General features: G+C 46.6%; 1 protein-coding gene across 1 annotated transcript; it reads right to left on the bottom strand.

The window, feature by feature from the left end:
• Positions 1-59,142: 59,142 nt before the first annotated feature.
• On the bottom strand, positions 59,143-133,969 carry LOC142312179 (uncharacterized). Its single transcript, XM_075351078.1, has 11 exons — positions 133,810-133,969; positions 132,100-132,263; positions 131,791-131,970; positions 131,585-131,708; positions 131,404-131,501; positions 105,513-105,659; positions 105,204-105,383; positions 104,995-105,118; positions 104,814-104,911; positions 104,528-104,618; positions 59,143-61,716 (listed from the first exon to the last, which is right to left on the bottom strand). The coding sequence occupies exons 2-11, from the start codon at positions 132,175-132,177 to the stop codon at positions 59,708-59,710; spliced, it is 3,129 nt and encodes a 1,042-aa protein (XP_075207193.1). The 5' UTR covers positions 132,178-132,263; positions 133,810-133,969; the 3' UTR covers positions 59,143-59,707.
• Positions 133,970-144,179: the final 10,210 nt, after the last annotated feature.

Here is a 144,179-nt window from a genome sequence, read left to right as displayed (position 1 = left end):
AGGTATGACCGTCCAGTTGTTCTATGCATCTGAATTTCCTGCTTTGAGTTTAATCTCCTCACCTGCATATACATTTAAAGTCCCTTTGCTATTGGTATGACCGTCCAGTTGTTCTATGCATCTGAATTTCCTGCTTTGAGTTTAATCTCCTCACCTGCATATACATTTAAAGTCCCTTTGCTATTGGTATGACCGTCCAGTTGTTCTATGCATCTGAATTTCCTGCTTTGAGTTTAATCTCCTCACCTGCATATACATTTAAAGTCCCTTTGCTATTGGTATGACCGTCCAGTTGTTCTATGCATCTGAATTTCCTGCTTTGAGTTTAATCTCCTCACCTGCATATACATTTAAAGTCCCTTTGCTATTGGTATGCTAACCTGCTGTTTTCATGTTGTATAATTAGTTAAATCCTGTCTGTATTTTTTTTTTTTTTTTTTTCTCTTCTTTGAGTGCTTCCTACCTGTTTGTAATTCTTTCATGTGCCTCACCCCTGCTGGTCAGCTGATGTTCATCTGGGTCAATGAGACAGGTATATAAGTACTGCACTAGGTCTATGACCGTGGTCTGTGTGCGTGCCTCTGGATAAGTGCCTCATAAGTGTCAGAAATATACCAGAAATGAACCAGACATGACCAGAAGGTAAACTTCAGCTCTTTCTAACCAAGCTTCCCACTGACACAACTTACCTGTTAAATCATATACTTACCACACTACCCCCACCATGTTCACCTATGCCCTCACAGTCTTTGCCCCTCTCCTCCTCACTCTCCTTCACTATCCCCACACCCCAGCACCCTCTAAGCAAATATTCATCTCCCCCTCCCTCCTGCCTTCTCATCTGTCCTCATCTGCTGACCTACTCCTGAACCTCAGGTCGCTCCTAATATCACGCAGACCATGCCGTCCACTCTCCTTCTCCCACCTGCTCTCCCTTTCTCTACTCCTTCTCACTGCTGGTGACATAGCCCCCAATCCTGGCCCCCCGTGGATGGTACACCCCTCTTTATCACCCACCCACCACTCTCCACATAATAGTAACTACCGCAATCTATCCAACATAAAAACTATTCCCCTCTCACCCACTCTGCCGCCCCCTCTCTCAGGAGCGCTCTGGAATGCCCGTTCAGTGTGTAATAAACTGCACATCATTCATGATCTCTTTACCTCCAGCAATCTATCCTTTCTAGGCATCACCGAAACATGGCTGACACCATCCAACTCTGCCTCCCCAGCTGCACTATGCTACGGTGGCCTGCACTTCTCCCACACTCCTCGCCCTGGCAATAGACAAGGTGGAGGAGTGGGCCTCCTTCTTTCTAACAACTACAACTTCACCATAATCCCACCTCTACCCTCCCTCGACCTGCCTTCCTTTGAAGTGCACTCTGTCCGAATCTATTCTCCCTCCAACCTCCAAGTGGCTGTCATATACAGACCCCCGGGCGCAACCACTGCCTTCCTCGACCACTTCTCTGCCTGGCTTCTACACTTTCTCTCTGCTGACATTCCCACCATCATCATGGGTGACTTCAACATCCCCACTGACACTCGCCAACAAGCTGCTTCCAAACTTCTCTCCCTTGCTTCGTCTTTTGGCTTAACTCAGTGGTCCACCTCTGCCACCCACAAAGATGGAAACACACTAGACCTCATCTTCACCCGCCTCTGTCCCCTTTCTGACTTCACAACTTCCCCCCTCCCCCTATCTGACCACCATCTTCTGACCTTTTCAGCCCTGTCCTCCTCACCTACCCCCCCTGTCCAGCACCTAGCACATCCCCGCAGAAACCTTGCACACCTCAACATGCACACCCTCGCCGACTCTATCCTCCCACTGTCCTCCATATCGTCCCTCCACGACACAGACAGCGCCACCACTTTCTACAACACCACCCTCACATCAGCCATTGATTCAGTCGCTCCCCTTGTGCATGGCAGAGTGAGACGAATCAATAGACAGCCCTGGCACAACAGCCTCACTAAAAAACTTAGGCAAAGGTCTAGGGCTGCAGAGCGGCGGTGGAAGAAAACGCACTCCCAGGAAGACTTCACCACATTCAAAAATGCAATTCACACATTTCGTTCAGTCCTCACCTCCGCTAAACACGATTACTTCAGAAACCTCATATCCTCTCTAACACACAACCCCAAACAGTTATTCAACACTTTCAACTCCCTCCTTCGCCCACCACTGCCCCCTCCAACCTCCCTCATTTCTGCAGAAGACTTTGCCACCTATTTCCAAGAAAAAATCGACCTAATAAGGCAAGTCTTCTCTGCTCAGCCACCACAACCCCTTCATGTAGCTGACCACTGCCCCTCCCCCATAAACTTCCTCCCCACCATCACCGAAGGAGAGCTTGCACGTCTGCTCTCAAAAGCGCACCTCACCACCTGCGCACTTGACCCCATGCCATCCCACCTCCTTCCCAACCTCACCACCATCCTTATTCCAGCCTTAACCCATCTCTTCAACCTATCTTTAACGACTGGAACCTTCCCCTCTGCCTTTAAACATGCAACAGTCACACCTATCCTAAAGAAACCTTCCCTCGATCCAACCTCTACTACCAGCTACCGCCCCATATCACTACTCCCACTTGCCTCAAAACTCCTGGAACAGCATGTCCATGCTGAACTTTCCTCCCACCTCTCCTCTAACGCTCTCTTTGACAACCTACAGTCCGGCTTCCGTCCACATCACTCCACCGAAACTGCCCTGACTAAAATCACAAATGACTTGCTTACTGCCAAAGCGAACAAGCACTTCTCTATACTCCTACTCCTAGACCTGTCCTCAGCCTTCGATACCGTTGACCACTCCCTCCTATTACAGACCCTCTCTTCCCTTGGTGTCAGAGACCTCGCCCTCTCTTGGATCTCTTCATACCTCTCAAATCGCACTTTTAGTGTCTCCCACTCCCACACAACCTCTTCATCCCACCATCTCTCTGTTGGCGTCCCTCAAGGCTCTGTCCTAGGACCCCTACTTTTCTCTATCTACACATTTGGCCTGGGACAACTCATAAAGTCCCATGGCTTCCAATACCACCTATATGCCGACGACACCCAGATCTACCTCTCTGGCCCAGATGCCACATCTCTGCTGTCCAAAATCCCGAAATGTCTATCTGCTATATCCTCCTTCTTCTCCTCTCGCTTCCTAAAGCTCAATGTGGCCAAAACTGAACTAATCATCTTTCCTCCGTCTCACCTACACTCTCCACCTAATCTATCTATTACAATAAATAACACCACGCTCTCGCCAGTACCCAAAGTTCGCTGCCTCGGAGTGACCTTTGACTCTGCCTTATCCTTCATACCACACATCCAATCCCTCACCACCTCCTGCCGTCTTCAACTCAAAAATATTTCCAGAATCCGCCCTTTCCTCAATTTGCAATCAACTAAAATGCTAGTGCATGCCCTCATAATCTCCCGCCTCGACTACTGTAACATCCTCCTCTGTGGCCTCCCTGCCAACACGCTTGCCCCTCTCCAGTCCATCCTTAACTCTGCTGCCCGACTGATCCACCTCTCTCCTCAATACCACCCCGCTTCTCCTCTCTGCATGTCCCTCCACTGGCTTCCAATCTTCCACCGTATCCAATTCAAACTTCTAACACTGACCTACAAAGCTGTGCATAATCTTTCCCCTCCGTACATCTCCGAACTACTCTCCCACTACACTCCAACACGTCACCTCCGGTCCTCCCAAGATCTCCTCCTCTCCTCCTCTCTCATTCGCTCCTCACACAACCGACTCCAAGACTTCTCCCGAGCATCCCCAGTCTCCTGGAACTCGCTGCCTCAACACGTCAGACTATCCCCTACCCTTGCAAACTTCAAACGGAACCTGAAAACGCACCTGTTCCGAAATGCCTACAATCTACAATGAACTCGCTGCCGCCCGACCACCGTGCGGAGCTGCCGCCCGACCACCGTGCGGAGCTGCCGCCCGACCACCGTGCGGAGCTGCCGCCCGACCACCGTGCGGAGCTGCCGCCCGACCACCGTGCGGAGCTGCCGCCCGACCACCGTGCGGAGCTGCCGCCCGACCACCGTGCGGAGCTGCCGCCTGACCTACACCCCACCTATTGTCTCCTCCCCATAATCCTATAGAATGTAAGCCCGCAAGGGTAGGGCCCTCTTCCCTCTGTACTAGTCTGTCTACTGTAACTTGTATACGTATTTTGTATGTAACCCCCTTCTCATGTACAGCACCATGGAATTAATGGTGCTCTATAAATAAATAATAATAATAATAATATGTAATTACCACTGGCCAGCTTTATTACATAGTCTAACTGTTGCAGCTGCTGCTAGTATTGTACCACCCTTTGTGGTGCGGCTTTACATCCTTCCCAATATCCCAATATTTGCTATCCTATGTATAATGAAATTTTACTGTTTGCTCTAGCATTTTGTATAAATAAAATTCTATTTTTAATATCATAATTTGTGATTCCTGAATTTTTATAGGTTACAAATGATTATAATCGGAATCTATTCATGAATTTGAGAGGCCTTATATAGGTAATATAGATCTAGACGAGGGCCTAGATCTGATGTTATGAGATTTCCATCTATAGGCTCTATTGGATGAGAAATCTTCAGTGTGTCTTTGAAATTTTTTTATTTTTATATGCTTGATTTCCCGCTCACATCTAAGATGCTCTGCGTCAATTTCTTCATTCAGTGTTTTAATTGCCTCTGAAGAAAGATCCTGTTTAAGGGAAGTATAAATAGTCTCCATCTCTGCCTCAATCTCATTAAGGGAAATGCTATTGGATTCACAGAGCAGTTGCATAAAACCCTTCAACCAGGCACTGGCCAAATCCTCCCACTTTTTACGAAAAGATGTATCACTGACTTCTCCATTACACCGTACAGACTGCAGATAACGGCCCTTCATAGATCTATAGCTCCTGCCGACCGCCGGATCCACCAAACTGGGGAAACTAGTCCAGGAGGTCGGTGCTGTGTCCTGGGGTCACAGATCTGCAGCAGGAATGGGGCTGGGTAAGATGTTATATGTTAGGAGTTAGAAAGGGTCGTACCATATTGTGGGGAGGGGGGCATTACTGTAGGAACATTACAGTATGATGAGTAAGGAAAACAGCTCACTACTATGAGAGCAAGGTAGATGCTAGAATGCTTGGGCTCCTTCTATGTATAACGTTATTTCTGTCACATGATATGGGGCGTGTACAAAATGCAGCCCGATGTTTCCAGATAGAATAATCATTATTTTATTAAGTCCATGTGATCACGGAGTTGTCTATAACCGAAGCGCGGGTTTTATAACCGAAGACCACCAGGAGGTGGGTGCAGGGGGGAAAAAGCCTGCATCATTGTAGTGGACAGGACTAAATATCGCCACGGCCACCAACCAATCCGGCCACACCCACTAACCAAGGCGGTCACACCTGCTAACCTGAAAGGAGCCCATACATTGTGGGCTCAACCATAAGAGCAATTAGTGATTCCTCACTTCCTGGTTTTCAGAGTTTGAAGTTTAGTGATAGGCAGTCCGGCTCTTTTTGGTGATCCTCTTCCCATGGCTCCACTCACCAAAAACAGCCGGCTCTTTTGGATCCTAAATGGATCCCCATTAAATATGTGTTCACCCCAGGTGAACACATATTTAAGATTATATTAACGCCGCCGAAACCCGCATACCCGCTGCAAAACCCTGCCCACTTACAACGGACCAATTAAATTGTTGAGTGAGTGGGTTTTCATTCAGGTGGGCGGGATTTCATCCATTGCACACCGGACTTTTACACCCTGTGAGAGCCATTTAGAGAATTTAGTGGTTCTCACTGGGGTGTCGGCCTCCTGTAAGTTACAGCAGCGAGCTGGCTTTGTTTCGGATCGTTTGCGACCGACACATCACTAGTTGGGTTGAATGTGTCAGAGGAAAAGGGAAAAAAACATTCTGATACTTCGAAAGTGGCAAAATATCCCCCAACATACAGTCTCAGAGCTGAAAGGGTTAATGCCGCATGCACCCCAGTAATGGGGAATCACTACATACCTCCACCTGCAGAGCCACACACTCTTACAGTGTGGATATAGCTGAAAAAAGCACAAAGAAAGAAGCAGCTTACCAAGTGCTAAGCTTGATGTGGGTGCGGTGCACGGAAACTCTGGACTGGCCACCAGGAATAATGATGAAAGAAAGTCTTACCAGCATCCGCATAAAGAATATATTGAAAAATAAAACTTTATTCCAAATCCATAAAAAAAGAGGAAAATTGTTAAAACAGCAGTGTAGACAGAGGTCTCTGCATTTCGAGTGGAAAACCGCTCTTAATCTTGACATACAGTACAGACCAAAAGTTTGGACACACCTTCTCATCTCTAGAACAACTATTAACAGGAGACTTTGTGCAGCAAGCCTTCATGATAAAATAGCTGATAGGAAACCACTGCTAAGGACAGGCAACAAGCAGAAGAGACTTGTTTGGGCTAAAAAACACAAGGAATGGACATTAGACCAGTGGAAATCTGTGCATTGGTCTGATGAGTCCAAATTTGAGATCTTTGGATCCAACCACCCTGTCTTTGTAGAAAAGGTGAACGGATGGACTCTACATGCCTAGTTCCCACCGTGAAGCATGGAGGTGGAGTTGTTATGTTGTGGGGGTACTTTACTGGTGACACTGTTGGGGATTTATTCAAAATTGAAGGCATACAGAACCAGCATGCCTACCACAGCATCTTGCAGCGGCATGCTATTCCATCCGGTTTGCGTTTATTGGACCATCATTTATTTTTCAACAGGACAATGACCCCAAACACACCTCCAGGCTGTGTACGGGCTATCTGACTAAGAAGGAGAGTGATGGGGTGCTACGCCAGATGACCTGGCCTCCACAGTCACCAGACCTGAACCCAATCGAGATGGTTTGGGGTGAGCTGGAGTGGAGCAGAGTGAAGGCAAAAGGGCCAACAAGTGCTAAGCATTTCTTGGAACTCCTTCAAGACTCTTGGAAGACCATTTCCGGTGACTACCTCTTGAAGCTCATCAAGAGAATGCCAACAATGTGCAAATCAGTAATCAAAGCAAAAAGTGGCTACTTTGAAGAACCTAGAATATAAGACATATTTTCAGTTGTTTCACACTTTTTAAGTATTTCATTCCACATTTTTTCATTCATAGTTTTGATGTCTTCAATGTGAATCTACAAATTTTAGAGTCATGAAAATAAAGAAAACTCATTGAATGCGAAGGGGTGTCCAAACTTTTGGATGGTACTGTATGTCTAAATGTTAGAAGACATTTAATAGTAAATGCTTAATTAAGCAAATACACAAAAGGTGAGAACTCCCGCAACTATCATTAACTATGACATCGCCAGGGAACATAGTTGACTAAAATGACACTAGTTAAATTCATTGCCCAATATAAACAAAAAAATAATACCAATTTTCATATAAAACAAAACCTCTTTCAAAAAATGTATATGTATACATAAATATATCTGTGTATGTGCACAATTTGTGTCCACATTATGCAGTGTGTCCACCCATATCCAGTCCACTGCCACTAACTTGAGAACGGCGGCAGCTATAGGCATAGAAGTGGTGTCTAGGTATAGTAAAGTAGCCATGCGCTATGCAATGAAACCACCTATACCTCCCCCCTTTTTAGAGGGCACTGCCGTCTGTCATTCCCTTTCGGATTCAGAAACAGTCGCCTCCGTGAGGTCACTCTGCCCCTCAAGACACCTACTGGTAGGGCAGTCTGGAGAACCCCTGGCAGGAGATGGCAAGTAGTAGATTTAGGACCCCACCTTTACAGGGACCCTCTGGGCCCTGTTCTGGGTCAATTATTCCTCAGGAGTAGGGCCAGAAAACATTTCATTACTTGCATCCTCGGTACTTCATCTGTGGGTGACAGCGGCTATGTTGGCCGTCTGCCCTGGGATTAACAACACCCTCCCATCAGCTTGACTGGCTGGGGGGGCAACACTTTTCTGTTGTCCTGTCAGCTGGGGATACCACTTTCCCACCACCCTGACAATCTGTGTCCTTCAACTTGGCAGGCGGTGGGAAATTCTTCCTCACCGTTCTGATAGGTGATGAGTACCGCTGTCCCATCCCCCTGACAGACAGTGGGTCCAACTTTCACCTCTGGACAGGCTATGGGTACAACTTTCCTATCACCCTGACTGGCTGTGGGAAAACCTTGACATGTTATGGGAACCAATTTCCCATACCTCTGACAACTGGTGGGTTAGCTCTTCCCATCATCTAGACAGGTTATGGGTGCAACTTTTCTATCACCCTGACCAGCTGTGGAAACCTTTCCTCACTACCTTGGCTGGTTATGGGTGCAACTTTCCCATCACCCTGACAAGCTGTAGAAAGCCCTTCCTCATTACTTTGACAAGTGATGGGGACCACTTTACCATCACCCTGACAAACAGTGAGTATAAGTTCCCCATCGTCTGGACCGGCATTGAATTTTTCCACCATTTGGGCCAGCCGTGGGTAACATTAACTGTCAGTCCCTGAGGCATGGCTCCGGAGAACCTTACTGGACCAGGACCTGGTACAGCTGTCTTTGGTCCCAGACCACCCACTCCAAGTCTGAGTGAGGCTGTGCCGCCTGTTCTTAAGAGCTTTCAGGCTGTTGTCAGCTTTTAATGCTGCCTGAAACCCCTGACTGGACATGGTGAGAGTAGACAAACTGCCACATCTTCTGTCAGTTCCCAGGGTCCTGTGTCCTGGCTTCCGTCTGACTCGGTTGCCACTTGGTTGGAAGGGGTAAGCTGTCAGACCTACGTGTGGCTACCTGGGCTTCAGCAGTACTATTGCAGGTGACAGCAGCTCGGTCGCTGTTACCATGGTCTTTGTTGAATTGGTCGGTGGTTGACCTCCACCTTGCTACGCACCCCAATTTGGGATGTATTCCATCTGTATAGATTTTGGCGTTTGGTGACTGTTCACATTGGGTCATCAGGCTTTGTCCACAGGCTATATATATACTTCATGCAGCATTTGCTTGGACCTGTCCCGCCCACAACCGTGACTCAGTCATGGGTACGGGACTGCAATAGACCAGGTGAGTGCTGCTGAGAGCAGTTCTGTTATTCATGTGTGAGGCCGCATGGCACATTTTATAAAAATATTTTAGTGTAGGACTGCTTCAAATGAGATTTGCCGTGACGTGGCGAAGCAGCTCAAGAAATTGCAATTTTTTGCCAAAAATCTCAAAAAAATTTTTTTATAATGCAGTTTGGAATATTTGATGCCTTAGTGCACATTGGTGCTGGCTCTTTGTTGTTTCTTTGTTGAATTGGTCGGTGGTTGACCTCCACCTTGCTACGCACCCCAATTTGGGATGTATTCCATCTGTATAGATTTTGGCGTTTGGTGACTGTTCACATTGGGTCATCAGGCTTTGTCCACAGGCTATATATATACTTCATGCAGCATTTGCTTGGACCTGTCCCGCCCACAACCGTGACTCAGTCATGGGTACGGGACTGCAATAGACCAGGTGAGTGCTGCTGAGAGCAGTTCTGTTATTCATGTGTGAGGCCGCATGGCACATTTTATAAAAATATTTTAGTGTAGGACTGCTTCAAATGAGATTTGCCGTGACGTGGCGAAGCAGCTCAAGAAATTGCAATTTTTTGCCAAAAATCTCAAAAAAAATTTTTTATAATGCAGTTTGGAATATTTGATGCCTTAGTGCACATTGGTGCTGGCTCTTTGTTGTTTCTTTGTTGAATTGGTCGGTGGTTGACCTCCACCTTGCTACGCACCCCAATTTGGGATGTATTCCATCTGTATAGATTTTGGCGTTTGGTGACTGTTCACATTGGGTCATCAGGCTTTGTCCACAGGCTATATATATACTTCATGCAGCATTTGCTTGGACCTGTCCCGCCCACAACCGTGACTCAGTCATGGGTACGGGACTGCAATAGACCAGGTGAGTGCTGCTGAGAGCAGTTCTGTTATTCATGTGTGAGGCCGCATGGCACATTTTATAAAAATATTTTAGTGTAGGACTGCTTCAAATGAGATTTGCCGTGACGTGGCGAAGCAGCTCAAGAAATTGCAATTTTTTGCCAAAAATCTCAAAAAAATTTTTTTATAATGCAGTTTGGAATATTTGATGCCTTAGTGCACATTGGTGCTGGCTCTTTGTTGTTTCTTTGTTGAATTGGTCGGTGGTTGACCTCCACCTTGCTACGCACCCCAATTTGGGATGTATTCCATCTGTATAGATTTTGGCGTTTGGTGACTGTTCACATTGGGTCATCAGGCTTTGTCCACAGGCTATATATATACTTCATGCAGCATTTGCTTGGACCTGTCCCGCCCACAACCGTGACTCAGTCATGGGTACGGGACTGCAATAGACCAGGTGAGTGCTGCTGAGAGCAGTTCTGTTATTCATGTGTGAGGCCGCATGGCACATTTTATAAAAATATTTTAGTGTAGGACTGCTTCAAATTAGATTTGCCGTGACGTGGCGAAGCAGCTCAAGAAATTGCAATTTTTTGCCAAAAATCTCAAAAAATTTTTTTTATAATGCAGTTTGGAATATTTGATGCCTTAGTGCACATTGGTGCTGGCTCTTTGTTGTTTCTTTGTTGAATTGGTCGGTGGTTGACCTCCACCTTGCTACGCACCCCAATTTGGGATGTATTCCATCTGTATAGATTTTGGCGTTTGGTGACTGTTCACATTGGGTCATCAGGCTTTGTCCACAGGCTATATATATACTTCATGCAGCATTTGCTTGGACCTGTCCCGCCCACAACCGTGACTCAGTCATGGTTACGGGACTGCAATAGACCAGGTGAGTGCTGCTGAGAGCAGTTCTGTTATTCATGTGTGAGGCCGCATGGCACATTTTATAAAAATATTTTAGTGTAGGACTGCTTCAAATGAGATTTGCCGTGACGTGGTGAAGCAGCTCAAGAAATTGCAATTTTTTGCCAAAAATCTCAAAAAAATTTTTTTATAATGCAGTTTGGAATATTTGATGCCTTAGTGCACATTGGTGCTGGCTCTTTGTTGTTTCTTTGTTGAATTGGTCGGTGGTTGACCTCCACCTTGCTACGCACCCCAATTTGGGATGTATTCCATCTGTATAGATTTTGGCGTTTGGTGACTGTTCACATTGGGTCATCAGGCTTTGTCCACAGGCTATATATATACTTCATGCAGCATTTGCTTGGACCTGTCCCGCCCACAACCGTGACTCAGTCATGGGTACGGGACTGCAATAGACCAGGTGAGTGCTGCTGAGAGCAGTTCTGTTATTCATGTGTGAGGCCGCATGGCACATTTTATAAAAATATTTTAGTGTAGGACTGCTTCAAATGAGATTTGCCGTGACGTGGCGAAGCAGCTCAAGAAATTGCAATTTTTTGCCAAAAATCTCAAAAAAATTTTTTTATAATGCAGTTTGGAATATTTGATGCCTTAGTGCACATTGGTGCTGGCTCTTTGTTGTTTCTTTGTTGAATTGGTCGGTGGTTGACCTCCACCTTGCTACGCACCCCAATTTGGGATGTATTCCATCTGTATAGATTTTGGCGTTTGGTGACTGTTCACATTGGGTCATCAGGCTTTGTCCACAGGCTATATATATACTTCATGCAGCATTTGCTTGGACCTGTCCCGCCCACAACCGTGACTCAGTCATGGGTACGGGACTGCAATAGACCAGGTGAGTGCTGCTGAGAGCAGTTCTGTTATTCATGTGTGAGGCCGCATGGCACATTTTATAAAAATATTTTAGTGTAGGACTGCTTCAAATGAGATTTGCCGTGACGTGGCGAAGCAGCTCAAGAAATTGCAATTTTTTGCCAAAAATCTCAAAAAAATTTTTTTATAATGCAGTTTGGAATATTTGATGCCTTAGTGCACATTGGTGCTGGCTCTTTGTTGTTTCTTTGTTGAATTGGTCGGTGGTTGACCTCCACCTTGCTACGCACCCCAATTTGGGATGTATTCCATCTGTATAGATTTTGGCGTTTGGTGACTGTTCACATTGGGTCATCAGGCTTTGTCCACAGGCTATATATATACTTCATGCAGCATTTGCTTGGACCTGTCCCGCCCACAACCGTGACTCAGTCATGGGTACGGGACTGCAATAGACCAGGTGAGTGCTGCTGAGAGCAGTTCTGTTATTCATGTGTGAGGCCGCATGGCACATTTTATAAAAATATTTTAGTGTAGGACTGCTTCAAATGAGATTTGCCGTGACGTGGCGAAGCAGCTCAAGAAATTGCAATTTTTTGCCAAAAATCTCAAAAAAATTTTTTTATAATGCAGTTTGGAATATTTGATGCCTTAGTGCACATTGGTGCTGGCTCTTTGTTGTTTCTTTGTTGAATTGGTCGGTGGTTGACCTCCACCTTGCTACGCACCCCAATTTGGGATGTATTCCATCTGTATAGATTTTGGCGTTTGGTGACTGTTCACATTGGGTCATCAGGCTTTGTCCACAGGCTATATATATACTTCATGCAGCATTTGCTTGGACCTGTCCCGCCCACAACCGTGACTCAGTCATGGGTACGGGACTGCAATAGACCAGGTGAGTGCTGCTGAGAGCAGTTCTGTTATTCATGTGTGAGGCCGCATGGCACATTTTATAAAAATATTTTAGTGTAGGACTGCTTCAAATGAGATTTGCCGTGACGTGGCGAAGCAGCTCAAGAAATTGCAATTTTTTGCCAAAAATCTCAAAAAAATTTTTTTATAATGCAGTTTGGAATATTTGATGCCTTAGTGCACATTGGTGCTGGCTCTTTGTTGTTTCTTTGTTGAATTGGTCGGTGGTTGACCTCCACCTTGCTACGCACCCCAATTTGGGATGTATTCCATCTGTATAGATTTTGGCGTTTGGTGACTGTTCACATTGGGTCATCAGGCTTTGTCCACAGGCTATATATATACTTCATGCAGCATTTGCTTGGACCTGTCCCGCCCACAACCGTGACTCAGTCATGGGTACGGGACTGCAATAGACCAGGTGAGTGCTGCTGAGAGCAGTTCTGTTATTCATGTGTGAGGCCGCATGGCACATTTTATAAAAATATTTTAGTGTAGGACTGCTTCAAATGAGATTTGCCGTGACGTGGCGAAGCAGCTCAAGAAATTGCAATTTTTTGCCAAAAATCTCAAAAAAATTTTTTTATAATGCAGTTTGGAATATTTGATGCCTTAGTGCACATTGGTGCTGGCTCTTTGTTGTTACCATGGGTCATGCCTGCGTCACCTCCATTTATGCCGGTTCAGGCAGCCTTACCTAGCTTCCAGACAACCCAGTTGTGGAGGAACCCTGCAAAGAGATCTTACCTGGGAGTTCTTCTGCACCAGGGACAGCCCCAATTTCAAATGCCAGTTCCCTCCTGCAGCAGTGGCAGAACCCTGCTGTGGGGTCTCATCCAGGGACCTCATATTTCCTGTGGAAGCCCCCACCTCTAGAACTGGTTCTCTTTCTGCAGTATCCTGCTCTCTGCTTTATGCCTGCAGAGGGCAAGAGGTTTCATCACACTGGTTGATTACTTGTAAAGGCATGGTCACACCTTTCTTGGACCTCCCCCCTATCACAGCCATAGCTGCATGTGTGTCTGTGGTGTCAGTGTAAGCAAAAGACTTAGGGGTACTTTGCACGTTGCGACATCGCTACTGCGATATCGTTGGGGTCAAATCGAAAGTGACGCACATCCGGCGCCGGTAACAACGTTGCAACGTGTAAAGCTTAGATGTGCCGATAAACGATCGCAAAAGCGTCGAAAATTGGTGATCTGTGTAGTGTCGGACATTTCCATAATGTCACACTAATAAGAGATACGATGTTGTTCCTCATTCCTGCGGCAGCATACATCTCTTTGTGTGAAGCCGCAGGAACGAGGAACATCTCCTTACCTGCCTCCACCGGCTATGTGGAAGGGAGAAGGTGGGCGGGATGTTTACGTCTCGCTCATCTCCGCCCCTCCGCTTCGATTGGCCGCCTGCCGTGTGACGTCGCTGTGATGCCGCACGACCCGCCCCCTTAGGAAGGAGGCGGGTCGCCGGCCAGGGCGACGTCACAGGGCAGGTATGTGCATGTGAAGCTACCGTAGCGATAATGTTCGCTACGGCAGCTATCACAAGATATCGCATGTGCGACAGGGGCGGGTAGTATCGCGCTCGGCATCGCTATCATCGACTAGTGATGTCGCAGCGTGCAAAGTACCCCTTAGAGCTCACTCCCTACACCCCTTACAGCAAGCACAGAAAACCCAGTGACATCAACAGGGCACAGGTCAACACTAGCTGAAGGATCAGCACTTGAGGTTTCAGTGGCCACATACCGGGTTCACTAACTGACCCAAATCTGCAAAACATTTGCAGCAATATTCACAGTTATTCCAACATCCCTCTTCCAGCAATCCAGTCCAAATAAACTTTGGCGATGGGCAGTGCCATTTTAATGCTTTCAATCGAAGAGATGATAAGGATTTTCAGGTACCAAATTTTGGGAGGATATTATCTCAGGCCATACCAGGTCATCTTAGCATTGGTGTTCCTCAGTCCCATGGCCACAGCCTGGCCAATGGTGACAGGTTGGAAATTGTTCAAGGACCTTCCACCACCCCACCCATACACAACACTGTGGATGGTTTCGTGAATGCGGTATCATTGCGCTGTGTACATGTGGCTCTAAGGTGTACGGCTTGATCGCAGAGGTGGCGCCTTGTGGGTTCCACCATGGGCCTGGAGAAGGGAGTCAAGGGGGATATCCCCTGCAGTCTAGGGGCAGGGGAAACAGTTGCAGGGTTCATCTTACCCCCTCTCCAGGTGCTGTTGAACACTTTATTCGCCTGTGCGGCCTGATTATTCATGTAGTCATCCACCAGGGTGGCCGAAGCGGTGGACCCCTTTGGCTTCTGGTCACGGATGAACTGGGGGATGTCCTCGGGGCTGTTCCACAAGCGTTGTGCCGTGATAAACAAATCCAGAATCTCTGGGCCAGTGGTGAGCTGCAGGCCCTTGGTCCAGTGGTCAACAGCTGATGGCCAACTCACTGAATGAATTTAAGAGAGGAATGGATGCATTTCTTGTTAGCAAAAGTATAGAAGGTTATAAATAGCATAATCTTACAGGTAGATAGAAGAGCGACCAAGATTATTAGAGGAATGGGGGGGGCTGCAATACCAAGACAGGTTATTAAACTTGGGGTTAGTTAGTTAGGAAAAACAAAGGCTTAGGGGGATCTAATCACAATGTATAAATATATGAGGGGACAGTACAGAGACCTTTCCAAAGATCTCTTTACACCTAGGCCTGCGACTGGAACACGGGGGCATCCGCTACGTCTTGAGGAAAGAATGTTTAATCATAATCACAGATGAGGATTCTTTACTGTACGAGCAGTGAGACTATGGAGCTCTCTGCCGTATGATGTTGTAATGAGGGATTCACTAGTAAAATTTAAGCAGAGCCTGAACGCATTTCTTGAAAAATATAATATTACCAGCTATGAAACAGCTCTCGCACAGGCTCACCGGAGGTCGGCTCAGTTGTCCTTTGGTCCCCGCTTCAGGCTGTAGAATTTCTTGTGGTAGGACTCTAGAGTGAGGTTGTACTGTTGGATCAGAGAATGTTTTATGGCGTCATAGCCCTGATCCGCCTCAGAAGGCAAGTCCTCAAGGATATGAGGGCCTTACTCCTTAAACAGGGGGTCAGGTACTTGGCCCACTAATCCTTGGCCAGGTGGTGCTGCAAGCAAGTTCATTCAAAGGTCAGCAAAAATGAGTCTAAGGCGGGCTTTGCACGTTGTGACATCGCAAGCCGATGCTGCGATGTCGCACGCGATAGTCCCCGCCCCCGTCGCAGGTACAATATCTTGTGAAAGCTGGCGTAGCGAAAATTATCGCTACGCCAGCTTCACATGCACTCACCTGCCCTGCGACCGTCGCTCTGGCCGGCGACCTGCCTCCCTATTAAGGGGGCGGGTCATGCGGCGTCACTGCGACGTCACACGGCAGGCGGCCAATCGGATGTAAACATTCTGCCCACCTCCTTCCTTCCACATATTCTACGGAAGCCGCGGTGACGCCGGTAGGAGATGTTCCTCGCTCCTGTGGCTTCACACACAGCGATGTGTGCTGCCGCAGGAGCGAGGAACAACATCGGACCGTCGCATCAGCGTAATTATGGATTACGCCGACGCTGCACGATTACGACGCTTTTGCGCTCGTTAATCGTAATATCGAGCCTTTACACACTACGATGTCGCATGCGATGCCGGAAGTACGTCATTTTAAATTTGACCCCACCGACATCGCACCTGCGATGTCGTAGTGTGCAAAGCCCGCCTAAGTCTCCATCCTTCTTCAGCACTGGGAAATCCTCAATCCGGACCCTTGGAGGCTTGGTCTCTGTGGATTGTCCAGGGTGGATGATAACAGGGTCTGGAGCTGAGCTAGCTGCAGCTGGTGGTGTCGCTCTGCCTGCCATTCTGTTCGTCGTTCTGCGGCCTCACGCTCTGCCTGCCATTCTGCCTGTCATTCTGCGGCCTCACGCTCTGCCTGCCACACTCGCCCGCTCTTCCATGATGATCTTGTATGTGTCCTGGTCTCCAGCATACAGAGAGGGCAGAGTAGCTTGAAGGAGGGCATCTGAGCCTGCTTGGTTGGGAGGATGGGCAGATGGTAAGCTGCCCACTGCAAAGCCAGGGGGTAAGCAGCCCGCTGCAGAACCAGGTGGTGCGCTGGCCACTACAGTGCTGATGACTGGCGTCTGGCTCCTTGATGACCCTTGACTAGGTTTCTCCTCACCATGCACAACATCGCTAGGTGGTGCGCTGTCCACTGCAGAGCTCCTCCTCACCGCGCACAACACCGTCCACCACCTTTTCTGCTCCGACCATAGCATTGGCCAGTTTTTTAGCTTTGCTTATTGTGTTTTCTGCCATTCTTGAAGTCTTTGGTCACGAACACAGAGCTGCAATCTGATGCACCCACACACCTTACAGTATCTGACACTGACAGTGTTGAGCTAGTCTTAACACCCCAGCAACCACAGCTGCTACTGGCAGTCTTCAGTGTCTGGGTGTATGGGTCTCACACTATAATATCAATCCCAGCGCGCTGTGACCAATATGTCACGAACCAGGCTAAGTAGTCAGTCAAGATCCCTCCACTCGGTCGTGGGCCTGTTAATCTGTGAAGAAACAGCACCACGCAGCTACACCTTAATGTCTCTAATATGTCGGAACCACATAATACGACCACGTCACTTTTTTTTTTTTTTCAAAAACTTTTTATTAATTTTCCAATTTTTTATAAACATAACAAGATATTCATGGTTACACAAGGAAAAACATTTGTCTGACAATATGTGACAAAATAGGGTGCGATGCCCCAACTTGATATTTTAAACTGTTTATCTGATTGATATGGTCTCTATTAAACCAAGGCAAAAGTACTAAGAAATAACAGACGCGATACAAGTCAATTAGAATCATTAAACCCCTGTGCCAACCCCGAATGCTTCCAAATTTTCTGGCACGTCTTGTTGCTACCTTAGCGTCTCGTCTCCCCTTCCCTCTGGAACCCACACCTACGTGATTTTCAATTTACCCAGGTTGTCCTGGATATCATTCAGAAGGTACCATTCCGATTGTACAAAAAGTGTCATCAGATTATCTATTTCTTCCTGAGTAAATTGACTTTCAATGAAGTTTCTCCATTTCCCAAAGAACTTGGGTGTCAACCTGTCTTTGTCCCTTTCCGCTTCCAGTTTCTCCAGCCTCAATAGATTATGTAATTCACCGATGACCTCTTTTATGGATGGTCCCTCCCTTTGTATCCAATGCTTTAAGATGGACCGTTTGGCTATCATGGCTATGTCATGTATTATTGTATATTTCTTCTTTCCCGGCATGTCCGATCCCCCTCTTACTCCTCCCTCAAAGGAATGAAAAATCCACACCATTAGCTCTAGATTTCCAGAAATTCCCCATGTTGCCTGGACAAATAATCTAACTTGATTCCAGAACCTGTGAATTTCCTTACACTCCCATAGTCCTTGTAGCATATCTGTTTTTTCTCTTTGACATTTAGGACACCGCATATCTCTTCCCGGAATGTTGAAGCCCATAATAGCCCTGTGTAAAATTCTAAATTGGGTGTCTCTCCATCTCTCATTGGTAACATGTTTCTGCATCTGTACCCATCCCTTCAATATATCCCCTACAACTTCCTGCCCTTTCAATTGTTTCTTCCACGCTGTTAGAGTACGGCTATCCTCCCCAGATATAAGCATTCCCCGAAATGTTCGGTAAATTTGGGAAACATTTACACTTGCTACATCACTTTCCATAAGCTCATCAATCAAATTCTTATTCAATTCCTTTCCAAGCTCCCCAAATCTACAAATACTCCATGCTTCAATTGTTCATATTGGATGATATGTGAGCTATTAAGGTCATACTTGTCAAGCACTTCCCGCCCTGTCAGCCACCTTCTCTCCTCCACATTCATGACATCCTTCATTCTCTCGACGTCCTTCTCTTTCCATCTTCCCGTCCCATGGGAAAGTTCGGAGATTCCCAGGGATTTAAATACTTAGATACTTTCCATGACAGCCCCAATTTCTTTCTTACCAGTTTCCACGTTAGCATAGTATCTCGGAATAAGATTGAGTTCCTTATGTGCCCATCCACCCTGGACAATGGGGAGTGTAAAATGGACGCCAAATCCCACGGTGATGCATACTTGGCTTCCATGCCATAGTCTGAGTGCCTGCTCGTTCCTCTCATCCAATCAAACACATGTCTCATTATACACACCAGGTTATAACCCCGAACATCTGGGAAACTGAGACCTCCTTCCTCCGTTGACTTCATCAGTGATCGTAACTTTATTCTAGGTTTCCTTTCCCTCCATATAAAATCCGCATACGCTGAGTTGAGCCTATTTACGTCCCTCAGTTTTAGCAATATCAGGATCGTCTATGGGTACAACAGCCTAGGAAAGCTCATCATTTTTATCAGGTGGCACCTTGCCAGTAGTGGTAGAGGCAGACCCTTCCATCCCTTTAGTTGTGCTATAATTTTCCTAATTAGCGGGCCATAATTCATCTCGTAAATTGATTCCACCGTTCTTCCTATATGAATTCCCAGGTATTTAAGTGATGTCTGTGCTATAGGAATGCCACATAGACAACCATCTCTTGCATTCCCCCCTTTTAGGAACAGGATCTCACACTTTTTTTTATTCAATTTGAATCCTGAGACTAATTCAAATTTTTCAATTAGGGCTAGAGTCTGTGGCAAATCCGCGTTAGGGTCCCCCATATATAGTATGACATCATCGGCAAAAAGCGCTGTCTTTATTTCAGTTCCCCGTACCTTAATCCCTTTAAAACTATTCGGGCCCTGCAGTATTCTTGACAATGGTTCAATGGCCAAGTTGAATAGAAGGGGAGATAACGGGCAGCCTTGTCTTGTTCCCTTCATCAAAGGGAACACGTCTGATAGAAAACCTGGAGTGTGTATCCTAGCTCCCGAGTTAGCATAAAGATTCCTAATGTAAAGCCTCATTTTGCCTACAATCCCTGTGGCCTCTAGTACTTTGTCCAACCAGCTCCAATTTACATTGTCAAACGCTTTTTCTGCGTCGAGTGTAACTAGAGCGGGTCTTGCCCCCCTCTCTATCTGTTCCAATCTCACCGCATCCACCACTAGTATTGTCTTCCGGATAGTAGTGACAGCATTTCTCCCTTTAATAAACCCTACTTGGTGCTCTGTAATGATCCTTGGAAGAATCATGGCCAATCTATTAGCCATAATCTTAGACATTATTTTTAAATCCTGGTTTATAAGTGATATGGGTCTATAACTAGAGGGATCATCCAGGTCTTTAGTTCCCTTAGGGAGTAATTTGATATATGCTACGTTTGAATTTTTAGGAATTTCCTCTCCTTCCAAAAATGCATTAAATACAGCAGTTAAATCTGGCGAGATCAGATCTCTCATAGCTTTATAAAATTCGCTGTTAAAACCGTCGGGGCCTGGTGCCTTGTTGGTGTTAAGCTCCCCGATTGTTCTAGTCACCTCCTCAACTGTGATATCTGCGTTTAGGTCACTCAGATCTTCCTCTGTTAAGCTAGGCAAGTGCGCTTGTCTTAACCACTCTGCCTCATCAGTCATGTCATTGTTTCCTGGCCCATATAGTTTTCTATAAAAATGTCCCAGCAATTTGTTAATTTCCTTAGGATCTGTGGTCACCTCCCCCCCCCTTCTTTTTAGTTTTGAAATCACTGTCATTTTCCTGCTACCCCTTGCCAAATTTGCCAACATCCTCCCTGCCTTGTTGCCAAATCTATGTAACTCTGCTTCCCTGTGCGACCAAAATAGTTGTTCCTTTTTTTTGGCCCATTCATCGAATCCCGATTTCGCCTCCAACCATCTGTCTTTTGCCGTGGGAGATCTATTTGCCAAATACTTTGTGTATGCTACCCGCACTGCTTCACTCTGGGCATTATAATTCTCATTGGTTTTCCTTTTGATCGTGGCTGCATATCCAATCAGGCGACCCCTCAAGACCGCTTTTCTGTTTCCCAGTATAGCACTGGGTTCCCTTTGTGTTCCTTTATTTCCTCTGTGAATTCTCCCCACCACTCTTGTAATACCCTGTGGAAATTATCTTGTCTGAGAAGAAACGATGGAAATCTCCATATGATATCTGTACCTCTCTTGAACTTCTCTCTGATACCCAATCTCACCGGACTATGATCAGATATCACCATGTTTTCTATTACACATTCTTGTGCCCCATAGACTAGGCCTTGAGAAATCCAAAATTGATCAATACGCGACCAGCTATCATGAGGATGCGAGAAGTGTGTATATTCTCTTTCATGCGGGTGAGCTAATCTCCAGATGTCATTCAAACCCACGTCTTCAAATGTTACATCCCTATGGTCCGGCCTTCTGTCCGCATCCCCTGTCCTCTCCTTCCCCCTCCTCCTGTCTTCAGCTGAGTCTGGAACTGTGTTAAAATCACCTCCCACTATGATGTTGGTCTCCCCATCTGCTAGTATGTTGGCCTTTATGCCATCATGAAATATGCTCTGTTGGGAGTTTTGACCATAGACATTGTAGATAATTTACCCGCTGGACTAATGATTGTTAAATGTTGCCACCGTCCCTGATCGTCTGCCTCGTGTGTCACTACTTCATGGCTGAGCTGTTTATGTATTAGAATCATTGTCCTCGCTTTCCTACCTTGTGCTTCTGCCCTATATACAGTTCCCCCCCAGTATTTCTTCATGCGGAAAAAGTCCTCCTTCCCCAAATGCGTTTCCTGTAATAATGCAATATCTGTTTTTAGTCTTTTCAGATGTCTTAGTATCATTGCTCGTTTGTTAGGAGATCTCAAGCCTTTAACATTCCATGTAGTTGTTTGTACCATATTTGCCTTTGTATTTTGCTCTTACTACTTCCTCCCCTGTGGGCCCTGAACTCACAGGAGACAAGACATTTATCGCCAGGTATAGAATTTGCCCCCCAGGCTTGACACATCTTTTCCCCACCTTGTAGGTATAACAAATATAACAATAAACAAGTAACTGTAGAACAAGTTTTCCCTTCTGGGAAATTTTTGTCTCTTTTCGCCATGCTGATGACTTCCCCTTTTCCTAGCCAAACTCTTGAGCTCCCTAGTCACCCCCCTTAGAGTGTACGTTCTAGCCCCGGATTCACATGAGTCACATGAACGAGCCTTAAATAATATGTCGAAAATAGTACAGTACGACAAGACCTCTATAAGAACTTCAAGTCCAACTTAGCTCTACTTTCTGGTGGCCGTCCCAACACTCAGAGCAGACAGATCCACTTTATTTGTGCCTGGAAGTCATTCCTGGACAAAGGCGAGTGAAAGTGAGAGTGAAAGTGAATCTGGAAGTAAAACTGAAAGTAAGCGTGAGACTGAATATGCGAGAGAAAAAGAGTGTGAGACAGAGCGAGTGTGGGACTGAAAGTGAGTGTGAGACTGAAAGTGAAACTGAATATGGGAGTGAGTGTGAAACTGAAAGTAAGCGTGAAACTGAAAATGAGACTGAATATGTGTGAGACAAAGTGAGTGTGGGACTGAAAGTAAGTGTGAGACTGAGAGTGAAATTGAATATGGGAGTGAGTGTGAAACTGAAAGTAAGCGTGAAACTGAAAATGAGACTGAATATGTGTGAGACAAAGTGAGTGTGGGACTGAAAGTAAGTGTGAGACTGAAAATGAAACTGAATATGGGAGTGAGTGTGAAACTGAAAGTAAGCGTGAAACTGAAAATGAGACTGTGAGGAGAAAAAAGGTGTGGGACTTAAAGTGAGTGTGAGAATGAAAGTGAAACTGAATATGGGAGTGAGCCTGAAAGTGAAACTGAAAGTAAGCGCAAAATTAAAAATGAGACTGAATATGTGAGAGAAAAAGAGTGTGAGACAAAGTGAGTGGGACTGAAAGTAAGTGTGAGACTGAAAGTGAAACCGAATATGGGAGTGAGTGTGAAACTGAAGGTAAGCGTGAAATTGAAAATGAGACTGAATATGTGTGAGACAAAGTGGGTGTGGGACTGAAAGTAAGTGTAGGACTGAAAATGAAACTGAATATGGGAGTGAGTGTGAAACTGAAAGTAAACGTGAAACTGAAAATGAGACTGAATATGTGAGGAAAAAAGTGTAGGACTGAAAGTGAGTGTGGGACTGAAAGTGAGCGTGAGAATGAATGTGAAACTGAATATGGGAGTGAGAGCGAGAGAGTGTGAGAGAGCGAGAACAGGACCAGCAATATCTAGTTCAGTTCAGTTATCATGAACCATTCCCAACAGTTAGTCTCTGTGTTCCGAGCGAGGATTATTTTGTTGTACTGGGCTCAATCTCCTTTCCTCTCTACTCTCCACCCGCGATTGCTCCTCAAAGCTTCTTGGGTCTTTCCCTGGGCCTCTTAGGGATCCTCCTCTGCTGGTCCCTTCTCCATTATTTCCTCTTTTTTGTCCGTCAGCCCGATTCTTATCCTGTTCTGCCATGAGAGTACGCTCTGCTTCTTTATAGTCTTTGTAATATGCAAACGAGCCATTGAGATTTCTGACTTTCAGTGTGGCAGGGTATAGCAGTTGGCACTTGACTTTTTTGTTATACAGGAATGAACATACTTTGCTGAATTCTTTTCTCTTTCTGGAGACTTCGGCTGAGTAATCTCCAAAAATTAGCAGTCTGTTGCCTTGGTAATGCAATGGTCGCTGTCTGTCTCTAAAGGCCCTCAGTATTTCCTCTTTATGTTTATAATCAAGATATTTGACTATCACTTGCCTAGCTCTCAGCGGGGCTTTCTTGTTTGGATTTGGATCCTCTCCCCTATTCGCTTCTTGTTGTCTCAGTGGTCCCACTCTGTGCTCTCTTTCCACTCTGAATTTAGCCTTAATGCCCAGGGCCTGAGGTAACTCCTGCTCACATATGTTATCCAGCTGTCCCAAAGATACCAATTCTGGCAGCCCCACAATGCGCAAATTATTGCGCCTTGATCGGTTCTCCAAATCTTCCGCTTTATCTCTCAAATAATCGTTAGATTTCACTAGAGCTGCTATTTGCTCTTGCATAGCCAGTATTTTCTCCTCTGAGTCAGATATTCTCTGCTCTGTTTCTGCCTGTCTAGATGCGTGGCCACTAATCTGCTTTTGCATAGCTGCTAGGGATGTTTGTATGGCTGTTTCAATGGCCACTTTAATCTCTTTTGACAGATGTGATGTCACTTCCTCAGCCAGTTTTTTATAATCAACATTGAGCTCTTGTGCATGCTTGTCTTGGCCTGCAGGTGGTGCTGTTTTCTTAGTTCTCTTATTCTGTGCTGAGGGTTTTCCACCCTACGACCTCGTCACTTTTGCCAACATGCCATGTTTCACACCCCCAGAGTGGTACGTAAGGTCTGCTTGATGCAATGGAACACTGACATCTACTGTCCCTGTGACCACAGGGGAGAACGGGGAGGTAGACAGAGCAGGTTGCGCAACCTCTGGCGTGACACACAGCTTTCTCACAAGCTCGACCGGTCACCAGAACCTTTCCACCAAACAGGCTGCAAACAGGATTCAGAAGCACTGATTAAACAGCTGATGATGCTTAAGTAGGCAAGTGGCAGAGAACAGGGCAGAAATGTAGAAGCTGAGGACTCCATATTGATTGAGAGCAAGGTGGATGCAGTAAGACAGGAAACAAGATGGCCATGGAAAAAAACAAATTCAAGTAAAAGTAACAGCAGACATGGCAAAAAGTGAAAACCTCACAATGGAGTACAGCGATCGAGGATGGCTCATGGTATCATACAAACTGTTAGTGACGGTGCAGGAGCCAGTGGAACAGGATTCCACAGGTCCAGTACAGTAGTCTGCCACCAGTTCCTTGTTAGCTATAGACCTGGTCCACTAGCAGGATTATATCAGGACAGAAACCAGTCCAGGTAGCATGTAATGTTAAACCGAGCTCAGGGACATGGGGTTCATGGATCGAGATAAAAGAAACAGCCCAAGATAAATTTTATATTTAATCTCCTTAAAGGCACACTAGATAATACAATATATACAATATGGGATTTACCGATATTATGTCAGAAGTACAGTTACAGATAAGTTATGGTTGTAAATAGATACACAGATGGATCAGTTACCTTGTTCCTTTATGATTAGGCCTGGTGCTGGATTGCACAGGGCAGGCGCTGTGGAGCCACAAGTTTTCTTAGGACTCCTCCCACGTGTGCCACACATGACCTCTCAGAGAAGAACACTCAGAAAATGTCTGCTCTGATTTTTATGAACCTACATACCCCCCAATGTCCCATCCCACCTTGTAACCTAAAACTGGACTGGACATACTGTTTGTTGTGTCTTTAGTTTCCAAAACGTTATGGACAGACAGTTCTGGGGGTATACAGCACTAGGGTTAGGGGACAGAGTTCTGAGGATATACAGCACTGGGGTCAGGGGACAGACAGTTCCGGGCGTATACAGCACTGGGGTCAAGGGACAGACAGTTCTGGGGGTATACAGCACAGGGGTGGAGGGACAGAGAGTTCTGGTGGGTATACAGCACTGGGGTGGGAGGACAGACAGCTCTTATGGTTACACAGCACTGGGGTGGGGACAGACAGTTCTGGGGGTATACAGCACTGGGGAGGGGGGGCATACAGCTCTGCAGGATGTTTATGCTTCAGCTCCTCTCTTAATCTTTGGGTTGAGCCTAGAATGTATGGGCTCCTTCCAGGTTAGTGGGCATGACCAGCTTGATGACAAATTGAGTCATATCTGGAAGAAGCCCATACATTCTAGCATCTACCTTCATCAGTGAGACGTGAGTGCAGTGCACACTGCATGCTAGCTCCGCCCACAGACAAATATAGACCCTGCACGCAGTGGTGAAAGCTGCATGCAGGTGTGGATTTAAAAGCCAGCAAATCAGGAAAGCGCGGCTGTGGCCATGAGCACTGCGGTCTCCGGAACTCGGCCCGACACTGCATCAGACCGGCCCGACGGCGCCCCCCTGACACTGTGCCCATGCCCCGCCAGCTTCCCCCTAGATATGCCTTTGCATTGTCTTACTTCACTGTTATACTGTTATACCTGCAATTTTACAATTCCAGAGGACTCAGGACAAGTATGTGTGTTTGAACTCAAGAAATTACAAAGAAGGAATGGATGATGTAGAGTAATAGTCACTTGAAATATGAACATAATTATTACTGTAACTTAGATAAATTGTGAATTAAAACACTGTAATGAATGGCAGATCACTGAAATTGGGTGTTAGAAAGAAAAGGGAGGAGGAAATGTTGGGTATTTTGGGGTTTTCAGGAGCGGGGTAAGCAATACCTTTGTCTATATTGGATATATAAATATACAATGTGAAATATTAAATGCACATAGAATATTGCTTTTTAGATAACAGATATCTATTAGTAACTGCTTGTATTTTTAATTCTAATGTAACTTTGTCCACTGACAAAGACATGAACATTCTATAATTTTAAGGGTAGGTTAATTTTAACGGTGAAATAGAATATCAAAAATAAAATCCAGAAAATCACATTGTATAAATTATATAAATTTATTTGCATTTTGCAGAGAGAAATAAGTACTGTATTTGATCCCCATTAAGAGTTCTGGCTCCTAGTTAGACCAGTTAGATGCTCCTAATCAACTCGTTACCGGCATTTAAGACAGCTGTCTTAAATTGTCACTTGTATAAAAGACTCCTGTCCATAGACTCAATTAATCAGTCAGACTTTAACCTCTACAACATGGGCAAGACCAAAGAGCTTTCTTAGGCCTCTGTCACACGTCCCTGAAAAACACGCACGTTTTTCACGGATGTGTCAGAGGTGCAGATTGCCCTTGGTGTGGTGTGTGTATGGCCTACGTGTGTTCTCCGTGTGTTATCCGTGATAACACATGGAGAACGGGAACTTTCTACTTACCTGTCCCTGGCGTCGCTGTCCGTGGTGCTGAACTTCGGTCTCCATCCCTGCCGACTCCCCGCTACTGCTGCTTCCGGCCGTAGTGAGGTGAATATTAAATGAGCAGAATAAGCGGCGGTCGGCAGCAAGTGACAGCAGCGGGAGAGATAGGAGGGCTGTAGAAGGTGAGTAAAGGTTTTTTTTTTTCTCACAGACACATGTCTTTTCTCACATCCGTGTGGTCCGTGTGTGTTCCGTGTGACACCCGTGATGTCGGAGAAACACGGACATGTCGGTGTATGTGTGGCGCCCTGGACAAGCCAGGATGTCACAGGTACTGCAACAACACACCCCACACCCCGGTTAGGAACACCAAAGTCAGACACAAATCCTTGTTGCCTCCCTCCAGGGGTTGATGTCCACAGCAGGTGGGGTGGAGCCAGGCGGTTGGCTCCACCCACCGAGGAGTTTACAGTCCTGGAGGCGGGAAAAGGAAGGCAGTGCAGTGGAGTTGAGAGAACAGTTTGGAGAGTGAAGGAAGTGGTAGTGGAGGAGCTGACTGGCCGTGTCCGGGTACGTGGCCCGGGCACAGAAACAGCAAGGTTGGCAGACGGTGGTGACCGTCTGCAGGCGAGGCCGATTGACGCACAACCGTAAGGACCGGGGATGGGCGGTGGCCCGCCTCTACCGGACCGGGGAGCGAAGAGAGGCCAGCACCATTCAGCAGGGCCTACGGACCCCGACCAGGCTTGGAGTCGCCGTTAAACCGGTCAAATCCATTAGCGACGGGAACCTCCGGGGTTTCCCAGCAGTAAAGACCCGACTAAAGGCAACCGCTCAACCGTGTAGGGAAATACAGCTACCGCCACAGCTAGAGTTCCCAGGGCCAGCGCCTGCGGGCAAAAGGGGCTCCTCCGGCAAATATACCGCTGGGGAGTGGGTTACCGGTGGGAAGCCATCGGGACCGAGAACATAACAGCGGTGCAGGGAGAGACAGTTACCGCCAACCTACCGGGAGTGACCGCCGCAGCCGTCTGTGGGACTCGTCCATCCAGCCGTTTGTTTTACCAGAGACTCCATGTCCGTTACTGGCTGAGTAAGTACCACCGTGCCGCCTGGCACTGCGCTGCCCCTGCGACCCTGCACACGGCCAAGCCCCACTATCCACCTTACAGCCAACAACTCTGGGCCCCGGGACTACCAAAATCCCCCTACCCACGGAGGGGAGAGAAAACATCCCAGCTGCTCCCTGTCATCACTCCCGGGATCCCCGTACAGAGCAGCGGTGGTGCCCCAACCTCACCACACACCGTGGGTGGCGTCACAAACCGACAACCCAAACCCCAACAGACCACCCCTTTCACTCACGGGCGAGGAGCGCCGCTCGAGTCCCTGGATCCGGCCCACAGCTCGAGCCACTGAGCAGCAGCAGCGCCGGACCCGAGCGTGGTGAGCACAGCGTCCCCTCCCCGCCCGCGTCAACTTGGTGTCACGAACAGGATCTTACTGTTGTACCATCTGGTAGAAGTGCGCCTTGTGTCCCGCCGGAGGTGTCCGGCCGAAAATTTTCAGAAGCCGCCATCTTGGGCGCGAAAAGTTCCCCGCTCGAGCGTCTTCCCGAGCAGTGGAGGCGCGAAAGCCGAAGCTCCGCCCCTGAAGAGGAGGTGCCGGAAAGAAACCGAGGGGGGACGGATGGCGTCTGGCCGCATGTAGACCGTGGTTATAAAAGCAGGGACACCAGGACCCTGCGGCCATCTTTTGGTTCCTGGAAGAGGCCGCCGCAGCGATGCACCGTCCGACCAGCAACACCGTAGCCCCCGCGCCCGGCACCGCAGCGTGGGTGGAAGTCCGGACCGCTCAGCTGCATAGCCGACTGCAGATCCGAGTGCAGCTTCTCTTGGAGGAGTGGGAGGCCGACATGGCGGATGTGGTGGCGGCCATACGAAAACGCGAGGTGGAGGAAGTTTCGGAAGAGCGGGTAAGCGACCCACGCCCCTGTATCCCGATAGGGTCGGCCAACGTGGCTGAGGAGCCCGGTCTGCACCCGCTCGCCCTGCTGCCTCCCCCGCTGCCCGTATTGGCTGCCGCTGCCCCGCCACTAGGCTCGCTACCACCGCAACCGGTAGCGATACCCTGCCAATCCGCCCAGGCGGACCGACCTGCAGCCGAGGCCCGTGACCGTCCGGCACCGCTCCCCTGGAAGATACCAAAAGCCGAGCCCGTTAGCGGAGATGCCCCGGAGGCACACCCAGTGACCGTGCCTAGGCCCGAACCGTCTCCGGCAGCTTGCCCCGTGCAGGAGGAGACGGAGGTCAAGCGGGAGAAGCTCCCTGTACCCATCCCCCACGCCTCGGCTGAGGCTGCGCCGGGTCGTTGCTGCGAGGCAGCACCCCAGGCCATGACACCGCGGGACCTCCCACCCCGAAAGCCAGTCATGGGCAGCGTAAAAGAGGTCTCGCGGGGCCCGACCCGTGCGCAGGGGCCCGCAATAGCCCCTTACTGGGACAGAGAGCTGACACCGCTGGGCCAAGAAATCGCGGAGAGGGAGAAGAGGAAGGCGGAGCTGGTGGCCCACACTATAAGGGAGAAGGAGAACCTCCACAGGGCCACTTTCCGAGTGCGGGGCCCGAGGTACGAGGGGCAAGTGAGGAGGTTCGATGTCCGTAGGGGATACGGCTTCAGTTTCGAACCGGGCCTGGAGGCCGAAATTTTTATAGCCCGGAGGGACGTAAATGACCACCTGCCGGAGGATCACCCAAGTCGCAACTTGCTTCCTGGCGATCTTGTCACCTATACCCGGCACTGCTGGGAGAGGGGCTGGTTTGCCCTGGACGCTAGGCTGAGAGGAGGCCAGGAGCCTCAAGCACAGACCCAGCCCCCTCCCCCCGCCAGGTGGAGTGGATCTAGAGTGATGGCAGCGGTCCTCCGCCGCAAGTGTCCCGGTTGGGACCACCAGCACCGTGTGATATTCTTGTATGTTGTTGAATGTAACCGAATGATAAGAAGAAGTAATTAACCAAACTGTGACCAGATTAGCACCGAGATTGAACCGGCTGTTGCCGGCAACTAGTCCCCGTTGGGACCCCTTGCAACGTGCGTAAGAAACTGCTTACGGACAAGCCCGAGAACTTGCAGGGCAACCACAAACTGGTGGCATGTAAATAAAAAAAAAAAAATGTTGGCTTGTTACCGTGACCGCCTCCGGAGAGGCTGATTTGGGAGGATGGGTCTGGAGGAAAGGGATGGCCCAGGCCCGTTACTACCGTAACCGGTGGCGATCCTCCGGGGGTCAGGGGTTCCCATGGACGCGGGTCCCCTGAAAGAGACCGTACCCGCTCGGGCAATTTGGTTCTGGACTGGGGCAAGGGGTGCTGCCCACTTCTTAGGGGCAGCATCAGGGCCAGATTGTTTGGGCGGGGGGAGAGCGGAAGCTGTTTGTTCAATAAAATTGACTACCGTTTAGCAACGTTAAAGCACCGTGCCTCCCGTTATGGGAAGTTTTATAAAGAAATGCATATGTTGATGTTTATGTGTTTTCTACTTTTTGCAGTTTAAAAGAAAATAAAACCGGTGATGGACGGGCAGCCCGCGGACGGTCTGCGTTTAACCAAGGGGGAATGTGGCGCCCTGGACAAGCCAGGACATCACAGGTACTGCAATAACTCACCCCACACCCCGGTTAGGAACACCAAAGTCAGACACAAATCCTTGTTGCCTCCCTCCAGGGGCTGATGTCCACACCAGGTGGGGTGGAGCCAGGTGGTTGGCTCCACCCACCAAGGAGTTCACAGTCCTGGAGGCGGAAAAAGGAAGGCAGTGCAGTGGAGTTGAGAGAACAGTTTGGAGAGTGAAGGAAGTGGTAGTGGAGGAGCTGATTGGCCGTGTCCGGGTACGTGGCCCGGGCACAGAAACAGCAAGGTTGGCAGATGGTGGTGACCATCTGCAAGTGAGGTCGATTGACGCACAACCATAAGGACTGGGGACGGGCGGTGGCCCGCCGGTACCAGACCGGGGAGCGAAGAGAGGCCAGCACCATTCAGCAGGGCCTACGGACCCCGACCAGGCTTGGAGTCGCCGTTAAACCGGTCAAATCCGTCAGCGACGGGAACCTCCGGGGTTTCCCAGCAGTAAAGACCTGACTAAAGGCAACCGCTCAACCATGAAGGGAAATACAGCTACCGCCAAAGCTAGAGTTCCCAGGGCCAGCGCCTGTGGGCAAAAGGGGCTCCTCCGGCAAATATACCGCTGGGGAGCGGGTTACCGGTGGGAAGCCATCGGGACTGAGAACATAACACTGGTGCAGGGAGAGACAGTTACCGCCAACCTACCGGGAGTGACCGCCGCAGCCGTCTGTGGGACTCGTCCATCCAGCCGTTTGTTTTACCAGAGACTCCGTGTCCGTTACTGGCTGAGTAAGTACCACCGTGCCGCCTGGCACTGCGCTGCCCCTGCGACCCTGCACCCGGCCAAGCCCCGCCATCCACCTTACAGCCAACAACTCCGGGCCCCGGGACTACCAAAATCCCCCCTACCCACGGAGGGGAGAGAAAACATCCCAGGTGCTCCCTGTCATCGCTCCCGGGATCCCCGTACAGAGCAGCGGTGGTGCCCCAACCTCACCACACACCGTGGGTGGCGTCACAAACCGGCATCCCAAACCCCAACAGACCACCCCTTTCACTCACGGGCGAGGAGCGCCGCTCGAGCCCCTGGATCCGGCCCACCGCTTGAGCCACCGAGCAGCAGCAGCAGCAGTCGGACCCGAGCCGCAAGCGCGGTCGAGCAGCGCACCCCCCGCCCGCGACATATGGAGCACACGGGCACACGTAAGTACGGAACGGACACACGTTCCGTGCAAAAATACTTACGTGTGCCCGAAACTATAGGAAAACATATGTCAACGTGTGCCCGTGTCTGCGGTACGTGAGAAAACTGCCAAACATGTACCGGAGCCACGAACGTGTGACAGAGGCCTTAGGCTGGAAGGGGTTACAGAACCATAAGTAAGATGCTGGGTGAGAAGGAGACAACTGTTGGTCCAATAGTAAGAAAATGGAAGAAATACAAAATGAGTGTCAATTGACATTGATCTGGGGCTCCATGCAAAATCTCACCTCGTGGGGTATACAGGATCATGAGGAAAGTGAGAGATCAGCCTAAAACTACACAGGGGGAACTTAATGATCTCAAGGCAGCTGGGACCACTGTCCCCAAGAAAGCCATTAGTAACATATTACACCGTAATGGATTTAAATGCTGCAGTACCTGCAAAGTCCCACTGCTCAAGAAGGCACATCTGACGTTTGCCAATGAACATGTGGATGATTCGGAGAGTGATTTCGAGAAGGTGCTGTGGTCAGATGAGATAAAAATTGAGCTCTTTGGCATTAACTCAACTTGCCGTGCTGGAAGGAAGAGATGCTGCCTATGACTCAAAAAAACCCGTCCCACTGTCAAGCATGAAGGTGGAAACATTATTTTGGGAGTATTTCTCTGCTAAGGGTACAGGACTACTTCGCCGAATCACTGGATCAATGGATGGAGCCATGCACTGTAAAATCTTGAGTGACAACCTCCATCCCTCAGCCAGTATATTAAAAATGGGTCATGGCCCTGGATCTCCCAGGGACTAAAGTTGCTGGACTGGCCATACACAACCCCCCTGTCTCAGAGAGGATCCTGTCGTGGAGGTATCCCCTCCTCTGGCCAACCACTGGCGCAGCAACAAAGACCCCAACGCTCGTCAAGGGCCTCATCCAATGGGTCATGAATCTTGGTTTTTACTTAGGTTTTAAGTTTTATGTGAAGAGAAAAAGGGAGAATGTTACCCTAATACTGGGTGTCAAAATGTTGTTATCTTTCTCTCCCCTTCCAGGTTGGACTACCTTCTCCATTGTTGCTCCCTGGCATGCAGCTTGGGATTGGGTTATGAATCTCGATTTTTACTGAGGTTTTAAGCTCTGTGTGAAGAGAAAAAAGGAGAATGTCACCCTAATACTGGGTGTCAAAATTTGTTTTATTTTTCTCCCCTTCTAGGTTGGACTACCTTCTCTATTGTTGCTCCCTGGCATGCAGCTTGGGATGTATTATGGTTCATATTACTATTATATCTCTCAACATCTCCTTACAATACTCTTTATGGATGAAATGGATTAAACTTACTATCTACAGTAAAAACTGCATTAGATCAGATTAATGTAGATGTGAGGTCAAAATATAGGCGGGATAATCAATTAACCGATGGTTATATATTTTTACCATCTGTGTACATAGGCACTGAGTATTATGGCGGTGATTTAGCCGGCCCTAAGGCGACATAGTTACAGTCACCTCCCACACTAGGGTGTGTTCTTAGAACACTGATTGAGAGAACTCTCTCGGTTTTATTTGGTCCCCTGACTTAGGGTACCGTCACACTTTAGCGACGCAGCAGCGATCCCACCAGCGATCTGACCTGGTCAGGATCACTGCTGCGTCGCTACATGGTCGCTGGTGAGCTGTCAAACAGGCAGATCTCACCAGCGACCAGTGAGCAGCCCCCAGCCAGCAGCGACGTGCAAGTGACGCTGCGCTTGCACGGAGCCGGCGTCTGGAAGCTGCGGACACTGGTAACTAAGGTAAACATCGGGTATGGTTACCCGATGTTTACCTTAGTTACCAGCGCACACCGCTTAGCTTGGCGTGTGCAGGGTGCAGGAGCCGGCACTGGCAGCGTGAGAGCTGCAGAGGCTGGTAACGAAGGTAAATATCGGGTAACCACCTTGGATACCCGATGTTTACCTTGGTTACAGCTTACCGCAGGCTGTCAGACGCCGGCTCCTGCTCCCTGCACATTCAGGATTGTTGCTCTCTCGCTGTCACACACAGCGATGTGTGCTTATCAGCGGGAGAGCAACAATAAAAAAACGATCCAGGGCTGTGTGTAACGAGCAGCGATCTCACAGCAGGGGCCAGATCGCTGCTTAGTGTCACACACAGCGAGATCGCTAACGAGGTCACTGCTGCGTCACAAAAACCGTGACTCAGAAGCGATCTCAGTAGCGATCTCACTGTGTGTGAAGTACCCCTTCGAAGTCAGGAGACTAGTAAAGATACGTCTTCTTTACTGTTTCTTTCTCTGGTCTCTCTTTCTTATCTCTTATTTTTCTTTTGTTGTTCTTCTACTGAACTAATAGTGTTCCTTATCCTTTACCCTTCCTACCTCTCTCTCCCATACCTCCACCTGGGTGCCTGGGGAGCAACCTATCGGGGATGACAAATCTTAATCTGTGCTCTCTGAACATCAAAGGCTTTAATGTCCCGGAGAAGAGATCCAGGATTCTCTATAATATGCATAAAAAAAAATTCATATCTTACTGTTGCAAGAGACTCATTTTAAGGCAGACCGTATATCTACACTTATTCACAGATATTACAATTCATGGTTTCATAGTGCCAATCCAGATGCAAAATCTAAGGGGGTCAGTATTGCTCTACATACCGTATTTTTTGGACCATAAGACTCACCCTGGTTTTAGAGGAGGAAAATAGGAAAATAACATTTTAAGCAAAAAATGTGGTCATGACACTCTGTTATGGGGCGAGGATCTGCTGCTGACACTGTTATGGGGGTAATGTCCCCAAATTCTCTACTAGCCTGGTAATGATCCTCCTGCCTTGTATATACAGTATATGTCCCTCATCCTGGTATAGCCCCCATCCTGCTATATACCGTCATCCTGGCATATGGCCGCATCCTGCTATATACTGGCACATGGCCCAATCCTGCTATATAACCCATCCTGCTCATATACCCCCATCCTGCTCAAATACCCCCATCCTGCTCATAATATACCCCCATCCTGCTCATATACACCCATCCTGCTATATACCCCCATCCTGCTCATATACCCCCATCCTGCTCATATACCCCCATCCTGCTATATACCCCCATCCTGCTTATATACCCCCATCCTGCTGATATACCCCCATCCTGCTCATAATATACCCCCATCCTGCTCATATACCCCCATCCTGCTAATAATATACCCCCATCCTGCTCATATACCCCCATCCTGCTATATACCCCCATCCTGCTCATATACCCTTTTCCTGCTCATAATATACCCCCATCCTGCTATATGCCCTCATCCTGCTGTACACCCCCATCCTGCTCATATACCACCATCCTGGTATATGGCCCGTATCCTGTGGCACATAAAAAAAAATAAACGTTCATACTCACCTTACCTCACTCCCTGCAGCATTGCTCCTCCTCCCGTCTGTGTCAGCAGCAGTGCTGGAGTGTGTAGCCGGCCACAATCCCTGCAGCATCGCGATGTCCTCCTGTCTGTGACGGCGGTGGCTGCATGTGGACACGTGCGCACAGCAATGACGTCTTCGCTGTGAGCACCGCTAGTCTCCACACTGCCGCGGCCAGCAGACAGAAGGACATTGCGGTGCTGCAGGGATTATGGCCGGTGAGTTATACTGATTCACTGCACCCCGCGCTGATGATGATGCGCAGGGGGCAGTGAATACAGCCGCACATGATCACTCCAGGCTGTAGTTGCCAGGGGTGATCATGCGGGCAGGCTGTGTAATATGTGTGCATTCCCCGCCCATCACCCGCCCACCTGTCAGCGCCGACTTCAGCGCTGAGAGATGATGGGCAGGAGGATGGGCGTGCATATTAAATGAGCGGATCCACGTGGTCACGGCAGGCTGCTACAGCCTGCTCATGCCCCCGATGACCCGCTCCACCGCAGCACCCTCATTCCCCGCAGCCCTACATTCAGACTATAAGAAACACCCCCCACTTTCCCCCAACATTTGGGGGAAAAAAAGTGCGTCTTTATAGTCTGAATAATACGGTAAATCTCTACCAGCGCAGGTTCTGACATCCAAATCCGACTCTAAGGGGCGATTTATCGTTATTAAAATTAAGATATATGAAAAAATTTTCACCATTGCAAACTTATATTTTCCCAACCATGACCAAGGACGAATCTACAAACAGTATTTAAACCTACTTTCTGATTTCGCTGAGGGCTCCCTAATTCTTGGGGGAGACTTCAACCTTATCTTTGACCGAACTGTTGACTCTTCCTCGGGTAGGTCCTCTGTCCCTGCCGTGAAACTTCGGGGTCTTAGAAACAAGTTATTTAACATGAAGCTCATAGACATCTGGTGTGTCCTGCACCCTAAAACTCGTGATTATACTTTCTATTCCCCTGTGCATGATATGTACAGTAGAATAGACTTATTTTTTGTTAGTCACCATTTGCTCTCAAACGACCCAGCCTATAGTATTGAACCTATGATGTGGTCTGATCATGCAGCAGTCTCCATGTCCCTTACCCTAGCAGAGCTGAATATGGGGGAGCGATTATGGTCCTTAAACCCAAAGTTGCTTAAGGATCCACTCTGTTAATCCGCTGTCAGGAAAACTATCTCTGATTTTTTTGAATTCCATACCAGTGATTTACCGTATTTTTCTCTTTCTAAGACGCACCTGATTATAAGACGCACCCCCAAATTTGGTGAAGGAAAAGAGAATTTTTTTTTTAATGTTAAATGGGGTCCATTTTATAATGACAGTGTCCGTCTAACAAATCATATAGGGTATATGTCCCTCATAGCCCCCCATCCTAAAATTAGCCCCCTCAATCTGGATATGGTCCCCTTATATTGAATATAGCCCCCTTGTGCTGCCACACGTTCTCCTGTGCTGCCTATGGCCCCCTATGGATTGCACACGTCCCTCTGTACTGCCTGTGGCCCCCTATGGATTGCACACGTTTCCCTGTGCTGCCTATGGCCCCCTATGGATTGCACACGTTCCCCTGTGCTGCCTATGGCCCCCACGGATTGCACACATTCCCCTGTGCTGCCTATGGCCCCCTATGGATTGCACACATTCCCCTGTGCTGCCTATGGCCCCCTATGGATTGCACACAGTCCCCTGTGCTGCCTTTTATAGCCCCCTATGGCCCCCTATGGATTGCACATTTTCCCCTGTGCTGCCTATGGCCCCCTATAGATTGCACACATTCCCATGTGCTGCCTATGGCCCTCTATGGATTGCATACGTTCCCCCGTGCTGCCTATGGGCCCCCTATGGATTGCACACGTTCCCCTGTGTTAGATATTGCCCCCATGCTGCTGCCCATAGTAAAATAAAACACTCTTTCCTTACCTCCTCCAGCGCTGATCTCCCTCCTGTCTCCCTCCGTGCTTCTGATCTCCTGCACTTCCTGGTTCTCGGTGCCGGTCATGTGATCGGCACAGCAGAGTGATATCATCTCTGCGTGCCTGATCACAGTGGAAGCAGGGACACCGAGGAGAAACGCTGGAGGAGGTAAGTAAAGCTTTGTTATTTTAGGATGAGCAGCAGCATGGGGGCCATATCTAACACAGGGAGGGGCATGTGCCATCACAGGGGGGCGCAGGCACATATAATATGCCCCACTCCCCCAGCCCATCACTGTGGTGCGGTTTCAGCACCACGGTGATGGACAGCGGTTGTGCATATTATATGAGCGGGAGCAGGAGAACTAATGCTGTCGCCCGCAGCGTTCACCTGCCCCCAGCAGGGCTCCAGAGCTGCCCCCACCTCCCTTGGACCCTGCAGTGTATACATATATATACACCCCCCGTATATTCGGCTTATAAGACGCAAAATTTGGGGAAATAACAGTGCGTCTTATAAAGCGAAAAATACGGTAACTCCTTTACTCCTCCAGTGGGAGACACTGAAGGGGATGGTTAGGGGGACCTTCATCCAGCAGGAGGCCAGAATTAAAAAAGATAGATCCTTCAATATAGACAGGCTAATGACATCTATTCAAAACTGGAAAAGAGTCACAAACAGACTCAGGACCCCAGATTTTGGCGGACCTTCCTAAGGCTAGATCTGACCTTGGCTGCCTGATGGATGCAGCATCTGCCCGTTATTGGGATCGCTCAAGAAAATATGTGTATGAATTCTCTAACAAATCTGGCAGAGCACTAGATAAATTTCTTAAGCCATGCCCCCTGCCACATTTATCCCTTCCATCAGATCCCCTCAGGGGCATTCAGCCCATAAACATCATGAGATTGTAGATATATTCCGAGATTATTATAATAGTCTCTTTAATCTTAGTGGCCCAGTGGAAAATATGTCTCCAACAAATTTCCAAGCAAAAGTAGACTAATACGTTGCTAAGACCCCTCTTCCTTCTTTGACCTGGGAGGACTCCCTTGGATTGGAGGACCCCTTCGCTGAACAGGAGGTTACTGAGGTTATCAAAAATTTTGCAAGTGGTAAAAGCCCTGGTCCGGATGGGTTCCCAGCTAATTTCTATAAGATGTTTTCAACAGAGCTGACACCTTTCTTGACGAAGATTTTTAATTCAATATCCTCGACCTGTCCCATTGCTGCACAGACTCCTGCTGCCACTATAACGGTGATTCCCAAGCCTGGGAAGGACCCCTCACTCTGCTCCAATTATCGCCCTACTTCTCTTATAGGAGTGGACGATAAGATTTTTGCTAAACTCATAGCCAATTGCTTGACTCCACTATTACCAAATTCTATTCACATTGACCAGACAAGGTTTGTCCAAGGTAGAGAGGCGCGGGACAATGTCGCGGGCGGAGGGGCGCGCTCCTCGCCCGTGAGTGAAAGGGGAGGTGATTTGGTTTGGGGATTTAGTCCGTGACGCCACCCACGGGTTGTGGTGAAGATGGGCACCACCGCTGCTGGTGACGGGGATCCCGGGGAGCGATGGTAGGGAGCAGCTGGGATGTTGTTTTCCCCCTTCGTGGGTAGGGGTTGGTGGTCCCGGGGCCCGGTGGTGTGATGGGGAGGCAGGGTCGGTGAGGTGCAGGGTTGCAGGGATAGCGCGGCGCAGTGCCGGATGGCACAGGTGTACTCACTCAGCAAATGAGGCACCAAGTCTCAGGTAAACCAAACGGCTGGATGGACGGGTCCCGCAGCCGGCTGCTGTATCTCTCCCGGGACAGGTGATGGTGGCTGTCTCTCCCTGCACCTTAGTGTTCTTTGTTGACTACTGTGGCTTCCCAGCGGTAGTCCGCTCCCCGGTGTATGGGTGCCGGAGGAGCCCGTTGTGCCCGCAGGCGCTGGCCCTTGGGTCTCTAGCCGTTGGCGGTGGCTGTATACCCTCACGGTGTGGACTGTTGCCTTCAATCGGGACTTTTGCTGTTGGGAAACCCCTGGGGTTCCAGTCACATTTGGATTTGACTGTTGTCGGCGGCTCCAAGCCTGGTCGGGGTCCGATGGCCCTGCCTGTGTGTGCTGGCTTCACTTCGCTCCCCGGTCGATACCGGCGGGCCAATGCCCGACCCCGGTCCTACGGTTCCGCGTTGCTTCACCACTCCTGCAGACGGCCACCACCATCTGCCAACCTTGCTGTCAGTACCTGGGCCACAAACCCAGACACCTGCAGTATTTACTCCTCACTCTTTGACCTCCAAAACTGATCTACTGCCTTTCCCACCTCCAGACCTGTGAACTCTTCGGTGGGTGGAGCCAACCGCCTTGGCTCTGCCCCCACCTGGTGTGGACATCAAACCCTGGAGGGAGGCAACAAGGGTTTTGTGTTTTGGCTAGTGTTACTGTCCTAGGGGTGGGGGTGTTGTGTGTGTTACCTGTGTGTTACCACATTCCCCCTTGGTAAAACACAGACTGTCCGCGGGCTGCCCGTCCATCACTGGTTTTATTTTGTTTTCACAACTGTAAAAAGGGGGTAAATAACATATCAAAACAGTAAAACATGTTCAACATAAGCTGGTTTGTTTGGTCACTTTTAACGTTACACATATAAACATTTTTATTATTGACGGATGGACGGATGTCTTCCGCTCTCCCACCCAAGCAACCTAGCCCTGATGCTGCCCCTAAGAAGTGGGCAGCACCCCTTGACCGCAGTCCAGGTTCAGGCTGCCCGAGCGGGAATGGGTACGGTGACTCGCACCCGGATGTCACTTCAGGGGACCCCACGTCTTTGGGGGACCCCTGACCCCCGGAGGATGGCCACCGGTCCTGGTGGTGGCCGGGCCCCAACCTGCTCCGCTGCGGGCCCTTCCTCCAATCTGCCTCTCCGGAAGCGGCATTGACGGAAATCACCCCTCAACTTATTTACAAGCCCACAAGTTCGTGGGTGGCCTGCAAGTTCTCGGCCTTGTCCATGAGCAGTTCCTCATGCAACCTTAAACACATAATGTCCCTTCGGGAACAACTTGCCGGCAACGGCCGGGATAATCACTGTTGATAATCAGGTGAAAACTAGGTTGATTTTTGCTGATTCATTCAAACTGCTGAGGGTCCCAACGGGGACAACGGTATGCAACGGCGAGCCGCTGCCACTACTTGAAGTCACTGTCGCCACTCACTTCCTCTGGCTCTACCTTGGGACTGTACGGTGGAGGAGGTGACCGGGGCTGCTCGAGGTCATCAGGGCTCACCCTTCTCTGGACATCCAGGGCGAACCAGCCTCTCTCTCCCAGATGGCAGGTGTAAGTGACCAACTCGCCGGCACAGAGGTCACGCTCCAGATGGCCCAGGGGCAGCTGGCTGTGCACATCTCGCCGGGAGAAGAACGCCTCGACCCCCAGGTGGGGCTCATGAATAAACCCTCATCCTCGCCGGGGGAAGAACTGCAGGACTTGACCTTCGAAGATCGGGCCCCGAGCTTCGGGAGAGGCTCTTCGGAGAGCGTCCTTTGCCTCCACAGTGCAGGCCAGGATGGCAGCCTTCTTTTTCTCCCGGGCCTCTGTTTCTTGCCCCATCAGGTTCGGCTGCCGCTCCCAACATGGCGGCTCCTCTAGCGCGGGGGTCGGGCCCAGCGTGTACCCCCCGATGCGGGCCACAACCGACATCTTCTGGGTAGGGGGGCACCGCTGTGTCGCAGCCTGCCTTGCTGCTTCAAAGCGGCAACCCTCCGCAGCCTCAGCCGAGGTTTGGAGCTTGGGGGCGGTCAGCGTGGCTTTCTGGGCTTGAGGTGGGTTATCCTCTACCTCTGGACTGGCCGGGCGGACTGCCGGAGCCTCTTCGGGTGCGGCCGCTTCCAGGCCAGATGACTCCCTTTGGGGAGCAGGCACCCTCCAGGGGAGCGGAGTCGGTGCTGGCCGGGCAAGCTGTCGTCCTCGGGCAGCGCCTGCAGGTGGATCTTCGCAGGCGGGAGCGTTGTCGTTTGTTGCTGGGTTTGAGAGCAGCGGGCCGACCGGCGGGGTGGCACCGACCAATATGGGCAGCGGGGAATGCAGCAGGCTGAGCGACGGCAGACCGGGCCCCTCGGCCGCAGCGACCGGTCCCTCCAGGACACAGGGGCGTGGGTCACTCATCCGCTCCTCCGACTCTGCTTTCGCCTCACAGGCCTGCACGGTCATCACCACTTCCACCATTCCAGCCTCCAATTCTTGCACCAGGAGCCGGAGCCGAGTCTGCAGCCTGTGGCTTAACTGCGCCACCCGGGCTTCCACCCATGTCGCTGTTCCAGGCGTGGGCCTGCGGTATGGGACGGACATACTGCTTGCTCAGCCTCCAGGAACGGGGTATGCTGCAGAGTCCTGGCGTCCCCGCTGTTATAGCCTCGGCTACATTAGGCAGATCTTCACCCGCCCCCCCTTGGTTCTCTTCAGAACTTCTCTTTGTTGGGGGCGGGGCTTCGCTTTCGCGCCCTCCCTGCTCGGGGAAGACACTCGAGCGGGAGATTTTTGCGAAAAAAGATGGCGGCGCTTCAAAATTTTCGTCCGGACACCGCCGGCGGAGACCACAAGGCTCACTTCTACTGGTAAGTAGATGGCTCAATCCTGTTCGTGACGCCAAGTTGTCGCGGGCGGAGGGGGGCGCGCTCGCTAATGCTCGGGTCTGGCGCTGCTGCTGCTCGGTGGCTCGAGCGGTGGGCCGGATCCGGGGACTCGAGCGGCGCTCCTCGCCCGTGAGTGAAAGGGGAGGTGATTTGGTTTGGGGATTTAGTCCGTGATGCCACCCACGGGCTGTGGTGAAGATGGGCACCACCGCTGCTGGTGACGGGGATCCCGGGAGCGATGGTAGGGAGCAGCTGGGATGTTGTTTTCCCCCTCTGTGGGTAGGGGTTGGTGGTCCCGGGGCCTGGTGGTGTGATGGGGAGGCAGGGTCGGTGAGGTGCAGGGTTGCAGGGACAGCGAGGCGCAGCACCGGATGGCACAGGTGTACTCACTCAGCAAATGAGTCACCAAGTCTCCGGTAAACCAAATGGCTGGATGGACGGGTCCCGCAGCCGGCTGCTGTATCTCTCCCTGGACAAGTGATGGTGGCTGTCTCTCCCTGCACCTTAGTGTTCTTTGTTGACTACTGTGGCTTCCCAGCGGTAGTCCGACCCCGGTCCTATGGTTCCGCGTTGCTCCACCACTCCTGCAGATGGCCACCACCGTCTGCCAACCTTGCTGTCAGTGCCTGGGCCACAAACCCAGACACCTGCAGTGTTTACGCCTCACTCTTTGACCTCCAAAACTGATCTACTGCCTTTCCCGCCTCCAGACCTGTGAACTCCTCGGTGGGTGGAGCCAACCGCCTTGGCTCCACCCCCACCTGGTGTGGACATCAGACCCTGGAGGGAGGCAACAAGGGTTTTGTGTTTTGGCTAGTGTTACTGTCCTAGGGGTGGGGGTGTTTGTGTGTGTTACCTGTGATGACCTGGCTAGTCCAGGGCGCCACAACAATACTACCAAAACCTTGCTTTTAACCTCCCACATGCATAAACAAAACATACCAGCTTGCCTCCTTTCGATCGATGCCGAAAAGGCATTTGATCGTATTAATTGGGTCTTCTTAAGCTTGTCCTTAAAACAATTGGGAATTGGAAAGGATTTTTGCTCTATAGCACAATCCCTCAGCATGGGTTAGAGCCATTAATATTCTTTCCTCTCCGTTACGTATAGCTAATGGCACGAGACAGGGCTGCCGTCTCTCGCTCCTGTTATAGATAATTGACATGGAACACTTGGCCATATCTCTCCGCAACTCTCCTGACATAAAAAGTTTTGAGGTGGGCCAGAATCATTACAAACTTGCCTTATACGCAGATGATTTACTTCTGTATTTAACAAATACAGATGTGGCCTTCATCTAAGAATTTCAACAATTTGGTATGGTATCTAATTTGAAAGTAAACTATACGAAAACAGAAGCCCTCAATATATCTGTGATGGTGGGATATGGGGGTAGGTGTATCATGTGCAGATTCCTATTTTAAGCTTGGTTCACTGTCCATTATTTGTACTGCTTGTGTGTACATTGTATTGTCTGTAGGTAATCACCCCCTGTAATGCAAGATTATAGCATCTTGAAGTGCTTCTATCTTTAGGTGTGAGGGAGGTGTTCCATAGTGTCACTGATTATGTATTTTGTCATTTTTCTAATGCATTAGGCGATTTAGTAGCGAATGACAATTTGGTATATATGTGCTATGTTCTCCTCCTCTTGTTATTTTGGCACGTTGTTGTAATATTGATGGATGGCCGGTTGGAGGATGGTGACATGATATTTTATGTCCCCATCCTCCTGCTTGTGATCCTTTACTAGCCATGTATTTTGAAGATTTTTTTGCTTTTTCTACATTGATATATTTATTGCAGTTGTGCTGAAAAAAATTTTCTCCCCCTTTCCCTCCCCTTGTTTCATCTACTGGGATGGATGAGTCATATTAGAAAATATGCATATTAACATGTGATGATGGTATATGTCATGAATATGATGGGGTTTTTATAGTCCTTTACATGTATGTTCTATATGTTTATATAATTTTGATGAGTCCAGGGAGCATGCGCTATCCTAGCAGTGATGTGGCTTCGATAATATGGTGCCTATTGTGAGGTCTGGATGTCCCTGAATACGTCACTGGGCTTGCACTGCCTGGATTGGTCTGTAAACAATTAGGAAGCCTGAACGATGAGCTCGGGGCAAGCCTGTGACGTCACCAATGCCTGCACGAACATACAGTAATTAAATTGGCTTTTGAAAGTCATGTGAAATACCTGCAATGAATCTTGGGTGTTGGATCTCCATGACAACGATACCTCTGAAGAATGGTGCTGCGTTCTACATACAAGAAAAAAGAAAAAGTCCAGCTCACCAACCGTCCTGCTGATATTATCCAGTTCCTGCGCACGGAATATGGCTAGGCAGCCGTACAATGTAGAAAAAAGCAGCAAATTTCCAGCGCCAGGAAGAGCTTAATTAAAAATCCACTTTATGAAAAATAAAATAAAAAACAGCAGGTACAGCATATGTCGGATGGGTTACAGAACAACGCGTTTCGACACTCAGGTCTTAATCATGTTCTCAACATGAACATGATTAAGACCTGAGCGTCGAAACGCGTTGTTCTGTAACCCATCCGACATATGCTGTACCTGCTGTTTTTTATTTTATTTTTCATAAAGTGGATTTTTAATTAAGCTCTTCCTGGCGCTGGAAATTTGCTGCTTTTTTCTGCGTTCTACATACATATGCATGCACGAACATTCAGCAATCGAATTGGCTCCTGAAAGTCATGTGGTATACCTGCAATGATTTCTGGGTGTTGAATCTCCATGACAACGATGCCTCTGAGGAATGGCGCCGCGTTTTGTATACACGTGCTGCATTCCTATGCCATCTGTCTACTCTGTAAGTGTATCTGGAGTATATTATTATGTATGTAAGATCTGATGATGTCTGATGATTCTGGATCGCTATGTATTGTTATTGTTTATATGTGGGATTGGCAATTATGCAGATGAGGATGCGGGATCGGTTTTAACTGGTTCATATGTAGTTGACACCTGTATAAATAATGGACAGCTAATGCTTTATGCTATGCTTGCCAAAGACATTCTATGTCGAAACGTTGCACTGTTTTTGCACTCTGATGGAATAAAAAGAAGGAAGATTTTTCACTCAAGTGGATGCTGTCATTCTTGTTTTCTGCATGGTATGTGAAACCAAGTGATCCCTTGGTACTGGACGAGCGTCCTAATACCGCCAGTTTGTGTGTTTACACAGGCGGTCAGTGACTTTAGGTGCTGCAGTTGTTTGGTATTTTTATGTACATTGTATTGTCTGTAAGTAATCACCCCCTGTAATGCAAGGTTATAGCCTCTTGAAGTGCTTCTATCTTTAGGTGTGGGGGAGGTGGACCTGGAGTCAACCTACTGTAATCTCTCTGCTTACATGGGGGGAAGAGTCAGTCTGTTTGAAAACTTGAAGAGAGAAGGATTGATCCTCTGGGAGAAGCTAGGAGTTCTCAGAGAGACCTGGACATTTATCGCTGGACTAATTTTACCCTCTGTTTTATGGATTATGTTATGGACCATTTGATTTGCTTGGAATAAATGCTTTTTGGATTGTACAGCCATCTCTCGCTCTGTTGATTGTGTGATATGGGAGTAGCACCCAATCACAACTAGTGGCAATGGTGGGATCAACAGAGCACAGCTTAATGGAGATCAACCCACAGAGTGAGTATAGAAACTGGACCGCATCAAGTCTAAAGGAGAGAGCCAGAGATCTGGGCCTGAGCTACGAGGTACTGAGTAAAGATGCCTTAATTGATCTACTGGTGGGTGCAAGTCAGTCCACATCCTCCCAGATGTCTGATGGACAAACACTGGGGACGGGGATCCCTGCCCAAAAAGCCAGTGGGTGGTGTGGTTCGAGGAAGAGATGGCAGCTCTTGGCCCCGGTGTATCTCAGGAATATAAGGAGCAGGCTGCTCGCTGATCACAGAGGAGACAAGAAGCAATGAAGTCCGGCAGAGAGAGTAATATGTGTTGGAGTGTAAACCCAGCGATACGGGAGCCTGTACAGATTACCCGGGCAGACTTCAAACCATTTGATGAGGCTTTCGGAGATGTGGAAGGGTTCTTCAAGGACTTTGAGCAGCAGTGTGTGGTGATGGAGGTTTCCCACTCTGACTGGATGCGTTTGTTAGTGGGACTCCTGAACTGAAGCCTGGCAAAGGTTTATCGCACCATTGACTCACGGCAGAACCGGGATTACAACATTGTAAAGTGGACTATCCTGGATTACCATGCCATCACCCCAGACTCACATAGTGCACATTTCCGAGACCTCACATGCACCATGGGGGGGGTTGTTTAGTATGTATGCCCATAAGATGTCCCAGGCATGTCGGAGATAGCTGGAAGCAGAAGACGCCTTCACTGTGGAAGACATTATACAGGTATTTCTTATATAACAATTTCTTTACAAATGTCCCTCAGAAATACGGGAAATGAGTCAGGGAGCGCACGCCGCACACCGTGGATAGAGCTGCAGCCCTGGCTGATGAGGTCCTTAATATCCAACCACAATGGAGGAGGCTTATGGACAATAAGCCACAGTCTGATCCTTCTGCATCTCGGCTCTCTCCAGTTCTCCAGTTATAGCTGCCCCTGCACCCAGCTGCAGGCCGATTACATCAACGTCTCACAATTCTGGGCCCCATCAGTTGCGACCACGCCCTGTGGGAATCACAGAGAGGAGATGTTATGGGTGCGGGCAACCTAGGCACCTGCAATACAGTTGTCCCGCAAGGACTCGGAGGGACCCCCATACACCTACATCTCGTCCAGTACATTTTGTGCACCCCATCCCGCCTGAGGAAGAGTTACCACCACCTCGACCGGAGTGTACCGCTGACCCCTGTACAATAGATGCCCCTGTAGGAGAGTATGGCCTCCGGCTTTTGTCACCAGGTTCTCCTACTGCCTTCTCCAGAATGCATGTTGGAAGGAGTGCGACACAGTGCAGATGGTATCGATGTGAGCAACCTGGGCATTTGCAAAACACTTTCCCTGCTGGTCGATTGAGGAATGACTTTGCATCAAATTGACCTGTTCGTTCTCTACAGCCAAATACAATGGGGAAAGAGGTCTCACCCCTTCAAGTTGACTTGCCTAATGACTCAGACACTTGTGGTCGACCACTAGGGGTTTATGGGATGCGAGCCACAGCCTCGAGTTCCTCTTACCATCAAAGTAAGCACTTACAGGAGGTTGTGCTGAATGGACAGAGGGTTATTGGATTTTGTGACTTCGGGGCATTTCTCACAATAGCTGATTCCCGAGTGGTTCGGCCAGAGGCGATACATCATGGACAAGGGATTGTTATTGAATTGGTGGAGGACAAAGGAGGAATATCCCAAAGATGACTGTAGCTCTGGACTTTGGCTTTGGGGTCAAGCAATGTATGGTTGGGGTGATGAGCGGCCTACCCACAGATATTCTCCTAGGAAATTATGTGGGAGATCTACAATGCCAATCTGTGGGTGCAGAAAACACAGTTTGAGTGAAGGAGGACACTAAGGGAAGCTTGTCCTTCCAACCCTACCGCTGTACAAGGGACTATCTACAGCTTCTCTATCCAATATAAGCGTGGAAGCCAACACCAGAATGTTGATGGACGGTCCCGGCAAGAAGAACCATGGACTATCCACTGCTGAGCAACATAGACTTAAGTGAGATAGCCAGAGGTCTGTAAAGACCTCATGGCATACTCACTTATTCAGAAGGAGGGAGAGGTTGTGATGGTGGGATATGGGGGGAGGTGTATCATGTGCAGATTCCTATTTTTAGCTTGGTTCACTGTCCATTATTTGTACTGCTTGTGTGTACATTGTATTGTCTGTAGGTAATCACCCCCTGTAATGCAAGGTTATAGCCTCTTGAAGTACTTCTATCCCTAGGTGTGGGGGAGGTGGGCCTGGAGTCTACCTACTGTAAACTTTCTGCTTACATGTGGGGAAGAGTCAGTCTGTTTGAGAACTTGAAGACAGAAGGATTGATCCTCTGGGAGAAACTGGGACTTTTCAGAAAGACCTGGACATTTATTGCTGGACTAATTTTACCCTCTGTTTTGTGGATTATGTTATGTACCATTTAATTTGCTTGGAATAAATGCTCTTTGGATTGTACAGTTATCTCTCGCTCTGTTGATTGTGTGATATGGGAGTAGGACCCCGTCACAATATCTCTTCCTGACACACAAGTTAATAGACTGAAGACCTCCTTTCCATTTAAATGGGAGACTCATGCCATCAAATATTTGGTGATTTTTGTATCGGCTGATCCTGGGGAGTTGTTCTCGGCCAACTATGCTCCACTATTTAACAAAACTCTCTCCGATCTCAATAGATATGATAGAGGTCGGTTGTCATGGTTCGGCCAAATCAATGCCCTAAGGATGGACATACTCCCGAGATTTCTTTACCTCTTTCAAACGGTCCCAATAAAAATCCCCAGATATTACTTTCGGCAGTTATAAAGGCCATGCAGCAGATTTGTTTGAGGAAGAAGGAGACCAAGGATTAGATTTGCCACTTTGGTTAGACCCAAATCCAAAGGAGGCACTGGCCTCCCTGATTTTGAAAAATATTACCATAGTACATTCCTAGCTAGAGTGCTGGATTAGAATTTCAATGACTTTAATAGGTGTGGAGTCCCTTTTGTCTCCTTTTTCATTGAAACAGCTTCTATGGACCCCTTTACATCATAGACCGGCTGTCTCGAGGTTTCCACCTCTGACTCAGGCCCTTTTGTTCTTTTGGGATAGACACATCGAGACTCTGAATCTGACATGTAGACTGGGTCATATGAGTTTGCTTTTTAACAATTTAGATTTTCCACCTGCGATAGAGAGGTCCTCCTTTCTGTGTTGGAGCTCTCATGAAGGAGTGACCTTGGGGCAGGTAGTTATAAGGCTGTCTGGAGCTGCATCTTTTGAGGCCTTACAGGGGACCTGCCCGGAGAGAAGACTATCTTGGCTGGAATATGTCCTGCTGACTACATTCCTTCAAAAAAGATTCCCGGGAGGTACCCTCTTAACCCCTCCTCCCCTTTTGAGTCCAATCTCTTGCTCACTATGGCACCAAAGCACACTTTATCTCTGATATATAGTCTCTTATGCGCAACCCACAATAGGAATGTCCCGGCCTATATTGAGACCTGGCAGAGACAACTCCAGATCACATTGTCAGAACACGATTGCCTTAAAATATTTACGCTCTCTCACAAAATGTCGATTTCTTGTGGCGCACAGGAGAAAAACTTTAAAATTCTTACCAGGTGGTATAGATGCCCCGACCTGCTGCACAGAAATTTTCCTTCAGTACCTGATGCCTGTTGGAGATGTGGATTGGAAACTGGTACTATGAAGCATATCTGGTGATCCTGCTCTCTTTTGCGCCCATTCTGGGATGCAATTTTCAAGATATATTTTCAAGTGATGGATATACGGATTCTCCCTACACCTCAAATCGCCTTGCTGTGCTTGTTGCCGGGTTCCCTTTCTGTGTCCAAGGGGGGCATCCTGCGTTTCTTCCTCATAGCTGCTTGCATGATCATCCCAAGACATTAGAGGACGAGTACGGTTTCCTCTGTCAGGGAATGGATCGAGGAGTTGAATGGGCTGGAATGTATGGAGTCCCTTAAGGCAGATGATGGAGACAAGTGGGACAGGTATGCTGGCACTTGGCTCTCGTGGACTCTTTTCCGAGAGGGCCCTGGTTGTATCTCCTGGTTGGGTTAGACGGATTGGTGAGATGTGGCTCCCTCGTCTCCAGCCACAGAGGAGATGGTCAGGAGAATAAGGGATGAGGATCATTTTGCCCCATTGGAGTTGGGTGTCCCTGATGGGGTGCTCTTGAGTTACCCATCCCCCCTCTCCTTTTTCCCTATCCTCCTCCTTTTTTTTTAATCAGATCATTTTTATTAAACACAATACAATCAGTACAGAGAGAATACATTGTTTTGCATATATGTCAACACCAAAACTCACTTAATGGCATAATGTAGGTCAGCCACACAATTCCTTCTCTGTATAAATTTGTTTCATATTCTTATTTTCATAAACAGAGCAACTTAACCTAACTTTGTGAGAAATCAAAATTAAAGAGTCAAAATTAACGTTTACAACAGTACATCTGTCCAGCAAGAAGACTATTTACCAGTTGCGTCGCTTCACAACTTATCTCCACTCCCACCCCACTCCTTCCCATCTATTCATCAGAGCTGTCCCCTCCAGCCGCTCCTCACATAATTCTTCAAAATTTCGCATCATCCTACAGAGCTACCAGGTTCTTTTTCCAAGATATTTCCCTTCACTGTAGACATAATAACAGGCGGTCCAGCATAGCGTCTTGGACCAGGGCAGCAGAGGGCAAGCCTGGTGCCTCCATCCACGGCTGCCATATTTTATAAAATGTACTAAGCTTTTTTCTCTTTAAATAGACTCCTTTTTCCAGTCTAAGAATGTGATTCATCTTATTTTTAAGCTCCATTAAGGTTGGGGGCAAGGGATCCAGCCAATGGTATGCCAACAATTTCCTTGTTTGGTAAAGAATACGTGTTATACCCAGGGCTGTTGGAGAATCTGGGTCCACACCTCCCTCCCACAAATTCATCAGGCAGATACGGGACGAGGACTGTATTTTAATGTGGTACACCTATTCTATTAGTTCCAAAGCTTGCTTCCAAAATTCACCTATATGGCCACATCCCCACATGACATGCACTAAATGGGCATCATCCTGTCCACATCTGACACATTGTGCGTTTGTTCTAAGTCCTATCTTGAACATAAGGTCAGGTGTCTTGTACACCCTATGGATGAGAAACAGCTGAGAAAGCCTTTGACATTCTGAGACTGCCATTTTAGGAATCTGTTCCAATATATCCGACCATTGATCATCAATTAAGGGTCCTAAGTCCCGCTCCCATATATTTTTGACCATTAACGGGTATCTTTCCAAATGGGCAGGCAGTAGTCTCCTATATAGTTCTGATATAATACCTCTAGAGGACTCAGACATGACCAAAGCAGTCAACATAGAATTATGTGTCACATTTGTCGCGGGCAGAGGAGGGGACGCTGCGCTCACCCACTGCTCAGGTCCAGCCGCTGCTGCTGCTCGGTGGTGGCTCGAGTGGTGGGCCGGATCCCGGGGGCTCGAGCGGCGTTCCTCGCCCGTGAGTGAAAGGGGGTGGTTTGGTTTAGGAATATTGTCCGTGACGCCACCCATGGTTGTGGTGAGATTGGTGACACCACCGCTGCTCTGGACGGGGATCCCGGGAGCGATGACAGGGAGCAGCTTGGATGTTGGTTCTCCCCTCCGTGGGTAGGGGGGCTGGTTGTCCCGGGGCCCTGGTGAGGGGTAGGGATGGATGGCAGGCGGGTTACGGGGCCTGGTGAGGTGCAGGGTTGCGGGGGCAGCGCTGTGCCGCACGGTGGTACTCACTCAGCCAATGACGAATGTAAAGTCTCTGGTAAAACAAACGGCTGGATGGACGGGTCCCAAAGACGGCTGCGGTGTTTCTCCTCCTCATTATGATTAAGGACTCTTCTGATTTTAGATAATTTATTTATCGCCGGCAGAATTGAGGAGTGCACTCTGTCAAGGTATAATAGTAAATCGTCCGCATATAAAGATATCTTCTGTTCTATAGCTCCGCATTTAAATTCCACAACCTCTCTGGATACCCGTATTGCAACTGCCAATGGCTCAACTGCAATGGCAAATAGCAGGGGGGACAGCGGGCACCCCTGTCTGGTACCTCTTCTCAGAGGAAAAGACCCAGAGACCCGGCCATTCACCCTAACCCTCGCCAGTCATATAGCAGCTTCACCCAATTTACAAACCTATCCCCAAATCCCATTTTCCGGAGTACCACCCACAAAAATCTCCATTCTAGGCTGTCGAATGCCTTGGCGGCATCTAAGGACAAAATTGCTCTCTCCCCCAGACTCTCAGCACTATGTTGCAGTCCTAAATATAGTCTCCTAAGGGGTACTTCTCACATAGCGAAATAGCTAGCGAGATCGCTGCTGAGTCACAGGTTTTGTGACGTACCAGTGACCTCATCAGCGATCTTGCTGCGTGTGACACTAAGCAGCGACCTGGCCCCTGCTGTGAAATCGCTGATCGTTAACACTGCTCTGGTTCATTTTTTGCTCGTTGCTCTCCCGCTGTGAAGCACACATTGCTGTGTTTGACAGCGAGAGAGCAACGATCTGAATGTGCAGGGAGCAGGGAGCCGGCTTCTGCGGACGCTAGTAACCAATGTACACATCGGGTAACCAAGCAAAGTGCTTTGCTTGAATACCCGATATGTACCTTGGTTACTAGCGTCCGCAGCTGCTAGAAGCCGGCTCCCTGCACACGTAGCCAAGGTACACATCGGGTAACTATGCAAAGCGCTTTGCTTGGATACCCGATATGTATCTAGGTTACCAGCGTCCGCAGCTTCTAGAAGCCGGCTCCCTGCTCCCTGCACACTTAGCCAAGGTACACATCGGGTAACTATAAGCAAAGCGCTTTGCTTGGTAACCCGATGTGTACTATGGTTACCAAGCACAGCGTCGTTACACGGGTCACTGGTGGCTGATCTCTGATCGCTGTGGAGATCTGCCTGATTCGGCTTCGGGATTTTTCCCTGGTTTCAGAATTAGGACTATTAGTGCTTCTTTCATAGAGGGTGGAAGAACCATCTGCCTCTCAGCCTCTTCAAATACTTTAAGCAATTTGGGTAGTAACAGAGGAGCATAAGTTTTAAAACACTCCCCAGACAAGCCATCCGTACCCGGAGCCTTTTCATTCTGTGTCTGGCTAAGCTCCTCCTCCAACTCCTCCAACAGAATATCCCCATCCAGCAAGTCCCTATCCTCATCCATCAATTTAGGGAGAGGGAAGGCATCAAGATACCGCTCAATCTCAGCCTCTGTAAAGCTACACTCTGAGGTATATAAATGCAAGTAATATGCGCGTATTTCTTCAACTATGTCCTCACCATCTTCCACTATATCAACAGTGTCCATTACCAATCTATTAATATAAGAGGAGCTATCCTGTGCTTTAATGATCGTGGCCAGCAGGTGTCCCACCCCTTCCCCCTCCATGAAGAATTTCTGCTTGAGGAAAAAGCGCTTATTAGTTGCCGCAGACAGAAGATTCTCCCTCAGTGATGTTTGTGCATTCTCTAGGAGTTTTTTGTTTCCCTCTGTCGGATTTAACACCACCGCAGCTTCCGCATCAGACAATTCCTGAGTAAAATATTGGGTATACTGTCTATTTTGGGTTTTACGGGAACATATCTCTCTGATATATAGACCCCTTACAAAGGCTTTCATAGAATCCAACACTGTGTGTGACGGTGTGGAACTCTCGTTCAAGTGGAAAAATTCTAAAATGTCTGTATTCAGAGACCTCCCCTATAAGCTGAATCCAAAAGGGGTTAAGTCTCCAAACAGGTCTAGGCAGGGTGAGGGGGTTCCCCCATGATAGTTCAACATGCAGTGGTGAATGGTCCGACACACTTCTAGGTAAATAAGCCACTGTCTGTGTGTAGGAAGTCATGAGTGAGTTACCAATAGCCAGGTCTATCCGTGACATAGTGTGATGTAAGCTAGAATAATAGGAAAATTGCTCAGTTGTGGGGTTCTTAATACGCCAAAGGTCTACCATACCTAGCTCCTCCAATGTCCTAGCAAAGGAAGTTGGGGCAACGTCCACCGATATATTTCCTGAGTGAAGCTTGTCTAGATAGGAGATTTTAATACCTAATTGTATCCCTATCAAAAGGGTTGGTACAGTGGGGAAAGAGTCAAGAACATGAAGTATCTTTTTTATTGGCGGTGGGATATATACTGCTACCAAAATGAGTTGTATATTATATACTGTGCAAAATAGACAAACAAATCTGCCCCCCGGGTCAATTACTGATTTGGTACAGGAGATTGGAATGGATTTGTGCACCAATATGCTCACACCCCGAGTGTGGGTCGAATACGTGGAATGGTATTCATGCATAATCCACTTTCTTCTCAGCCAATGAATGTTATCCTTCACCATGTGGGTATCAGATACACACAAAATAGCCGGAAAGGAATTTTTGTAGATCAGTAAAAACCACGCATCTCTTATTTCATCCCAAGCCCCCTAACATTCCATGCCACAATGTTTATTACTGGTGCCATAAGTGTAAATTACAAAATGGACCGAGGAAATATTGCTGTCTACCAGCAAAGAGAGGTGGGTTCTGCCATTGCCTATTGTTAGCGGACAAAGCGACACGACTGGAGCGCACTGTATCCAACATACATAAAGAATAGGACAGAAAGTAAGAAAACAATACAAGGAGAAAAACACAATATCGTACAACAGTATACAGCACAGTATTCTCCCAACATGGAGACAATGTATACATTCCTCTCGAATGGAGAGAACCAGGGCTAAACACTAGCCCAAAACCCATGCAGGCAAGGGGAGACCTACAGTTCTACTCTTCAAAGGGTGTAGGCCACAAAACAGTGACCCTCTGCCTGAAATCCTAAATGGAATATAGAACAATACTTGTAACAGCATAGCGTCCTTCATAACAGCAACACCTGGTGGGGAGAAAGGGCCATTCAAGTATTTCTGCTCCATATAGATCACTCATTGACATCCAGCCAGGATATTGCAGCTCCCACTGTATCAAAAAAGTGAGTCTCTCCATTTACAGCAATGCGTAATTTAGCAGGGTATATCATAGAGTATGGTACTTGCAGGTTGCGTAGACGTTTTTTAATATCAAGGAATTATGCCCTTTTGCGTTGCACCTCCATGGAGAAGTCCAGGAAGATCGAGACCCTGTTGCCGCTAATCACAAGATCTTTAATGTCCCTGGTTCTGCGCAAGATGGAGTCTCTGTCCTTAAAGTGCAGGAGTTTAAGCAGGATAGGTCTTGGCGGTGCACCTGGCGGGGAGGACGAGCGTGTACTCGGTGTGCTCTTTCAACAGTAAAGAAGGGGGAAAGTGCCTCCTTTCCTATGGTTTCCATCAGCCATCTTTCAAAGAATGTCAGAGGGTCATTGCCTTCCGCTTTCTCTGGGACTCCCACCAGCTGCAGGTTGCTCCTTTGAGATCGGTTTTCCAAATCATCCACTTTATTTAATAACATGGCGACATTCTGTGTGGCTCTCCCCAGATCCTGGGCTATTGGTGGTAACTTGTCTTCTGCTGTACCCAGACGTGTCTCTAATTCTCTCACTCTGTCAGTCCCCCACAGCTCATGTTTAATGCAGGCCCCATCTGATGTGACAGTCCCCATCTGTATGCTCAGGGTTGTTAGTGTGCTATTAGGGTACCATCTCACTAAACGATCTACCAGCGATTCCGACCACGATATGACCTGGGCAGGATCGCTGGTACGTCGCTACATGGTCACTGGTGAGCTGTCAATCAGGCAGATGTCACCAGCGACCAGTGACCAGCCACCAGCGACTCGTGGAAACAATGCTGCGCTTGGTAAGCAAAGTAAATATCGGGTAACTAAGCAAAATGCTTTACTTGGTTACCCGATATTTACCCTGGTTACCAGCGCACACCGCTTAGCGCTGGCTCCCTGCACTCGTAGCCAGGGTACGCAAAGCGCTTCGCTTAGTTACCCGATGTGTACTCTGGCTACGTGTGCAGGGAGCCAGTAGTGGCAGCCTGAGAGCGGCGTACGCTACTAACCAAGGTAAATATCGGGTAACCAAGCAAAGCGCTTCGATTAGTTACCCGATGTGTACCTTGGTTACCAGCGTCTGCAGCTGTCAGAAGCCGGCTCTCTGCTCCCTGCACATTCAGATCGTTGCTCTCTTGCTGTCAAACACAGCGATGTGTGCTTCACAGCGGGAGAGCAACGAGCAAAAAATGAACCAGAGCAGTGTGTAACGATCAGCGATTTCACAGCAGGGGCCAGGTCGCTGCTTAGTGTAACACACAGCGAGATCGCTGAGGTCACTGGTACGTCAAAAAACCTGTGACTCAACACCGATCTCGCTAGCGATTTCGCTATGTGAGAAGTACCCCTTACACACATTAATTGCTGTCAGCACATCTCCCAGTGTAGGTTCAGAGATAACAGGAGACAGTTCCTCCATGTCCCCCCCTCCCCCACTCTCCGCCACAAACTGCACAGGGTGTGTTTGCTGAAATGCTGGAAAGTCAGGCATCAGGTAAGGCCGGGGCCACACGGGGCACTACTGCGATGCTCGCATGACATTCGGCTCACGCTGGCAGCATAGCAGGAGCCGAGTGTCATGCTAGTATCCTTGCGACTGAGGTCCGACTGTGCGTGTGGACCTCAGCTGCGGGGGGCGATTTCTCTCTCTCTCTCTTCCGTAGCTGGCTATTGTGATTCTCGCTCTGCACGCGCAGTACACCAGTGTACCGCGAGTGCAGTGCGATTTTTCTCTCGCCCCATTCACTTGAATGGGTGAGAGAGAAAAGAGTCTCGCATTACAATCGCAGCATGCTGCGATTGTTTTCTCGGTCCGATTAGGGCTGAGAAAATAATAGCTCATGTGTGCTGACACACAGGCTAGAATTGGTCCGAGTGGAATGCGATGTTTTATTGCACTCCACTCGCACCGATTTTCTCGCCGTGTGGCTTAGCCCTTACTCACATTCTCTCCGACCTCAAACCTCCCCTCCTGGTCCATGCTGTGAGTAGATTTGTTATTAGAGGTGTCCACGGAGATAAGAGCTGTTCCCGGAGGCTTCTAGCAAATATCTCCAGCTTGCTTGCCACCTCTGACACTCTGTTGCTGGCAGGGATTCTTGGGGTTGGTGCCATCTTAGAGAAAGCATTAACAGAGTTCTGGCCAGCTTTCTCCCCCTTTTTAGAGCAGTTCTTGTTGGTGTCAGGGTGCAAAGCTCTCCTGGGTGTGCTGGATGACATTGTAGTCCACCAGGGTCAGTGCAACTGCAAAAACAGCTGGTAAATCCGGATAATAGCAGGATCCAAAGCAGGAGCTCTCCCTCAACACTTCTGCTCTACATGTGTCCCAAGCCACGCCCCCTCCTCTCTTTTTTTCTACACCTCTCCTCTCCTTTTGTTTCCTCTTGCTATATCTTTTTCTTTTTAGTCTTTTTTTCTGAATTATGTAAAGTCTTTACAAAGGAATACTAGCTTAACTCATATCTATATTGTTAGGCTGGTTTCACATCAGCGGTACTTTGCGGCACAAATGCAGTACAGTTCTATATAGGTCACAGGTATCGTGGCAAGCTCCTGTCACAGTCTGTCATGTGACCGGAGCATGTGACAGCATGTGACTGGAGCTTGCTGCAATGCCTGTGAACTGTATAGAACTGTACCGCATTTGTGCCGGATCCGGCAGTGCGGCAAAATACAGCTGATGTGAAACCAGCCTTATTTTGCCACAATTCATAGTTTAGACAAATTTTATTACCACGTTGGTTTTCAATGACAATACTTATTATTATTTAACCAAGATTGATGATATTTCTTTTATGATTACTCTAATACTCTTATAAGCTACTTGAACAATGATTTATGTATTATCATCTGTGATGGGTTATTTTATACGCATGGAAAACAAACACCTGTTTATTGTGTTATTGAATTTATTGAATAAAAATTATTTACAAGTAAAATGGGTCATGGCTGGGTCTTCCAGCACAACAATGACCCAAAACATATTGCCAAGGCAACAAAGGAGTGGCTCAAGAAGTACATTAAGGTCATAGAGTGGCCTAGCTAGTTTCCAGACCTTAATCACATAGAAAACTTACGGAGGGAGCTGAAGCTCCGAGTTGCCAAGCGACAGCCTCAAAATCTTCAAGATCTAAAGATGAATTAACAACAGAGGTCTGAAAAAAGTGTTCACTGTAGACTAGATTCAAGACAACATTTGAGGAGTAAATAAATACCCAGCAAGAATAACAGTGATTTCAATAAATAAAATTAGTTTATTACATAAATGTAAAAAATATGCATATCAAAAATAATAAATTCATTATAATAACAATAGTGCTTAAACACGAGGGACGAAAAATAAGCAATATGGTATCGATAATGCGTGCACAATAATATATATAAAGCTGACTTGTTTATATCAAATAAAACCGTTCATTTCGTTATGTATCAATCAGAAATATACAAGGGAACAATAAAATTTAATAAAGTTTTAACAGTGACTTTCAGGCATCCTGGAAGTTTTTTATATAAATAAAAAAAATAGATAGTCAAAAGAATAAGATCTTATAATGTGTGGGTAAAAATTGATGTTAAGAATACTAGGCAACCCAAATGAAAAAACTACTAGCCAATATACAATCTGATATGTGATCACAGCGCATTAATGTGCAAAATCAGTGCAAAAAAATGAGACAAAAAATATATAAAAAATATATAAAAATAAGTGTAAGGAATTGGTAACTCTAAAATCTTAGTGATTTAGGATAGCAATAATTTGGTTAGAATGGAAAACACGTGTAAGTAGAAAACCATAAAAAAGTGCAACTTAAATGAACACATAGGAGATATGTATGGCTAGGATATTCAATTCCGACTAATCAAAAATCACCCAGATATCGATCAGAAAATCACTGGAAAAAATTCCCATATAGTCACTTTGTTAAGAGTAGAATAAACGGAAAAAATATGATGACTGATTGAGTAAACAAGCAGCCAATAATAGAAAGTGCTAACGTGCTACAAAGCAATAATAATTAACTAAAGTGCAGTGCTGTATCGTCCCTCTACCTTGACGTACGTTTCAATATATTTTTCCTCAGGGGGCGTACGTATATTGGCTGCTTGTTTACTTAAATTAAGCCGGGCTTATTGCTGCCTGCTATATTGTGCACAGCCCTTGCACTTTGGTTTGATCCACTACTATTTGCACATTGCATTTTTTCCACGTGGAGACCTTGCTGCATCTACTGTTTTAACTCCACCTGTGTTCTATTTTCATCCATGCGGCATTCAGTTGATTTTTGTATTTTTCTTTACTGACACCCACACGATTATTGATCAGCTAATATTTCTCAATCAGTCATCATATTTTTTCCGTTTATTCTACTCTTAACAAAGTGACTATATAGGAATTTTTTCCAGTGATTTTCTGATCGATATCTGGGTGATTTTTGATTAGTCGGAATTGAATATCCTAGCCATACATATCTCCTATGTGTTCATTTAAGTTGCACTTTTTTATGGTTTTCTACTTACACGTGTTTTCCATTCTAACCAAATTATTGCTATCCTAAATCACTAAGATTTTAGAGTTACCAATTCCTTACACTTATTTTTATATATTTTTTGTCTCATTTTTTTGCACTGATTTTGCACATTAATGCACTGTGATCACATATCAGAATGTATATTGGCTAGTAGTCTTTTCATTTGGTTTGCCTAGTATTCTTAACATCAATTTCTACCCACACATTATTAGATCGTATCCTTTTGACTATCTATTTTATTTATTTATAATAAAAACTTCCAGGATGCATGAAAGTCACTGTTAAAACTTTATACTTGTATACTGGCTAGTAGTTTTTTCATTTGGGTTGCCTAGTATTCTTAACATCAATTTTTACCCACACATTATAAGATCTTATCCTTTTGACTATCTATTTTATTTATTCATATAAAAAACTTCCAGGATGCCTGAAAGTCACTGTTAAAACTTTATTAAATTTGATTGTTCTCTTGTATATTTCTGATTGATACATAACGGAATGAACGGTTTCATTTGATATAAACAAGTCAGCTTTATATATATTATTGTGCACGCATTATCGCTACCATATTGCTTATTTTTCGTCCCTCGTGTTGAAGCACTATTGTTATTATAATGAATTTATTATTTTTGATATGCATATTTTTTACATTTATGTAATAAACTAATTTTATTTATTGAAATCACTGTTATTCTTGTTGGGTATTTATTTACTCCTCAAATGTTGTCTAAGATCTAAAGATGATCTGCAAAGAGGAGTGGACCAAAATTCCTCCTGACATGTGCGCAAACCTGATCATCAACTACAAAAAAAAGTCTGCTGTGTTTGCCAACAAGGGTTTTGCCACCAAGTATTAAGTCTTGTTTGCCAGAGGGATCAAATACTTATTTCTCTTTACAAAATGCAAATAAATATATACAATGTGATTTTCTGGATTTTATTTTGGATATTCTCTCACTATTAAAATTAATCTACCCTTACAATTATAGACTGTTCATGTCTATCAGTGGGCAAACTTACAAAATCAGCAAGGGATCAAATACGGATTTCCATTACTGTACAAGAAGATGCCATTTTTGGGTAAAACATTTTCTACATTCTGAACATAGAAAGGGCTTTTGCTCTGTATAAGTTTTCTGATGGACAGCTAAAAGTGATTTCTGACTAAAACATTTCCCACATTCTTAGCATGAATATGGTTCTAAAAACTCTAGTGAATTTTCTGGTGTCTAAGCATATCTGATTTTTGTGAAAAATATTTTCCACAATCTGAACATGAAAAAGGCTTCTCCCCTGAATGTATTTTCTGGTGCTGAACAAGATATGATTTTTTTACAAAACACTTCCCACATTCTGAACATGAAAAAGGCTTCTCCCCTGTATGTATTTTCTGGTGCTTAACAAGATAGGATTTCTGTACAAAACATTTCCCACATTCTGAACATGAAAAAGGCTTCTCCCCTGTATGTATTTTCTGGTGCTGAACAAGATATGATTTTTTTACAAAACACTTCCCACATTCTGAACATGAAAAAGGCTTCTCCCCTGTATGTATTTTCTGGTGCTTAACAAGATAGGATTTCTGTACAAAACATTTCCCACATTCTGAACATGAAAAAGGCTTATCCCCTGTATGTATTTTCTGGTGCTGAACAAGATGTGATTTCTCAACAAAACATTTACCACATTCTGAACATGAAAAAGGCATCTCCCCGGTATGTAGTTTCTGGTGTGGAACAAGATGTGATTTTTCTGCAAAACATTTTCCACATTCTGAACATGAAAAAGGCTTCTCCCCTGTATGTGTTTTCTGGTGCTTAACAAGATGTGATTTACGTACAAAACATTTCCCACATTCTGAACATGAATATGGCGTCTCCCCTGTGTGTAATTTCTGGTGCAGAACAAGATATGATTTAGATTGAAAACATTTCTCACATTCTGAACATGAATATGGCTTCTCCATTATGTGACATTCCTGATGTTTAGCGAGATTGATTTTATCTACAAAACATTTCCCACATTCTGAACACAAATATGGCTTCTCTCCTGTGTGCATTCTGTGGTGTATAAGAAGTCTTGATTTTCTATCAAAACATTTCCCACATTCTGAACATGAAAAAGGCTTCACCCCTGTATGCATTTTCTGGTGCTGGAGAAGATTTGATTTTTCTGCAAAACATTTCCCACATTCTGAACATGAAAAAGGCTTCACCCCTGTATGTCTATTCTGGTGGCGAACAAGAAGTGATTTCTCTACAAAACATTTCCCACATTCTGAACATGAAAAAGGCTTCACCCCTGTATGTATTTTCCGATGCTGAACAAGATGTGATTTTCCTGCAAAACATTTCCCACATTCTAAACATAAAAAAGGCCTCACCCCTGTATGCATACTTTCGTGCTGAACAAGACGTGATTTACGTGCAAAACGTTTCCCACATTCTGAACATGAATATGGCTTATCCCCTGTGTGATGTATCTGATGTTTATTGAGAGTCATTTTAACTGCAAAACATTTCCCACATTCTGAACATGAATATGGCTTCTCTCCTGTGTGAGTTCTAAGGTGTATAACGAGACTTGATTTTCTATCAAAACATTTCTCACATTCTGAACATGAATATGGCTTTTCCCCTGTGTGACTTTTCTGATGTATAGTGAGATAGGATTTATCTGCAAAACATTTCCCACATTCTGAACATGAATATGGCTTCTCCCCTGTGTGAGTTCTTTGATGTCTGACAAAAATAGATTTTTCTGCAAAACATTTCCCACATTCTGAACATGAATACGGCTTCTCTCGTGCATTAACTCTCTCATCTCTAAAAATCTCTGATATCTGGATTGGATTTTTGTCATACTCTGAAGAAGAAAATCTTTTATCCATTGTATGAATTTTTTTATGTGTTACAAAAGACATTTCAAGGGAAAAACTTTTTCCATATTCTGCACTTGAAAATTGCTTTTTTGCTGTAAGAACAGTTTGATTTTTAACTCCCCTTTTATAACTTTTATTTTTCTTAATAGTCTGTGATGAATCAGAAGATAAGACTTGTTTAATAGGATCAGATGACAGATTGTTGCTGTATAGGGATGATGGTACATCTGGAATATTGGTGGATAATTCAGTTATATCTTGTATGTCCATACGCTCATCTGAATCTGATTTACAAATTGCAGATGTCAGTTTTCCCTCGGATCTCGTTAAACAGTTATCTGAAAAGAATAAAGATTATTTTTTAATAAAGTATCCTTAAATTATATTTTTTATAAAAAAAATTCTAAATATCTATAGAAATTAGGATATTAAACTAGCAAGATTCAATTAAGATAAAAGCAGTGCACAATCCAGCAGTAGATCTCATCTCAGAGCATGATGTTCAACCTGTTTTGTTCATTCTGCCTCCCAAATATTGGTGTGACGCCCCTGGACTATCAGGTCGTCACAGGGTACTGCAAAAACTGCCCTCCAGCGTAGTATTTCGCCTCCTTCTTGGTTCTGGGTCCCTAACTAAATGGTGTTGCCTCTAACAGCAAATCAAATCCTAGATGCACCCTGCACCACACCCAAAAGACACACCAGTCTTTCTTTCAGAAAAGACTCTCTAGGTTACAGACGGTGGTCTAGGCCTAGAGGAGTCGGACCCCCGGTTGCAGGGGATTGTGGCAAGTGGCCTGGATCTGTCAAGGAAGACAGCCGACAGCCAAGCACCATCACTGGTCCGGGACCGAAGGCACGACAGGGGTACACAGACTCTAGGTCGGGGAGTAGCTTCAGGCAACCCGACAATTTACCTGAGGAGAACGGAGTCTTTATGATCCATTCCCACCCGCTCCAGAATTGGGGCGTTAGCGCAACGAGGGTGGTAGGACTTTCCAAAATAAACGGTCCAGAAATTCCCAAGTGTGAGCCCTGAGAGCAAGCTCCCATACTTAGCCATAGTGGGGAGCGGGGCCTGGCTAGTTCCATGCTACTGGACCCACAAGTTGAAGTCTAAACTAAGTGCCAGGAGGCAGGTCATGGATCACCAGGCAGCACCATTGGGGACAGGACCCAGAAGAGCTCCCCTCAGCGGCAGCTGTATCCAGAGACTTGGTTTACCTGGTTGTCAGGTCTGCTTATGAACTGAGTAAATACGAGAGTGACCCCTGCACCCCACGGCACCCCTCACCGAGTCCCAGGGCATACCCCTACCCGTGGAGGGTTGCAACATCTTGCTGCCACACTTCATCTTCTCTGGTACTCCCAACGGCAGCGGCGGTACTTTCCAAATTACCGTACACCACGGGTGGCGTCACAAACTACATACAAAATCCCTATAAATACCCCCCTTTCATTTGAGTGGCCGCACGACCCCCGGGTCCGGAGACCCTCGAGCCACAGCGAATCCGGATCTGAGCAGCTCGGCTGCTTCCACGGGGGCGGCACATTGGCATAATAAGCTATCAAAAAAAGTTACACAAGCCAAAATGATAACAATAAAAATTTCTACTCCGCCCCCACAAAAAACAAGCCCCTCCATCATATGTACATAGAAAATCAGAACGTTTCTACATTACTCGTAGCTGAAAGACAATTAAAAAGCAGGAGAGTTTCCATAAACCAGTTTGGTAAAGTCTGCGCTCTCAATGCTAAATGTTCCTGTCTCTTTTGAGCATTGCAGTGTGCCCACTTATTTTCCACATATTTAGCATTGCAGTCTACAGTTTGTGTGGCTCTAAAAGCACAAGCAGGGCACTATGTAATAAGCACTAAAATGGCATATTTGCAGTCTTCTCTCTGCAATATTCCCTACGTGCTAATTTCCAGAAAGTTCCTGTGGGGTCAAAATAGTCACTACACTGAGAAAAATGGAGTCACTTTGGGGGTTTTTCTCTTGTTCTTGGGGTTCTGCAAATGGTGACCACAAACTATTCTGACATAATCTGTTCTGTTCCAATAGCCAAATAGCGCTCCTTCCCTTCTGAACCCTGCCATATGCCCAAACAATAGAAAAAACTGTTGGATTCAGGAGCAGTTGCAAAATAAATAAAAAATCAATACAAATTTTCTTCCCCTTTCTCAAGCACCTGGGCCCTCTACACATTGCAACATGTGCAGATGTGTCGCCCCGGGATAAGGGGTACTCAGATCCGGGCCACGGGGTCACTTCTGTGGGTATCACAGTGGCGCGACCCGGTCTGTGATCCCAGGCTCCACAATAAAAGGGGGATTAAGTAGGGGAGATTGTCCGTAACGCCACCCGTGGTGTGCGGTGAGGTAACGGAGCACTGCCGCTGCCGGCTAATGGATTCCGGGGATGGTGGTGGGCAGCAAGGTGGTGATTTCCCTCCACGGGTAGGGTGTTGGTGTCCCGGGACCCCGGTGAGGTGGTGCAGGGAGGACATGGAGACGGTCTGAGAGCTGTGCGTCCGGTTGGACCGGGGGATGTTGTTACTCACAGTTCGCTTTGCAAGAAAATTCACACAGAGTCAGGAATTAACCAGAAACTGCCGGAGTCCGCAGCCTTCAGTACGGAGGGTGTTAGTGTCCCACACACGGTGCAGCAGCCCCTGTTCTTTCCCTGCAGCCAGGTGCCTCTTTCTTCACTCTTTCTCTTTCTCCTCAGCCGGGAACGGGGAAGTCCACTCCCCTGCAGTGATCCGGGTCACCCTTGGTACCGGAGGGCCGCTACCCTGCCCCGGCTACCTCTGGCCCCTTCCTCACTAACAGCCTGTCCCGGCCCTTTTGGAGCACGCTTCTGTAGCAGCCCGGGAGCTACAACTCCGGGCTCCTCTCCTCTCTCTCTCTCTCCACACACTCTGCTCCAGCCCCTCTCCTCCTGCTCTGTTTTGCTCTCACACTGGGGGAGGTGGTTTGTCCTGCTGCACCGGTGTGGGATCAGGTTACCAAAGAGGATTAACTCTTTCTGTGACAACCTGGCTTTGCCAGGGCGTCACACAGACATCTTGCCCATCTTTCAGCATCTCTGCTCTCATTTTAACAGTTTTCCACATCATCTTCACCTTTTATTCATATAGACCTTATTACACCGTGATGAGAGCCGTGATAGTTTTGTATAGCAGAACCCGAGACACAATGTGTTTGACAATTAATCATTAAGGTCTGATAGGTTTCCTTAGCAATTATTATTACACAATTTAAGGGTTAATAAATGTATGTGGTTTTGATAGGATGAGGAGTGCAATTTTCTAAGCTATAGGTCTCTCCAAGTCACTTCCAAAGTAATTTAATCCACAGAACCATCAGACTTAAAGTAGAAATACGGTAAATGCTATTAACTATTTTCTGTGGTATCGCTTTCTGTTTTAACCTTTTCACTCCGCAGCCTGTTTTCACTTTCATGACCCAGTTATTTTTTCAATTCTGGCCAGTGTAATTTATGAGTTTATAAACTCTGGAACGCGGTAATCACCGCCGGCTGCTGCAGTGAGTCGGTTGTGATCCCTGCACATGTCTGCTGATTTGAACAGTAGACATGTGGGGCTAACAGGAGCGGGTGGATCTATGATCCACCTGCGCCCGCTTGTCACTTAGATTGTGCTGTCAAAATGTGACAGCCTGATTTATATGGCCAAGGCAGGATCCCACTGTTCCCCACCGCTATCACTGGCCCCGTGACATGATCACGGGGAGCCAATGGTTGTCATGGTAGCTCGGGGTCATATGATTACCACTGATGCAACAATGACGTATTTCCTGTGAGAGCCGACAGAGCTCTCAGGAACGCTGCAGCTCTGATCAACAGAAATGAACAAGCGATCAGACAGTGGATCCATAAAATCCCCTAAAGGAACTAGTAAAATAAAAAATAAGATTTTAAAAATATGAACAAAAAACCCCAAAAGTTCAAATCAAACAAATAAAACAGTTAAAAAATAGACATATTTAGTATTGCGGCGTACAGAAATGCCAATCTATCATACTTCACTGGGTGCAGAATTATTAGTCAAGTTGTATTTTAGAGGATTTTTTTTATTATTGATCAACAACTATGTTCTCAATCAACCCAAAAGCTCAAATATCAAAGCTTAATATTTTTGGCAGTTGGAGTGGTTTGTTTTTTAGATTTGGCTATCTTAAGGTACCGTCACACTAAACAACTTACCAGCGATCCCAACAACGATACAACCTGATAGGGATCGCTGGTAAGTTGCTAGGAGGTTGCTGGTGAGAGGTCACACAGTCAGACGCTCCAGCGATCCCACCAGCAACCTGACCTGGCAGGGATCGCTGGAGCATCGCTACACGGGTTGCTGGTGAGCTGTCACACAGGCAGATCTCACCAGCAACCAGTGACCAGCCCCCAGCCAGCAGCGACGCGTGGAAGTATGCTGCGCTTGGTAACTAAGGTAAATATCGGGTAACCAACCCGATATTTACCTTGGTTACCAGAGCACACCGCTTAGCGCTGGTTCCCTGCTCTTAGCTACAGTACACATCGAGTTAATTACCCGATGTGTACTCTGCTACACATGCAGAGAGCAGGGAGCAGCGCACACTGCTTAGCGCTGGCTCCCTGCTCTCCTAGCTACAGCACACATCGGGTTAATTACCCGATGTGTACTGCAGCTACATGTGCACAGAGCAGGAGCCGGCACTGACAGCTGAGAGCGGCGGAGGCTGGTAACGAAGGTAAATATCGTGTAACCAAGGACAGGGCTTCTTGGTTACCCGATGTTTACCGTGGTTACTAGCGTCCGCAGAAGCCGGCTCCTGCTCCCTGCACATTCAGTTGTTGCTGTCTCGCTGTCACACACAGCGATCTGTGCTGCACAGCGGGACAGCAACAACTAAAAAATGGTCCAGGCCATTCAGCAACAACCAGCGACCTCACAGCAGGGGCCAGGTTGTTGCTGAATGTCCCACACAGCAACATCACTAGCAACATCGCTGCTACGTCACTAAAGTTGTCCATCAGCAGCGATGTTGCTAGGGATGTTGCTTAGTGAGACGGGGCCTTTAGGGGGATATCTGTTTGTGCAGGTAACTATTACTGTGCAGACTTATTAGGCAACTTAATAAAAACCAAATATATTCCCATATCACTTGTTTATTTTCACTAGGTAAACCAATATAACTGCACAAAATGTAGAAATAAACATTTCTGACATGCAAAAACAAAACCTCAAAAAATTAGTGACCAATATAGCCACCTTTCTTTATGATGACACTCAGCAGCCTACCATCCATAGATTCTGTCAGTTGCTTGATCTGTTTATGATCAACATTGCGTGCAGCAGCCACCACAGCCTCCAGACACTGTTCCCAGAGGTGTACCGTTTCCCTCCCTGTAGATCTTACATTTTATGAGGGACCACAGGTTCTCTATGGGGATCAGATCAGGTGAACAAGGGGGCCATGTCATTATTTTTTCATCTTTTAGACCTTTACTGGCCAGCCACGCTGTGGAGTAGTTGGATGCATGTGATGGAACATTGTCCTGCATGAAAATCATGTTTTTTTTAACGATACTGACTTCTTCCTATACCACTGCTCGAAGTTATCTTCCAGAAACTGGCAGTAGGTCTGGGAGTTGAGCTTCACTCCATCCTCAACCCGAAAAGGTCCCACAAGTTCATCTTTGATACCAGCCCATACCAGTACCCTACCTCCATCTTGCAGGCATCTGAGTCGGAGTGGAGCTCTCTGCCCTTTACTGATCCAGCCTCTGGTCCATCCATCTGGACCATCAAAAGTCACTCTCATTTCATCAGTCCATAAAACCTTTGAAAAATCAGTCTTAAAGGGAAGGTATCGTCAAAAAAAAAAAAATGTCAATAACTGAAAAAATGTAAAGTAATAATGTTTAAATGTTTTGTTTAATTATTATTATTTGTTTTTAATTGTGCAAAATATAAAAAAAAATAAAAAGTTTCATTTTCCACTGTTAAACACTAGGGGGAGCAGCTTCTGAAATCCTACAGAAATCCTACTGTAGAAAAATCTCACATTACAACTGCAGTAAAAGTGGGCGGAGTCTGTTCTCTGTGTGTGATGGCACGCCTCCCCCCTCCTAATCTGAGTGTTTACAACAGATAACAGAGAATGACATGTAGGAACACAGTGCAGCCATTTTGTTGGTGACCAGAAATGTCTAAAGTGTCACCAATGACAGCAGGGGTATCACACAGGATAGGATTAGATACATGGCTCAGCAGACAGTATCACACAGGAGAGTATTAGATATACAGCTCAGCAGACAGTATCACTCAGGAGAGTATTAGATACACAGCTGAGCAGACACTATCACATAGAATAGTATTAGATACACGGCTCAGCAGACAGTATCACACCGGACATGATTAGATACACAGCTCAGCAGACAGTATCACAGGATAGGATTAGATACACGGCTCAGCAGAGAGTATCACACAGGAGAGGATTAGATAAACAGCTCAGCAGACAGTATCACACAGGATAGTATTAGATACACGGCTCAGCAGACAGTATCACACCGGACATGATTAGATACACAGTTCAGCAGACAGTATCACACAGGATAGGATTAGATACACGGCTCAGCAGACAGTATCACACAGGATAGGATTAGATACACAACACTGCAGACAGTATCACCGGTACACACACAGGTACTCACATGCAGTGTCGCGCGCACACACACACACACACACACACACACACACACACACACACAGCAGAGGCGGGCAGAGCGGGGGCTGGGTAGAGGGGAGGGAGGGGGTGTCATTAGAGACAGAAACGGCGGGGGCAGGGGCGGCAGCAGTATCGGGGGCTGGGTAGAGCAGAGCAATGCTCTGCTGCACGCTCACCCACAATGCTCTGCCACGCACGCACACACAATGCTCTGCCACATGCACGCACAAAACGCTCTCCCACACGCACGGACACACAATTCTCTGCCAGCACACACACAAATGCTCTGCCACACGCACAGACACCCAATGCTCTTCCAGCACTCACACAAAATGCTCTGCCACACTCTCACACAATGCTCTGACAGCACACACACAAAATGCTCTGCCACATACGCACAAGCATGCACACACATTGCTCTGCCAGCACACACACAAAATGCTCTGCCACACACACACACAATGCTCTGACAGAACACACACAAAATGCTCTGCCACACACACAAGCACGCACACATTGCTCTGCCAGCACACACACAAAATGCTCTGCCACACGCACAGACACACAATGCTCTGCCAGCACACACACAAAATGCTCTGCCACACACACACAAGCACGCACACACAATGCTCTGACAGCACACACACAAAATGCTCTGCCACACACACACAAGCATGCACACACATTGCTTTGCCAGCACACACACAAAATGCTTTACCACACGCACACACAATGCTCTGACAGAACACACACAAAATGCTCTGCCACACACACAAGCACGCACACATTGCTCTGCCAGCACACACACAAAATGCTCTGCCACACGCACAGACACACAATGCTCTGCCAGCACACACACAAAATGCTCTGCCACACACACACAAGCACGCACACACAATGCTCTGACAGCACACACACAAAATGCTCTGCCACACACACACAAGCATGCACACACATTGCTTTGCCAGCACACACACAAAATGCTTTACCACACGCACACACAATGCTCTGACAGAACACACACAAAATGCTCTGCCACACACACAAGCACGCACACATTGCTCTGCCAGCACACACACAAAATGCTCTGCCACACGCACAGACACACAATGCTCTGCCAGCACACACACAAAATGCTCTGCCACACACACACAAGCACGCACACACAATGCTCTGACAGCACACACACAAAATGCTCTGCCACACACACACAAGCATGCACACACATTGCTTTGCCAGCACACACACAAAATGCTTTACCACACGCACACACAATGCTCTGACAGCACACACACAAAATGCTCTGCCACACACACAAGCATGCACACACATTGCTCTGCCAGCACACACACAAAATGCTCTGCCACACGCACAGACACACAATGCTCTGATAGCACACACACAAAATGCTCTGCCACACACACAAGCACGCACACACAAAATGCTCTGCCACACGCACACACAATGCTCTGACAGCACACACACAAAATGCTCTGCCACACACACACAAGCACGCACACACATTGCTCTGCCAGCATACACACAAAATGCTCTGCCACACGCACATGCACACAAAACGCTCTGCCACGTGCACGCACACAAGCACGCCCGCTGCGGCCGGGGAAGGAGGGGGGCCGTACACTACTCACTCAGGCCGACAGGTGACAGGCCATGGGGGGAGAGCGTGGGGGTATTATCAGAGACGGTAGCATTGGCGGCGGGGGAGCGGCACCGGTACACTACTCCCCACGGGCCAAACGGGTGACAGGGGGAAAAAGTTCAGCACACAGCATGACCACTGTGAGCTGCAGAAAGATGGCGTTGATCTCCTCCCTGTGCTGTGATCTGGACAGCCCAGGGGGCTTGTTTTTTTCAAACTCGTACCGTCATGAGGCATCATACTGACATATCCGTTTTACCATATAGTAAACACAGTGAATAAAAAAAGACTCCAAAAACAATTGTTTTGCAATTTCACTGCACTTGCAATTTATTTTCGCATTTTCCAGTACACTATATGGTAAAACTAATGGTTTCAATCAAAAGTACAAAACCTCCCTCAAAAATAAGCGACATATAGCAAGACTGACAGAAAAATAAAGTTACAGCTCTCAGAAGAAGGGGAGCGAAAAACGAAAAGTGGAGAATCACCTAGTGGTGAGGGGGTTAAACCAGAGAGTTGTCACACAAAAAAGTTAATAAATTACATTTACCATATCTATACCTTACATCAGCACTAGAGCTGATCGAATCCGCCAAAATCCGGGACCGGCGGATCACTGCTGGATTGAAAAAAATAATCCGGATCCGCTCCGGATTCTGGTGCCCATATAAGTCTATGGGGACCACAATCCGGAGATTAAAAATGGTGGTGGAAGGGATAGGGGGATAGGAGCGAGCGCGATGTAGTCACCCGAGGCTGTGTCATGGCAGCAAACTCAACAAACTTTCAAGTCACGCTTCTGAAGGATTTATGACTCATTACAAAATCTGAGAGATCAGCTCTAGAGACTGCTAGGGCATCATGCCTCTGATCCTACGTGGATATTGGGACAACAAAACTCACACCACTAATCAAAGATATCTAAGGATTCACTTTCCGAGCTCAGTGTTTGTTTATTTAAATGTTCTTTTACTATGCATCGCTCTGTCCTGTTTTGTGTATATATTTGTGTTTCTTCAGATACTTTGTCATACCATGCCTGAGGAAGAGACCTGAGATGTCTCGAAAGCTTGCTTTATAACATCATATATTATTTTTATTTTTAGTTAGCCATTAAAAGGTATCACAACTACAAAATTTTAATTTTGTTTCTCTCACTGAGAGCAATCAATCATGTATCTAGAAACACATGCACGCTCCTGTCAGAAGTGTGCACGGCTATGCTGTGATGTCAGACTCATGGGAGTCCCTCACAAGTGTGACTCCAGCCTAAAAGGAACCGCATGCGACTTTTTTTTTAATTTAAATTAAAAAAAAAATTGACGTGCGGCCCCCCCAATTTTCATCCCCAGCCATAATAAAGGGGGCTGCAGCCGCCCAGTATTGCCGCATCTATTAGATGTGACAATCCCGGTGCTTTACCGGCTCTTCTCCGTTGGCCCTGATACAGTGGCAATCGGGGTAATAAGGGGTTAATAGCAGCGCACAGCTACTACAAAGCCCCAGGTTAGCGATGGCACAGGCGTCTATGAGATACCTGCATGACACTAACCTGTAAGTGAAAGTAAATAAACACAGACACAGAGAAAAATACTTTATTTGTTAAAAAAAACAAACACACACCCTCCTTCACCACTTTATTAAACCCAAACACCCTGCAGCTCCAGCGTATTCAGCACGAGGTCCCACGCATCTTCAGCCCTGCTACATAACACAGCCAGTGACCATAGACCACGACCGCAGGCTGTGCAGACAATGACTAAGCTGCGATGACTGCACGGCAGGCAGATACTGTCATAGGCTGGGGGCGCATTTGCCTGCAACAAATCACAGACGAGAGGACGGCCGGTGGGCGGGGAAAACATGGAAAGCTGTGTGTATACGATGCACAATACAGGAAGTGAATATGCGATCCGGAAGCAGTGTACAGTTGCGACGCTGAGTCTTGGTAAGTCGGTAAGTATGAAACGCTGTTTTATTCCTGTTTTTCTTTATTTTCAATTATTTTCGCCAGTGCCAGATCTGGATCATGCACCCGAAATTCCGGATCCGGCACCCGGAAATCTTTGAAACCCCGCGTATCCGGAGTTTTACAATTTGGATCCGCTCAGCCCTAATCAGCACCATTTTTTTAAACATCATTTTTTTTGTTAGAAAGTTAGAAGGTTAAAAGTTTTTCAAAAATTTCACATTTTTCCAACAAAATTTCCAAAACCATTTTATTTAAGGTACCACATCACATTTGAAGTGACTTTGAGAGGCCTAGGTGAGGGTACATACCCAAAAGTGACACCATTTGAAAAACGGAGCCCCTTACACTGCTCAAAACCACATTCAAGAAGTTTATTAACCCTTTACATGGTTCACAGGAACTAAACTAATATGGAAGGCAAAAATTTAAATTTTACTTTTTACCACAAAAATGTTACTTTAGCCCGGGGGAGGGGGGATTACCTTTTCTGTGGTCCCTAAGCACATTCCTGAGGGCCTCAGCTGAGTCTTATTGGCTGCTGTCACTTTAAACCCCCACATGTACCACAAGCATGCACACACAGCATTCACTACTAAGTGCTAAGAACGTACTGTGTGAGCGGAGTTAATGTGTAATGAGCTGCCATCTCACAGAAAAAATGGAGCGTCAGCCAAAACCTTCCCAAGTGCTGTACATGCCTCCCAGAGCTGTTTGCCCTCCCCCAGTGCTGTGTGAGCCCTCACAGCGATGCCTGTGTCTCCCAATGATGTACATTGCCTCCAGTGAGGTCTATGCCCCTAAGTGATGTCTGCGCCCTAGTGTCTCCTGTGATGTATATGCTCTAGCATTTCCTGTGATGTATATGTCCCCATTTTCTTCAGTGATGTATATGCCCACTGCATCTCTTGTGATGTATATGCACTAGCGTCTCCTGTGTTGTATATAAGCCCCCAGCCCTTACTGTGATGTATATGCCCTCAGCCCCTCCTGTGATGTATGTGTCCCCAGTGTCTCCTAGGTCATGTATATACTGCAGCCTTCATGACACCTGTGATGTATGTACAGCAGTCCCAGTGTCTCCTATGTGAAATGTATGATTTATAAAACTTATTATCACAAAGAGTTGACTGTACTCCCGACCGAGACAAACATGGAAAAGCAGTTGTGAGAAGCAACATGATCAATATCACCTAACATCACAGCTGCACCAAAGAGAATCAGTTCCAGCCACCACAAAAGGGGTGAGTTAATTTTTTGACCAAATATAGAAGGGTAATTTTAAAACTGATAATTTTGTGCAGCTCCGAAAGGTTGGTAGAAATATCCAAATGGCCCTTGACAGAAAAAAGGGTCCCTACTCCTGCTTTAGCCCCCATATATAGCATTTTCACAAGGCTAACAGGAGAAATTGCACCGTACTATTTGCTGTACAATTTCTCCTGAGTACCCCGATATCCCATATGTGGTAGAAAACTACTGTTTGAGCACACAGCAAAGCTTGGACGGGAAGGAGCGCCATTTGACTTTTTGAACTCAAAATTGGCTGGAACAATTAGTGAACTCTGTCACGTTTGAAAGCCCCTGATGTCCCAAAACAGTGCAAAACAATCACAAGTGACCCCATTTTGGAAACTAGACCCCCCCAAGGAGTTTATTGAGATGTGTGGTGAGCACTTTGAACTCCCAGGTGCTTCACAGAATTTTGTGATGTTGAGCCATGAAAAATCTTAATTACTTACTGGTAATGGGATTTTCAGAAGCCCATGACAGCACCACCTGAGAAAGAGGTTCCACCCACCTCAGGACAGGAAACCCACTGAAATAAAAGGGCGGTACCTCTCCTCCACATCAGTAGGTTTACAGAGCCAGAGAAGACCAATCAAATAAAACAAATGGTTAATTTTACCACCACCAAGAACACCATTAACACTAACACTCCCCGAAGGGTGCCCACAAGCAGTGAATAGGTGGGGGAACTAAGGGTGCTCTCATGGGCTTCTGAAAATCCCATTACCGGTAAGTAATTAAGATTTTTCCCTTTCGCCCATGACAGCACCACCTGAGAGATTCTAGAGACCAATTACCTTAGGGAGGGACCACCGCTTGTAATACCTGTCCATCAAGGAAAGGTCAAGGCTAAAGTGACGGAAAAAGGTATAGGAAGAGGACCATGTGGCGGCCCTGCAGATCTGTTCAATAGAGACCTCTACCCTATCAGCCCAAGAAGTAGACAGTGCCCTAGTGGAATGGGCCCTAAACTGCGGGGGAACTGGCACCCCTTTAGAGGAGTAGGCAGTGAGATAGCATCGCGGATCCACCTAGCCAAGGTGTTTTTAGACGCCCTGGATTTTCCCTGAAATGCAACAAACAGGGCCTGAGATGTCCGCCACTCCTTGGACCCATCTAAGTAGGCTATAAAGATCCTTCTTACATCCAATCTACGGAGTCTGGCCTCTTTTATTGGAAGGAAAATTACAAGGAAGGCAAAATGATTATCGGGGACCTGTGAAATGGTGTTACCACTTTAGGGAGGTATGAGGGATCTGTGCGCAATACCACCCTACCTACCAATATCTGAGTGTATGGATGGAAAATGGAGAGCACCTGTAGGTCCCCCACCCATCTAACGGACGTCAAAGCGATGAGTAGCACCACCTTCATTGACAGTATCTTGAGGGGAACATCTGAAGGGGGCTCAATGAGGCGTCTATAAGGGCATCATGGACAAGATTTAAATCCCAGGGACTCACTACAAATATTCAAAAAACTGACCCGCACAGCCAACAAATGTGAACAGGTGCTAACTGAAAAAAACATAGTAACTATAAAATGCATACAGCTGCACACTGAAAATCCAAAAATGTACAAAGGAAAATATGGCACTGCATTACTGCAAAAGAGAGATATTTAGTTTGTTTATGTATTGGCCAAGGTATGTAAGCCCGGAAACCAAGGTATATCTCTGTAATCCAGGAACCTAACTTAAATGCCACTATCTAGGTTAAAAACATCCGTGTCTGGACAAAATGACACTATTTGGAAGACAAACCTCCATGTATGGGCAGCTAGGCTCCTGCTATAATGGTTATCAACACAGCCACGTCTTAGGGTGGAGTGCTCAGCCAGAAAGAGACTCACTACAAATATCCAAAAAACTGACCTGCACATCCAACAAATGTAAACAGGTGCTAACTGAAAAAACATAGTAACTATAAAATGCATACAGCTGCACACTGACAAGAAAAAAATCTACAAGGGAAAATATGGCACTGCATTACTTCAAAAGAGAGATATTTAGTTTATGTATTGGCCAATGCATGTAAGCCCGGAAACCAACGGCAAGGTATATCTCTGTAATCCGGGAACCTAACTTAAATGCCACTATCTACTGTAGATTAAAAACATCCGTGTCTGGGCAAAATGCCACTATTGGGACTACAAACCTCCATGTATGGGCAGCTATTATTTGTAGTGAGCCTCTTTCTGACTGAGTACTCCGCCCTAAGACCTAGCTGTGTTCATAACCATTATAGCAGGAGCCTAGCTGCCCATACATGCAGGTTTGTAGTCCAAATAGTGTCATTTTGTCCAGATACAGATGTTTTTAACCTAGATAGTGGCATTTAGGTTAGGTTCCCGGATTACAGAAATATACCTTGCTGTTGGTTTCTGGGCTTTACAAGCCATGCATTACAATAAATAAACTAAATATCTCTCTTTTGCAGTAATGTAGTGCCATATTTTCCCTTGTACATTTTTGGCTTTTCAGTGTGCAGCTGTATGCATTTTATAGTTAAATCACAGGGAGGCATATGAGGAGAAGGGACAGGAGTTGCCCTATCACAGGATTTTATTGATCTGCTACCCCATTATTGTTTGTGATGTTTTGAGTATAGAGGGCTCCTAGGGCCGAACTTGTACCGTCAAGGTGCTAGTGGATAAGCCCAACTCCAGCCCTCTCTGAAGGAATTCTAGGATGGCCGGGAGGGTGGGGGACCCCCTACCTGTGCTCCAGAACTTGCAGGAATTTTCGCCAAACCCTTCCATAAATACCAGTGGTGACCAGCTTTCTACTTTTAAGGAGAGTTTCTACTAATTACTCAGAGAATCCTTGTATTAGGAGCAGCTGCCTTTCAAAAGCCGAGTTGTCAAGTAGAGGCAGGATCCTTGGGGTGGCACACTGGTCCCTGGACTAGTAGGTCTGTCTCGTCCAGCAGTAACCAAGAGTCTGATATTGACAGCTTATGGAGCCAACCAGGCTCCTTTCTGGTCAGAAGGGAGCTATGAGAACAATGTGGGCTTCGTCTTCCCAAATCTTCCTGAGCACTGCTGGAGGAAACAGGGGTGGAAGGCATATAGAAGACCCTGTGACCAGGAGATCTGCATTGCATCTATTGTCATGGGATGATCCTTTGGATTGAGCAAACAGAACTCTCCACCTTCCTGTTGGCCCTGGTTGCAAAAGGTCTAAAACTGGAGTCTCCCAGATGTCTGTAATCAACTGAAAGATTCGGGGGTTCAGTGCCCATTCTCCTTGATGCAGATGATGTCTGCTGAGGAAATCGGCCATCTTGGTATCCTTCCCCCGAATATGAAGTGCACTCCGGGACAGAAGATGGGATTCTACCATTTGAAAAATGTCCATTGTAAGGGCGAGTAGCAGTGGAGACCTGGTCCCCCCTTGATGATTCAGGTAGGCCACTGTCAACTTGTTGTCTGAGAGTATCTAGACCCGGCGACCTGTCAGATAAGAAAGGAAACCTTTTGAGTGCTAATTTTACTGCCGCAAGTTCCCTGAAGTTTGAGGACTGACTCCTCATATAATCGTCCCCTAGTCTCTGTAACAAGTGAGTGCTCAGGTGAACTCCCAAGCCTAAGTGACTGGCATCTGTTGTGATCACATCCGTGACGTTGGGACACCATGACACCCCTGCGGACAGATGGGTTAAGTCCCGTCACCAGGAAAGGGAAGGCAACACCTTTGGATCCAAGCGGATTCTGTGATCTAAACAGCCTCCTGACTGTTGCTGTCAGGTCAGGACCTCCATCTGAAGGGATCTCATATGTATCTGAGCCCATGGAGCCACAGGGATGCAGGATGTGAGGGACCCCACAAGAGACATAGCCTGTCTGATTGCCATGACTGGTTTTCCCATCGCCAAGATGATCAGAGATTGTAACCTGAGTATCTTCTCCTCCAGGAGAAAAGACTTCTGAGCGATCGAATCCAGGATCAGGCCCAAGAAAGACTGACGCTGCTGAGGATGTACACTGGATTTTTACCAATTTATGAACCACCCAAAGGCTACATGCGCACGCTGCAGATTTTACTGTACACAAACTGCAACCAAAACTGCAAGCAAAACTGCACCTTGTCAGAGAGAGCCTGGAAATGTCAGAAAAAACGCTTTGTAATGTACGTGCGTTTTTTACATCATGCGTTTTTGATGCATTATTGTGACAAATGTTGACAAAAACGCTAGAAAAATGAACATGCTGCATCTTTTTTTGTCACAAACTTTTGACAAAAAAAACGCTGACAAATAAACTGCAATGTGCGCATAACAAATCTGAATTCTCATAGACTTTGCTAGGAAGTTAGATGTCAGAAAGTTCTGACAACAAAACTGCACCAAAACACGCAGCAAAAAACGCATCGTGCGCATGTAGCCTAAGTGCTCTAGTATGCAGATTACTATCCTCACCTACGTTCTGCAGAGATCCTCTGATTGACTCACCACTAATAGGTCGTCTAGGTAAGGGACAATGAGAATCTGTTGGATTCTGATGTATGCCATCACTCCTGCCATTAGCTTCGTTAAGATCCTGGGTGTCATGGAGATACCGAATGGTAGTGTCCTGAACTGGTAATGAAGTAAATTAACAACCTCCTTCTGAAAGTCAAATCTTAGGAATTGTTGAGAAGCTGTATGGCTAGGAACATGATAATATGCATCCTTTAATTGAGGACCGCCATGAAACATCCAGGATACAATAGTTTGATTGTGGACTTGATAGTTTCTATCATGAATAAGTGTTGTACCACATGGCGATTGAGCCTACTGAGATTGATTAATGTCTGGAAGAATGAGTCCAGCTTTCGTATTTAATGAATAGAGGGGAATAGAACCCCTGCCCCTTTTCTCCCTTGGGGACCTCTTGTATCACCGTCTTTAAAAGAAGGGAATTGATTTCCATTTCTAAGCCCTCCTTTTCACTCCCTGTCTTATGGATGCTACAATAAAATACCCCCGATGGGGTGATTCCAGTTGTAATGTCAGCCCTTCTGTGATTATCCATAGAATCCACGGGCTTGACGAAATCTTTTCCCATGCAGCAAGGAAGAGGAAGAGCCTTCCCCCCACCGGGATGATGGCGTTATTGAGGGCCTTTTGGCTTGGTAGAGGAGGGTGGACCAAACATAAATCCTGAGGACCTCTTTCTTCTATCCCTCCAGGAGTCCTGGTCTCTGGGGGGCTTCTTATAGAAAAAAATGCTTCCTCCGGCTACGAGGGAATGGCGTTTGTACTGCCGGAATCCTTGCCACTTGTCTGCCGCTTTAGACAGAAGGTCATCCAGCTGTGATCCAAACAAAAAGATTCCTTCACAAGGCTTCCCGCATAGTCTGCTCCTGGACTGTACGTCTCCCTTCCAGGATTTTAACCAGAGGGCCCTTCTGCTGAGTTATAAAGGGCTGCCGCCTTTGCAGATAATTTGAGCGAGTTAATGGAGGCATCTGGTAGAAAGGCTGCTGCCCCTTGTATACGTGGAATTGAGGTGATAATGTCCTTCCTAGACACGTCACCTATAAGTTGGTCTTCTAATTGTTGGACCCAGACATTAGGGACCTTGATACACATGTACCCGCCACCGCTTTACTGTGCCAGGTGAGGGCGATTCCATGAAGAGCTCCTGCTGCAGCCTCCTAGGTACCCTGGAGAAACCCATCCGACTTCTGGTCCAATTGATTACGGAGTGAACCTACATCATCAAAAGGGGAGGGTAGTGGATTTGGATACCTTGGAGACTGCAATATTAATTGTAGGAGACTTGTCCCATGAAGTGGTAGCTGGTTCATCAAAAGGATACTTTCTTTTCGGGGAAGATGACAGGGATACCCTTCCACCAGGTTTTTCCATTGATCCATGATCAGGCCCTGCCTTTTGGTGAATTGGGAACACTGCATTCCAGGCCTCCAAACATGAGGACTTGTGTGGATTCAGGATCTTTATAATCCACCAGCCCCATAATGGAGCTGACAGCTTTCACCAGGGGTGTCACTTCAGAGGATGGAAACATGGTCTGCCGCCGTCTTCTGAGGGAGATGAGGAGTCTAAGGAAGAGGAAGGGGTAGGTGACAATTTTCTGGAACCCCATTCAGAGGTGCCTGATTTACCTGAAGCTCCCCCATCTTTCCTAGTAGATTTCTATGTGTTTTTCGGAGCTGACTGAGATAGGGAGCTAATGGGATCCCTGACATCAGCACGGATACAATCCCTCAACTCGACCCTGGTGTGCCTGTACATAGAAGGGAACATAGGGGAAGACTTTGAAGAATGCAATGCTGCAGCAGACACTCACCCACCAAGATGGCGGATCTGGTACCGGTTTCGTGGGGCGGTTATGACTTCCAGGGTTGGACTTCTTAGAACCCCCCCAAAATGTCGACTTGCCAGACTGGAGGGACTAGCCCTGCCGGAGGAGCGCTCCCTTCGCTGCTGCTTCTGTAAAGTCTAGGAATCTGCATGCTGTTGCAGCGCCTCTTACGCTGGTGGAGAGTTGTCCGCCATCCTGAATACGGGAGAAGCCATACTCACCAGAATGTAGTGAAGGAGACTCCTCATACCTCCCCAGTTCAAATTTCCCGCCCGGAATCCGCTCTCTGGGCGCCGCCATCTTGGAACACCCTGCGCATGCGCAGGCGATGAACCTCCGGGTGCCGTGTCACTTCCTATTCACCCCGGCGTTCCAGCAGCAGGGTGCCTGTCTTGGTGGCTCCGTGTGAGGATCACGCAGCCTGGGGCGACGCAAAGCCGAGCTCCCGCTCCAGGCCCGCGTCCCACCACCACAGACAGGCGAAGCCCTGGGGAGGTGTGTCCAGACCCGAATGCCGTATTTTGGTAAGTACCAAACTTCCACATTGGGTCGGACCTGGGAGATTCCGTGGGTTGTCCTGTAAGGGGTGGACGGACCCCTAGTGTGGAGAAGACGTTTTTCCCCCCCTGAAGACGCCACAGGAGTATGGTGGCACCTTGTACCATGTTATGTGTTATGTACGGTTCTCCCCCCCTAGGTGCCAGTGTAGTGAGTGGTTCCCCTGGTAACAGTGACAGGGAAGGAAGGGGCAGGGCAGCCTAGGAGGGAAGAGAAGGGGGGTTGGGCTCTGAATGCAGGGCAGTGTGCTGTGAGATGTAACATGGGAGAGAGCTGAGGAGAAGTGCCGGGGCAGAGTGCAGGAGTGGGTGCTGTGGCAGTGGAGCGAAGAAGTTGGAGCTAATCCGGAGCCGGTAGTGAGTACTGGAGCCGTCCCCTAGTTCAATACAAATCCCTGGGAAAGGGCTGGACTAAAATCGGGATAGGAGTACCACTGCTAGGGGGATAACAATTGGAAAGTGCCCGTAGAGAAAAAGGAAACCATTTTTGTAGAAAAGGACTTGTAACTTGTAACGTACTAAAGTAAGCCTGCTGCAAACAAAAAGATGGAAGCTTTGTTTAATAAAACGGTGTTTGGTTTACCCGCTGCCTGCAATTGTCTCTTTCCTGAAAGTGAAGAAGGAGCTGGAGAGCACAGAAAGAACGCTGTCATGAATGGGCCCCATGCATCCACACTCTGCCCCAACAACACACCTGTTTTGCAAGTAAAGGCCGGGCCGGGGTTCAGCCTGCGGCCCACAAGGCGAGGGGACCCGACTACACCCCCTGAGGTGCCCCCTGCCCCCGTTACATTTTGGCGTAGTCGGCAGGATCAAGCCTGCAGAAGAGAAACCCCAAGTAGAGACCAAGTGGTGCCTGATGTACTGAACAGGCCACAAGATGGCGGCAAGATGGCGGCCGTCCTCATGGATTCAGTGAAGGCGCGAAAAGTGGGCGCCAAACGAAAAGCGCTGGGCTGGCCTGTAAGGAAGAAGCCCGGAGTGCACCGCCCAAAGAGGGGAGGTGCTTGCCCCGAGATACTGCAGAGGTCTAGAGACGTGGGCGGCGCCGCAAGAAAGAAGAGGCGTCGCAAACGCTGTGCCGACCTGGTAGGTGAGGCCGGGGGCGGAGTATGGGCAGAAGCGGGAAAAGAAGAACGGCCTCCACCTTCCCCGGTGCGATTGCAACCCCGGCAGTGGAAGAAGAAGCAAACTCCAATACCTGGACCAAGCAGAATGGAGAACAGAGCGTGGCACGCTCAGCATAAGCAAGCGCTCGCTGAAGCCTGTGGGCTGAAGAGTACCCCGACGGTCGCGCCAAAAGCGGCCGCCGAACCTACGGCTGGAGACAAGCCAAGAGAAGCATCGGCATTACTGGTGATACATCAGAGTATGGTGTCGCACCCGGTAGTTGTTGTCGGCAGCCCACTGCAGTCCCGTCCAGCTACCCCCTCACCCCCGCAGGAGGCTGAAGGGCCTGAACCGGAGAAGGAAGTACCGGAGCCACCGGGTTATGAGCCGTTTCGTAGGCTACCCCGCTTACCTGGACAGTCCCTCTCCGACCATGTGAGGGCCCAGCGGGCTGAATGGCTGCGTGCATACCACCCAGCGTGAGGGTTAATCATCCAGAAGAAAAAGATCTGTTTGTTGTCGAAAGCCGGTACTGTTGGAAGCTGGTGAGTGTTTATGGTTAAAGCTACGTTAAAAGAACTGAACCCGGGAATAGAAGAATGCAGGGACTATGCATGGACTTCTCCCGCGACTGTTAAGTAAAGAACCCTTTTGTTTCTGTTGGTCGCGGCTCATCTAAGACCGGGAGCGCTTGAGGAGAGCCTCCGGGCAGATGATCAGCCAAGACCGGGAGCTCCCCTAGAGGGACTCCGGGCACCGGACTTGTGTGCCAATCTGGTGTGCTTTGATACGTTAGTTTTAAAATGTTTTTTTTTTTTTTATTGATAAGAAAGAAAAAGAATACTGCTGAAGAAACGTGTGTGTGTTTTCCATATGCGTTGTCTTGCAGGTGCGGAACCTCGCCAGGAGGCTGAGGTTAAAGAGGGGAGGAATGTAAGGGGTGGACGGACCCCTAGTGTGGAGAAGACGTTTTTCCCCCCCTGAAGACGCCACAGGAGTATGGTGGCACCTTGTACCATGTTATGTGTTATGTACGGTTCTCCCCCCCTAGGTGCCAGTGTAGTGAGTGGTTCCCCTGGTAACAGTGACAGGGAAGGAAGGGGCAGGGCAGCCTAGGAGGGAAGAGAAGGGGGGTTGGGCTCTGAATGCAGGGCAGTGTGCTGTGAGATGTAACATGGGAGAGAGCTGAGGAGAAGTGCCGGGGCAGAGTGCAGGAGTGGGTGCTGTGGCAGTGGAGCGAAGAAGTTGGAGCTAATCCGGAGCCGGTAGTGAGTACTGGAGCCGTCCCCTAGTTCAATACAAATCCCTGGGAAAGGGCTGGACTAAAATCGGGATAGGAGTACCACTGCTAGGGGGATAACAATTGGAAAGTGCCCGTAGAGAAAAAGGAAACCATTTTTGTAGAAAAGGACTTGTAACTTGTAACGTACTAAAGTAAGCCTGCTGCAAACAAAAAGATGGAAGCTTTGTTTAATAAAACGGTGTTTGGTTTACCCGCTGCCTGCAATTGTCTCTTTCCTGAAAGTGAAGGAGCTGGAGAGCACAGAAAGAACGCTGTCATGAATGGGCCCCATGCATCCACACTCTGCCCCAACAACACACCTGTTTTGCAAGTAAAGGCCGGGCCGGGGTTCAGCCTGCGGCCCACAAGGCGAGGGGACCCGACTACACCCCCTGAGGTGCCCCCTGCCCCCGTTACAGTCCCATCAGCACAGGAAACCAAACTAACGTGGAGGAGAGGTACCTCTCTCGCACTGACGCCCCATAAGTAGTGAAAAACTACTGTTTGGCTACACAGAAGGGCATCAAAAGAAGGAATGCTATTTGTCTTTTTGACGCCAAATTGGCTGGAAATGCTAGCGGAATCCATGTCATGTTTGGGGAGCCCCTGATTTACCTAACAGTGGAAACCACTCATAAGTAACCCCATTTTGGAAACTAAACACCCCAAGAAATTTAATAATACATGTGGTGAGCACTTTGAACCCCCAGGTGCTTCACAAAATTTTAAATGTAGAACTGTGAAAAAAAAAAAAAGATTTTTCCCTTAAAAAGTTGTTTAACCACAATTTTTTTCATTTTCACAAGGGTAATAGGAGACAATAGACCCCAAACTTTGTTCTTTGTTGCACAATGTTTTCTGAGTATGCTGATGCCACATATGTGGTGGGACACTACTATTAGTACACACTGTCAAGCCCTGAAAGGAAGGAGTGACATTTTGCAGTGCAGATGTTGATAGACTGCTCTGTGGGTGTCATGTTACGTTTGGAGAGCTCTTGAGATGAGCAAAATAGTAGAAACCCCCCACAAGTGACCGTATATTGGTATTGATTGAGGGTTTTCCTGGTATATTAGTTTTATAATGGGGTGGCATATGTGATTTGTGTAGAGTGCAGCACGGTGTTATATGTAAGTTGTGTAAAATAAATCAGGTTGGCAAATGTGAATGTGTAGAGTACGTCAAAGTGGCTAATTTTTTTGTTCAAGAGTAAATTTGGATTGTTGTTCATGGAAAAAAAATAAGATATCCCGTGAAAAAAAGCCTTAGGCCGGCGTCACACTTGCGTATGAAAAATTAGTCCGATTCTCATGCCGCATAGTAGGACGTTTTTTTCTCACTTTTCATCCGTGTGCTGTCAGTGTGCTATCCATTTTTTTTCCACAGCAGCTAATACTCATTTACAGGGCCATTTACAGTGTTCTCTGCTACACGATAGAATTGTATTTAGAAAAACGGCTGTCACTAGGAGGGTCCGTGTGCCGTCCATGTGACATCCATTTTTATCTCGCACCCATAGACTTAGCATAGCATTGGAGAGTCTCGCGCAAGAAACTCTTGAAATCGCAGCATGGTGCGATTTCTTCCTCAGTCCCATTTGAGCTGAGAGAAAAAAAAAAGCAGATCGGAGCTGCCTCATTGAGTTGCACTCATGCAATGGGAAAAAATCTCGCATTGCACTCGAACCAATCGCAAGTGTGACTATAGCCTTAGCCCATCTTTCAGAGCAAAAACTAACATAAGACCCTGTTTTATTTTCGAGAAAAAACACGATAATACCATATGTACTAAAATGATTACACTCCACCCTGACAGTCTTCATCGTCATTGATTTAGTAACATCTCTGGGTTATTAGAGTATGTAACATATTAGCGCTCAGAAATCCAAACTCTTGTAGTGGCGATATTTTCTGATAGACAAGTTTCTTGCAGAAATCTTAGACATATAGAGAGAACGTTTTACCACTGTCCACTAAAACAGTTATGCCATTATATACTATATCTACACTCTGTGCAGACTTATTAGGCAAATGAGTATTTTGATCACATGATAATTTTTATACATGTTGTCCTACTCCAAGCTGTATAGGCTTGAGAGCCAACTACCAATTAAGTAAATCAGGTGATGTGCATCTCTGTAATGAGGAGGGAGGTGGTGTAAAGACCTCTACACCCTATATAAGGGATACATACTTAGGGCGCTCTCACACACCCGGCTTTTCGCCGGGTTGACGGATGCGGTGCATGCCAGTTCAGTGTATACAGTACACTGGCAGCGCAACAAGCGCCGGTCACATGCGGTCATGTGACCGGAGCATGTGACCCGGAAGTTGCGGTGCTGCCACTGTACTGTATCATACTGTACTGGCGTGCACCGCATCCGTCAACCCGGCGAAAAGCCGGATGTGTGAGAGCGCCCTTATTAGGCAACTTCCTTACCTTTGCAAAATGGATCAGAAGAGATATTTGACGGGCTCTGAAAAGTCTAAAATTGTGAGATGTCTTGAAGAGGGATGCAGCAGTCTTGAAATTGACAAACTTTTGAACCGTGATCACTGAACAATCAAGCGTTTCTTGGCATATAGCCAACAGGGTCGCAAGAAGCGTGTTGGTCAAAAATGGCGCAAAATTACTGCCCATAAAATGAGGAAAATCCAGCTAAAAGCTGCCAAGATGCCATTTGCCACCAGGTTGGCCATATTTCAGAGCTGCAACGTTACTGGAGTATCAAAAAGCACAAGGTGTGCCATACTCAGGGACATATAACAGAGAGAAGTAGAGAGGGGCTTTCAAACACCGCGCCAATGATCACCGATGAGATAAGTCAGATTAATGTATCTTTATTTTGCAAAGATACATTAATCTGACTTATCTCATCGGTGATCATTGGCGCGGTGTTTGAAAGCCCCTCTCTACTTCTCTCTGTTATCTGACACCTGAGGTACTGCTGCTGTGATCAGGATATCCATGCTTTTACAGTAGTTGTGACTCTCACAACTCTATCTGGTGAGTAGGACTGCTCATTATATTCACCCCGTGTCTATTGGGGTAAGAACCTATTTGCGCTTTATGTCCACAGCTTTCTATCGTTTTATACTCAGGGACATGGCCAAGGTAAGGAAGGCTGAAAAACGACCACCTTTGAACAAAAAACAAAAGATAAAACGTAAAGACTGGGCCAAGAAATATCTTAAGAATGATTTTTCAAAGGTTCTATGGACTGATGAAATGAGAGTGACTCTTGATGGGCCAGATGGATGGGCCAGAGGCTGGAGTAAAGGGCAGAGAGCTCCACTCTGACTCAGATGCCAGCAAGGGGGAGGTGGGGTACTAGTATGGGCTGGTATCATCAAAGATGAACTTGTGGAACCTTTTCGGGATGGAGTGAACCTCAACTTCCAGACCTACTGCTAGTTTCTGGAAGACAACTTCTTAAAGCAGTGGTACAGGAAGAAGTCGGTATTGTTAAAAAAAAACAAGATTTTCATGCAAGACAATGCTCCATCACATCCATCCAACTACTCCATAGCATGGCTGGCCAGTAAAGGTCTAAAAGATAAAAAAATAATGACATGGCCCCCTTGTTCACCTGATCTGAACCCCATAGAGAACCTGTGGTCCCTCATAAAATGTGAGATCTGCAGGGAGGGAAAACAGTACACCTCTCAGAACAGTGTCTGGGAGGCTGTGGTGGCTCCTGCACGCAATGTTGATCATAAACAGATCAAGCAACTGACAGAATCTATGGATGGTAGGCTGTTGACTGTCATCATAAAGAAAGATGGCTATATAGGTCACTAATTTTTTGGGTTTTGTTTTTGCATGTCAGAAATGTTTATTTCTACATTTTGTGCAATTATATTGGTTTACCTTGTGAAAATAAACAAGTGAGATGGGAATATACCGGTATTTGGTTTTTATTAAGTTGCCTAATAAGTCTGCACTAGTTACCTGCACAAACAGATATCATCCTAAAGGCTGCTTTACACCAGACAATCTATCGTGCGATAGATCGTCGGGGTCACGGTTTTTGTGACGCACATCCGGCATCGCTGGCGATGCCGGCCTGTGTGACACCTCCTAGCGACGCAGTATCGCTCACAAATCGTGAGTCGTGTACTGCTCGCTAGGTTCCATAATATCGTTTAATTTAGTAGTTCATCGTTTCCGGGGTAGCACACGCCGCTCCGTGTGACACCCCGGGAACAATGAACAGCAGCTCACCTGCGTCACGCGGCCGCAGCCGGCTATGTGAAGGAAGGAGGTGGGCGGGATATTTACGTCCCGCTCATCTCCGCCCCTCCGCTTCCATTGGCCGGCGGCCGTGTGACGTCGCTGTGATGCCGAACGTCCCTCCCACTCCAGGAAGTGGACGTTCGCCGCCCACAGCGAGGTCGCACGAGAGGTAAGTATGTGTGACGGGGGTTACTGACTTTGTGCGACACGGGCAGCGATTTGCCCGTGACGCAAAAAGGACGGGGGCGGGTACGATCGATTGTGAAATTGCACAATCGGTCGTACCATGTAAAGCAGCCTTAAGATAGCCAAATCTAAAAAAAACTCACTCCAACTGCCAAAAATATTAAGCTTTGATATTTATGAGTCTTTTGGGTTGATTGAGAACATAGTTGTTGATCAATAATAAAAAAAATCCATTAAAATACAACTTGCCTAATAAGTCTGCACACAGTGTATATATATCTATCTAAGCTGTGCTTGGCTCTAATACACATTTATTCACGTTTTTAGGAGATGTGTTTGTAAGGGCCCAGATGTTCCCTGCTATCCACCCCCACACAGTATCCACAGCTGATGGACAGTCCACAGACACGGTCTTGGGGATAACAGTTGCTTTAATATAGCAGGAACAAAGCAAATCAATACGGAATATATGTTTCACAGTCTCTCGTGGGTAGGCCACGGCAAATACAGCTTGGAGTTGAATGCTGAAGTGCAATTAGGGTACTGGAGCTTTAAGAGCACGATTTGTTTCAGAATTAATACTGGTATGCTTTAGGTTCAGAGTCTCTTGAGTTTAGAGGCTAGATATGATAAGATTGTACAGAACTGGAGTTCTGGGGTTAATTTCACTGCTAGTTCAGACACGTGCAGTCCTTGTAAGCAAATGAAGACAGTTGCCCAGCGCGCTACGGGGACCGGACGGCTGGTGCGTGGACAATGGCATGCAAGCTACTAATATTGCAGTGGGGTGGGAGACCCTCAAACTTCCCCAATCTACATGCAGTAGGGTCTGGTATAAACTCAGTATGCCCTACTGTCTGAAGAGATGCACAATGTATATCTGGCCAGTGAGAATTCAGGATAGGAAGCCTTCAGCATATTGGCTGTAAAAATCAGGAAATGATGAAATTCCAGGCCTCAGGCCTAGTAGGAGTCTTGTGGTGAAGAGATTCTCTTGTATACCAATATCAATTGCTAAAAGTAGATATTGTATTCAACCAAATATTTTTCACTACTTTTTATATAAAAACCATGTACTTTATTATAACAAATGCACATACATACATAAATTATTTAAAATCAGGGAGGAAAAGAAGGATAATTGGCCCTATTCTTTTCCTACCTCAAAACAGGGGTCGGCGTCCTAATTAAAGAGACGGCCCCGTTCCACGTCGACTGACCCTGAGTGTACCCTCCCTAATGGTTTTTGAGTGTAGTCCCCTTAAGAATGAAATACCCCAACAGTAGTAACACCACAGTGAGGAAGAGGTGCTCAGTCAATAATGGCTAATTTGTCTGTATCACCAATATGACCTGTGGCGATTAGGGGCTTAGGGTCAGAGGCTGTCAGTAGGTCTGTGTGCTCAGTATTAGATATAGAGAATTAGATATTAATTAGTAATTAGCTATTTAAGAAATGCCCGACTAAAAATGTCTAGCCGTATCAGAGACTGCCCGACGCGTTTCGCCCTTTAAACAGTTGAGGGCTCATCAGGGGCTTTGTAACTGTGTCTTGAAAACTTTCTTTTGGCAATTCTGAAACAACACAGAATAAATACCCTCATTAGACTCCAGGAGTTACATCAATAATGTGAGTGTATGTTAAACCACTCATACTGACCCGTGCTGATAGACTCCTTTTTGTCACTTTGAAAAGTATATGATATATGGGAATATTGGCTCACTGGTGGTATGTCCCAAGATGTGTCAGAATGAGGACATGACCTACATAGATATAAATGATTTATTAATACCCATCATTGATTAATATCCCTATCATGCTGTAATCAAAAACTGTGGTCAATACCTCCTTGGTGGATGATTCTCTTATCCGTGGTTTAGCACCGATGTGTCCAGGGTGTAGCTAAACTCTATCAAGGGGACAGAACACACCCTATTGTTCACAATATCAATACAGATCAATTGTGCATAGGCATGCATAATAATAATTGCATACTTGGTCTCAGGCGCCAGATTGTTCCACTTTTCTGGTATATGTTTGTCTATTACGGTTCTATAGCTCCATAATGCCTTTGACTGTTAGGTATGACTCATGTAGTTACCACAATAAACGTACCGTCAGTAAAAAACAACCTATGAGAAAAAGAGGGGAGACACGCTTGATCTAAGTGCTGACACTATAATGTACAGTACAGTACATAGGCTTAAAGAAGTTGTCCAGTTACCAAAACTGATTTTTTTTTTTCTGATAAATCTTGCTAATATGTGCTCCTCAACACATCTATTATGTTTTTTCAGCAAAATTACCTTTTATTGTGCACCAGCAGCACATGCTCATTGCTGGCTCCAGCTCTGATGGGTTAATCTCTCCTCTGACTTCCTGTGTTCAGTTCCTACAAGTCCCAGAATTCTTTGTGGCTCTAGGGCGGTGTCTAGCTTATCTAACACACCCATTGTGTCTAATACACCCACTCTGCTCCCACCCAAACCCTCCTCCCTGCCTCTTCCCAGTGGATGTGCACTCAGAGAAATCACACAGAGACAGCAGCAGCTCTACACAGCCAGGGGAAGAAAGTGTGTGTGCGCGTATATACAGTGTGTGCGCGTATATACACTGTGTGTGTGTGTGTATATACAGTGTATGTGTATGTGTGCGCGTATATACAGTGTGTGCGCGTATATACAGTGTGTGTGTATATACAGTGTGTGAGTGTGTGTGTGTGTGTATATGTCATACTCACCTGTCTGCAGGGTCCCGGTGCCATGCCTGCTTCCAGCCCCTGTCTCGGGTCCCGCCGCTTCGGCTGTGTGCAGTCTCCCCGGGGCACGTACGAAGCTTGCAGGACCTGGCGGTGGATCACCTGATGCAGTCACCTGACGCATCAGCTGATCGATTCTCGCGGTGCCGGAGGCCGGCTATCAGCTGATCCTGCCGTCAGGGGACTTCATCAGCTGATTACCGGCAGCTCCTGCAGTGATGGGCCAGGATCAGACTCCGCTGCAGGAGCTGCTGGTAATCAGCACATAAGTGAGTATTATTTTTTTTTTTCTACCGATGCATCAGCTGATTGTATAATCGGCTTTTATACAATCAGCTGATGTGTGATGGGATTCAGGCACTTGATCCTGACACATCATCTGATCGCTTTGCCTTCCAGCAAACCGATCAGATGATATTGGATCCGGATTGGACGGTGCGGGACCCTAACCCAGGATTACTGCGGAGGGGGGTTTATTTCAATAAAGATGGAGTCACTAATTGTGTTGTGTTTTATTTCTAATAAAAATATTTTTCTGTGTGTTGTGTTTTTTTTTATCATTACTAGAAATTCATGGTGGCCATGTCTAATATTGGCGTGACACCATGAATTTCGGGCTTAGGGCTAGCTGATAATATACAGCTAGCCCTAACTCCATTATTACCCAGCTGTCACCTGTCACCAGGGCAGCTGGAAGAGTTGGATACAGCGCCAGAAGATGGCGCTTCTATGAAAGCGCCATTTTCTGGGGTGGCTGTGGACTGCAATTCGCAGTGGGGGTGCCCAGAAAGCTTGGGCACCCTTCACTGTGGATTCCAATCCCCAGCTGCCTAGTTGTACCCGGCTGGACACCAAAATTAGGCGAAGCTTACGTCATTTTTTTTTTAAATTATTTCATGAAATTCATGAAATAATTAAAAAAAAAAGGGCTTCTCTATATTTTTGGTTCCCAGCCGGGTACAAATAGGCAGCTGGGGGTTGGGGGCAGCCCGTACCTGCCTGCTGTACCCGGCTAGCATACAAAAATATGGCGAAGCCCATGTCATTTTTTTTTCTTTTTGGGTAAAAAACAGCATACAGTCCTGGATGGAGGATGCTGAGCCTTGTAGTTCTGCAGCTGCTGTCTGCTCTCCTGCATACACTAGTGAATGGAGGATGCTGAGCCTTGTAGTTCTGCAGCTGCTGTCTGCTCTCCTGCATACACTAGTGAATGGAGGATGCTGAGCCTTGTAGTTCTGCAGCTTCTGTCTGCTCTCCTGCATACACTAGTGAATGGAGGATGCTGAGCCTTGTAGTTCTGCAGCTTCTGTCTGCTCTCCTGCATACACTAGTAAATGGAGGATGCTGAGCCTTGTAGTCCTGCAGCTGCCGTCTGCTCTCCTGCATACACTAGTGAATGGAGGATGCTGAGCCTTGTAGTTCTGCAGCTGCTGTCTGCTCTCCTGCATACACTAGTGAATGGAGGATGCTGAGCCTTGTAGTTCTGCAGCTGCTGTCTGCTCTCCTGCATACAATGAACATTTTGAATAAGGAAATGACATCAGACCTTTTTTTTTTTCATCAACAATCTTTAATGGCATTGTGCACTGTTTAAAAATGCAGTGAGCAAAAACGCAGCAAAAAACGCACCAAATCACGGCAAAAACGTGACATGCAGCACCGCAGATGACAGAGCAGAGCAAGTTGGTGACATGCTCTGCTCTGACACATAGTGTGCTGCATATCACTGTATCCACTCTGGGACTTGTTGTGCAGGTGACCGGATGATACATGTCACTAACTTGCTCCACTGTGACTTCTGCTGCATTGTTCCAACTGTATACACTCTCACATGAACAAGTCTCAGAGTGGGGCAGTTAGTGACATGTATCATCCGGTCACCTGCACAACAAGTCCCAGAGTGGATACAGATAGTGACATGCAGCATCCGGTCACCTGCACAACAAGTCCCAGAGTGGAGACAGTTAGTGAAATGCAGCATCCGGTCACCTGCACAACAAGTCCCAGAGTGGTGAAAGATAGTGACATGCAGCACACTATGTGTCAGAGCAGAGCATGTCACTGTCTCCACTCTGGGACTTGTTGTGCAGGTGACCGGATGATACATGTCACTAACTGCCCCACTCTGTGATTTCTGCTGCATAGTACCAACTGTATACACTCTCACCTGCACAACAAGTCCCATAGTGGGACAGTTAGTGACATGTAGCATCCGGTCACCTGCACAACAAGTCCCATAGTGGAGACAGATAATGACATGCAGCACACTATGTGTCAGAGCAGAGCATGTCACTGTCTCCACTCCGCTGACCTCACAGCCCGTACACGCTGCGATGGATGCAGGGGGACACAGAACAAGTAATCGGCCGACACTGGAGTCATCTGATTACTTGGGATGAATGAGAAGTAAAATGCTCTGGTGCTCGATGGGCGAAGCCCATGCCGATTTTTTTTTTAAAAAATTCATTAAAAATAAAAAAACAAAAAAAATCACATTGTTTGTGGGCTCCCGCTGCATTTTCTATTGCTAAGGGTAACCAAAGCAGCTACTGGCTGCTAGCCCCCGCTGCTTGGTGTTACTTTCACTGGCAATAGAAATGCAGGGAAGCATTTTTTTTTTATAAAGGTTTTTCCCTGAAAACTTTTTTAAGAAAATAACGTGGGCTTCGCCATATTTTTGTATGCTAGCCAGGTACAGCAGGCAGCTACAGGCTGCCCCCAACCCCCAGCTGCCTAGTTGGACCCGGCTGGGAACCAAAAATATAGAGAAGCACTTTTTTTCATGAATTTCATGAAATAATTTAAAAAAAAAAATGATGTGGGCTTCGCCAAATTTTTGAGTCCAGCCAGGTACAACTAGGCAGCTGGGGATTGGAATCCACAGTGCAGGGTGCCCAAACTTTCTGGGCCCCCCACTGCGAATTGCAGTCCACAGCTGCCCCAGAAAATGGCGCTTTCATAGAAGCGCCATCTTCAGGCGCTGTATCCAACTCTTCCAGTGGCCCTGGTGGCAGGTGGCACGCTGGGTAATAAGGGGTTAATAACAGCTATGTTTTACCAGCTGGTATAAAGCCCGAGATTCTTAATGTCAGGCCAAGTTTAACCTGGCCATTAAGAATCTCCAACAAAGGGTTTAAGAAAAAAAAAAAAAGACATCACACAGAGAAAAAATACTTATTAGAAATAAATACACAGACACAGTAGGGAGTCCATGTTTATTACTCCCTCTCACCCCTCCACGATGGAGAGATTTCTGTACTGACCATGCCAGGAGAGAGCGAGGAAAAAGAGCGAGCGGGGGGGGAGGAAAAGAGAGGCGAGCTGGGGGGAGAGGGGAAAAGAGAGCGAGCGTGGGGGGGAGGAAAAAGAGAGCGAGCGGGGGGGAGGAAAAGAGAGCGAGCGGGGGGGAGAAAAGAGAGCGAGGGGGGGGAGAAGGAGAGCGTTGGGGGGGAGAGAGAGAGGAAGAGGGGGGGGAGAAGAGAGAGGGGGGGAGAAGAGAAGAGAGAGAGGGGGGGAGACGAGAGAGAGGGGGGGAGAAGAGAGAGAGGGGGGGAGAAGAGAGAGGGGGGAGAAGAGAGAGGGGGGGGAGAAGAGAGAGAGGGGGGGAGAAGAGAGAGGGGGAGAAGAGAGAGGGGGGGAGAAGAGAGAGGGGGGGAGAAGAGAGAGGGGGGAAGAGAGAGAGGGGGGGAAGAGAGAGGGGGGAAGAGAGAGGGGGGGAAGAGAGAGGGGGGGAAGAGAGAGAGGGGGGGGAGAAGAGAGAGGGGGGGGAGAAGAGAGAGAGGGGGGGAGACGAGAGAGAGGGGGGGAGAAGAGAGCGTGGGGGGGAGAAGAGAGCGTGGGGGGAGAAGAGAGAGGGGGCAGAAGAGAGAGAGGGGGGGAGAAGAGAGAGAGGGGGGGAGAAGAGAGAGAGGGGGAGGAAAAGAGAGCGAGCGGTGGGGAGAAGAGAGAGGGGGGAGAAGAGAGCGTGGGGGGGAGAAGAGAGCGTGGGGGGGGAGAAGAGAGAGAGGGGGGGAGAAGAGAGAGAAAGGGGAGAAGAGAGAGAGGGGGGGAGAAGAGAGAGAGGGGGGAGAAGAGAGAGGGGGGGAGAAGAGAGAGGGGGGGAGAAGAGAGAGGGGGGGAGAAGAGAGAGGGGGGGAGAAGAGAGAGGGGGGGAGAAGAGAGAGGGGGGGAGAAGAGAGAGGGGGGGAGAAGAGAGAGGGGGGGAGAAGAGAGAGGGGGGAGAAGAGAGAGGGGGGGGGGAAGAGAGAGGGGGGGGAAGAGAGAGGGGGGGAAGAGAGGGGGGGGGAGAGAGAGAAGGGGGAAGAGAGAGGGGGGAAGAGAGAGGGGGGGAGAAGAGAGAGGGGGGAAGAGAGAGGGGGGGAGAAGAGAGAGGGGGGGAAGAGAGAGGGGGGAGAAGAGAGAGAGGGGGGGAGAAGAGAGAGAGGGGGGGAGAAGAGAGAGGGGGGGAGAAGAGAGAGAGAGGGGAGAAGAGAGAGAGAGGGGAGAAGAGAGAGAGAGAGGGGGGGAAGAGAGAGGGGGGGGGAGAAGAGAGAGGGGGGAGAAGAGAGAGAGGGGGGGAGGAGATAGAGAGGGGGGGAGAAGAGAGGGGGGGGGAGAAGAGAGAGGGGGGAGAAGAGAGAGGGGGGGAGAAGAGAGAGGGGGGGAGAAGAGAGAGGGGGGAGAAGAGAGAGGGGGGGAGAAGAGAGAGGGGGGGAGAAGAGAGAGGGGGGGAGAAGAGAGAGAGGGGGGGAGGAGAGAGAGGGGGGAGAGAGAGGGGGGGAGAGAGAGGGGGGGAGAGAGAGGGGGAGAAGAGAGAGAGGGGGGGAGAAGAGAGGGGGGATAAGAGAGAGGGGGAGGAGAAGAGAGAGGGGGGAGAAGAGTGGGGGGAGAGAAGAGAGTGGGGAAAGAAGAGGGGGGGGCAGAGGTGCTCTGTCACCAACTGTCTCCACTCTGTGACTTGTGGTGCAGGTGACAGAGTGCAGACAGTTGGTCCCATGCAGCAGGACAGATGGCAGAGCACAGCGGTGACATGCCTGTCAGTGTCTTGCTGCTGGGAGGAGCAGATGATCACACTGCCCGACACCGGCCGCTCTCCTGACATCGCAGCAGAGCGGGCGGGTGGAGAGTGTGAGCACATACTTACATGCAGGGGGGGATTCAGCTTGGTTGTTGTCTGTGGTAGAAAAAAAAAAAGAAAAAAGAAGAAAAAAAATAGTGGAACATACTTACATGCAGGGGGGGATTCAGCTGAAGAACCCCCCCTGTACTGCACACTGGCGCCCCGTGTCTCACCATCTGCAGGACGCTAGCCGGCTCCACACTGACGTCCTCCGGCTCCTCCCCTCGATGCTGAGCTGTGACGTGCGGTAGTCACCGCCCACAGCCCTGTCACTAAATCTGAGTGGTGCCAGCCTCCTCTGACCTACCCGTCTTGTTTGAGAGCCCGGAAATGCCGGGACGTCAGAGGATGCTGGCGGCCACAGCTCCAGGGGGTCATGTGACAGGCACTGAGCGTGCAGCATAGCGCCGCTCAGTGCCAGAACTGGAAACAGAAGCCAATGGAGAAAATACCTAGAATTGTAAGTAGAACTTCTACAGAAAATAAAAAAAATGGGTGAACCACCCCTTTAAAATAGAAGAATTAGAAGGAATACCTTGCCTGAGTTTAAGGAGATTAATGCCTCCAGGCGGGCGATCCCCAGGATATCCTGTACTGGTTTAGTACTGTCTTCTGTGTTAACAGACAGTAACCAACATACCCTTGGTCCTGCATATAAGTGACATATTTCAGGATTGCAATACATGGTACATCTTTATTTGTCCTCCCCACCTCACAAGATAAAGGTTCCGTGATGAATAGGGTCCTGCGTCATCGCGCATGCGCAATGCAGTATTTCTTTTAGTTCCATAGAGGACCAAGTCTTTATTTAGTCAACTTACTAAAAAACTGTCAATGCAGTCACATATAATAGCCACAAAACACAGGTGGATGAAAGGTGAGAGGGACTAGTGCGCCAACCGTATCGATATCAAAATGATGTTTTAGAGATAATAGTTAGGCAAGGGGTAGGGGTAACCTAATGCTGACCCTATGATTTTCCCCTACCTACCAGCGGAGTGTTAAACACCCTAACTTACTCGGTGCCCCCGCTCCTCGGCGGCTGTCCCTTACTGACCCTCCACTCCACATAAACTACCACCATCACCATACACCGTGTATATGTATATTGTGCAGGTCATATACTTGTCTGGTAGCTGCTCTCTACAGTCAGTAAAAATTCTTTAAATGTACCAACTACAGAAGTGTAAGAGAAAAATATCTCATACTTGTGCCAATGCACATATATTCAAAATTGCAGCACCACAATGACTGTACATTCCGTTATAAAATATAAATTGTACTTATCCCATCACAAACAGGTCCCATCTCATCTCAACGCGTTTCTCCCTCAGAGTGTCTGGGGGTTCATCAGGAGATGTTCAAATATTCAGGAGATGTTCAAATGTTAAATCCTCGTGCCGGTCACACAGTGGAGATCCGGATAGTATCGTGACTAATAGTGTCACTTCGGACCACACAATCAGGGTCCTATCTCATTGGTGGTGTCAAGGATAATGCCACACCATTCCATAGTCCACCTATTCTTAACTAAACTCTATTACGCCCATATCACCCCGCCTCCAGGAAGCTTACCGTCCCATTGTTTTTCAATCTCGCGCCAATTCGTGTATGGGTACTTCCGGTGGTGATCTCTGACGTCACACAGGAAGTAAGCATGGCCCACAATGCCCTGGGTCCCCAGCGTGATCTCGCGCCAAATCGCGTGCGGGGGACTCCCGGCCATAGTATCGTCTGACGTCACACCGGAAGAAATACTGCATTGCGCATGCGCGATGACGCGGGACCCTATTCATCACGGAACCTTTATCTTGTGAGGTGGGGAGGACAAATAAAGATGTACCATACCCGGTCACATGACCGGGAAATGACGTGGCCTCAGTGTTGGAAACATGAGGAGGAGGAGAAGTAAGGAGCGTAACGTCACTTCCGGTTCTCCGGATTATGGCGCCAAACATGGCTTTAAATGGTGGATTCAGTATAGCCAGGTGAGCGATCACTGAACATCAGACCTGGGACTCCCCATACAGACCAGAGAAGGTAGGACCCCTAAACATTATGTGGCAATGTGTAGTTATATACTGAAACAGATTTATATATTTTATATTATAGATACCTGTTGCGGTGGATTCCTTCACCGTTACCCCATTGTGGGACGTTAATCAGGTATAGGGTCGCTATTATATTTCTGTGGCCGCTATTTAAAATATCAGGCATTGCAATCCTGACATATGTCACTTATATGCAGGACCAAGGTTGGTTACTGTCTGTTAACACGGAAGACAGTACTAAACCAGTACAGGATATCCTGGGGATCGCCCGCCTAGAGGCATTAATCTCCTTAAACTCAGGCAAGGTATTCCTTCTAATTCTTCTATTTTAAGCCTATGTACTGTACTGTACATTATAGTGTCAGCACTTAGATCAAGCGCGTCTCCCCTCCTTTTCTCATAGGTTGTTTTTTACTGACGGTACGTTTATTGTGGTAACTACATGAGTCATACCTAACAGTCAAAGGCATTATTGAGCTATAGAACCGTAATAGACAAACATATACCAGAAAAGTGGAACAATCTGGCGCCTGAGACCAAGTATGCAATTATTATTATGCATACCTATGCACAATTGATCTGTATTGATATTGTGTACAATAGGGTGTGTTCTGTCCCCTTGATAGAGTTTAGATACACCCTGGACACATCGGTGCTAAACCACGGATAAGAGAATCATCCACCAAGGAGGTATTGACCACAGTTTTTGATTACAGCATGATAGGGATATTAATCAATGATGGGTATTAATAAATCATTTATATCTATGTAGGTCATGTCCTCATTCTGACACATCTTGGGACATACCACCAGTGAGCCAATATTTCCATATATCATATACTTTTCAAAGTGACAAAAAGAAGTCTATCAGCACGGGTCAGTATGAGTGGTTTAACATACACTCACATTATTGATGTAACTCCTGGAGTCTAATGAGGGTATTTATTCTGTGTTGTTTCAGAATTGCCAAAAGAAAGTTTTCAAGACACAGTTACAAAGCCCCTGATGAACCCTCAACTGTTTAAAGGGCGAAACGCGTCGGGCAGTCTCTGATACGGCTAGAAATTTTTAGTCGGGCATTTCTTAAATAGCTAATTACTAATTAATATCTAATTCTCTATATCTAATACTGAGCACACAGACTTACTGACAGCCTCTGACCCTAAGCCCCTAATCCCCACAGGTCATATTGGTGATACAGACAAATTAGCCATTATTGACTGAGCACCTCTTCCTCACTGTGGTGTTACTACTGTTGGGGTATTTCATTCTTAAGGGGACTACACTCAAAAACCATTAGGGAGGGTACACTCAGGGTCAGTCGTCGTGGAACGGGGGCGTCTCTTTAATTAGGACGCCGACCCCTGTTTTGAGGTAGGAAAAGAATAGGGCCAATTATCCTTCTTTTCCTCCCTGATTTTAAATAATTTATGTATGTATGTGCATTTGTTATAATAAAGTACATGGTTTTTATATAAAAAGTAGTGAAAAATATTTGGGTGAAGAGATTCTCCACATAATGTCTTCTGAGGAGACTCAGCCAGAACCAGCTCATTCCAGTTCTTTCCAGATAGAGGATAGAGAATAGCCCCACCTATAAGCCATGTGACCAAGAACTAGCCAATAGGATAACACCCGATGAACACTTCAGATTCTTATAGTTTTCACCAGTAGATGGTGCTAGAACACAACAAATGAAAAATGCTTTACTTATAACATATAGCATAATATTACATATAAGTGAATGTACTTAAAGAAACAGACACAATTCTGGACCGGGCCACTACATGTTGGCGTGAGTCGTTGTTTCATAGCCTGACCCAAAGTCATAAGGCTCCACTAATACTTTTTCTACTTTTCTGGTCAGAACTCATAGGAGAATAAAAGGTCCATTATAAATGGGCTCATGCCAACACATCTAATGAAAATGTGAATAAATGTATATTAGAGCTATGCACAGCTTAAGAGATTTTATATATATATATATATATATATATATATATACATACATACAGTACACTGGCTGTACCCTGCCATGCTTCGCTGTGGCACATTCTCGTTTAACGGATAAGAAATGAAACAGAAGATACGTTTCCAGCAAGAGTTTAATTTGTCAACACTTGTGGGTATACAATATTTTTGCTTTTACCATCGACTGCGCAGATAAAGAGATTGTCTGGTTTCCCAACCCTAGAGCATGCAACATACAATTGTCCATGGCTGAAGCAATTTGTATGTGAATAGAGACCACACAATTCTAAAGATTGACCCTGACCTTTGTTGATAGTAATTGCAAGCGCCATTCGAACAGGGAATTGCACTCTCTTGAATTGAAACAGTATATCGGATGGAATAATGGGAATTTGAGGAATGAGGACATCTTCCCCTTTGTAAGGTTCCGTCAAAATCGTTGCTTCTATTATGTTGCTTATCAATTTTTTGACTGAAAGCCGTGTGCCGTTGCAGAGCTTTGGCTGATTAATATTTCGTATCATAATAATGGGCACACCGATTTTCAAAGTCAATATGTGCGATGGTACCCCCGGCAACATTAGAATAATATAGAAACCGTTTTTCCATTTTTTCCGCAGAAACAAAATCTGTGAGGGGACGGTCATTTTTTGGACTATTGAGTGAGTGAGAAAAGTAGCGTCATTTTCAACTGTTGGTGTTGTTGATCAGCTGTAGCAAGTTTTCGTCTCGCTCCCAGCATATAAAATTTTTTCCATTTCAGTCACAGATACAAAATCTGTGACGGGACGGTCATGTTTTGGACAATCACCTGTCAATTGAGTGAGTGAGAAAATGACCGTCATTTTGCCTCTCTATACTGTTGGCGTTGTATCGCCTCAGTTCCAACAATAGAGCGCGGTTGTTAGTCTATCGTGAACAGTGGAAATTTTCCGCGGTTGCGCGCATGAATGGATCGCGATGACACAGCATATAGTGCGGTTGTCATAGAGCGCGGTTGTTAGTCTACCGTGAACTGTTGAAATTTTCCGTGGTTGCGCACGTGCGTGGATTGCAATGAATGGCCCGAAACACTTGCGGGGCTCGGGGGGACATTGTGTCAAAATTTGACAACAATCGGTAGGGAACTATCTGAGATAAGCGGATCTTTACAAACACACGTAAGATTTTTATTTATATCTCATATATACACACACACACACATACACATAATGTATATACAGTGTGTCTGTGTGTGTGTGTATTTTTTGGGGTAGTTTATCCCAATCCCCCTTGAAATTAGTCCAATCTTTTCTCACAGGAACTGAAGAGTCAGGATAAAGGGAAACTGCTGTTATTGTACAGAAATTCACATTTGGACAAAGTTAGAAATATTATCTTCATAAACTCTTGAAATTAAGGGAAGATATTTATTTTCTTGTCTTTTTTAAAGGGAACTATATCTTTCTCTTCCTTCAGTAACCCTTTTTTTGATTTATGAGTTTTTATCAGACCATGTGAACTAGTGATGTAATCCCATGGTAAGAAAATGTGTGCATTGGGTATGTCCATTGTGACCAGTTGCATCACAAATTATGCATATATACATATGGACATTGATTTGTATGCTGTGAGAAGGGCTCTTCCGGGTTTATCACCACTGGTTTTGGTTACATTTTGTGTCACTTCATCAGTCTTTATATTATTGGCTGTTGATGGATAAATTTAGTGTAGGGCTTAAGGCTATGTCCGCACTTTGCGTCGAGGTAGTTGCAGTTCAAAAAGCATCCTCTGGCAGAAAGGGCAATGCTTTTGGCTTTAAAAATGCATGGAAAACGCAAAGAAAGTAGCCTATGCGCACCTTGCGGTTTTCATGAGTTTTTAGTGCTTTTCCGGTGCGTTTAGAAACGCTGCAGTTTTGTATTAAATTGAATGGATGGGAAACGCAGCCAAAATTGCAAAAACAATTGACATGCTGCTTCTTTAAACGCTGAGTTTTTGCCCAAATTTATGCAAATTAAATGCAGCGTTTTGAACAGCAAAGTGCGCACAAGAAAGCTCAATGTCCCATTGACTTTGCTTGAAAAGCATAACGCAACCATTTTGGCATGAAAACGCTGCAGTTGAAAAAGCAGTGGAAAAGCAGGTAAAAAAGCAAAGTGCACACATAGTCTAAATCAAAATTCTAGTGTTATACATGCTTTTTTGACAAAATCAAAGTGAGGTCATGATGTGTCCCTTTTCACACACATATAGTCCAACTATACAAAAATAGAAAAACACTAATTTAACGTTATTTTATACATAAAAAATTACATATAAAATTAGCTATTTTGTGTATGATTTAAAGCATATTTGTTATAATTTTTTCATAGTGTTTCAATGTTTAAACTTTATTTAGTAGTGTATTTGTATTGAAAACACATCTGTCTTTAAGCGCTTAAAAAGCATGTAAAATGCGGTCTAAACACGGCAAAAACGTTATAAAAACGCATGCTTATTTTCAGCGTTTTTGTGGTTAAAACCAAATTTGACAATGACAAATTCTGCCAGAGGATGCGTTCATTTCTGCAAGGTACTGGACGCAACGTGCGCACATGGCCTAAGTCTCAGTTGAGCGGGGGGAGGGCGCCACAACTTGTGTTGCTTCTAGGGTGCCAACCTCTGGGGCAAGACCAGACTATATTAAATTCTGGGAATCAGATCTTGGATTTACCCATTTACCTTACACAATGGGAAGTTATAAATTCTGCTAATGTTTTTCTCTCTGCATCAAATCAAAGAATATTTTACTTTATGGTTATTCACAGTTATTCAGTGACAGCAGATTTATTTCATATGTATCAGGACTGCCCGGGCATTAAGAAATTCTGGGAACAGGTTATAACATTTGTTTATGAGACGCTGAATACGGTTTTCACATTTGACTCTATAGCAGGGGTGGGCAATTAATTTTCCCGAATGGCCACAGAGACGGTGACTGGTTTGAAGGGCCGAACCAATAGGCTGAAATTAGCTCTGCTCAATTTTAATACATTAATTAGAATTATTTTATGTTAATTGCATCATTTAATATTGATTAGAATTAAGTATGCCAACATCCCTCTATATACCGTATGAGCCCCCACATGGCTTCCTATATACTATATGAGCCCCCAAATAGCCCCTTACATGAGCCCCAAATAGCCTCCTATATACATTATGAGCCCCAAAAAGCTCCCTATATACAGTATGAGCTCCCACATAGCTCCTTATATGAACCCACACATAGCTCCCTATATACAGTATGAGCCCCCACATAGCCCCTATACACTGTGTTCCAAATTATTATGCAAAAAATATTTTTCATATTTTCCTAAATTAACTTTATGAATTGCAGTCATTGTTATTTTCCGGTCATCTACTATTCGACTATAATTTAAATGTTTTTGATCATACTGCCTATGAAAACAGCATATTTTTAAAAATAATAAACACTCAAAATGAACTCAAAATGCATGTTCCAAATTATTATGCACAGCAGAGTTTTCAACCTTTTTATTTTTATTTTGAAAAACAAAATGGTCAATTGTGAAATTTTAAGCATTATCAGCTTATTACAAAAAGGAAATCAAACAGTTTTCAAGTCAAAACTTAATTCTAGGTGATGTTACATTTGCACATAGGACCCCTTGTTCGAAAGAAGTTTCTGAACTCTTTCGTCCATTAAATTTGACAGTTTTTGGATGGTTTGTGCTTCAATTGTTTTGCATGTGGACAGAATACCCTCCCAGAGCTGTTGCTTAGATGTGAACTGCCTCCCGCCACCATACGTAGACACTCCTTTTGATGATGCTCCAGAAGTTCTCAATGAGGTCGAGGTCAGGGGAAGATGGTGGCCACACCATAAGTTTGTCCTCTTTTATGCCCATAGCAGCCAGAGATGCAGATGTGTTATTTGCAGCATGAGACGGTGCATTATCATGCATGAAAATGATCTTGCTGCGGAATGCACGGTTCTTCCTCCTGAACCATGGCAGGAAGTGCTGTTTTAGAAACTCCACATAGATTATGGAGTTCATCTTTACCCCTTTAGGGATCCTAAAGGGGCCGACAATCTCTCTCCCCATGATTCCAGCCAAAAACATTACTCCACCTCCTCCTTGTTGGTGCCTTAGCTGTGTTTTCATGGGGTGTCCATCAACCAGCCATCCTCCACTCCATCCGTCTGGACCATCGAGTGTTGCACGGCACTCATCGGTGAACAAAACAGTTTGGAAGTCAGTCTTCATGTATTGTTTAGCCTACTGGAGCAGTTTCTGCTTGTGTGCAGTGGATGGAGGTGGTCGACAGGATGGCTTACGCACAGCTGCAAACCTCTGAAGGACCCTGCATCTTGTTGTTCGGGGGACGTTGGAGGCACCAGCATCTTCAAAAACTTGTCTGCTGCTATGAAAAGGCATTTTAGCAGCTGCTCTTTTAACCTGACGCAATTGCCTGTTGGAAAGAGTCCTCAATTGTTCCTTATCAGCACGCACACGTGTGTGCTGTGAATCAGCTACATACTTCTTGATTGTGCGATGATCACGATGAAGTGTCTTGGCAATGTTGATTGTAGTCATGCCTTGACCTAAAAACTCCACAATTTGTTGCTTCTCAGCAGCTGACACATCCTTTTTCTTTCCAATTTTGGCAAAAAATGTAGGCTGCTTAATAATGTGGAACATCCTTCTTAAGTAGTCTTGCCTTTATTTGGACACACCTGCCAAACTAATTTGCACAGGTATCTGCAATTGCTTTCAGTGATATAAAGAGGCCTGACACACATCACCAGCAATGAGTTTAAATGACAAAAAAAAATGTCTAAACTTATCACTCCAAAACTCTTTTTTCATAATAATTTGGAACACAGTGTATATACAGTATGCGCCCCATAGCCTCCTATATACATTATGTGCCCCACAAATCTCCCTATATACTGTATGAACCCCCCCAATAGCCCCTTACATAAGCCCAAAATAGCCTTCTATATACATTATGAGCCCCACATAGCCTCCTATATACTGTATGAACCTCATACAGCCTCCTATATACAAGACCCTTACATAGCCCCCTATATAAAGTATGCACCCATATGCATATGAAAAACAAACACATACTTATCTTTCTCCACTTGGCTCTCACTGCACATGGACTGGTGTCTCAATCATAAAAGCAAAGCCCCAATGTACGGATATATTTCTTCACATGATTTTCTAAGTTGTCAGCACATTCTATCTACGATGTCATTGGGCTTTGCAGTTTAGAGATCTGGGAGGGTAAATGTCAGCATCTTCTAATTCCAGGGGTTAGAGTTGACCTCCAAGCTGCAAGCTCTCACTAAAACCAGTCTGAGTCTCTGTTTACACTAGAAATAAGATTTTTCTCAAGAAATTTCTTGAGTCTGAAATATTAGCGCATTTGCGGTCAAAAACTGTACCAATAAACCGAAAAACGCATGCATTTTAGTTTTGGTGCGATTTTGCTGCGGTTTTTTCCCCAGGTTGGTCCCTGCGTTTTTTTATTATTATCTATGGTAAAAAACGCAGGTACCTGCAGAAAAGAAGTGACATGCACATTCTTTTTCTCAAAAAAATCTGCAGAAAGAATGTTCTTGAGAAAAAAACGCACTGTGCGCACAGTTATTTTTTTTTCCACAGGTTTTGCTGGGCACTGTCTGCAAAAAGGTTACAAACATTTTCTCAAAAAATGTCTGCAGCAAAAACGCAAAAAAATCGCGGGTAAACACGCAGTGTGTGAACAAGGCGTCACTCTAACGAAAGGACTTAAAATGCCCAAAGTAATGGGGAGAATTTTGGGTGGGGGGTGGTGACCACTTGATTATGATATGGGACTACACTGCTAATAAAACAACCACAGCCAGTGACTGAGGAGAATCTGTGACTTCTCTGCATTCAGTGGTCCCTACTCACCTGTGTGGTTATCTGTAGGAATCTCCTCTTTACACTGCTCATCACTCCTCACATATGTCTCTGTAGTATTAATATGGGTCAGATCTTCACCCTGAAACAAATATTGTAAAAGTCACAGACAGATGAAGAAGTCACATCTATGATCAGCTCTAATCCTGCCATCTCCACCGTTCTCATTACACAAGTATAAAACATATAATACTGGAGGATAAAACAAGACTGAGGACAAGACCTTCACATCCGTCCACATCATAGGGAGATTTCATGACACCTTCTCTCCATCTACCTGATGATCCTGAGGAACATTGGGATTTTCTTGTATACAGTCCTGTGGGAGAAGAGGACGGGGACATCTCTCTGGTGTTGTCCTCTCACTGGATAGAACTGGAGGAAACACACACAGGGACTGAATTCATTCTTTACATACAGATAATTATAGGCCGTGTGTATTTAGTCCTGTCTATTACCTGGTGATGTGAGTGGCTGGGGAACCTCCATCATGACGTCCTTGTACAGATCTTTGTGTCCTTCTAAATACTCCCACTCCTCCATGGAGAAATAGACGGTGACATCCTGACACCTTATAGGAACCTGACACATACAATGATACTGTCATCATCCCCCGATCCCTTCATAGCGTTACTGTATAATGTCCCAGCATTCCCAGCAGTGTCACCTCTCCAGTCAGCAGCTCAATCATCTTGTAGGTGAGTTCTAGGATCTTCTGGTCATTGATGTCCTCATGTATCGGGGGGTGAGGTGGAGATCCTGTGATTAGGCTCAGGGCTCTTCCCCATCCCTCAGACACAGGGTCCTGACAGCGCTCACTAGAGGTCTTCTTCACTACTGTGTAATCCTGGTTATGGAGAGACACAGTAATAAATCTCACTACAGACATTTCCAGAGTCCTCACCTCTCCAGTTCTGTCCATCTGTTATTCCCATAGATAAGAATGATGTAATGTGACGTCATCAGAATCTCTCACCTCTCCAGTAAGCCGGAGGAGGATCTCTAGGGTGAGGTGTAATATCCTCTCCGCCATCTTGTCTCTGTCCTTATCCATCCTTGATGGGTCAATCAGAAGAATTCTCGTATATATATATCCACCAAGAGAATTTGATATTGTAAGGAGCTGAATAGTGGAAGCAGAGTGTCAAATATTGATATTTTAGCCATACAAAAAAATAATACAATAGTTTCTGGGGTTTTTATTATCAGCAATTATATTGTTTTGCTTCAGTTTTTCTGAAAGACTTTTTAATAACAATAAATACCTATGTTTATTGGGCATCACTGTAATTGAACAATTTACAATGTAAATTGTAAACATTATGACGTAGTTGCTGTCCTTTTTCCATTTTGCAAAAATATATTAATAAAAGTCAATCAGTGCGTTTTATAGAACTAAAATGATGAGAAAATACTAATTATTCTGTCAGGAATGGGACATGTTATTGTGATGCGTGTATTGCAGTGCAGGGAGCTAGTGGGTCTCTGTGCTGCAATACATCTGAAAATTGTGTATAGGCGGACTTCCCTCCTTCATGGGCCTGGTTGCGGTCACACCTCCTGCGACCGCAATCGTAACAGCCCTGGTGCCAATGACCCTTGTCTGTGTTATCCTCCCATTATGTCACTTCCTCTTGTTAAAATGACAGTTCAGTAATAGAACTTTTGAGCACCAGTTGGGGTGAATTTGCGCAATTCTGAGTCTTGCTCAATAAGTGGAGTTTACACTTTTTTTAAATAAAATAAATAAAAAATAAAACAGGTGTTAGGATAAGAAAAAAGATTTTAGGCCTGTAAGTATTTAATTTTCCAACTTTTTTTTATATTTTTACTGTTTGGTTAATGGAGGTTTGTGATATATGTACAAACAACTGAACATCACTGGGCAGATGTGAGCATGTTGGCCATCTGGAAGCTAATATTTGAGATCTGGAGGAGCAAAGTGCATCACAGAAGGCGACTAACAATCATGAGAGGAGCATACTGCTCACTGAGCAAGCAATTAGTGGGTAAGATACAAAGGATGGTGAATCCTTAAGAATAATATTAAAGAATTAGACAGCAAGCTGAAGGCAAAGACCTCAAGGGCAGTGTTCCCTGAAATATTACTTGTGCATCATAGATTAATTGTAGTGGCCCGGTCCAGATTGTGTCTGTTTCTTTAAGTACATTCACTTATATGTAATATTATGCTATATGTTATAAGTAAAGCATTTTTCATTTGTTGTGTTCTAGCACCATCTACTGGTGAAAACTGTAAGAATCTGAAGTGTTCATTGGGTGTTATCCTATTGGCTAGTTCTTGGTCACATGGCTCAATAGGTGGGGCTATTCTCCATCCTCTGTCTGGAAAGAACTGGAATGAGCTGGTTCTGGCTGAGTCTCCTCTGAGGGAAGACATTATGTGGAGAATCTCTTCACCACAAGACTCCTACTAGGCCTGAGGCCTGGAATTTCATCATTTCCTGATTTTTACAGCCAATATGCTGAAGGCTTCCTATCCTGAATTCTCACTGGCCAGATATACATTGTGCATCTCTTCAGACAGTAGGGCATACTGAGTATATACCAGACCCTACTGCATGCAGATTGGGGAAGTTTGAGGGTCTCCCGCCCCACTGCAATATTAGTGGCTTTCATGCCATTGTCCACGCACCAGCCGTCCTCTCCCCGTAGCACGCTGGGCAACTGTCTTCATTTGCTTACAAGGACTGCACGTGTCTGAACTAGCAGTGAAATTAACCCCAGAACTCCAGTTCTGTACAATCTTATCATATCTACCCTCTATACTCAAGAGACTCTGAACCTAAAGCATACCAGTATTAATTCTGAAACAAATCGTGCTCTTAAAGCTCCAGTACCCTAATTGCACTTCAGCATTCAACTCCAAGCTGTATTTGCCGTGGCCTACCCACGAGAGACTGTGAAACATATATTCCGTATTGATTTGTTTTGTTCCTGCTATATTAAAGCAACTGTTATCCCCAAGACCGTGTCTGTGGACTGTCCATCAGCTGTGGATACTGTATGGGGGTGGATAGCAAGGAACATCTGGGCCCTTACATAATGACATATGCAAAAAATAAGGGGGGAGACACAAAAGGCTCTCCTTAATACTATACTGTTTGGTAAGAAGAGAGAGCAGAAGACGTACGGTGTATGTAATGGTCAAAAGGCTATCAATTTTGCGATGACTATGTTTCTTTATATCTTACGTAGTTAGCCGAAACGCATTGTTTTAATAAATAAAAAACTTTTTCATTGACTGGATCTGTGTGGAATCACCTTCCTGGGGCTTTCAGTTTTTTCTTGGAAGTATACACGTAAAGTGAGGTCTCATCTTCTGTATGTATTTTTAATCTTTCCTTTTGATTTTGATGTACTACAATGAGTGTGATGTTCTAATCTACTCATTTTTGCAGGTTGCTGGAATTCTCTCTCCTTTTTCATGAGTCACACTCAGAAACCGGCCTGAGGCTGCCGCGCACCGCACCCTATTTTGAGACATTTTCCTACGTGGTGAGCTGATGTTTCTGTGCTTTTGTCTTTCTGTGTATACACAGAGCACACACATACATACTCAAACATAAGTACAGAGAGCACAGATATACACACACCCAAGTGTACATCAAGCACATACATACACACGTACACAGAGCATATACATACACAAATAAACATGTATCCATATAGGATAATATATATGTGACATCTGTGCAAAGTCACAGGCACAAAATAGCTATGGCTGCTGATAAGTCTTTGGCTTCACCGAGAAAGAAGCAAGATAGAATGATGAAAGTTTACATTTATTCCACATACTCTCCACTGATGAGCGGAGGTGTTGTCTTGCAGGAACAAGATTCCTTTGGACAGCTTGCCACGCCATTTGACCTTCAGAGCTGCCTTCAATTGATCCAAAAGTTCAATGTAATACCTTGCATTGATGGTGGAACCCTTTTCAAGGTAGTCCACTAGCAGCACGCCCTCCTTATCTCAGAACACAGACATCATCACCTTATTGGCTGATTTTTGTACTCTGAACTTCTTTGGATGAGGAGAACCACTTTGTTTTGTCTACTGCAAAATGTGCATAGTGTTTACAAAAATTAGCCCTATGGCCTGAGTCATGGTTGACGCAGGAAAGAAACGGCTTTACATGGCAAGGGGTGGATGTTAATAGCAGTAGCCAAAATGAACAATTTGGGGGAATTTAGTTTGGCTTGCTCTCATCTGGAGGGATTGCAAACTTTGGAGAAATCCAGTCCTTGTAGAGCAGGGGTGGGCAATTAATTTTCCCATGGGGCCGCATGAGAAGTTGGGATGGTTTTAGAGGGCCGGACAAATATAATTAACTTGGTTCTACTAATATATATATATATATATATATATATATATATATATATGTATATGTATATATATATATATATATATATATATATACACACACACGCATATATACTGTGTGTATATAATATATATGTATACACATACACACAATGTATACATACATACATACATACATACACACACAATCCCCATATACTACATCACTACACCCGCCACATACTACACCTGTACTATACATCCCTATACTCTACACCTTTAATAAACTACACCTCTATATACTATACCACTATGTACTACACCACTATATACTACATCACTACACCTGTATTATACATTATACTACACCACTACACCCCTTTATACACCTGTATTATACTACACCCCTATATACACCTGTATTATACTACACCACTACACCCCTATATACACCTGTATTATACTTCACCACTACACCCCTATATACACCTGTAATATACTACACCACTACACCCCTATATACACCTGTAATATACTACACCACTACACCCCTATATACACCTGTAGTATACTACACCACTACACCCCTATATACACCTGTATTATACTACACCACTACACCACTATATAGTACACCACTACACCCCCCATATACCACACCTGTATTATACTACACCCCTACATACACCTGTATTATACTACACCCCTACATACACCTGTATTATACTACACCCCTATATACACCTGCATTATACTACACCACTACACCTATAATATACTACACCACTACACCCCTATATACACCTGTAATATACTACACCACTATATACACCTGTATTATACTACACCACTACACCCCTATATACACCTGTATTATACTACACCACTACACCCCTATATACACCTGTATTATACTACACCACTACACCCCTATATACACCTGTAATATACTACACCACTACACCCCTATATACACACCTGTAATATACACCACTATATACACCTGTATTATACTACACCACTACACCCCTATATACACCTGTATTATACTACACCACTACACCCCTATATACACCTGTATTATACTACACCACTACACCCCTATATACACCTGTAATATACTACACCACTACACCCCTATATACACCTGTATTATACTACACCACTATATACACCTGTAATATACTACACCACTACACCACTATATACACCTGTATTATACTACACCACTACACCACTATATAGTACACCACTACACCCCCCCCATATACCACACCTGTATTATACTACACCCCTACACCCCTATATACACCTGTATTATACTACACCCCTATATACACCTGTATTATACTACACCACTACACTCCTATATACACCTGTATTATACTACACCACTACACCCCTATATACACCTGTAATATACTACACCCCTATATACACCTGTAATATACTACACCACTATATACACCTGTATTATACTACACCACTACACCCCTATATACACCTGTATTATACTACACCCCTATATACACCTGTATTATACTACACCACTACACCCCTATATACACCTGTAATATACTACACCACTACACCACTACATACACCTGTATTATACTACACCACTACACCACTATATAGTACACCACTACACCCCCCCCCATATACCACACCTGTATTATACTACACCCCTACACCCCAATATACACCTGTATTATACCACACCCCTATATACACCTGTATTATACTACACCACTACACTCCTATATACACCTGTAATATACTACACCACTACACCCCTATATACACCTGTAATATACTACACCACTATATACACCTGTATTATACTACACCACTACACCCCAATATACACCTGTATTATACCACACCCCTATATACACCTGTATTATACTACACCACTACACCCCTATATATACCTGTAATATACTATACCACTACACCCCTATATACACCTGTAATATACTACACCACTATATACACCTGTATTATACTACACCACTACACCCCTACATACACCTGTATTATACTACACCCCTATATACACCTGTATTATACTACACCACTACACCCCTATATACACCTGTAATATACTACACCACTACACCCCTATATACATCTGTATTATACTACACCACTATATACACCTGTAATATACTACACCACTACACCACTATATACACCTGTATTATACTACACCACTACACCACTATATAGTACACCACTACACCCCCACCATATACCACACCTGTATTATACTACACCCCTACACCCCTATATACACCTGTATTATACTACACCCCTATATACACCTGTATTATACTACACCACTACACCCCTATATACACCTGTAATATACTACACCACTACACCCCTATATACACCTGTAATATACTACACCACTATATACACCTGTATTATACTACACCACTACACCCCTATATACACCTGTATTATACTACACCCCTATATACACCTGTAATATACTACACCACTACACCCCTATATACACCTGTAATATACTACACCACTACACCCCTATATACACCTGTAATATACTACACCACTATATACACCTGTATTATACTACACCACTACACCCCTATATACACCTGTATTATACTACACCCCTATATACACCTGTATTATACTACACCACTACACCCCTATATACACCTGTATTATACTACACCACTACACCCCTATATACACCTGTAATATACTACACCACTACACCCCTATATACACCTGTATTATACTACACCACTATATACACCTGTAATATACTACACCACTACACCACTATATACACCTGTATTATACTACACCACTACACCACTATATAGTACACCACTACACCCCCCCCATATACCACACCTGTATTATACTACACCCCTACACCCCAATATACACCTGTATTATACCACACCCCTATATACACCTGTATTATACTACACCACTACACTCCTATATACACATGTAATATACTACACCACTACACCCCTATATACACCTGTAATATACTACACCACTATATACACCTGTATTATACTACACCACTACACCACTATATAGTACACCACTACACCCCCCCATATACCACACCTGTATTATACTACACCCCTACACCTCAATATACACCTGTATTATACCACACCCCTATATACACCTGTATTATACTACACCACTACACTCCTATATACACATGTAATATACTACACCACTACACCCCTATATACACCTGTAATATACTACACCACTATATACACCTGTATTATACTACACCACTACACCCCAATATACACCTGTATTATACCACACCCCTATATACACCTGTATTATACTACACCCCTATATACACCTGTAATATACTACACCACTATATACACCTGTATTATACTACACCACTACACCCCTATATACACCTGTATTATACTACACCCCTATATACACCTGTATTATACTACACCACTACACCCCTATATACACCTGTATTATACTACACCACTATATACACCTGTAATATACTACACCACTATATACACCTGTAATATACTACACCACTACACCACTATATACACCTGTATTATACTACACCACTACACCACTATATAGTACACCACTACACCCCCCCATATACCACACCTGTATTATACTACACCCCTACACCCCAATATACACCTGTATTATACCACACCCCTATATACACCTGTATTATACTACACTACTACACCCCTATATACACCTGTAATATACTACACCACTACACCCCTATATACACCTGTAATATACTACACCACTATATACACCTGTATTATACTACACCACTACACCCCTATATACACCTGTATTATACTACACCACTACACCCCTATATACACCTGTAATATACTACACCACTACACCCCTATATACACCTGTAATATACTACACCACTATATACACCTATATTATACTACACCACTACACCACTATATAGTACACCACTACACCCCCCCCATATACCACACCTGTATTATACTACACCCCTACACCTCAATATACACCTGTATTATACCACACCCCTATATACACCTGTATTATACTACACCACTACACTCCTATATACACATGTAATATACTACACCACTACACCCCTATATACACCTGTAATATACTACACCACTATATACACCTGTATTATACTACACCACTACACCCCAATATACACCTGTATTATACCACACCCCTATATACACCTGTATTATACTACACCACTACACCCCTATATACACCTGTAATATACTACACCACTATATACACCTGTATTATACTACACCACTACACCCCTATATACACCTGTATTATACTACACCACTACACCCCTATATACACCTGTATTATACTACACCACTACACCCCTATATACACCTGCAATATACTACACCACTACACCCCTATATACACCTGTATTATACTACACCACTATATACACCTGTAATATACTACACCACTATATACACCTGTATTATACTACACCACTATATAGTACACCACTACACCCCCACCATATACCACACCTGTATTATACTACACCCCTACACCCCTACACCCCTATATACACCTGTATTATACTACACCACTACACCCCTATATACACCTGTATTATACTACACCACTACATACACCTGTAATATACTACACCACTACACCACTATATACACCTGTAATATACTACACCACTACACCCCTATATACACCTGTATTATACTACACCACTACACCACTATATAGTACACCACTACACCCCCCCCATATACCACACGTGTAAAACTACATTCCCATATACTGCACCCCTACACCCCAAATATTTGTCAACTATTACACCCCCCTTCCCCCCCCATTGCCCCCGCAGGTTACTAGTAACCACTCACCTCTCTCTTCTTATTGTCCCCTCCTCAGACTCCTCCGTACGTTCCCCCCGTTGAGCGTCTTCTCTTTCAGATGCCCAGGCTGCATTCCTAGGAGCCGCTGCTTCTCTCCGTGCGGCCCCGGCTGCTGCAGCGTCTTCTGCTGCCGGGCGGGAACTTTTCAAATGACACACGCGCGCCGTACTGACGATATCAGGGCGCGCGTGTGTCACAGAGAAAAGCTGCCGCAGGGAACAGAGGAGAGATTCCTGCGTTCCGCTGCCTGCACTGACTGTGAGGAGCTGCAGGATCTGTCCTCTGTTTCCAACCCGGCACGCAGCGTGTGATGAGGGCAATCTGACCACGGGCCTCCCGGAGCCTGAAGCTCCGGACAACAGGTCAAATTGCCCTCATCAGTGACCGGCCAGCAAGGACGCCCTGAGCCAGGCGGGCCGGTCACAGAGAGTAGGCGGGCCGGATATGGCCCGCGGGCCGCCCCTTGCCCAGGTCTGTTGTAGAGAGACGTGAGCGCCTATGAGTGATGATTGCCCCAGCAGAACTGAAAACACATTCTGACATCACACTAGCAGCCGGGCAGGCCAGCACCTCCAAGGCATATAAGGAGAGTTTGGGCCAAGTGTTTAGCTTGGACGCCCAATAATTAAAGGGAAATGAAGCATCAGAAAGGACGCAAGTATGCTCACTTAAGTACCCCTTGACCATGTTGTGCAACTTCTCCCTCTTTGGCATTGTTACAGGCACAGATAGCCCTTGTTGATGTCCTGGTTTATTGAAAATGGCCCAGTTTGCGTACATTTTCTCCCCACTTCTGTTGGACCTGGTGTTGGTGTCTTTCCCCATTAATCCTTGGTTTTGACAAGAGCCGGCAACACTGCCGCCAGCGTTGCCTGAGGGTGATGTTTTCATCAACTGATCTACAATGATCCTCTTGAAGGATTCCATTGTGCAACCCTTTGGTGACTCCAAAAGGAGAGAAGGAAACTTCTATTTGTACCGTGGGGTCCAGAAAGGTGGCCAACCAGTAAAGGTTGTTGGATAAAATGTGTATCACGTGAGGGTCTTGCCACAGACACTTACACATGAAGTGTGCCATGTGGGCCAAGCTGTAAACAAGCAAATGTTCTGTATCCCCACCAGAAGGATCAATACCCATCCTCTCCTCACGCTGACTCGCCTCCTCCTCCTCTTCCTCAACCTCCTCCTCTCCAGCCCATCCATGCTGGACAGACATGAAGCTGGGGTTGAGAGTCCCCTGTGTAGCATTGGGAGTCCGCTGGTTAGCACAGAAAAAACAATTATTCTTCCTTCTCATCATGACCCAATGTTGCCTCAGAATATTGGCTAGGCTGGGTAGTATCACCCATGGGGAAATCTGGCTCCATAGCTACATGCTGTGAAACCCTAAATATTGTGGAAACAGGTCCTGATTCCCTACCTAATCCACAATCTCTCCCTCCCTGCTGTGACTTTGTTCAGTGCTATCAGCTCTTAAAAGAGCTATTGTGTTCTGGTTTCTGGATGGTACTATGGAGGTAGTGACACACACAGCTTTAAACACTCTCCCTACTCGGAAATCTGTCCCTCTGAACGCTACACTGACCTATGCTGCAGACAGCCTTGAAAAGTGCTTTTTGTGTTATTAAGAGGCCTACACTCTCCCTATCAGCTTCTCACTCTATCCCTATGCTGACACAATGCAGGCTTCAGATGCAATGTGTGCAAAATGGCGGCAGAAGGTCTTTTATAGACCCTATGACGATGAGCGTCCAGCCAATCACAGTAATGCCACAAGCAAGATGACTGCGGCATTACGTTGATTGGTTAAGAACCCCAGCATGTTTATTGGCTGCAAATCAGACGCCAAAACGGCTGGGAGGGACTTCCGTATATAGCGAGGCGAATACACCATGACCATAAGCCCGAGTACCGTACTATTCTGCAAAAAGTAACAAATACACTTGCTCATCCCTAATAATGACACAAACATGTTCACGGGAAATCCCCATGATATCTGCTATTGCTTTAGCTGAAATTTGTCAATTCTCAAGTATGAGGTTGTGCACAGCATCGATGATCTCCAGAACAACAACCACTCTCAGTCATCCAGAGACCCTGTCTTCCTCATCACTGGTGTTGAAGTGGCCGGTTTTAAATTTGGCAACCCAGTTCTTAACTGTGAAATATGAAGGGCATTGATCTCCCAATGTCTGTGGCATATCACCATGAATATCCTATGCGGATTTCCTTGCAGAAACAAGAATTTTATCACGGCTTTCAGTTGCTGTGAATATCGCATTAGACTCTGCCATTTTGTTTTCCCGCAGACGTGGAACACTGTTGCGATAAGCAACAAACACAACATTTTGAAAACATATATTAGACACATAAGGCTTTCATGAGATGTAACATTCGTTACCATAAAAACAGAAAAGATCACAAAGCCAAAGACTTATCAGCAGCCCCTCGTATCTCGCACTGACTAGGTAAAAGCCGCCCGCTGAGGAAAATGCTGAGAAAGACTGACACCCTTTACCCCTATACAAAGATCTGTATTGACTAAAGGGTCCAGGAGATTGCTGCCTATGGATGGGCTGCAGTCCAGAGACGGGGATAGTCACCAGGAATGATCAAAACCAGGAGGTCAAAAGAGGATAGAATCAGGATCCGAAGAATTGTCAGGGAACCGGGTCAAAACCAAGATGTCAGCAAGGTACAAAATCAGCAGGCAGGAGAATCGTCAGAAAAACAGGCCAAGGTCAAAACAGTGGATAAAAGCAGCAAAGCACAGACAGAACCAGAGAAGCATGAATAACTAAACTGTATCTCACAGGGTGTATCAGATGATTGAAGGCTAAAGAAGGGTGTGGTGCCTTTCCATGGGCTGGAGCTGGGAGCTGCTGACTTCAGCTGGAAAGCGCATACATCCACAATCAGGTAGAAGTACTGCAGGTCCCAGCCACACCAACCTTAGTGGATGGCTGGAGCCTGCGCCCACCAGAGATACTGGGACTGACTTCTCTGTCACCAGCATCACCTAGAGAGGGAATACGGTGGTGCCTGGTGACAGAAGTAGAAGTTGCAGGAGCAGGCTCTGGTGAGGATGTAACAGTATATACAAACACACACATATACAATGAACACATACATGTATATACAGAGCATCTACACACAAATATGTACCGTATTTTTCGCTTTATAAGACGCACCGGATTATAAGACGCACCCCAAATTTAGACATAAAAAAAAGTAAAATGAAAAAAAATAAAAGGAAATTAAAATGGGGTCCGTCTTATACTCCGGTGTTGTCTTACCAGAGGGGGGCAGCAGTGGTGGTGAAGCGGGGTCACAGGAGGCAGAGATTGTGCTGGCAGGTGCGGCGGGTAAGTGGCGGCGGCGTCAGTGGTGGCAGGTGCGGCGGGATCCGTGGTGGCTGGTGCAGCGGGGTCCGTGATGGCAGGTGCGGCGGGGTCCGTGATGGCAGGTGCGGCGACATCCGTGGTGGCAGGTGCAGCGGCGTCCGTGGTGACAGGTGCGACGGCGTCCGTGGTGACAGGTGCGACGGTGTCCGTGGTGGCAGGCGCGGCGGTGTCCGTGGTGGCAGGCGCGGTGGCGTCCATGGTGGCGGTAGCAGCAGCGGCGGGTGAGTGGTGCAGCAGGCTGGTGCGGTGAGTGTCCCAGTGTCCACGGTCCCGGTTCAAATGATGGCGCCTGGAGCGGCGCATGTGCAGATGGAGCTCTCATCTAAGAGCTCCATCTGCACACGCGCCCGCTCCTGGCGCCATCATTTGAAACTGGGACCGCTGACACACTGGATAACCTGCTGCACAGCCGCCCGCACGCACAGAGAGGCAGCCAGCAGGCTGCCCGCCCACCCGCACAGAGAGGCAGCCGGCACCAACAGGCACCAGGCTGCCGCCCTCACGCAGGTACCCGGCTGCCGCCCTCACGCAGGTACCCGGCTGCCACCCGCACACAGGCACCCGGCTGTCGCCTGCACGCAAGTACAGGTACCCGGCCGCTTACACGCAGCCACAGGCACCCGGCCGCCCGATCGCCGCACAGACATGACCCCCAGGTAAAGCTATATTCGGATTGTAAGACGCACCCCTCATTTTCCACCCAAATGTTTGGGAGGAAAAGTGCGTTTTATAATCCGAAAAATACGGTATACACAGAGCACATTTCTATTTTTTTATATATATATATATATATATATATATATATATATATATATATATATATATATATATATATATATATAGTGCCTACAAGTAGTATTCAACCCCCTGCAGATTTAGCAGGTTTACACATTCGGGATTAACTTGGCATTGTGACATTTGGACTGTAGATCAGCCTGGAAGTGTGAAATGCACTGCAGCAAAAAAGAATTTTATTTCTTTTTTTTTTTTTTTTTTTTTTTAAATTGTGAAAAGTTTATTCCGAGGGTCATTTATTATTCAACGCCTCAATCCACCAGAATTCTGTTTGGTTCCCCTAAAGTATTAAGAAGTATTTCAGGCACAAATAACAATGATCTTCACATGTTTGGATTAATTATCTCTTTTTCCAGCCTTTTCTGACTAATTAAGACCCTCCCCAAACTTGTGAACAGCACTCATACATGGTCAACATGGGAAAGACAAAGGAGGATTCCAAGGCCATCAGAGACAAGATCGTGGAAGGTCACAAGGCTGGCAAGGGGTACAAAACCCTTTCCAAGAAGTTGGGCCTACCTGTCTCCACTGTTGGGAGCATCATCCGGAAGTGGAAGGCTTATGGAACTACTGTTAGCCTTCCACGGCCTGGACAGCCTTTGAAAGTTTCCACCCGTGCCGAGGCCAGGCTTGTCCGAAGAGTCAAGGCTAACCCAAGGACAACAAGGAAGGAGCTCCGGGAAGATCTCATGGCAGTAGGGACATTGGTTTAAGTCAATACCATAAGTAACGTACACCACCGCAATGGTCTCCGTTCCAGACGAGCCCGTAAGGTACCTTTACTTTCAAAGCGTCATGTCAAGGCTCGTCTACAGTTTGTTCATGATCACTTGGAGGACTCAGACAGACTGGTTCAAGGTTCTATGGTCTGATGAGACCAAGATCGAGATCTTTGGTGCCAACCACACACGTGACGTTTGGAGACTGGATGGCACTGCATACGACCCCAAGAATACCATCCCTACAGTCAAGCATGGTGGTGGCAGCATCATGCTGTGGGGCTGTTTCTCAGCCAAGGGGCCTGGCCATCTGGTCCGCATCCATGGGAAGATGGATAGCACGGCCTACCTGGAGATTTTGGCCAAGAACCTGCGCTCCTCCATCAAGGATCTTAAGATGGGTCGTCATTTCATCTTCCAACAAGACAACGACCCAAAGCACACAGCCAAGAAAACCAAGGCCTGGTTCAAGAGGGAAAAAATCAAGGTGTTGCAGTGGCCTAGTCAGTCTCCTGACCTTAACCCAATTGAAAACTTGTGGAAGGAGCTCAAGATTAAAGTCCACATGAGACACCCAAAGAACCTAGATAAGTTGGAGAAGATCTGCATGGAGGAGTGGGCCAAGATAACTCCAGAGACCTGTGCCAGCCTGATCAGGTCTTATAAAAGACGATTATTAGCTGTAATTGCAAACAAGGGTTATTCCACAAAATATTAAACCTAGGGGTTGAATAATAATTGACCCACACTTTTATGTTGAAAATTTATTAAAATTTAACTGAGCAACATAACTTGTTGGTTTGTAAGATTTATGCATCTGTTAATAAATCCTGCTCTTGTTTGAAGTTTGCAGGCTCTAACTTATTTGCATCTTATCAAACCTGCTAAATCTGCAGGGGGTTGAACACTACTTGTAGGCACTGTATATATACACACACACACACACACACACACACACACACACAGACATGTATGGTCTGCATATACAAACAGACAGACATTTATGCATACATAGAGCACACAAATGTCTATATATATGTACACAGAAAAGGTCCCGAGGCACTCTTTCTTAATATTGGAAACTACACTGATAATAGCAATTCTGCACTATCAATATAGATTCTACTGTAAACACTGGAGGCTCGTGAGGCAGTGGAGACCCAGGGCAATTGCCCAGATTCCAACCACCATCCTCACCCTTAAAGGGAATCTGTGACCAGGTTTTTGCTCCTCCATCTGAGAGCAGCAAAATGCAGAGACAAAGACTCTGATTCCAGCAATGTGACTTACTGATCTGTTTGCTGCTATTTTGATTAAATCAATGTTTTCTCTGCTGCATATCTAGCAGCTATGCAGAGCTTATGAATATGCTGGACTCCTCTAATGGTAATCTACTGCTGAATATACAGATCAAAACTACACTATACATATATACCAGGATGGGGCAATTATGGGGCCATGTATACTATGATGGGTCCATTTATATGGGCATGTATACCATGATGGGGCCATTTATAGGGGCATGTATAGCAGGATGGTGCCATGATAGGGACATCTATACAAGGATGGAGGCATATATACCAGAATGGGGCCAGGATGTGGACATATACCAGGATGTGGCCATAATAGGGACATCTATACCAGGACGGCGACATATGCAATCTATACCAGATTGGGGCCATGATGGGGGACATGTATACCAGGATGGGGCCAGGATGTAGACATATACTAGGATGGGCCATGATGAGGACATATATACCAGGACAGGGCCATATATACCAGGATGGGGCCATACACCAGGATGGGGGACATTAGTACAGGATGGAGGTCAGTAGTACACAATGAAGGGGGAGGGGGCAACTCATGTCTTTATAGGATTTAGAACTCTACAACAGCCCATAGATCTGACCAACATGTGTGTAGGGGGTTGCCAGGCTCAAACTTTGCACCAGGACCCCTCAGACTCTAGTTACACAACTGATCCCTGACACAATCAAACAGAGATGCTGATAGTTTCTAGAGAATATGTTTTTATTAACCTAAAATTTTCCCCTCAAAGTAGAACATGCAACCCTTCTTGACTCCGTTGAGACTACCTGCCATCTCACTTAACAACTTCCAGATATTAGAAGCACAATCATTCTGGAAGAACTCAATCAAGCCTTGTCTACAATGTCTAACAATAATTCCCCGGGGACAGACGGCCTCCCAAGTGAGGTGTTTAAAACATAAAGTGATATCTTACTACCTCGACTGCTAGAGGTTGTGATCTCATCATTAAAAGACTGGAGACTTCTTCACTCCATATATGAGGCAGTAATAGTGGTGATTCCTAAATAGAATAAGAACCCAATCCTGCGGCAATCGTATCGCCCAATTTCTTTACTACCCATAGATGTCAAAATTATGGTTAAGGTCTTGGCAAATCGGTTATCCAGAGTAATCAATACTGTTATACATCCTGAACAAATGGGATTTATGCCGAATAAATCAACCACAATAAATATTAGATGACTATCTAAACTTAGAGGATAATCACTTGAAAGTGGTGAGCTTGCTGGATGCGACCAAAGCATTTGATGGTGTCAAGTAGGAATATCTTTGGGTGGTCTTCTCCAATTTGGGATTTGGGGAAAGGTATATTTCTAGGACTCAGTTGCTATATTCAGCTCCAATGGCTAAGGTGAACATAAATGGCTTATTATCAGAAGGGTTTCCCTTTGGCGGGTGAACAAGACAGGGATCCCCATTGTCCCCACTCTTGTTTGCAATTGCTATTGAGCCCTAGCGGTGGCATTGAGAATGTCACAGGATATATGAGGCTTTTTGTATGTCACATTATCTGAAAATGTCGCACTATGTGTCGATGATATGCTATTATTCTTAAATGATTAGCTAAATTCCTTAGAACTAGCAATATCTATTATTAACAGATTCGGAACTATTTCAGGGTTAATAATCCATAGGGACAAATCCTGCCTCTTGACATTAGGTTCTAAACCCCCCAAATGTGAGGATCTTTCAGGTCAACTAAACATTGTCTCCTCTTTTAAATATCTCGGCATTCGGATCCGTGAGAAGATTTCAGAGTATGAAAAGTTGCTCCACTATTAAATAAGTTTCAGCAAAAAACTAAGGCATGGTGTAAATTCCCTCTATCAGTAAAAGGAAGAACTAACTTGACCAAACTGATTTTCATGCCACAAGCCCTTTATGTATTACACAATGCCGTAGTCTGCCTACCCAAGCGAATATTCTATAAAATTAATAGCATATTTAGAGAATTGATATGGAAAAAGGGGATAGCAAGGATTAAGTTACAGCCTCTACAGAAGTCCATTTCTAATGGTAGTTTAGCAATGCCGGATCCATTTCTTTCCGAATTAGCGGCATAACTGTAACATATCAAGAGTTGGGGGTGTAGAAAATATGGGGTCCTCTTCCTTGATAGAAATGCTGAGACACATATTAGGGGGAACTGATTTGACCTCTGGGCTAGACTCGGAGATTCTCAATGGCTCTTAACCCCTTCAGCCCCCAGCCTGTTTTCACCTTAAAGACCCGGCCATTTTTTGCAATTTTGACCAGTGTCACTTTGACAGGTTATAACTCTGGAACACTTCAACGGATCCTGGCGATTCTGAGATTGTTTTTTCGTGACATATTGTACTTCATGTCAGTGGTAAATTTAGGCCGATATGTTTTGCGTTTATTTGTGAAAATTTCGGAAATTTAGCGAAAATTTTGAAAATTTTGCAATTTTCAAAATTTGAAATTTTATGCCCATAAATCTGAGAGATATGTCACACAAAAAAGTTACTAAATAACATTTCCCACATGTCTACTTTACACCAGCGCAATTTTTGAAAAAAAAAAAAATTCCGTTAGGAAGTTAGAAGGGTTCAAAGTTCATCACCAATTTCTCATTTTTTCCAACAAAATTTACAAAAAAAAATTGTTTAGGTACCACATCACATTTGGAGTGATTTGAGAAACCTAGGCGACAGAAAATACCCAAAAGTGACCCAATTCTAAAATCTGCACCCCTCACTCTGCTCAAAACCACATCCAAGAAGTTTATTAACCCTTTAGGAGCTTCACAGCAACCAAAGCAATGTAGACGAAAAAATGAAAATTTTACTTTTTTAACACAAAAATGTTACTTTAGCCATAAAAATTTGTATTTTCACAAGGGTATCAGGAAAAATGCATCATAAAATGTATCGTGCATTTTCTCCTGAGTACGCAGATACCCCATATGTGGTGGTAATCAAATGTTTGGGTACACAGCAGGACTCGGAAGGCAAGGAGCGCCATTTGAATTTTTGAGTGCAAAATTAGCTGCACTCATTAGCGGACGCCATGTCGGGTTTGAAGACTCCCCGAGGTGCCTAAACAATGGAGCTCCCCCACAAATGACCCCATTTTGGAAACTAGAGCCCTCAAATATTTTTTCTAGATGTTTGATGTGCACTTTGAACCCCTGGGGGCTTCACAGAAGTTTATAACGTTGAGCCGTGAAAAGAAAAAAACTTTTTTTACCACAAAACTGTTGCTTCAACCAGGTAGCTTTTTTTATCACAAGGGTATCAGGAAAAAATGCACCATAAAATTTATGGTGCATTTTCTCCTGAGTACGCAGATACCCCATATGTGGTGGAAATCAAATGTTTGGGCGCACGGCAGGACTCGGAAGGCAAGGAGCGCCATTTCACAGCAAAATTGGTTGGAATTATTAGCGGACGCCATGTTTCATTTGGAGACCCCCCTGAAGTGCCTAAACAATGGAGCTCCCCCACAATTGACCCCATTTTGGAAACTAGACCCCTCATGGAATTTATCTAGCTGTTTAGTGAGCACTTTGAACCCCTGGAGGCTTCACAAACGTTTGTAATGTTCAGCCGTGAAAATATTTTATTCTTTTTTTTACCACAAAATTGTTTTTTCAAACAGGTAGCTTTTTTTTCCACAAGGGTATCAGAAAAAAATGCACCATAAAATGTATTGTGCAATTTCTCCTGAGTACGACGATACCTCATATGTGGTGGAAATCAATTGTTTGGGCGTACGGCGGGGCTCAGAAGAGAAGGAGCGCCATTTCACAGTAAAATTGATTGGAATTATTAGCAGACGCCATGTTTCATTTGGAGACCCCCTGAGGTGCCTAAACAATGGAGCTCCCCCACATGTGATCCCATTTTGGAAACTAGACCCCCCCCATACAAAAAAAATTAGTTTGGCGAAATAAAAAATACAGACATCAGTAAAAAAAAAAAAAAAAAAAAAAAGACCAGTGCCAAACGTGAGAGCAATGCACGAGTCTCGCATCGCATCATCCACTGCAGTCTGGAAGCGAGCAACTGCGCTGGATAATGCGATGCGAGAGGGCGGGGCGGCAGATGAGAAAGGGCGCAGCGGATAGAAGATGGGAAAGGGCGCAGCGGATGGAGGAGCGGCAGAGGATGGGAAAGGGCGCAGCGGATGGATGATGGGAAATGGCGCAGCGGATGGATGGGAAATGGCGCAGCGGATGGAGGAGCAGCAGAGGATGGGAAAGGGCGCAGCGGATGGATGATGGGAAATGGCGCAGCGGATGGATGGGAAATGGCGCAGCGGATGGAGGAGCGGCAGAGGATGGGAAAGGGCGCAGCGGATGGATGATGGGAAATGGCGCAGCGGATGGATGGGAAATGGCGCAGCGGATGGAGGAGCGGCAGAGGATGGGAAAGGGCGCAGCGGATGGATGATGGGAAATGGCGCAGCGGATGGATGGGAAATGGCGCAGCGGATGGAGGAGCGGCAGAGGATGGGAAAGGGCGCAGCGGATGGATGATGGGAAATGGCGCAGCGGATGGATGGGAAATGGCGCAGCAGATGGAGGAGCGGCAGAGGATGGGGGGGGTGAGATGGGGATACCTACCTTACAGGATGGATCTAGGCAGCAGGATCACAGCAGACAGAAGAGGCAGCAGATGAAGGAGGCAACAGATCGAGGAGGGTGAGAGGGGGCAGTAGATGGAAAATGGGAGAGAGCAGGCAGCAGATCGGGGAGGGGGGCAGAGTCTGATGCGAGAGAGAGATGGCACATGTAGGGGAAGGGAGGGGGGCTTGCAGCACATGTAGGGGGAGGGAGGGGGGCTTGCAGCACATGTAGGGGGAGGGAGGGGGGCTTGCAGCACATGTAGGGGGAGGGAGGGGGGCTTGCAGCACATGTAGGGGGAGGGTGGCTGGCTTGCAGCACATGTAGGGGGAGGGTGGCTTGCAGCACATGTGCTGCAAGCCAGCCACCCTCCCCCCACATGTGCTGCAAGCCAGCCACCCTCCCCCCACATGTGCTGCAAGCCAGCCACCCTCCCCCCACGTGGGGGGAGGGTGGCTTGCAGCACATGGAGGGATAGGTGGTGTGGCGATGGAGAAGGGGCAGCCGATGAAGGAGGCGGCGGCGGCCGCCGCCGATCGGGGGCAGCAGCGGCTGAAAAAGGTGGGTGCGACGGCGGCGAGGACAGTGGCGAGCATGGCGGCGGGGATGGCGGTGGATCGGGAGCGGCGGCGGGGACAGCGGTGGAGCGGGAGCATGGCGGCGGGGACGGCTGTGGATCGGGAGCAGCGGCGGGGACGGCGGTGGAGCGGGAGCATGGCGGCGGAGACAGCGGTGCAGCGAAAGCATGGCGGCGGGGACGGCGGTGGATCGGGAGCGGCGGCGGGGACAGCGGTGGAGCGGGAGCATGGCGGCGGAGACAGCGGTGCAGCGGGAGCATGGCGGCGGGGACGGCGGTGGATCGGGAGCGGCGGCGGGGACAGCGGTGCAGCGGGAGCATGGCGGCGGAGACAGCGGTGCAGCGGGAGCATGGCGGCGGGGACGGCGGTGGATCGGGAGCGGCGGCGGGGACAGCGGTGCAGCGGGAGCATGGCGGCGGAGACAGCGGTGCAGCGGGAGCATGGCGGCGGGGACGGCGGTGGATCGGGAGCGGCGGCGGGGACAGCGGTGCAGCGGGAGCATGGCGGCGGAGACAGCGGTGCAGCGGGAGCATGGCGGCGGGGACGGCGGTGGATCGGGAGCGGCGGCGGGGACAGCGGTGGAGCGGGAGCATGGCGGCGGAGACAGCGGTGCAGCGGGAGCATGGCGGCGGGGACGGCGGTGGATCGGGAGCGGCGGCGGGGACAGCGGTGCAGCGGGAGCATGGCGGCGGAGACAGCGGTGCAGCGGGAGCATGGCGGCGGGGACGGCGGTGGATCGGGAGCGGCGGCGGGGACGGCGGTGGATCGGGAGCGGCGGCGGGGACAGCGGTGGAGCGGGAGCATGGCGGCGGAGACAGCGGTGCAGCGGGAGCATGGCGGCGGGGACGGCGGTGGATCGGGAGCGGCGGCGGGGACAGCGGTGCATCGGGAGCATGGCGGTGGGGACAGCGGTGAAGCGGCAGCAGCGGCGGGGCGATCGGAGACAGCGGCGGTGAAGCGGGAGCAGCGGGGGGGACAGCGGTGAAGCGGGAGCAGCGGCGGGGCGATCGGGGACAGGGGCGATCGGGGACAGGGGCGGGCGGCGGGGACAACAACTTACCGCTCTCCTCGGCTTCTAGGGACGATCACAGGCCGCAGATCCACATTGATTGGAGAGAGCGGTCACAAGACCGGTCTCTCCAATCAGAGCTGGGGGCGGGTGAAGCATCGATCACCCAGCTCCAGCCAATGGCCAGTGCTACAGCAGCACTGATCAGGGCTGGATTTCAATGTTCCAGCCATTTTCAATGGCTGGAACATTACAGTGGCTGTAATTGGCTGAGCGGCGTTCGTCAGCCAATCACAGCCTCTGTAGGTTCGGGGAGGAGGCACCACCCCTCCTGAGGTCAGGCAGAGGTCCCCTCCTTCCCGAATCTACCGTTTAAGTAAATAAATTTCACTCCCCGGGGCTCCGGGACCGCGATTTCGCCATGACGTACTGAGTACGTCATGGGTCGTTTAGCACCATGTCACCATGACGTACTCAGTACGTCCAAGGTCGTTAAGGGGTTAATCAAATACCAGCTACATTACAGGAGAAGGGAAAAACCCTGGAAAAGGTCAAAGACATATTGAAGGTGGCGGAAGCCACTAAATAATCTCTGATTTGGGGAAATCCGAACTTCAGCGAACTGAACAAATTGCAAGGGTTTGAATTTTGGGAGAAAAAAGGAGTAATTATGAAAACCTAACTATATGATGAAGATGGCTATAAAACATTTGAGAAGTTTAGAGAAGAACTTGATATACCAAACAACAGGTTCTTCCAATACCTACAAAATTAGGCATGCATGTGAAGAACAGGCTAAAAATATGAGACTATCACTGGTAGAGCAACACAGAGACACAAAGTCCGCAGTCTATCTATACTATATGTATCTACAGGAAGCCAGAGGAAGAACAGAATCTTGCCCCCTTAGAGAGAATTGGCAGTGAGATGTAGGTCCTATATGCATAGAAATATGGGATGAAATAATAAAAAACATTCACTTGATCTCAGTGAAGCACATAGACTCTCCCAAGGGTTCCTGGTGTTCGTATATGCAACAGATGAGGACTTCTTTGACTGTGTGAAGGAGGACCTTATACTGATCTAACAGTAGATAGCGATGTTGTGTAAAGTTTCTTTACTCACTGAATTGTAAAAGTTTCTTGTTTTTTCTTCCTGGTTTCGCTTTCTCTTCCTGATGCAATGCTGTATGACTGTGCATATTTATACCTCATGTTCCAGAAGTAAAGAGCTTGTTATCCCATGTAATCTGCTCTGTGAACTTTCTTGTGCAACTGGGAAGCTAGAAGCTGTGCAACATCTGGTAGGCAGGGTATATAAGACCCTGTCATTTTTATTTAAGCTAGGGGTGAAACCAGATTCGTTTTGCTGGAAGCGTAGTTCCCCGGACGCAGATCTGATACATCTCGCGGAATTTGCAGCATTTAAGGAGATACTGAGTTGATGTAATTGATTTGATAAGCTCGATCCATGATTGTCAGATAGATCCGAGTCCTCTGACATGTGTCTCGAGATACACAGCTAAAATTCCAATTCAAGACAGTAACAGGATAGCCATTGCATGTATTCTATACCAGGATCGGAAAATCATAGCGGCGTACTGGTAAAACTCCAGTTATTACAGAAATGGTTTATAGTATGAATAATATCCTTAGATTAGAGAAATACATGTACCAGAGAAGAAAGGCCTACAAGAAATTTGAAGATAACTGGGCTCCACGGTTAAACGTCCCGAATTTAGCACCCCTGACCTTGCCGTGAACTAGATTTCTTTTACCAGGTCTAACCTGAGTAGAAGGGATATGGGGTACTGACCAAGGGCTTATATACCTGTTTAGGGGCTCATTTTAAAATGCGTGGTTACTCTGATTTGTCTTGATTCTTTGTATGTACTATATAGGTTTGAAATGGGCAACCTTTGTTTCTAATATGCTGTGTATGTAAGTCTTGGCAAACCAATACTCTTTTGGTAATGTCATTTTTTTCATTGCATTGGTTTCAAATGGGGAGGGAGTTAGGGGAGGGATGTGTTTTTCCATTTTGTATTGGTTTAAGAATCTGCTCTCCTGTGTGTGATGTTACCCCCCCCTCCCAATCTGGGTGTCATTGGAGACGGTAGAAGCGGCGGCGCTGGGGAGAGACGGGGGTGTCACTGGAGACGGTAGCAGCGGCAGCGTGGGGGGGGAGAGTGCCATTAGAGGCGCTAGCAGCGACGGCCGGGGGAGTGGTGCCGGTACTCCCACAGGCCGAACGGGTGACAGGGGGAAAGTGCAGCACACAGGATACGCTGTGAGCTGAACAAAGATGGCGCCGATCTCCTCCCTCTCCTGTGATTTGTACTGCCTATCGAGCACGTCCAGGTCACAGCAGGGAACTGTCCTGTATTAAGTATAAGGTCGCAGTCGGACAACGGCTTCTATGCACAGGGGACTGCCATTAAGGAGGTGAGTAACTGTCGTTACACACAGCAAATCCAAGATGGCAGCCCCAGTGCTTATTATAAATACAAAAATAAAAAATGCAACACCTTCCCTTTAAGGAAAAGGGATGCAGTACTACCACTTTACAAAGCATAAGTGTGGCCTCATCTAGACTATGCAGTTCAGCCCTGGAACTAGAAAAAGTACAAAGAAGAGCCACAAAACTGAAAAGGGACATGGAGGATCTTAGTTACGAGGAAATACTAAAATAATTAAATGTATTTACAGTGGAATCTTGCTTAACGAGAACAATCCGTTCTGGGAGTGTGCTTGTTAACCAAGTTACTCGTTCAGCAGAGCAAGATTTCCCATAGGAAATCATTGCAATGCTGACAATTCGTTCCACAACTAGTTAAATGTCCCATCCTGGTCCCCTATTCTGTCATTCCACACATGTACAAACACACACAAACTCACACAAACACACAAGCACGCATGCAAACGCACACATGATATGCTCACCTTACCTTCCGTTCCATCGCCGGTCTCCTGGGACTTGCTGTTCTCCGCTGTGGGCGTGTATCAGGTTACCATAACGACAAGGGAGGAACTTCCTGCCGAGCGCTGACGTCAAAGGCAGAGCCGCTTGCCTCTGATTGGCCAGCGTGCTGCCTTTGAGTAGCGGTGATAGGAACCAGGAAGTTCCTGCTTCGTCGCTATGGATGCAGATGCCTGGAGTGGAACGGCGCGGAGTGGCGCACTACAGGACCCAGGAGGCCGGCGATGAAACGGAAGGTATACATATTATATGCTCACCTTACCTTCTGTTCCACCGCCGGCCTCATGGTACTTGTAGTTCGCCGCGAGCATGTCGCGATGTACCCGGGAACTACAAGAACCATGAGACCAGCGGTGGAACAGAAGGTAAGGGGAGCATAATACTGTATGTGCGTGCGTGCGTGTGTGTTTGTGTGTACATGTGTGTGTTTGTGTGGACTGCAAGTGCGGATCAGAACGCGGTGGATGGACGAAACCGGAAGTGTGTGCGGTGAGGATTTTGCTCGCACAGCAAAGCTTTCTCGTAAAGCGGGTTACAAATTTACAGAAAGCTTTGCTTGTTAAGCGAAATTCTCGTTACGTGGGTTACTCGTTAAGCGAGGTACCACTGTATTCTTAAGAAGAGATGTCTAAGAGAGAACATGATTAACTGGCTAAAGTACATACATGGCCCATACAAAAAGTATGGTAAAAAGCGGTTTCATGTAAATCTCCCTCAATATTACAAAGGTAGGTTCAATCTCATGAGCAGACAAGCCTTTGTTAACAAAAGAACAATAGATCTGTGGAACAGTCTACCTCAAGAGCTGATTAGCAAGAATTAAGGGTACCTTCACACTTAGCGATGCAGCAGCGATCCGACCAGCGATCTGACCTGGTCAGGATTGCTGCTGCATCGCTACATGGTCGCTGGTGAGCTGTCAAACAGGCAGATCTCACCAGCGACCAGTGAACAGCCCCCAGCCAGCAGCGACGTGCAAGCGACGCTGCGCTTGCACGGAGCCGCCGTCTGGAAGCTGCGGAGACTGGTAACTAAGGTAAACATCAGGTATGGTTACCCGATGTTTACATTAGTTACCAGTGCACACTGCTTAGCTGTGTGAGCAGGGAGCAGGGAGCCGCGCACACTGAGCGCTGGCTCCTTGCTCTCCTAGCTACAGTACACATTGGGTTAATTAACCCGATGTGTAATGCAGCTACATGTGCAGAGAGCAGGGAGCCGCGCACACTGCTTAGCGCTGGCTCCTTGCTCTCCTAGCTGCTGTACACATCGGGTTAATTAACCCGATGTGTACAGCAGCTACATGTGCAGAGAGCCGGAGCCGGCAGCACAGGCAGCGTGAGAGCTGCAGAGGCTGGTAACTAAGGTAAATATCGGGTAACCACCTTGGTTACCCGATGTTTACCTTGGTTACAGCTTACCTCAGCTGTCAGACGCCGGCTCCTGCTCCCTGCTCGCTTCATTTGTCGCTCTCTTGCTGTCACACACAGCGATCTGTGTGTCACAGCAGGAGAGCGGCTTTGAAGAAAACGAACCAGGGCTGTGTGTAACGAGCAGCGATCTCGCAGCAGGGGCCAGATCGCTGCTCAGTGTCACACACAGCGAGATCGCTAATGAGGTCACTGCTGCGTCACAAAAACCGTGACTCAGCAGCGATCTCGGCAGCGAGCTCGCTGTGTGTGAAGCACCCCTAAGACCGCAAAAAAAAAAAAGAAAAGGCCAACAGTATTTGCCTTCCCAGGTCACAAAAACTAATGCACTAAAGGGAATACTTTAAGACCCCTTGAAAAGAACCGGTCACTAGTTTTTTTTTAGAATCGCAACGAATGCCACAACAATTTGGTCCTGCGCTGTATTTAAATGAGGCTGATCCGGTTCTATGTGCATCCTCCTTATGGCATCCGTTTCTCCTCTCTGATTGATGTGGACCACCCACATAGCTGAATGGACTCACCAGCTGCACAGGCGCATTTTGCTCTACCCTACTGTGGGCACAGCATAGGACTTTTATGAACAGGGATGAGGAACAGACGCCCCAAGGAAGATGCCCATCGGACTGGGCAAACTCTAATCCTGCCATTCTCCACTGTTCTCATTACAGGTATAAAACAAATAATACTAGAGGATAAAACTGAGCACAAGACCTTCACATCTGTCTACACATCATAGGGAGATTTCATGTCACCTTCTCTCCATCTACCTGATGATCCTGAGGAACATTGGGATCTTCTTGGTTACAGTCCTGTGGAAGAAGAGGACGGGGACATCTCTCTGGTGTTGTCCTCTTACTGGATAGAACTGGAGGAAACACATACAGGGACTGAATTTATTCTTTACATACAGATAATTATAGGTCGTGTGTATTTAGTCCTGTCTATTACCTGGTGATGTGAGGGGCTGGGGAACCTCCATCATGACGTCCTTGTACAGATCTTTGTGTCCTTCTAAATACTCCCACTCCTCCATGGAGAAATAGACAGCGACATCCTGACACCTTATAGGAACCTGACACATACAATGATACCGTCATCCCCCGATCCCTTCATAGCGTTACTGTATAATGTCCCAGCATTCCCAGCAGTGTCACCTCTCCAGTCAGCAGCTCAATCATCTTGTAGGTGAGTTCTAGGATCTTCTGGTCATTGATGTCCTCATGTATCAGGGGGTGAGATGAAGGCCTGGTGATTGAGCTCAGGGGTCTTCCCCATCCCTCAGACACAGGGTCCTGACAGCGCTCACTAGAGGTCTTCTTCACTACTGTGTAATCCTGGTTATGGAGAGACACAGTAATAAATCTCACTACAGACATTTCCAGAGTCCTCACCTCTCCAGTTCTGTCCATCTGTTATTCCCATAGATAAGAATGATGTAATGTGGCGTCATCAGAATCTCTCACCTCTCCAGTAAGCCGGAAGAGGATCTCTAGGGTGAAATGTAATATCCTCTCCGCCATCTTGTCCCTGTCCATATCCATCTTTGAAAGATCAAAATTGTCTTATCTATAGAAGATCTCTGCTGAGAGAATCCAATATCCGATACTGTATTAGAATAAGACAATTGCTGGAGATAATAAAGGGAAACATATAAGGAGATAGAAGGTGTAGATGTTATATTCTTGGATTGTATAAACTGGAATGCCATAAACACCGGCAACTTGCTGCACTCGTCACTCAGATGTGATAGTAACGGAGACTCTGCTTATCACTCATCCACTCAACTTCCGTAATAGGCTAAACTGAGCTAAGTGCCCACTCAGACAATTCACTCATCAAAAAAGAAACAAAAAAAAAGTTTAAAAATGGTTTTCAGTGATTTTTTTTTTATCAGTTTTAGGAAAAAAGAAAGAACATTCTCTATTCTTGATACAGACAGAGAAGGCATCTTCAGTATATCTGAGGTTACTGACAGAGAGCAGCCATTATGTATCTGAGGCAGAAAGAGATAGAGAAATATACAGCCGCATCCATCTTGTCTTACAAGAAAAATATATTCTTTGTTATCCAGTACATAGAAAGATAATCAAAATTCAAAGTAATAGAGATGAGCGGACCTTTATATAAAGTTCAGTTCTGGACCCGGACTTGATCTGAACCCCATTGGAAATCACTGGGGGGATGGAAGTACTGTGGGAACATTATACTGTGTGTGGGGGGGATGGCGGTACAGTGGGAACATTATACTGTGTGTGGGGGGGATGGCGGTACAGTGGGAACATTATACTGTGTGTGGGGGGGATGGCGGTACAGTGGGAACATTATACTGTGTGTGGGGGGTATGTTGGTACTGTGGGAACATTATACTGTGTGTGTGGGGATGGTGGTACTGAGGGAACATTACACTGTGTGGAAGGATGGCAGTACTTTGGGAACATTATACTGTGTGTGGGCGGGATGGCGGTACTGTGGGGACATTATACTGTGTGTGGGGGGATGGCGATACTGTGGGGACATTATACTGTGTGTGGGGGGATGGCGGTACTGTGGGGACATTATACTGTGTGTGGGGGGATGGCGGTACTGTGGGGACATTATACTGTGTGTGGGGGGGATGGCGGTACTGTGGGGACATTATATTGTGTGTGGGGGGATGGCGGTACTGTGGGGACATTATATTGTGTGTGGGGGGATGGCGGTACTGTGGGGACATTATACTGTGTGTGGGGGGATGGCGGTACTGTGGGGACATTATACTGTGTGTGGGGGGATGGCGGTACTGTGGGGACATTATATGGTGTGGGGCTAAGAAAGAAGTGGTAGTATGAGAGCAGACGGGTTTCCTCACTTCCTGGTCTTCAGAGTTGAGTCGTCTGTATTTCTCAGAGGAAAAGGAACAAAATCTTTCTGATTCTTAAGGCCACTTTACACACAGAGATAAATCTTTGGCAGATCTGTGGTTGCAGTGAAATTGTGGACAATCAGTGCCAGGTTTGTGGCTGTGTACAAATGGAACAATATGTCCATGATTTCACTGCAACCACAGATCTGCCAAAGATTTATCTCTGTGTGTAAAGTGGCCTTTAGAAGGCGACAAAAAAACCAACAACTCATCAAAACAATCTCAGTACTGAAAATGTTACTGTGCCCGGTAATGGGGAATCTCTACATACCTCCACCTGCAGAGCCGCACACCCAGATTTTAAATGCTAGAATGTATGGGCTCCTTCCAGGTCATTTGTCACATGATAGGGGCGTGTTCAAAATGCAGCCGGATGTTTTGCAGAGGGAATAAACATTAGTTTTCTAAGTCCACATGGTCCTGCAGTTGTTTATAAAAGAAGCGGGGGAGGTGGGTAAGAGCTCCAGAAGGGGGGTGCAGGGGGCTCCCCTTTCATGATTACAGTGTACAGGAGGAAACATCGCCACGCCCACTAACCTGGAAGGAGCCCATACATTCTAGGCTCAACTTTAGCTATATGGCTGCTCTGTGCTTCCAGGACCTGTGATGATGTCACATGGAGGGGAGGAGTCAGGGGTCACATGATCAGCTCCTCAGTGTATACAGGACTCTGCTGTCCTGGATGAGGTGAAGTTTATCTGTGACAAAGGGGATCGACATATTGGTGCAACCGCACAAGGGCCCGGGAGGTTTGGGGGGGTCCATTTCTACCTCCAAAGTCGGTGGAATCGTGCATTTGCTTTTCAATGTGTTATTGGACTGAAAAGGCCCATTTACAGGTTTTGCACAGGGGCCCTTTTCTATCCGTGTCCGCCAGTGGTGTGACATCAGGAGTAGAAATGACTAGAGATGAGCGGACCCAAACAGTGAAGTTCTGTGGTTGTCCCGAACTCTGACTTTACAAAAAAAACATCGTTCGGGTGCTTTCCGTATGCTGACCACTCTCGCGAGCATCACTTTGCTGGTGTACACTCAGTGCTCGGTCCGGTGTGAGCTGCTTGTGTGGCGCCCCTGACCTGGTCAAACGCTACTGAGTACTGCACCCATGCTGGGGGCAGTACAACACAGGTAATCCAGAAGGCTGACCGAGGTGTGATTACACAGGCGAATAGTAATCAGGTCTCCCACATCTACCTTTGATAGGGACCCCTGGGGAATCCAGGAGGGGACGTGGCCTCCATGTCCACTCAAGGGGTGTGGTAGAGAGTCTGGTTGCTAAGTTGCGTAGGCAGGCACAGTAGGGAGGAAGTAGTGAGCCAGTTAGTTAGTGCAGGTCAGGAAGAGCAGTCGCAAGAAGCAGACCCTGGAGGCTGTCACGACTCTGACAACACACGTGCAGTGGCTACTGACGGGGGGAGATCGGTCACCTGGTAGTGCCGCCCGAAATCCACCCAAGGCTAGAAAGAGCAGAAGGGTGGCTGAGTACGGGGACTGCCAGGGAGGTACCAGGCCCGCACGGGTTACAGGTCCCAGTGCAGAGATTCATTCAGTTTTCCCTGCCAAACCTGCCTGAGGGGGCATTTCAGACCCTCACCATAACACCAGAGTCCGCAGCCACATAGCAAAGAGAGGGCCCATTGCTCACAGGAGGCAAGCAGCCGGAGTGACCTGTTCCAGGCTACAAGCAAACGGGCCGAAACAAGGGGAGAATAGGCAGCAGCAACTTCCCTGGGCGACCCCAGCAGGACTACAAGTCAGGGTCACCCCAAAAATGCCAAGGCTAGGAGGGCGAGTCGGTAGTCACCCTCACAAGTCAGCCTTAAGGAGTGCCTGGTTTCCTCTGGTTCATCCCAGCTATGCCCGGGTACTCACCCTGCCATCAATTGTGAGTAAAAACCCTGAAAGACTGTCTGGACTGTGCCTGAGTCATTCTGCTACTTCTGGTTCCACACACACACTCCAACTGGACCCTGGGGCCTGCCTCACTCTCGGGAGGCCACGACACCCAGCTGCACACAACACCAGCCCCAGGCGTCCCCTAACCTGCAGCGGCGGTCCCCTGACTGCAATACCGAGAGTGGTGTCACGAAAATCCAAAAAAGATAACTTACCTGTGACCAGACCATCCCACGTGGCGTCCCTGAAGGTAATGCTACACAACACCTGTGGGGCTTCACATCTGTAGCACTTGAATGCCTTGTACTGGGGGTAACATCAGTGTTATCAGATAAAGTGAGTACAAGAGAGAGAAAATAATCCCACCCACTTTCCCCTGGAAATACTCAGTTTCCATTGTTAGATTTTATTAGTTTTCAAACAGAAAAGTCATCAAAATAGAAGAACGGTATGAAAACAAAAAGAGAGGCGATAGGGAAGAATTCCACCAATAACAAAGAGCTTCAGTTACAATTAGGGGATAGATAAGAGGGGAGATCAACAGTTATAAAAGAGGGACAGATAGAAAGAAGGGAATAGAGAAGAGGGGAGATCAACAGGTATAAAAAGGGACAGATAGAAAGAAGGGAATAGAGAAGCGGGGAGATCAACAGGTATAAAAAGGGACAGATAGAAAGAAGAGAATAGAGAAGAGGGGAGATCAACAGGTATAAAAAGGGACAGATAGAAAGAAGGGAATAGAGAAGAGGGGAGATCAACAGGTATAAAAAGGGGCAGATAGAAAGAAGGGAATAGAGAAGAGGGGCAGTAGAGAGCACAGGATCATTCAATAATTCTAGAAAAGAAAAGTCCCCAATTAACCCATCAGTGGCAGTATTTGTCCCCTCCTGCTGGCAATGAAAAATATATCTTTGTACCTCATTATCCAGTAGATAGAAAAATAATCAAAATTCAGAGTCCTCAGTAGTTGATGCCTTTAATGTCTGACGGAAAAGATGGAAAAACATATAATATAAAGTGACAAAAAGACCGGAGGAGTCTGGAAAGCGGCTAATTATTACCATCTTTTCAGTCATTAACAGGAATCAACTTCTGAGGACTCAACTTGGATTATTTTTCATCTTATCTGAAGAAAACGAAGAAAGGAGGGAGAGGAGGCCTGTGTTCCCCATAGACACATCCCAAAACATCGCCATGACAGCCGGAGGCCTAACAATGGTGTCCTAGAAAGTGACATTACATTATACATTACATTATACAGCGACACTGACTGAAAAAGATAACGTTCTACTTCTGGAATATTCTGTCCCCACAATGTCTCCATTACACTGGAAACAAAAAATCCATCAGTCCAGTATTATCTATATTCAGGGAAATAACCCATTTACTATGCGTATGTCCACCATAGCATACATGACAGGAAAAGGAGAAAGGAGGTAGACTTGAATAGAGAAGTAAAAATAAATTTTATTGGTAACAATATTAAAAATTTGACATAAATATAGCACAATTATAAAAGCATAGAGGAAATGGACCGGCTTTGCAAACATACAGAACAAACATTACAAGAATATCAAAGTAATGGCAGAAGCCCAAAGATTACATGTGAACATAAAGGCTAAAGTGCCTGTATTGAATTGCCAGAATGGGAGCCATATGGAAATGAACAGTCAGCCCCCTGCAGGTCTATAGTAAATAGTGAGTTGAGCTGTTTAGTCACTATGTCAGAGACAGTAAAGTGCCGAAAGAATAAGTCAATCAATTAGACTATCAAATGGTACATACCAACCAGCTCAAAAAAATATACCTGCAGGGGGGTACTGGCAAGGAACCACCCAACGCGCCTTTCACGTGTCTTAGTGCTCACTTTATCAAGGGCTATACTCGCTAGTAATCTGCACAGACCTTTTAAACCATGTGGCATGAGTCACATGTTCCAAAAGGGCCAGTCACAATGGGATTGCTGGCGCATGCGCACCAACTATGAAGCCGTTCATTGCAACTGCGGCGTCAAGAAGCCGCGCACACACCCGGCAACCGAGACACGTCCCCAAGCTTACCGGGCATGCGCACTAGCAATGAAAGACGTCAGGGAAGCAAAGGAGGGACATTCATGGCGATCCATAAATACGCTCTCCCAAAGGATTGAAGACGCCAAATGTGGAAGATGTGAGTAACCATACAACCAATATAATAACAATTCAAATGAAGCCATTCCATGTTGACTTTGGAGAACCAGAATCTTCAGCATTCCCACCGTAGTACATTATAAACAAGATTTTCTTATTTCAATGCAGAAAATGAAGGGATAGTGCCTCAGGAAAATAGGATGTTGCCAATAACAGAAAAATATCAATATTATGTATATTTAAAAACACATAATAACGATTATAAAGCTATATAGCAGTATCAAGCATCAAAAGCCCATAGTGTATAGTATGCAACAATAATTGATTGTTAGTTGATGCCAAAAGTCAGAAAGCAGAGACCACACAGGAAAGAGTATCACAAAAAGGGGGCGAAACTTAAAGTTTCATTTAGTCCATTTGGTACCAGGGTACCCAAAGTTAGTATCCAATATGCCTACATTTGGGCTAAGATTTTTTTGAGATTGACACCTCTGATTCCTGCTTTGATCAGGTCAATGCCCCTTATTTTAAGGGATTTTGTATCACCATTATGATATTCCCTGAAGTGGCGGGGTAAGGTTTTTAGGGTTGTAACATTCCTGATTGTTTTGGCTGTGCCAATATCCCGCACGTGTTCTCGAACTCTCACTTTGAGTTCTCTAGACGTTAGTCCAATGTAGATCTTAGAACAGTCACACGTGGCGTAATACAGAATGCGTGTACTTTTGCATGTAATATAGTCCTTAATAGAGAAAACACGTCGTGTACCATCTGCTGTACTGAATGAAGCGAAACAGAATATTGTCGCAGGCCAAGCATTGACCACAGGGGTAGCACCCTCGTAATATATCCCTAGGACCATATGGACTAATGATTTTAGGCATATAATGACGTTGAGTCAACAAATCCCCCAAATTCTTGTTCCTTCTTGAGGTCATTAGTGGTCTGTCTGATAGATGGGACTGTAAAGAAGGTTCCATTTTAAGGATTGGCTAGTGCCTGTTCAAAATGGTTCTGATTGTGGACCATTCGTGATTAAACGTAGATATAAATCTGATATTCTCATCTGACTTTTTCTGAAGAGAAGGTTCCAGTAGATGATTTCTAGGGGTCCATTTGGCCCGTCTATATCCATTCTTTACATTTCGCGTACTATAACCCCTTTGTAGGACTCTTGCCTCCAGATCACGGGCTTGAACCTCAAATCTCTCATTGGTGGAACAGATCCGTCTCATCCTCAAGAATTGACCAACCGGAACAGCTTTAATGGTTGAATATTGATGGGATGAGGAGGCGTGTAAAAGGAAGTTGACAGATGTTGATTTTCGAAATACATCTGTCTGAATTGCTCCCTGTGAATCGACTATCATTTGAATATCCAAGAAGTCGATCCGTTGTTTATCAAACTTGTATGTGAGTCTGATATTCAAATCATTCTGAATAAGGGATGACATAAATTCCTTGAGCTGCTCGACTGGGCCCTGCCACAAAATAAAAATATCATCTATAAATCTTGTCCAACACTGAATATGGGACATGGCCTGTGGGCCCCCGTCCCCAAACAAACCCCACTCCCAGAAACCTAGGAAGAGGTTTACGTACAAAGGCGCACAGGCCGCACCCATAGCAGTGCCACAACATTGATGATAGAAACTATCCTTAAAAACAAAACAATTGTGATGCAGGAAGAAGTCGAGCAGCTCAAGGATCAGGTCACAAAAATAGCTGTCCCGGTTGGTACCTCTGAAGAAGAAACGGACCGCCTGCAGACCATGGGAGTGGTCTATGCAGGTGTAGAGAGCCTCGACGTCTGCCGTGACTAGGATTGTGTTATGATCCACAAAGATCACATAAACTCTCCTGAAGACGTCCGTAGTATCCTTAATGTAGGAAGGGAGTATCTCCGCCAAGTGTTTTAAATAGTAATCTATGAACCTGCACACAGGTTCACATAGACCACCAATCCCTGAAACTATAGGACGTCCTGGGAGTTGAGGGGATATTTGTGGATTGTCGGCAAAATGTAAAGGGTGGGTATATTGGGGTATGTAACAATTAAGCCCTCCATCACTTTTTTGGTGATGAGGCCCTCCTCAAAGGCCCTAGTAAAAATCCCTTGAAGTTGATCGGAAAAAGATGAGAGGGGACAAGAGTGTAGTTTGGAGTAAGTTTTGGTATCCCTTAACTGTCTATACACTTCCTTCTCATGTAGTATTTTAGGCCAGATCACCATGTTTCCCCCCTTGTCCGCATTTTTAAATACAACGTCCTCCATGGCTCGTAGTTAGTCCAGAGCCACCCGTTGCATATGTGTCAGGTTATCAAAACGTTGTTTAGTTTGTATTTTTCTGAGGTCTTCAGTCATTAATTAAGTGATTATTTCAATAGGAGGACTTAGGGACAAGTGGGGAAACCTGGTTGATCTGGGCAAAATATTAGTTGGAAACGTACCCTGCTGCTCTATAGTCTGTTCACGTAAGATTTCCTCCAATATTGCCAATGCTTCCCTTTCTGTCTCACTAGTGAATGGTGAATCTTCCTCTGATCTATTGGGGAGTTTCTTTAATAAAAGCGACTATGTAAGGGGAATACATGAAATAGAAGAAACTGCTGTGTGAATACTGACTTGAAAAATGCAATAGCTATATGTAAGAGTGAAAATGTGAAAAATGGAATCTGCATTACTGCCATGTACATATGAATCAAGAGAAATTTAGCTACTGAATTGATCAATGCAATAGAGCCCCAACACTACGCCAAAGTATTTCTCTACATTGGGGTCCCTAGCTTGTGTGTGTCCTCTCATGCAGTTAAAAAACTTACCGTGTATGGGAAGCTGAGACCCAGGCTATTTATGCGCATGATATGGATTGGCAATAGGTGTGGTTGGGGAGGGTTCACAAACGAAAAACTACTAACAAATAAGGAATAACATTTGGAACACCATTCTAAGTCTGAACTGGGTGCAAAAACCTAAAAAAAACATCACTATGGGGAGATAAGGTATGCACACCAGTGACTATGTAAGGGGAATACATGAAATAGCAGAAACTGCTGTGTGAATACTGACTTGAAAAATCCAATAGCTATATGTAAGAGTGAAAATGTGAAAAATGGAATCTGCATTACTGCCATGTACATATGAATCAAGAGAAATTTAGCTACTGAATTGATCAATGCAATAGAGCCCCAACACTACGCCAAAGTATTTCTCTACGTTGGGTCCCTAGCTTGTGTGTGTCCTCTTTTGCCAATCCATATCATACGCATAAATAGCCTGGGTCTCAGCTTCCCATACACGGTAAGTTTTTTAACTGCATGAGAGGACACACACAAGCTAGGGACCCCAACGTAGAGAAATACTTTGGCGTAGTGTTGGGGCTCTATTGCATTGATCAATTCAGTAGCTAAATTTCTCTTCATTCATATGTACATGGCAGTAATGCAGATTCCATTTTTCACATTTTCACTCTTACATATAGCTATTGGATTTTTCAAGTCAGTATTCACACAGCAGTTTCTGCTATTTCATGTATTCCCCTTACATAGTCACTGGTGTGCATACCTTATCTCCCCATAGTGATGTTTTTTTAGATTTTTGCACCCAGTTCAGACTTAGAATGGTGTTCCAAACGTTATTCCTTATTTATTCTTTAATAAAAGCTTCCTTGTGAAGATGTGGAGGTCTTTGGGGGCTACAAAAAAATTAAATCCATTAGTTGGAGAGAAGGTCATACCCATAGAAAGCACACTCAATTGTGCCTCAGAGAGCACATGTGATGATAAATTGATCACCTGTAGCGCTGATTCATTATCTTTACTCTGCTGTTTGGTGGTCATATGGTTTTCTTTCTGTGCTTTACCGCGTTTGTGGGATAATTGTGGTGGTGCACCTCCAATGGCCTCTTTAGTTGGAGCACAGCTCCCATACCTTAGATCTTCAAAAGACGTAAAAGATCTAAATGAATTTGATCTTGATCGTGAAGCTGAACTAGATCTAGATGAGGGCCTAGATCTGATGTTATGAGATTTCGATCTATAGGCTCTATTGGATGAGAAATCTTCAGTGTCTCTTTGAATTTTTTTTATTTTTATATGCTTGATTTCCGGCTCACATCTAAGCTAGTGTCGCAGGCGGAGGGGACGCGCTCGCCACGCTTGGGTCCGGGGCTGCTGCTGCTGCTCGGTGGCTCGAGCGGTGGGCCGGACCCGGGGACTCGAGCAGCGCTCCTCGTCCACGAGTGAAAAGGGGGTAGTTTGTTTTGGGAGATAGTTCGTGACGGCACCTACGAGTCGTGGTGATAAGGGCACCACCGCTGCTGGTGACGGGGATCCCGGGAGCAATGGTAGGAAGCAGCTAGGATGTTGTCCCCTCCGTGGGTAGGGGTTGGTGATCCCGGGGCCCAATGGTGTAACGGGGAGACAGGGTAGCTGGGGTGCAGGGTTGCAGGGGCAGCGCGGGGCGGTGCCGGATGGCACTGGTGTACTCACTCAGATAGTCAATGACAGAGTCTCTGGTAAACTAAACGGCTGGATGGACGGGTCCCTCAGCCGGCTGCAGTGTTTGTGCTCTCCCCAGACAGGGTGATGGTGGTTGTCTTTCCCTGCACCTGGTTAGGATGTTCTGACTCCTGTGGTTGCCCACCGGTAGACCGCTCCCCGGCGTATATGTGCCAGAGGAGCCCGTTTTGCCCGCAAGCGCTGGCCCTTGGATCTCTAGCCTATGGCGGTGGCTGTGTATCCTCATGGTGTGGACTGTTGCCTTCTGTCGGGTCTTGGTTGTTAGGAAACCCCTGGGGTTACGGTCACACTGGGATTTGACCGTTGTCGGCGGCTCCAAGCCTAGTCGGGGTCCGATGGCCCTGCCTTTGTGCTTAGCTTCACTCCACTCCCCGATTCGGTACCGGCGGGCCACCGCCCGACCCCGGTCCTACGGTTCTGCAGAGGTCCACTAACTCCTGCAGACAGCTACCACCATCTGCCGACCTTGCTGTTCGTGTCTGGGCCCCTACCCAGACACCGACAGTTTTCTGAGCTCTCACTTTCACCTCCAAAACTGAACTCACAACTGAACTGAACTATCACTTTTCCCGCCTCCAGACCTGTGAACTCCTCGGTGGGTGGGGCCAACCGCCTGGCTCCGCCCCACCTGGTGTGGACATCAGACCCTGGAGGGAGGCAACAAGGGTTTTTGTTTGACTGATGTTACTGTCCAGGGGAGGGGGTGTGTATGGTGTTATGTCTGTGACTACCTGGCTAGTCCAGGGCGTCACATTCCCCCTTGGTGAAATGCAGACCGTCCGCGGGCTGCCCGTCCATCACCGGTTTTATTTTTCAAACTGTAAAAATATAAATTAACATGCAAAACATTTAAACATAAGCATATTTTTAGTTCTTCCCTTGCGGGAGGCATGGCACTTTAACGTTGCAAACATTAATAAAAACACTTTTAATAATAACGGACGGGTTCATGTTCATCCGCTTCCCCACCCAAGCAACCTAAACCTTGATGCTGCCCCTAAGAAACGGGCAGCACCCCTGTTCCCCAGTCCGGAAGCAGGAACTCGGTTCCAGGTCACCCAAGCGGGAACGGGTACGGTGTCTCGCACCCGGCTGTCAATTCAGGGGACCCCACGTCCAGGGGGACCCCTGACCCCCAGAGGATGGCCACCGGTCCTGGTGGTGGCCGGACCCCAGCCTGCTCCGCTGCGGGTCCTTCCTCCAATCTGCCTTTCCGGAGGCAGTAACGGAAAACAGCCCAACAACTTATTTACAAGGCCACAAGTTCGTGGTTGGCCTGCAAGTTCTCAGCCTTGTCTCTTAAAGGGCTAGGGTAAACACATAGAGTCCCTACGGGTACATCTTGTTGGTAACGGACGGTATAATCAACTTGTAGATAATCAGGTTACAACTCAGATGATTGGTGTTCATTCATTCAGCTATTTAAACAGGAACATATTGCACACCTAGATGGCAGTTTCCCTATACCTAAGCGGGGGCCTACCTAGGTTAGGGCGTGTGGACCTTCTGGGCTCAACGTCGTCAGTGGAGGGCAAGGGGACAGAGGAGACGACAGTTTCCTCTTTCCGTCTGTCAGATATGGCAAGTGGAGACCCAAGGGGAGGGGGTATAGGTGCATCCCTGGGCGCCAATTCGAGTGGCTCACTGGCAGACGTTTCCGTCTCCATTTCTTCCACGGGTTGTGGGAACATTATCACCGGAACAATCACCGCACCGTTCTGCATAGGCCAGTCTGCTGGAAAATCACCCATCACTGTGTGGATCACCTCCTTCTCTTTTTCCCCGCTCGGCGTGGGAACCGGAACCTCATTTGCCACTCTCAAGGGGTGAGGGCATTTCTTCAGGTGGTCCCTGGAAACTGTAGTTGTGGTCCGCCCCTGGTCGCGACTGACCAGGTAGGCCTTCTCACTCTCCCATTCAGTGGGCTGTATTACATACGGGGTCCTTTCCCATTGATCATCAAGCTTATGGGTTCTTCTCTTCCGTTTCAGCACTACATCCCCTGGCTCAAAGGGGACGGCTGGCGCTCGTTTGTTGAAGCGTTGTGCCTGCTTCTCTCGGCTCTGGCCGAGATTCTTCTCCACACATTCCTGGA

The sequence above is a fragment of the Anomaloglossus baeobatrachus genome, chromosome 5 (assembly GCF_048569485.1).
Source record: "Anomaloglossus baeobatrachus isolate aAnoBae1 chromosome 5, aAnoBae1.hap1, whole genome shotgun sequence".
Lineage (NCBI taxonomy): Eukaryota > Metazoa > Chordata > Amphibia > Anura > Aromobatidae > Anomaloglossus > Anomaloglossus baeobatrachus.
The sequence above is the reverse complement of the archived record's forward strand: the minus strand, read 5'-3'. Positions and strand labels throughout refer to the sequence as shown.

What these genes read in the sequence shown, in the direction of transcription:
- LOC142312179 (XM_075351078.1), bottom strand. Translation starts at nt 132,177, where the DNA reads ATGGATATGGACAGGGACAAGATGGCGGAGAGGATATTACATTTCACC. An exon ending in TCTTCCGGCTTACTGGAGAG is followed by an intron (nt 131,971 to 132,099) that starts GTGAGAGATTCT and finishes CTCCATAACCAG; the next exon opens with GATTACACAGTAGTGAAGAA. An exon ending in CCAGCCCCTCACATCACCAG is followed by an intron (nt 131,502 to 131,584) that starts GTAATAGACAGG and finishes TGTTTCCTCCAG; the next exon opens with TTCTATCCAGTAAGAGGACA.